Here is a 144,179-nt window from a genome sequence, read left to right as displayed (position 1 = left end):
TATTATCCTTAACATACATCAGTAACAAGTCCAAGAAATGTGCACTTCATTCAAAAAGTAAAATTTTGTGAAATTCTCTGTTTATTTTCATTATGTCGTTGTACGCATGTGACATCACACACTGTAGTAGTCTTCTCATCCAGCAGTAATTGCACAGATACTTGAAAAAATTCATAACTTTTGAACGGATTGTCGGATTTTCCTCAAACTTTCACTGATGTGTTCTACTAATATTGTTGCATTCACTCAATCCACATGTACATGACGGTGAACTTGTCCTTTAATACCCAAAAGGACAATCCTAATCTGGAAACACTGGTCACTGCCATCCAGCGTCCAGCAGAAATAATGACCATTACACATCAATACTTTTAAATCTTATTTGTCTAAAATGAGATTTTATAGTCCTGCAACTGTACGCATACGGGACTGCAGGTCAATAGCCCAGCAGCGGCGGTTGGTGCAGTACAAACAAGAGGAGACAATTACAAAAGACCCAATGATCTGTCTACTGTAGACCCACATACCTAAAATAATGTTAGTAAATTTACTGTAGAAGAGTAGGTCTAGTCAATCATCTGTCTGTATTCATGGTATAATCTGACAGCATATCGTGTACCAATTGGGTAAACAAAACACACCTCACCTGATATGAGATTATGATGCGCTGTCATCATAATTGAAGACTCACTTCTATCAGGTGGGTCTCTCAGCAGTAGAAATTACAGATGACTCTTTGCTCTGTTGCTTGGCCTTGCTTTGACAATGAGATTATGGATTGCCATGGTACACCACACGCACAGTACGGTGTGTGTGTAGGTAGTAAGAGGCCTAGCTCTAGGCGCTTCCATTGTCGGTGCGTAACCATGTCGATGTACACGAAGTGTGCACATTGACGCACAGACAGGACAGATGAACCAGATGAGATCAGATATTAATTATTATGATTACTAGTATGGTACATTATGCATTGGTTTTCCTACCTACATTCAGAATCAGTGGCGTAACTACGGGGCGGGGGGTGGGGGCATGGGGGGCACGTCCCCCCCCCCCATCCGCTGGTTTAAAAAAAAAAAGAAAAAAAAAAAGAAAAAGAAGAAGAAAAAAAAAAACCCTACCAAAATGGTAATTCAAGGGTTAGTAAACTGCTTTTGAAATCGACATGAAAGGATGATCAAGAAAAAAGATATTTTTCTAAGATTTCTTTTAACCATATATGATATATTAAAGAGGTATATACAGTGAAACATTGTTCAAAAAGCCCGGAGACGACAAAAGATTGTGATTCAGCGTGATTCCTGGTTGGCATTTTGAATACAAGCAGGATGTGTGCAGTGTACTCAGAACATCGGAATGGCAAAAAGAGTCGCTGCAATTAATGTTGCGCAGTGTGATAGGTTCACACATTTGCTATCAAAGCTTGATCATTGATTTTGCAGTGTTGCTTTACATACTAGTCTATATCAAAATGCCTTGCAGTGCCAATAATAAGACTTGACCTTGGCTATTTCCTATTTTTTCCATCTATATGAAACACACACACACACAAACACAAACAAATTAGGGGATGCTCTATATAAAGTGCAGATTTTGGACATCCTTCTCCCGCTTGGTCACTTCGACGCCCCCTCGCTAGTCATACCTCCCCCAATCATGAACGTAAACCCTTGACTACCAGTGGCGGATCCAGGGGGCGCACCGGGCGCCCCCTCCCTCCGAAGCGAAAAAAAAAAATATATATATACATGTAGCTACAAACGACAGTTTTTGGACGGTAAAATGTCAAAATTTTCAAGCTCGCTCGCTTCGCTCGGTCGCATTTAACCGTTATATATGCCATTCTCCTGATGTTACTGCCAGTAATTGCCAGCAGTTGCGCCCGGTGCGCCCCCCCCCCCCCCGAATCAATTTCCAAAGCGAAAAAAATATAGCTACAAACGGCAGTTTTGGGACTGTAAAATGTCAAAATTTTCAAGCTCGCTCGCTTCGCTCACTCGCAGTTAATCGTTATGCAATTCTCCTGATGTTGCTGCCAGTAATTGCCAGCAGTTGCGCCCGGTGCGCCCCCTCCCCTTAATTTCCAAAGCGAAAAAATATGGCTACAAACGGCAGTTTTTGGACTGTAAAATGTCAAAATGTTCAAGCTCGCTCGCTTCGCTCTCTCGCATTTAATCGTTATGCCATTCTCCTGATGTTACTGCCAGCAACTGCCAGCAGTTGGCGCCCGGTGCAACCCCCTTAATTTCCAAAGCATATGTATATATATATATATATATATATATATATATATATATATGTGTGTATATACATATATATATATATATACATATATTATTATATATAGCTACAAACGGCAGTTTGGGGACTGTAAAATGTCAAAATTTTCAAGCTCGCTCGCTCCGCTCGCTCGCATTTAATTGTACAGTTATGCAATTCTGATGTTGCTGCCATGAGGTGCCCCCCAATGTCTTGACCCACGGTACGCCTTTGTTCAGAATCCACTTCAAATTGTAATAAAAATTTACAGATTTTTTTTTCTCCTGATTTTATTTCGTGCATTAATTCATGTCTGCATGAAAAAGTCTCAAAAATGTCATCTTTATTTGGAAGTTAGAATATCATTGAAGACATACACTCAGCATAGATAGCAGCTATCTAACTATGACAGGCAAACTTTTTTCTTGAAACAGGTTGATGTGCGATTCTTTTGCGAGATATTCAGAAACCACTATATGAAATGTTAAAAAGTCTATAATTCTAAGAGGAATTGAAAGTTTATTTGATGGAGATAAGTTTTAGAATGGCTGAGATATCTAAAAACCAAGATAGTAATCAAAACAATCCTAATTAAAGGTGGTTCCCATCTTTTAAGGGCTTGCTTTGTTTTGGATATCTTAACAATGGGATAAGAGTACAATGCTATTATAGGTCGTATATACCCGCCAAGTTTTATAGAAGCTGTATAGGCCTAGATACTGGAAAAAAATGATAATAATCAGGACCATGGTCCGTAAAGTATCACTTTGACCCCACCCCCCCCCCCCCACACACACACACACACATCAGTGGAGGATCCAGAGGGGGCGCAACGGGCACGCGCCCCCTCCCCTTTATTTTTGGTTAAAACGAAAGAAAAGAAAACAAAAATTGGGGAGGGGTGCGTGCGCCCCCCCCCCTTATAGTCCTTTTATTTCGCAAAGGCGCCTCCCCTTCACGGAGTTTTTTTGGATCCGCCCCTGCACATAATTCCTGAGACGTGAAAATTGTTCTTGCTTTCAAAAATCAACAACCGTTTTTGTCCAAATATTTCACCCAAAGTGTGCACCAGATTGATTGATTTCAATTTTGAAAATGAAAAATATCTCTCTGGGAGAGAGATGGATACCCGACCCCTCCAACAACCTCTCCCTCTGTGTAGGTCCCTTTCCATATGCGCACTAAATCTACACTTTTGAGATAAAAAAACATTCGAATATTTCATCAAAAATTGTGCACCAGATCATTATGTCATTTCATACCAATGCCAAGAAAAATGTAAAAGTTCCGTCATGTGGGAGGGGATCTCCTTTCAATAATTGACCCCTTTCCCACTTGGTTCCTCTCCGTAGGGCCTATAGATTCAGTATACACTTTCGGGATGGACAATTTCCCAAATTCCATGGTAATGCTTTTCCGGGACATTTTCATTTGAATTCTAAAAATGCAAATGCTCCCATCACGTATAGAAGGATCGATTCGATCTTGGAGGACAAGGGGGCAGTTGCCCCCCTCCCCCGGCCCTCCTGATTTTTTCTTTTTTTTGGGGGGGGGGGGAGGAGGGCAAACATAGCATTTTAACTCCGTTGATGATTCCCAAAATGCGGAGAATTTATTTTTTCTAAGAAAACTTTCTAAAAATTTCACCATAGTGCACCAGATCGTTGAATTTCAACTCTGAAAATGCATAATCTCTCTCGCCTCGAGTGCATGGGAGGAGATATACCTCCTTCAACAACCCTCCCGCTAGCAGTGGCATATGGCCAGAATTTCATCTGGGGCAGTTTGTATGCGAGCGAAGGGGGTGTTTGGGGTGTCCCCTTTCCGACAGCAGTGAGATTTTTCTTCTTTTTTTTTCATTTTAATGGTGCAGTTTGCTGCATGTTTTGGCATGCTTTATCAACCTGAAACAGCCCCCTGAGAAGTAAGGTAGCATTATTTCGATGTAGTTTAACAATATGCCTATATATATATACGTTCAAACGAATTTCTTATAGTACTCTTACAGTGAATATCATGAACACGAGTTTCCAGTGATGGCGATTTCTTGTAATGAGGGGAGGGGGGGGGGGTAAGAACGGAAGCCGAAATGATTAAGATATCACCCGAAGTATACATGAGTAATATGACCGCTTCCATGATCTTTTGTCCTTTCTATTTCGGGGGGGGGGGGGGAGCAAAAAGGGGTAAAACACTTAAGTTCTAGGAATCTAAAGTGACTCTGCGATGATACTGGATAGACATGCAGAATTTAGTTGTTGTTTATTTGTTTGTTTGTTTGATTGTTTGTTTGTTGTAGCCAATTTAATGCAGGAAGGATTAGTTTAACAGACAGAGGGAAGGAAAAGATTCATGCAAGGAGATAATGTATCGTATTTATGTCCTCGCATGATATTCCTCCAGCGTACTTTATTTTTGTAATTGAAAAACTGCAATAGGCCTATGAATATACTATACACTCTTAAAACATCCGAGTCAGAACTGACCTGGAATTGGGTCCGTTGGGGTCACACACCGTTTCCGGGTCAGAAATCACAAGGAATGGGGTCAGATATGACCCATTCAGAGTCATGAATTGGGTCAGGGTGACCCCATTCGGGGTCGACTTCATGACCAAATTCCAAGTCATTTTTTACCCGGAACGGTGTGTGACCCCAACGGACCCAGTTCCGAGTCAGTTCTGACTCGGGTGTTTTAAGAGTGTACATATAATAGGCTATATCAAATTCATATATGTGAGAAATAAGGAGAAAACCGTGCGTATAGCTTAGACATCATTATTCCTTTCACTATTTCTCCTTTTCGGAAAAGTGCAAGAGCTGAAAAGTTGGTCTCCGCCAGGAATCGAGCACAGCTAGGTCTTTGGCATGGAACGCCAAATCCGTGAACCGCTCTGCCACGGAGATGTCATATTGGTTCAGGCACAGAACTCAAGAGTTCTGTGGGTTCAGGCAGACCCACGCCCGATTACCCGACGGACCACATAACCCTTCAACCTTTTATGCGCATGTTCCTTTCTGGGGCAGAGAGCTGTGACTATATGGGCCTACATGATTGATATATATATCACGTCCAATGGCTCAAACATGGCGTGATTCCGTTTTCATGATGGGGGGGGGGGAGGAGGCGGGGGCAAAACTTGGAAGATAATTTGCCAGGGAGCGAAGCTTCTACACGATGGGGGAGTTCCTATTTTCAGACCTGAAATTCAGTATAATCTTAAAGGGATCGTATAGTTTTGGTTGAGACCCAATTTCAGGTTTCTAACATTTATTGGTGAGATAATGAGAAACCTCTTATGACATAGGAAAGAGCATGTAATTCCATGAGGAATTCAACGTTTATTTGATGAAAATTGATTTTGAAATGGCTGAGATATCCAAAACAGAGCGATTCAATAAGGTGTGGGACCCACATTTTATTACGATCGCTTTGTTTTACTTTGTTTTTTATGTTTCAGTCATTCCAAACCCAATTTTCATCAAATAAACTTTGAATTCCTCTTAAAATGGTATGGTCTGTACTATTCCATAAGTGTAAATTCTAGAATTTCCAGCGAAAGGTATATAAGGAAAATTAATACAGTAGCCTACTCAGGGAAATGTTAATGGCTAAATCGCGGAATCTCGGCTCTTATTCCGAGTATGTGTCATCACAGGGAATACTAAGTCTATGGGGGAGGAGGAGAGGGTGTGGGAGGAGGATACCCTCTCACACACGACGGAGCTTTTGCTTTTTTAGATTTGAATAAAGCGATCTGATGCACACTTTTTTTGTGGAATGCAAGGTTATATTCGAAAAAAAATTGTCATTTCCAGAGTGTATAAATCTATAGATGGGAGCGAGCAATGGGAGAGTCGGGGGCTTTGCATTTGAATACAGAGAGCTTTATTTTCTTTTTTTCTTCACCTTGAAAACCTTTGGGGTGGCTACCTCCCCCCCCCCCCCCCCCCGCGCCCAGCTGTAGGCCCCCTTCCCTACACTTAAGGGCTTTTTACACTTGTAAATTTTTGCTTAGTCCCGTACCAACAGTGGGGCTAAGGGAGGGGTGCCTTAGCCCCACCGTTGGTACGGGACTATCCTTAGCCCACTTTCTGTTTACACTCCTTTTTGCCAAAGTGGGCTAGCCCCACCGATAGTCCGGTACTATCTGGCCCTGCAAAATAGCAGGGTTAGCACCGCAATTGCGGTGCCAAGCAAGTGAGTGTAAACAGAACGAAAAAATAATCCGGGGCTAAGCAACGGAGACGAAGTCCGACCCCCACTGACCAATCAGAAACGAGGTAATCAAGTGTAGCCGGTGCGTGCGTGTACGTATCTCTACAGTGCACAGCGTAATCATGAATATTCATGTGGTTTGGAAAGTCCGGGGCTAAGAAATACGAGTGTAAAAAGGTCAGTTTTCTCCTTAGCCCCGGACAAGAGATAGTACGGGACTAATCATTGGCCAGTGTAAAAAGCTGAAAAAATTGGTAAGGGACTAACGATAGTCCTGGGTCAGAGAAAGTCCGGGGTTAAGAAACACAAGTGTAAAAAGGGCTTTAGTACACCGTTTATGTTTTGATATTGACAAATATTCTGTCAAAAAGTGTGCACCAGAGTGGCGGATCTTGTCGGAGGGGGGGGGGGGGGGGGCTGTTAAGGGACAGCCCCCTCACCTTTAAGCTTTTGACTGTTGTCTTTATTACTTTTCTTCTCTCTCTTACTCCTCAAAGCGCCTATAGATAGAGTGCTGGGTATAGGGACGCAAGGAGTGCGCGTCCCTTTTAATTTTTCAACATTTTTGTCTTCATCATTAGTCTTATTTACTCGTCAATCGTCTTTGATAATTATTAGAGAGGATGTATTCCTCATACCACACCCTCCCCCTTTCAGGCGCTCCGATCCCTCGCACAGTAACTTGATCCAAGTTTTAATGCAATGTCTGTCATTTTGTTTGTAGATTCTATTCTGTCTATGTGAGCGGCGTGTCACAATAGTCAAACCTGTACGGTCTATATCACATTTCGTTTCAGTGAACTCTGAAGGTTTGGTTACACGGAAAGATCCGGGTGTGCTTCTATTTCTAAGTGTTACCTTGATCTGAAATTTGAGACAGTTTGAGGTTATCTACAGCGATAAGAAATATGCTACTCTATACGGCTATTGCCAACCAGAGACCTTCCAAAATAAGTGCAGGTATACCAGATTCAAAGGTGAATAAACAACCCATTTAGGAGCAAGAGGATAAGGTGTAAGATTAATATCGAAGGTCCATAATAGAGTATACTTGAGCCATCCGACTTCAGCAACATGAACCGACTCTTTTCGGGAGTATAAGGAAAGGGCAGGTCACCAAGGTCACTGAACGTGCAGGAAATGTTATGACACTGTCGTTTAACACTGTTCACGTTTTTTCTTCTTTCTTCTCTCTTTTTAAGCTTCTAATCAAACCATCACATATTAAAGGACAAATTCGCCTTCATAGACATGTGGATTGAATGAATGCAGCAATATTAATAGAACACATCAGCAAGAGTTTGAGGAAAATCAGACAATCCGTTTAAAAGTTATGAATTTTTGAAGTTTCTGCTCAGTTACTGCTAGATGAGAAGACTACTGAAGCTTGTGATGTCACATGTGTACAATTAACGATATAAAGAAAATATAAAGAAAATTCAACATATTTTCACTTTTCTTGCATTAAAAAAGAACACTTGACTTCCCTCTTTCAGAAGGCAAGGGGTATTAATATTACTCTTAACATATGTTAGTGACGAGTCGAGGAAATGTGCACTTTTTTCAAAAAATGAGATTTTGTGAAATTCTCTTTATATTTCCCTTTATATATAGCAACATGTGGTGTTGTACGCATGTGATGCTGTAATAGTCTTCTCATCCAGCAGGGACTGTGCTGATACTTAAAAAATTCATAACTTTTGAACGGGTTGTCCGATTTTCCCCAACCTTTCACTGATTGTGTTCTACTATTATTGCTGTATTTACTCAATCCATCACATGTATATGAAAGTGGACTTGTCCTTTAAGTTACGAGACAAGGCAAGCGCTGGAGTATAGATATGAGATGGTACAAAGTACAGGAGATTTTAAATTGACATAGAAAAAGCATGCCATATCGATGGTAATGGGAAGTATCACATAGAAAAGAATATCATCTTTATCGAAGTTCATTGTTTGTCTGTATGTTTGTTTGTTTATTTATTCATTTTTCTCCAACATACTTACATACATGAATCAGAATTCTTTCCAGTATGAATACCTTAGAGAACATCAATGTATAGGCCTATAGATTATTGAACGTGATTCAAAGGAAGAAAGGAACGTTGATTCCATAACCAATATTGTATTACCAAATTTATAGGTCCCCCCCCCCCACAATTTCATCAGATTTGCATTCGATTTAACGATGCGGTCATTCAAGTTCGAGTGAATTTGAATGATCACCGAGATCGACATTCAAAAAGGTGACAAGTTCATTCAATTTGATTTCATCAGCATGCAATTTCGAGTTTCTCACAGAAACTTGCAAAAGGGCATTCAAATAAAAAAAAAAATGAAAGTGCATCTCATTCAAATTCGCATTAGCACCAAAGTGAAGAACGTTAGGAATTCAAATTCAGGATAAGGTAAACAATTACAAAGCATGTAATGGCCAGTATTTTTCGTTGGTGCTTATATCCTTTGTAGTTACTCGATCCTGTTTGAATATGATGCAAACTTGATCTACCTTGAAATGTGACTCTCGCTTCATACTATAGCTAACTTGGCTCGTTTAATAACCCCACTTTCAAACACGTATAATACATACACTTTAAATACACGACTTTAGCTGCTTCAGGACAGAATGTGCATGAACATTTGGAACACGGACAGAATTAGTGGATGAAGCTTCACCGTGACAACCAGCAAAACTGGCGATATAACCCTTTGATGAAGTGGGTATATATTTACAGTGATCCAATTGTGGCAACTAATGATAATATGAACCCGGGAAAGTAAGAAATGTAATCAAAATGTAAAATATGGATTCGGATATATAAGATATTCTGGGACATGGCTATTTCCTAAATATTACAAACTGTTCGGGATGAATTGAAAGTGAAAGAAAGGTCGACAGAAAAGAAATACGTAGCATACGATTAAGATTAAGTTATTGATCTATGAGACTTTGAAATGAAAATGAAATTGTATCATCCAATATATGACAGTGAAAAGGGGCACGTAGAAAGTGGTGTATGTTGATTGAATTCGAACGTTCAAAGTGTGAAGTTGTGTTCCTGCAAATGAAATTGTAATTGGTACTTTGCACGAATTTGGACGTCTATCCAGCTGGCGCCAAGTTGAATGCCAACTTTGAGTAGCTAAATGGAATGAAAAATTAATTTCCCTCTAAGTTGATTGAAAATGCGATAGAATCTAAAAGGAATAACACGAAAATTAAACTGAATACTCAAAGAATTAAAATGAATCGTTAGAGTATAGAACAGTGACCAAAATCGCTTGAATTTTAACGCCTTTTCATTAATTGGAATGCAAATGTAATGGAATTGGGCGGGAAACCTATGTTATACAAAAACTACCTAAGATATTATGCAGAAGAAGGACTGCTACTATAAGAGAATGCTTGAACATGTTGCAGCCCAGGAAACCTTTCTACTTAAGCAGAATGGAGAAGAAAGAAAAATCTGAACATGAATGCAGTCATTTTTCATATTCCGGTGCGTAGATACTCAATAAAAATAGGGTAAATTATGATTATGATGAAAGGGTGATGATGAAGGGGAAAAAATGAAGATGGAAGGTGATCTGATCAGAATTGTCTTTGATAGGCGTCAGTGTCTTCTTTTCTACTTCCAAAATCATCTGATATGGTATGTTGTTCTTGTTCGTTCGTTCGTTTGTTTGTTTGTTTGTTTGTTTTTTGGTCAATTTATAGTCTCTAGTATATAGGCCTATACTTTGTATCATCGGACAATCAATGGTGATATATCTATAAAGTACTCATTTGTAACGAAAAAGGGATATATTGGTTGTTACCTAATCAAAGTGTTCACTCAATTTTAATCCGCATCTCACCCTCTTTCATTTCATTTCATTTCATTTGATTTCATTTCATTTATTAGGTTTCCACACAAATCATAGTGTTGTGTTTACAACATCCATTAATGACAATGTAAAGTGACACAAAAATTATAAGTTATAAGTTCAGTATATACAAGAAGCATTTACATGAAATTGCTCTAATGGGTACATTCATGGCGGATAAATAAAACTGTGTGTGGAGGGAACCTACATAGAAGCAGATGCTTGTAGGAGTAGGTTCCCCGAAGGAAAATCAACACACTCACACAGCGACACTCTGCACGCACGCAAGTGCACCTGGACAGGCGTGCGTGCACTCACACACACACACACACACACACACACACAAACCCACACACACGCAACAAGGAGAAGAGAATGAGAAAGAGGAAGAGGAGAAAACACCAACAAGACCGTAATAGGGACAGTACCCTCAATGGTGCCAGGTAAAAATGGCAGAGGTAAATATGGCAGAGGTAAAAATGGCAGAGGTAAAAATGGCAGGGGTAAAAATGGCAGAGGTAAAAATGGCAGAGGTAAAAATGGCAGAGGTAAAAATGGCAGAGGTAAAAATGGCAGAGGTAAAAATGGCAGGGGTAAAAATGGCAGGGGTAAAAATGGCAGAGGTAAAAATGGCAGAGGTAAAAATGGCAGAGGTAAAAATGGCAGCGGTAAAAATGGCAACGGTAAAAATGGCAGCGGTAAAAATGGCAGCGGTAAAAATGGCAGAGGTAAAAATGGCAGAGGTAAAAATGGCAGAGGTAAAAATGTCAGATGTAAAATATTAGAAGTAATGACTGCGATTTCGTCAGAGATAAACGTATGAAGAGGTTTTGAATGATAACCTAGCCAGAGCAAATTGTATTTATCGAATTATCAAATCCAAACTGCAGATTTGAAGAATGTTTATTGAATTACGTTTTAAAAAGATTAGAGCACTCTCATTATTCTGAGTTTGATTCAAGTGCAGTGGCGTAATCTGTCTGTTCAGAGGAATGATAAACCAGCTAAGAGCCTAGTAGGCCTATGGGAAATTATTTTTATTATTCAGTATTATTATTGTTATGTTATTATTATTATTATTATTATTATTATTATTATTATTATTATTACTATCTATCATTATAAGGGGGTTCCAACAATGCTGCAAAGCCCTTAAACAGTATAATCCTACGTTGTCTCGCCCAGTGAAGTTATCACACACACACACACACACACACACACACACGCGCGCGAACCCACTTTTGGTATAAACATACATATACTTCTATACGCAGATATACATACTCTCACATACACACTCTTACACAAACGAATTCCGCTCACGTCAAGGCTAGTACTCTATTGTCATTATTTTTCATTTTTTGAACTGTTTAGTGTAAAGAAGTGAAGGAGACATAGTCGAAGCAAACCGCTAATTTTCCACCTGTTGTATGTTATTTTCTCACATTCAGATTTCGTAGGAGCATATCTATCTCACAAGGCCTGATCACGACATAATGTAGAAGTAAAAATACAAAACGCAAAAAAAAACAAACTACAGCAGATGTATCGGCAGACATAAGCTCTTGCAAAATATTTTATTACATTGTTCAAGTATCACATGGCGCAAAAACAAATATCTCGAAGTTTAATGAACACTTTGTGGTCACTTTACAAACTTATGCATATTATAAAAACTGGAGACGAACTATAGCAATAGACTGTTCTAGTGAAAGAGAAAACCGACAGTTTACCATGGGATTTCTTTCAATCATTGTTGAACGAATCCGCAGGCGAAATAAATGTAAATGTTTGATGCCTTTCAAACGTAGCTGTTGCCCCAAAGCATGGGCGTAAATCACGGAACACACCAGAATCAGGTCAATAGCACCATTAGACCCAGAGATAATCGCAACTGTAGATTTCAAATGGCGACCATTTTGAAATCCAATATGGCGGACATAAAGAGAGAATTCCAAGTGCCCCAATATCTGAAAATGTTTGCAATATGTGTTAATGTACATTTGTGCCAAATTTGGCGCTTGTATTACAAAATGCACGATAGGTTTGCTAAGCTGCCCCACTAAGAGTATTTAGTGATACCCCTTTATAAAATATTTTCGTGTAATTAATGATTTGCTTAACCCCTAATTTTGGGGGAATGAGACATCAAACGGGGAGAAATGAGACAACCTGGACAGAAATTGGATAACCATCATGACCAAAGTAGGATTTACATGTGCCGCGGGGAGAAATGTAACACTGCCCTATTAAATTTCTCCCAGTGGTAACAGAAACAGTAAAAGATCCCTGCCAATTTTTCATACCTGCATGTCTGTTATCAAGCAATTTTATTTTCATAATTTTGCACACTTATTAAAATACCTATTAACATAAGGACCTACCAGAACTATAGTAAATTTGATATTTTACTGACAAGATACCTGTAGAGCTGTATAGTGGTTAATATGTCCATTTTCAGGTGTACCGAGGCTCATCTTTTTACTGATATATTTGGATTGTTGACTGGCCAAGCATTTTTCAAGTTACATTCCAGTGTCCCATTTCTCCCCGGTCTCCCCCGTGCTTTATTTCAGAAGGCACGAAAAGCGCGTATTGCGAGAAAGGTGTCAGACACATGAAGAAAAAAAAAAATCTGTCACTTTTACTTCGTCCTCTTGAATTTCAACGACTAAATTTTTATCAATGGCATTTTTATCTCTAGCATTTTGACCACTGACATTTCGACCACTGACAACTTTACCTCTGACATTTTACCACTGACATAATCATTTACCTCTGACATTTTTACCCCTGCCATTTTTACCTCTGACATTTTTACCTCTGCCATTTTTACCTCTGTCATTGTTACTTCTGCCATTTTTACCTCTGCCATTTTTACCTCTGCCATTTTTACCCCTGCCATTTTTACCTCTGCCATTTTTACCCCTGCCATTTTTACCCCTGCCATTTTTACCTCTGCCATTTTTACCTCTGCCATTTTTACCCCTGCCATTTTTACCTCTGCCATTTTTACCTCTGCCATTTTTACCTCTGCCATTTTTACCTCTGCCATTTTTACCCCTGCCATTTTTACCCCTGCCATTTTTACCCCTGCCATTTTTACCTCTGCCATTTTTACCTCTGCCATTTTTACACCGAACCGTATCAATGACGGTACCTGCAGGTGCAAGAGGAAAGAAATATGAAAGAAAAGAAAGATCAAACCATGTTTAGACCTGATCTATCATGCCGAATAATCTATATCAGTATCAATCATTTCAAATCATGTGCTAAATGATATCAATTCATATTATCACTAGAGTATTGCGAAAGAAGTTTACTTTTAAAGCTTACGTTTGAATGAATACCAACCGGGAGTTCGTCGTATTTCACTATCTACAGAATTCCAAAATTTGGGGACATTGTAAATAACAGTATTCTGTAATATTTGTAATCTATAGTTTTCGGAATATGAAACATATCACTCTGTCGTGTTGGATATATGTATTTCTTCATTTTTCTTCAGTAAAAACTCCAAAACTTCAGGCAAAACACAATTATTCAAATTATACATCAAAATTCCGAAGTTCATTGAATACAAATCATCTATTTTTTTAAATTCTACTATCTAAGAAAAGCGGATCAGTATGTGTGTATGAATTACATCCATAAATGCATCTTAAAACTCTTTTTGTTTTAGCAACTTATTAACTTATCAACATTCGTTCTAGCTGAGCTTCCCCATGCTTATCCACTTTCTCATAAGTTTATTTGTTCATACACTTTATTCTTATATATGTGGGGTTTTATTAATGTATGGAATGAGAGGGCAAAAAAAAAAGGATCATTAAGAAAATTTCATACAAATTTTCCAAGCTAATGGAGCACATTCGTTGCGTTTTTTATAATACAACCTGTATCTGTATCAAACACAATTCGATCTCTTTTGATTTTTGTTTTGATTTTGTTTTTGTTTTGTTTTGTGTGTGTGTGTGTGTGTGTGTGCTTGTGTCTTGTTGTGGTTGTTGTTGTTGTGGTGGTTGTGGTGGTGGTTGTGGTTAGCTTTTTTCTTACAATTGACATAGCCCGCTAAGAATATCGGATTATACTTTCCGAACATTATTAGCATCTTTGATCTCCTGATCTTTTTTGTTTTGTTTTCTGGCAAAATCGTAAACGTTTGTGGTTATTTCAAGTGCAGGGAGGGAGCTTTAGTAAATAAAGAAAATAGATGTTGAGTGAATATTCTCAAAGTTTGCAAGACAATTTGTGTCATTATTCCATAATTATACTAGTGTACGAACAAACCAAAAATGAGCAGGATGTGAATTACACCGGAAGCGTCCATGAGAAGAGGACTGATTAGAACAACAGTAATACAACATGTACAATTTTGAATGTATAAAGCCATTACTACATTACTTAATTCTTTCAAAAAAATTATGTATGGACAGCTAACATTCGATATAGGCCAATATATTATTTACATATCATTCTGAATGAGTGCCTCCTGTGACAAAACAGAGTCACGTGGATTTTATTTGCAAAGTAAAGAATAGAGAAAAACCGGTTGTATATTTCACAATGCCACACTGATATCATTCCAAAGAATGAAACTTGGAATCCGTCGAGTATAGACAACCAATATTGACTGCAGGTATAATATCATAGGGCTGATCAGACTTTCATTCAGTAAGCTTACAACTTTCCCATTGATGATAGAACCAAGGGGGTTCAAGAGAATGGAGTCGCAACTGTCTTATTTCCTTTGCTAGATGTTCGATGCCGCCGCTCAGAAATATTTGAAGCATGTGCTAAACAGGATCTGCCACGCAGATAGGAAGACAATTGACTCGTGTCTCATTGCATAATCACCAGCCACTTTCTAAGGAAGATATGTCTTTGTGATGGTAATTACTTTTCGCTATCCCTTCTTATTATACAAGGTATAGATAGGTGGTACAGACACGAGGATGTGCGAATAGAAATTACGCAAAAAATGCTGAAATAAAGATGAGAATTACTCGACTGGGCATACCCGGGCACTAATCTGACATACTATCAATAAAGAATTATATCTGAAGATTATTCCAGGTCAGTTTTATTTGTCGGAATTAAGCGGAAAAGTGATAAAACCGGCTTTCCAGGATGGTACAGTTTTTAACATTTTCTCATGATACAGCTCTGATTTACACTTTCGCACAAATTTCTGCACGGGATTGATTTTTGTTTTACATACTTTATCATTACGTGAAATTTCATTTCATTTAATAAATGAATAAGCAAAATATGGCCAATATAATGTTAACGTTCAAAATGAATCTTCAGATTGCTCAGCATGCAAGACGGCGGCTTCGAACATCGATCATCAAAGGCACAATGCACCTGTGAAATTCTTTTGCACATCAATAGAAATCTGACAACTGTTTGAATAATTACAGCCAGTTGGAACTTCAACTCTAAAACCTCCTCGATAGAACCAAAAACACGCAGGCAAATACAAAAAGACCCTTTCATAGCATTATCTGATGGTTTCTTGGTTAGTTTAATTGAAGTTGTATTTTGTCCTGTTTGGTTTTATTTAATTGTTTCGTTTGTTTGTTTGTTTGTTTTATTAATGACAATTAGGAAGTTTTTGCATCAAGTATAGGCCACCTATATTGCTTTGACCCATTGTGCACCCGTTGACGTAAGTTTCTAATTCGAGATATTGACGAGTGGAAACTATATTTTATGTCGGTTTCACGGTCCTTCCATAATAGCCCAGTGTAAGTGAATCTGTGGCAGTATATTAGAATAGAACATTTTCCTCATTTTCTGTACTGATTGTTCAAATTTATTCTGATACTTTTACGTCAGCACCACTTGTGACTCAGTAACCCTATGCAAACGGATGCAAAAATAGAGACTTTTACATGTTTTGGTCTTTTGGAATGGAATCACAATAGCCATATTCAAAGCGCATGTAAAAAAAAAGACCACAACAACAATGAAATTAATACTGAGGGGCATTATGCTGCTGGTACATAGCGTGGTCTGTAATTTGGGAAAGTACATAACAACCAAGAGAAATAAACGCGGGTTGAAGTCGTCGAGTGTACAGCCCACGCACACTTGACTTTAAAAGTACAGCCTTCCTCGCGTGACCAAAAATACCCTCGTCTTTACTGTGACAAACAAGCAGAACAAGTGATCCCTATATCCACTCGATCTCCGGATATCATCTCCATTACGAACTCGACCTTGCCTTGAATTATAACTGGGCTGTTATACTTCCACACCGTTATACCGTTAAACCCTGCGTTATACTTCCACACTAAAAAGAACAATTCAACATCTATTTCAATGTACTACGCCATTTTAAGGTGACTTAGATTGTGTAAAAGCAAACAAACAAATAGCAAATTCATGTTTCATCAAAATCGTACCTAAATTTTGCAATGTGAGGGGATTACAAAAGTTCAAATATGTGCCTGAGAGATGTGCGTGGGCTTTCAACATGAAAATTGAAAGAGGTCACCATAGGCCTATGATGATTACACCATCAACTCACAGATGTCTCAATGATTTTGTGCATAATCTTATATGAATTTCCGTTTTTCTTAAACATTAATACAATAAGTTGTATTTTTATGCCTCCTTTTTTATGCCGTCCTTCCGTCCGTCCGTAATCAATTTTGTGGACACCACAGCTTAAAAAAAATGTTTGAGATATGAAACTTGGAATTTACATAATAGGCTACATGAGGGGGTGAAGTTGTAACTATTGACTTTTAGGTGCAGATGCTCCTGGTCAAAGGTCAAGGTCAAATGTTAAACATTTCACTATTTCCCCTTTATCTATGCAGTGTCTGAAGGTATTTTCTTGAAACTATGTGTATACATGTACTAACCAATAAAGATTCCCTAGTGAAAGTTTCGGGTCATGAGGTCAAAGGTCAAGTGAAAGTTTTGTAATTTCCCTTTTTTCTGCATATCTCGGAAATGGTTCCATATCTTCATGGAACATATAGTACATCAGCATGTACTGACTAGGAGTGATTATCTATAGGGAAATAGGGGTCATGGGGTCAAAGGTCAAGGTCAACTCCTCACATTTTCACTTTTCCCTCATATCTTTCTTGCCAAAAGGTAAAATGTCAATAGGTCAAGTGAAAGTGCAAAATTTCACGTCTTCCTCCATATCTCGGAAGTGGCTCAAGATATCATTATAAACTAATATTCATGCATGCTCTGCCTGACAGTGATTTCCCTGGGAATTTTAGGGTAATAGGGTCAAAGGCCAGGTTAAAATGCTAACAATTTAGTATTTGATACAGAAATTACACTTTTAATCCATACCTTGAAAATTGCTCACTGCATAAAATTATAAAAGGTCAAAAGTCAAGTAAAAGTCCTCAAATCCCCAAATGCATGCTCTCTCAGAAAATGTAGCCATTCATCCAATTAAACCTATAGTGAAAGGTAAGTGAACACTCAACACATTATGACAAACACGTCATTTCAATATTTTGTCTTTTAGATCAAACTGTCATCACACATTATAAAGACATATAAAGACCTATTGAGGAGAATCATACATTATTGTGGAGGCGTACCAGTCGCCATAGCGACATTTCTAGTTCTCATCTCTAGGCCTAATAATCATTGTTGTCTTGTAACTAATCAACGATGATTACCAGGGGGAAAGAGTTTCATCTGCTGAAGCATCGTCCAAACACAAATCACTATTTTTGAATCTTTCTGAATACGAGTATTTAGGCCTAGCTGTGCGATGAGGTTATGACATGATTGCATAATTATTCATATACTTTTGTGTAAGAGGGTCTAACTAAAGCAAATTTATATTTGGTGAAAATGTATGACATATTAAAGGGATAGTACAGTTTTGGTTGAGACCTAATTTCAGGCTTCTAACATTTTTTGGTGAGATAATGAGAAACCTCTTATGAAATATGAAAGAGCATGTAATTCTATGAGGAATTCGACATTTATTTGATAAAAATTGGTTTTGAAATGGCTGAGATATCCAAAAAAGAGCGATTCTAATAAAGTGTGGGACCCACACTTTATTACGATCGCTTTGTTTTACTTTGTTTTTGGATGTTTCAGTTATTCCAAACCCGATTTTCATCAAATAAACTTTGAATTCCTCTTAAAATGGTATGTTCTGTACTATATCATAAGTGTTTTCTTGGTTTCTCGCAAAAAGTTAAAAGCCCATTTCTCATCTCCACCAATACTGTACCATCCCTTTAAACTGTGTTAATTCTCACAGATTCCGTTGAAATATCTGTTTGTTTATTTCTTCCACTGAATTATACTCTGTTGGTAATTGTTAATAACTAAAGTCATGTTGACCATGGTATGGAATTGCTAGTGTGCTGAACATCAATCTGTGGCTTCTATGCAAATTGCACATGAATGTATCGGTTCGAATTACATTCGTAGTGAATATCCCTTAATATGTTAAGAAATTGATTGTCTCCAAAATGAATTATTATCCAGCTCATGCTCAGTCACTGACGCCTTTTTTATGACGTTCGTGTATCTCAACTGGATCCAGTATGATGGAAAAAAAATCAGACATTTATCAACAAAATAAGACTTTGTGATATTTCATATTGTATTTCTTCTTTAATGTATAATTCCTAGAACCTTATTACAGTACCAAGAGTGTATATCACACCTGTGCTTGTCCTTTACAGCATAATATAACGAAAAATCAGATATTTATCAATAAAATGAGACTTCATTGTTTCGTCGGCAGAGAACCAGAAGAGTGTTGTCGCAATTTGGAGTTGTATTGAACTATTGGTATCATGTAGTAGAAGTTAAAAATCCTCTACATTTTATGGTGTCGATTTTAAATTATTTTCATTTTCAGTAAAATAATTGTTTCTTTTTTTTCATTAACATTTTGCGCTCAAATCTTATAACGCGATAGCGCCCTTCAGGTTTTCAGCTAACGATATCTCATTATTGTACTTTTTTACTGTGTCATTCCTAGAATCGTATTCTCGCATCCGGAGTAATATGACACTAATCTTGTATTTGTCCTTTTCTCCAGCATTGTGCTGATATGAGGATGTATTACTGTCTTTGTAAGAGGAAGACTGCTTTTTTTCATTCAGTGGATAAAGTCCAAGCCTGTGAATCTTCTTTTTCCCCTCCCCTACCTCCCTCTCGATCTCCCTCTCCCTCTCCCTCTCTCTCTCTCTCTCCACTTTATCATTACTATTATAATTATAATGAAAGAATGTTTCTTTGTAAAAAATATCAAGATAAGAATTATTTTGCAAGACTTCCATAAAACTCGTATTATGATTCCCAATAAAAACACACCCTGTCCGTGTAAGTCTTTGTCTCTGTAATGTGTCAGTGCATGCGAGTATGGCTGTACGGCGTGTATGGTACGAGTTCTGGTGTATAATTCTTTTCTTCTTCTTCTTCTTCTTTTTTTGCAAGTCATTCTTAAAGGCTTGGAATGGGATCCTATAGTGCGATGTGAGGGCATACGAACTACATGCTTCAACCATTTCACTGTATACACTAGTCATATTTTTGCGTAGATCCTCCCTTTAAATCGGCGTTTTAGTGGTGGACACGTCTGCTGTGAGTATATGCCATGAAAAGAACATTGTTTCAAATATATGTTTATGTAGACTTATATATGAATATATGCAAATACATTGTATATATATATATATATATATATATATATATAACTGTATAAACATAAATGTGTGTATCATATGTGGATTTTCATCAAAAATCATGTATGTATATGTATATATATATATATATATATATATGTATACATGTATATCTCATAACATAAGGTAAACGTGTGTTGATATGAGAGTAAATGTAGGGTATTATGGGGTGTTGCAAGAAAGTTGCAATCAATTGCAAATAATTGCTAATTTTGAAACAATCATTCTGATTGGCTCAGGGTCTGCCCTATTGAGAAGACATGCATGCAACAATGATTTTGATTGGCCAGTGACAATCAGTTGCAAGTTGCAATTGATTGCAACTTTCTTGCAACACCCCATTAGTCTATAGCATATAGTACAGACAATGTGCGCATTCAGGCAATTTTATACTTTCATTCCATTCAAGTTCTTTTGAGTCGCTCCAAAACAAATACATCACTGAGAAAAAATGTGATGTAGTATATAGAGCAGTCTGTCTCCCTCTCTCGCTTTAACTTTCACTTTTTACAGTCTCTGACATTCACACTTCTCCGTACACAAATTCCATCAATCACAAACAGTCATGTAGATACAATGTGCTTGTATAGGACGCACAATTTTAGTCGTTTTCATTATTGTGTATTGATACAGAAGCCACATAAACAGAATCAGTGTGTAGTTTATGGAAGCAGTCATGTTTATTGATTGGTCGCGATGTCATAAACCATAATCTTCACTTCGTTAGACGCTATATTTCTTTTCGATCTAACCACCATTATGAGTTAATGTTTGTTTTTGGTGTGATAAAGAAATAAAAATCGTATAGATTTTTGAAGAATTCTACCAGTCATGGCACGAGGACTCGTCGTTGTTTTTAGTGGAAATTATAAAATGCCGTTCCGAATGAGCGATGGGGGGGGGGGGGGGGAAATGGTTGATAGCTTTAGCAGCAACAGATAAAAAGTAGCTTAGAACTTAAACCCAAATCTGCGTCGTAACTTCCATAAAGGTCACAGACGTGTTTATGCTTTTACTTTGCAGATAAACGGCATGTTCTCCTGGCAGTACATGTCATTCCAAACACGCAGGTTATCGTCGGCGTCATTACGACGCCAAACATGCACGCAGTCTTCAGCAGTCGACCCGTAGTAGCTGTTATTCGGCTCCCCGGACTTCCAGTTGTTGTAGTCAAAGGCAGAGTCGTCTGTGTTGACCCACGGACCACTTGATGTCTCTTGATGGAGTCCAAGCCAAAACCCGTGCACTGGATTACGGTTTTGTGCATTGTACTGCATGGAATGATAACAAGTTAATTGAGTAGAGTGAGTTCTCACAATATGTGTGTATGTACATAGTATATGTATATGATGTGTGTGTGTATATGTGTGTGTGTGTGTGTGTGTGTGTGCTCTTGTTGGAAAATATACGTGCCCTAAATCAAGTAAAGAAAAAAAAAAAGAATAGAAAGCAATGAACCAACACAACTTCTCTTAAATCGTTAACAAACGTTTGGCACGAATACGATTATTAAAGGATTGTGTCAATACAAACATGTCTGACATCCTAAAACTCCTTTAAAAAGTACAAAAGAAGTGAAATTAAAGATGCAAGACTCTCTACCTAATGAAATAGATACGGAAATTCGCCTGCCAGTTGCAAAAAAGAAGAAAAGCAATACATGTATACATATGTTATGCATACAGAATGTATGAGTACCCCCGGCTAAATACTGGTTAGTGATAAGGATAGAGAAAGATTAGCGCTGGGTTAGGATTAGGTTCAGGATTAGGATTAGGGTCAGGGGAAGGGTCCGGGATAATTTTCCATGGGGTAATTGCCCTGGAACCGTTTTGACTATTTTAGTCAACATTACCGCAATCCATGTATAAATGGATGAATTTAATATTTGCTTATTGTTAGTTTTATGTCAGGTGATTTAAAGAATAGCTGCCGTCTTCATGTCTAGAGCATCCCAGTTTGGATGATCTTAGAAAAATGCAGCTTTTGGAGGAGACACTGTTCTGCTTTTAGGTAAGTGATAGTCACTATACCTGTCTATTATTGTAAGCACGCAAATAATCATTTTGGTTAATTTCTTTGTCAAGTTCTTATGCATATTATTTCTGTCAAGCCGATACATAAATTGATACAATATATAGAAGATAAAGGTCATTATTCTAAGGAGAATTCTTCTACGATAAATTATAGTTCATCAGTATATGCTTCTTCCTCTCTATTCTGAAACTTAGTGTATCCTCGATTCCTTTGTTCTTATTGTTATGTTTATATACCTTAAAGACTGCATGTGACTATGACACTATGAATGCAATATTTTTGTCCCATTTTGTTGTCAGATACACGTGTTGTCATTTTTTTCAGCGTTTGATTTCCTTGAAAAAAATGTAAAAATAAAATCGAACTGAACTGAAGTATATGCTCTGAAGCAAGCATTTCATAATCATTATTTTTATTACTTTTATTGCAGTAAAACTTTGATTGGGTAGCACAGCCCCATGCTATATATAGAATTCCGCAATTAAAAGGATAATGTGGTTTTGGTTGGGCTTCATGTTTCGAACTTTTTTGCGAGATAATGAGAAATCTCATCAGAAATTCTCTGAGGAATTCAGAGTTAATTTGATGAAATTTGCTTTTTAAATAGCGGAGATATCCAAAGCAAAAGTGATCCTAATAAAAGGTGGCATCCACCTTTTAGTAGCATCGCTTTGTTTTGCTTTGTTTTTGGATATCTCGGTTACTTTAAAACCTACTATCAAAATATTTAATTCCTCTTAGAATGTATGTTCCCTGTAACATTTCATAGGGTGGTTTTGTAAAGTATCTTGCAAAAAGTTAAAAGCTGAATCCTCAACTCGACCAATGCGACACCATCCCTTTAAGATAGATAAAATAATAATACAATACATCTGGTTTAGTGTCAGTAGAGAAAGAATGTGTTTTGTTTGTTTGTTTGTTTGCTTGCTTGCTTGCTTGCTTGCTTGTTTGCTTGCTTACTTGCTTGCTTTTTATCTTGTTGATAAATTTCTTGCCGCAATTTGCCGCAACATTGTTCATCTTAGAAGTCAATTTCAGTTGTATGTTATTTTGCAGAACCTAAAATATTGTCGTTTTCACTTCTTTAATTTCATTCTCAGTATATTATCTGATAGAATTTAATGTGGCATGCGTATGTCGCAATGAGTGACAGAAAAGCGTTTTGTTTTAGTAAGTTCAGTGATCTAGTTTGTTAGCCCAATTGGTTACCTTCTTAAATGCAGCATTTGCAATGTTCGCGGATCATGATTATTTTGGGACTTGACCGAACTCTAATGACAAATCAATATGAAGCAGAGTCTGATCCATAATACATTTTATGACTCTATTCTTAATTATGATTTTGTAATGTCAGCATAGCAGGGAGTCTTATTTACCTTCATATTTGATACAATTTCAAATAATTCCTGTTTATGTGTTGGCATAAGATATCCGAAAAACCTTGAAAAGCTTTCTCACCAGGAATAATGTTTCGAGCTAATTTGGTGCCACCTTTCGCACTGTTGGGAAAGATGTGAGTTAAATGTATATATCAGCTTTAAGTAAATAAGATCTAATTACTCCTATTGTTTGTTGGTCTCTGTTTTTGTTTTTGTTTTTTGTTTTGTTTTTTTGGTTAGTAATGAGATAATTTTCAATTCCATGCATTAACATAGATTCGTGGTATATCACACAAGATAAGAGGCATTCAGGACCATGCAGTTCAAAAGTTAAAACACTGTTAATTGAAGCTTTTTTGTTCGGATCCAATGGGTAAAATCTTTCATTTTTGCTTGACACCTACCACCCAGTCTGGAGTGTCACCAGCGCTTGACCGGAACAGCTCGTAGGCAAAGCGGTTTTCGCTGTCACTGTGGACCGAGATGAGGTGGCCCATGCCGTTGGTAGTGAAGTGCTGGTTACATCTCTCCTCAGCAGCAGACCAAGTTACTCTGTCCCCGAAGTAGCGGTAGCAAAATCCCTCGAACTTGTGCCAGTACTGCGGGCAGAATTCGGCGTTACATGATGATGCCATAGCAAAGGCTGTTACCACCAAAATGCCCAGAAGTGACTTCATCTGTCACATGAAAATAAGAAGAATACACTTTGTTGGGCCAATAACAATACTACATCTGACAGTCTTGACTCATATAGTTACAACGTGAATTTCATGATAAAGAAGTTCACTTTTCTTTTCATCAGCATTAAATCAGTATTCGGTTTTGCAATACCAAATTTAAAGTGAAAGACGCAGTTTCTAACCAAATCCATGACATAATCCCACACACTCACAGGCCGATAGACTTTACCTTTAGTGGCCATGGCAGGACACTGAACTAAACCTGTCTGGAGAGATTAATTTCCAGAGTAGAACATAACAATGCTTAGCAAATACAATGTGCCATCAATGACTGAAAGTAATGAACCATTATGGAGTACATGCATTTTTAACTGCCGCAGTTAGTGGATACTAGACGAGAAGATTTGATGGTCTGATAATTTTCTACTTTTCAACGTGATTAAGAGTCAAGCTGAGGCTGGAAAACTATGACTTTTTCTTTTTTCTTCTCTCTTCTTTTGTATGATGTGATTGTGTATAGTAGTGTATTGGTTTCTTTAACAAGCAGGTTGGGCTTACCTTCGTTTGTTTTGTCTGGAACGACCCTCCTGAAGCTGGTATACGGAAACGGGCGGAACACTAGCTCGCTGGACAGATCAGTATGTAGGATACTACCCAGATGTTTACTTGTTTTTAGTATATAAACCTCCGTCAAGGTTGTGGATATGACAAAATAGTTTTGTCTATAATAATAATTGCTGGCAATATCAGCAAAACAAGTTGGACATAATAAACAAGTGTGGAAGATTCTAGTTCAGGCGCATGCGCCCCTAACTTTTAGGCGTGTTCAATCAGTTTGGTAGGAGTGGTCTCGACGGAGAAGGCCCCGGGATGGAGGATGAGCGTACTGTGGACACGTCATCTCAGTGTTCATTCTTATTGGTTGCAGTCCTCTTGAAGGTGTTCTAGTAGCCTACTCTCAGTGGCGTAGACAGGACCTGGGGTATGTGTGCTATCATATATTTTATAAGAAAAAATGATAGTAACCACACATGCACACTCACACACACACACACATACACACGCACACACTCACACACACACACACACACACACACACACACACACACACGCACACACACACGCAGTCATACACAGGAAAAGTGGCAGTCCAGTTTCGGGGGAGGGCAAGAATAATTACATGTATATTCAATATTCAATATTTTTGTCATGATGATGGGGAACACTTGGGATGATCATGCCAACCCCCCCCCCCCCCCATGTGAGCTGGGGATGCATCCCCCACTTGCTGTTTACGCCCTTTTGTGTACATGTTTGCACTCTCTTTATCCCACACTCAACATAGCCGGATGTTCGTTCAATCTATAAACTATGTACTCTCTTTATTTTAACTATTATACATCCATCATAAAATCTATAATATGTATATCTCCGGATATCTCCAATAAGATGGTTTGATAGATATCGTAACTGATCGACATCACTTGTAACATGCAATCAATGAAATCCATTTTCAGATGTCATTGATTTTCTCAGTTTTTCTCTTCCCCTTCTTTCTCTTTTCCCTATTTGTTTCAATTATTTTTTTGAATATTTATAGGCCTATTATCATAGTCATGATAATTCATTTACATACAAACGCCTAGATATATACATTATGTGCGTGTGTGTATGTATGTGTGTGTGTGTGTATGTATGAATAGTGAATAATACTCTTGAAGGCAATGAAACCTAACTTTTTAACCAGAAGCTCGAAATTAGGCAGAGTGTATTTGTTCTACATTTTTGGATTAAAAAGGGCATGTGAGGCGATCCCGTACAGTAATTTGTGTGGTGGATATGCCATGTTGTGGAGGGGATTCTACACCGGACCACACGGAGCAGCCCACGATGCGGGGTGTAGAGAGACTGCTACTTGTTGCTGGTGATACCTTCAAGTCAAAATTGCTTTGTGATGTCTCAGTTGTTTTGTTAGAAATTGTTACATTTCACAGAGTGATTTATTGAAAACCAAACCATACATAATCCCCAAGAAGCACGGCTTGTGATAAGTGGCGCCCACTATATAGCATTATATACAAACATTGTATGACTCCTATATGGTTACAGTATATTTTCGCAGAATGACGGTATACGAAGCATTGTGCGATGTCACAATTTATTGCTTTGTGACGGACATTAACATCATTATACACTATAAAATAATTTGGATCAGAAATGACCCGGAACTTAGGGGTCCGTTGGGATCATACCCCGTTCCGAGTCAATAATGACTGGGAATTTGGTCATGAAGACCCGGAATGGGGTCACCCTGACCCAATTCATGACTCTGAATGGGGTCATATCTGACCCCATTCCTTGTCATTTCTGATCCGGCACGGGCTGTGACCCCCAACGGACCCTTTCCAGGTCAGTTCTTACCCGGATGTTTTAAGAGTGTATAGTTGTTCTGCTAGAAACTGTTACATTTCGCAAAGATGACGATACGAAGTAGTGTGCGATGTGAGAATAGGTCTATTGTAACATCATTTCACAAATAGTATCTATTTGGAAAATGTCGTCATTAAAAAAAAAAAAAAAATCGTCATTTTGCAAATAGTATGCCATTGGGTGTCAAACATGTCACATTCTGACCAGAGCCTAAGATACCGGCCTAAAGACCTAGGCCAAGGTGAAGCTCTTTCAACCAATTATACTAAAGAATACAGTTTTAATCAAAACTATTATAGGCCTGTAGTTCCTGCGATATGTCTAGTGTCAGATAGCATGACCATCTACACATGCTTTGAACGAAGTGTTAACGTTGCTGGTAGTACACCATCGCTCAATTTCCATTCGTTCATATCTATAGCGCATAACTGATTTGTAAACTTGTGCATTCTTCTGTTTTGCTCCTTTTGGCAAACATCGAGACCGAATGCCATAAATAATGCACCCCCAGCAAGCACATAACGTTTTCAGAACGTTTCCTACACGTTTGTTTTTGTTTTTCGAGGTTCCGTACGTCTTCGTATGGACGTTTTGAAAATGAGAAAATCTAAAATTTGGAAACAAGATAAAAGACACTGACGTCCGCAGAACGTCCACAGAACGTTTTTAATATTCTTAAAAGGTTTTCTAACGTCTATAACGTCCAAAAAGGTTCTCTGCAGGTCCTTAGAAAGTCTGAAAGGATTTGTATTGGTTTTTTAAACGTTTAAAACACATTTTTATAACGTCCATTTGAAACGTTTTAAATTCGTCGAAAACCTTCAACAAAAAGACGTTCTGAAAACGTTTAGACAAAACGTCAAAACAACGAACTTGGCTCGTTTCAAGAACGTTCAGAAAACGTCCATTTATGTGAGCTGGGTCATAGGTCTGACCAAGGAGGTTTGAGAAATAGGAGTAACAACAGTCTCATTCCCTTTGATCCCATGTTATATGCCGCCATGCCACTCAGAAATAGTTGAAGTACAAACTGTATGTGCTAAACTGGAGCTGCCTCAGAGATAGGACAATTGATTCATGTGGCATTGCATCATGACTCGTCACTCTCAAAGGAATGTCTTTATGATGGTAATTACTTTTCGCCGTCCCTTCTTAGAAAACAAGCGGCACATTAATAGTACAGGCACGGGGATGTGCGAATAAAAATTGTACAAAAATTGATGAAATGAAAATAAAAAATACTCATTTTTACATGACTTTACACTAATCTAACATATAAATGCAGGGGCCGCGGAACCGGGGGGGGGGGGGGCTGGTGGGCTGGGGGGTTGCAGCCCTCCCCCCCCCAAAAAAAAAAAAAAAACACACAAACACAAACACAAACACACACTTTTTGGATTGTGAAAAAAAAGAAAAAAAGAAAGAAAGAAAGGGGAAGAATCGGGGGGGGGGGGAATCACACTACCCAAATTTCTCACAAAAAGTGTGCTTCAAATCGCTTTTTCTTGATTTTAAAAACGCAAAAGCTCCACCGAGCGCCCCCTCCCACAGTACCTTCCCCTCTACCTCAATAGACTTTGCACATACACACAGATGATGCACACGCGGAATAAGAGCTAAATGCCGTGATTTTGCAATTAAGAATTTCCTGAAAAAAGTCCAGATTATTTCCATTAATATTTTTTGGGAGGGGGGGGGGGGGCTAGAAAAGTATTGCACCTAAAGTTTGCACCAGCTATAGCTGAATTTCAGGTCTGAAATGTAAAATCACCTTCGTGTGAGAGGAGAAATATCCCTTATATGTACACCCTCGTGTGCATGCATTTTCTGTTTGATTGCTTAACAGACAGTGTTCATGAAATTCATTGTAACAATCAATACAAGAAGTTTATTTATACCGCTTTATAGGCAAATTATTCAATGACAATCCACATCAAAATAGCCTGCTATACCTGCTTAAACAAGTGGGGCCGTTTCAAGTCGATAAAAGGCGCAAAAACATGCATCAAATTGCACCATTTAAAACATCAAAATGCAAAAAGTTCCCACACCCTCCCCTCTCCCGTTCACTCCGCTCGCTCAGGCTCGGTCGCTGCGCTCCGATCCTTTGCATAGTATAAGCAAACCACAGAAGCAAAACAGGAGCTTCAGTGGTGGGTAGAGCACATTCACACTGCCTTCGCACCAATCCAAAGAAAGAAAGCAGATCTAGAATTGCGCTCAGATGCAGTAGTGGGGCAGGATGGGGCGCCACAAACCTTCACAGTAGTACTGGGGAAAGATGGAGTGAGAAGGAACTACATAATGCAAAGCATATAAGAGTGGCATCAATTATCTTGAATTAGTTGCGGCTGGGCATGGTCTCAAGTCGTACTGCAAAGAACTAAAGAGATGTGCATGTTTTGCTGCGTGTAGACAACACTTCAGCTGTAGCATACCTAAACAACAGGGGAGGTTTCAAGTCCCAAGGGGGTTTTCTTCAAAAAGTGGATCCTCAAGCGTAAAGTTATATACCCGTGAAATATATGCAAGTACAACTGTACAATGTACTGTATTCTTACTCGTAGTGGGGGAGGGGTGTGGGGGTGGCGGGGCGGGGCGGGGCGGGGCGGGGCGGGGCCCCGGGGCGCGTTTTTTTTTTAAGACGGCACAGATTGGGGCATGGCGCGTGTTAAACCTATGGGAAAAACGTTGGGTTAGGGTTTTTGGTTATGGTTATGGTTAGGGTTAGGGTTAGGGTTGGGGTTAGGGTTAGGGTTAGGGTTAGGGTTTGATGGTTAGGGTTAGGATTAGGATTAAGGTTAGGTTTAGGGATAGGGTCCCCGATAGATTTTTAGTTTCCCCAATCTGTGCCGTCTAAAAAAAACACGCCCCCGGGGCGGAGGGTCCGCAGTTCATCAAGTTTGTGTGCACACTAACTAGAATGTCTTGGTTGTGTTGTGTTATTATTCATGTGTTGTGTTGTGCGTCGCACAGCCCATAGATCTGCACTGTCGATGTTCTGTCACAACAGGGAGGTGACCCATATACATAGGCAACCTACATTTGTAATTACCTAAGCGCTGTCAGTAGTGTTGACCGTCGACCAGCTACGAGCAAGCTTCAAGAGGACTCGGTCGGTCTCGGTTAGAGCATTTCAACCCAGTTATTTCATATCTCCGTAAGTTATATGTTATTTGTGACCTGACAGCTATATGAGGCAAACCTAAGGTATTACTTCGCACCGTTCTCTTGTCGAAATTAATGCTGTCGTTAAAAAAGGGTAGAGGAGGATCGAGGAGGAGAGCATGATAACAGTCAGCCCAACCAACCAGACACCGTGCGAAGCAAGGCGAGCCCTTGTGCGCAGCGACAGACAGGGCTGTAATTGTAAATGTAACAGTAGGCCTACTATTAAGTAACAGGGTCCTAAGTTACTACTATAATTTATTAATGATATCTGCTTCAAACAGTCTTTTTTACACAGCCTGAGGAAATTAAGTTTCTTGATAATATTCATTGGACAGCGCCTACATTGTACATAAATTCACTAATTCAGTGACATATCAAGTTGAGTTTAAAACAGAGTGAAGATTTCATGTCATCATTACATTGTTACTTAATGTTAGGTAATGACTAATGAATGTGGTGGTGAAGTACTACAGTGTAGTCTTGCCCAGGTTTATAGACTTGTACGTATCCTCTTCAGAGTCTTTATGACTTTAACCCATTTAGGAATGAGGATGAGTCTCGAGTACACGGGCAAGTGTCTTGTGGAAAACGCATGTAGCAAAATCAGCCTCTCCTCAACTGGTTGACAGATTTATAATTCAGCAGCTAGAGCAATCATTGCAATGTCTTAAGGTCTTGGCGGAGAAACTGAGAGTAAGGTATGATTGATAGTACACTGTATGTATAATTATGTAGAGTCCAACCAGCTTATTTTAGACATCATCAGCAGACACTGAGGGATCAGTAAATAGCACAATATTTTCTACAGATACTGTAGAACTGCTGATGAGTCACTTTACGTAATAGTACATTCAGCAGAGGGGAAAACTGACAAGTATACAAGCAATCCATAAAGCCAAAGCCGTAAAAAAACAATACCGTATGTAAGGGAAAGGATGTTCATAATTGCAAAACTTGATAGGGATTCCCAATTTTTTTACTTGTTCATGTGACCAACATTCATATTTCGCCCTTGGAATTGTTTTAAGGAGAAAATGTGTAGCCTATTGATGTTGTTGTTGGGTTATTTTTCTTCATTGTAGCACTGGGTAATGGTAAACTCAGTGTGTTGCGTTATACATGCATCTGAGGAACAAACATGAAGAATTGCACTATACTTCCAAATCTGATCAGTCATTGAAATTCTTGCAGTTGGTTCTAAGGGCAAAATGTAGCAGAATACTTGTAGACAGAATGCTTTGAAAAAAAAAAGCTCTGTAAAGATAATCTTGTAGTTTATATTGATAAGTTAGTTTTTGTCATATTGTACAATGCACTACTTTCATAGAATTTCAGTAAAATGAATTTAAGAAGTTGTGTATAATATGTACAAGCTGAAATTTTTGCAGTGGTTAATTTATTTGTGCTAATTTCATGAATCACCTTTGGTCTACAAAAAGATAACTATACTATTATCATGAGCTGATATAGAAATCTGCAAAAACAACAAGAAAAAAATATAACTTGTTACAAAACAAAATAGCAAGCCATGCCAGATGGATTGCTTGCAACTACTAGCAACTACCATAGGTCTAGCGCTATATGTGGGCCATATGCCATCTGGGGCTTGGCAATAGGCTACGTGTACGCGGTATAGTCCAACCTCTCGTATCCAGACGTGTCAGGACTGGCACTCATGCAGATAAGGGATTTGGCTGGATATGGGAGACTCATATTTAACCCGTTGAGGACGAGTCCCGAGTATACTCGGGCAAGCGTCCATGGGAAATGCGTGTTGTAGCAAAATCAAACCGTCTTCAAACGGGTTAGTACACACAGCTGCCTACATAATGGTAGCTGCTGTACGTGTAACCTATTTCAGGTAGCATTTCTGAACATGTCACGTCCTCCTCAGCTGGTCTGCTTTCAACATTTTCTGATAAAATCTTGCGCAATGAAGGATACCCTGTACCATGCCCTGATCCAGTGAGAGGTTTTCTGTCCTTGTTCTTGCAGTGACTTGGGTGTAGTGAATATCTGAATGTATCTTATTTAGATGACAATTTGTAAGTGACTGCAGGTGACTGTATGTTATCATGTTGGGAATAATACATAATTCATGTGAGTTTGTGTAGGAGTTTTGTTTGAATTTGAAATCCCCATTGTCCTCGTAATTGTTCGAGAAAAAAGAAGAAGAAGAAAGTCATGGCGAGATGGTGTCCAGATCATAGAGAAATCCAGATAAAGGGTGGCTGGATAAGAGAAGTCAAACTCCACTTTGAATGCAGAACACACTTCCATGCCAAAATTTCAGCTTGTACTTCAGTAAGAAGGTCAAAATTGTCCTCAATCTGTGACATTATATTTACCATTCACTTTTCATGTAAATTCAATGGTCTATTTACAATTACTCAGGAGGTATCCAGTATGAAAGACATCCTAGGAATGTTTTTCAGTGTAGGTCAGATCAACAGTCTGACCATCACTGCAGCTATTGGACTGGTCACCTTAACTCTGGCTTATTGGTCAGTGAAGAGACCACACCGCTTTCCTCCTGGACCAAGAGGGCTGCCCATTGTGGGGAGTATCTTTGGTAAGCACCACTAGACCATGGACCACTTGTAGTAATTTAAGCTAGGATGGCATTAACGAAGCATCAACTAATCAGGTCTGAGCATTGTACTTGGTGCATCAGTACCTGTACTCATTGCAACTGACGATAAAACTGCAAACCATTTAATGAAAAGAGACTAGAGAGATTGTATGATTGTATATTAGATGACATCATATAAAATTCAAAGAGATAGTGCTGTTATGCCTTGCCCACAGCTATGATAAGGGCATTTCTATACTTATCTTTCAAGCTGCCAGTACATTCGTGTAATACAACTTGCGATATTTTGTTCTGAGCTTTACCCACATGTACACTACATGCATCAGGTGAAAATATGGAATGATCCTGCAACATTGATTAAGATTTATGAGCTTCATATTGTTTCTGCTGTGTCTTCCACAAAGGTTCTGTTGGTATGAAGTGCCTTGAAATGAAAGCTGTAAGGAGTGAAGAAGACTGACTGATGACTCTGAATTTATGTGTTGTTTTTTTTTTTTTTTGTGTGTGTGTGTGTGTGTGTTTTGATGGCATGACTTTTCTGTTTGAAAGTCATTGCCATTTACGGTACCGTACCATCATTTGGACTTTTTGATGACTATGTATGTGATATGGTTGATCTGATTACTCATTTACTGTCCTCTTGATTCACAATGTTTGTATCCAGGCATGATTGACAGTCCACAGATTATATTTGGACAGTGGGCCAAGATATACGGCAACATCTTTGGTTTCAAGGTAGGAGAGCGATGGATGGTGGTTCTGAATGGTCAAAAGGCCATCAAAGATGCTGTCATCAAACAAGGAGTGGATTTTGCTGGACGACCAGATTTTCACTCTGGTAAGTTTCCCAGAACAAAAATGACTTAAAAATTGTCATATTTTGATAATTTTGCATTGTTTTGCATAATGTAAATTAGTTCTCATACACATCGTTGCATAGCTACATTTAGGAGACAAGTGAATGTGCACATCACAACCAGAGGAAACACAGTGATGTGTGTTCATGATGCGCAAAGTATGCAAAGCATTGATAAGTCAGTTAATTACACACACAAGTGCCACTCTTCATTTTGTGGGAGGAAGTGAAACCCTCATGAATGCTGTCTTTAGTAGCATAATGGCTAACGGTCCCCTCATAAACTGGAAGTAGAACACATATCCCATTCCTCACTTTCTTCATGTTGTATGAGCAAACCCAGGAATACTACTGATAATTGCCATTTCTTGCAATTGATGATCACAGTTTTCTGTGCTCCTGTCACATTTGAATGTTTGTGTTGTAAGAAGATCAGTGCTTTTAGTCATTATATACATCATGCAAGCTATTGTGCACTACATTTGTACTAAACCAAAGCTGAGAAGTACCTTGAAAAGTGGAAAATAGCTGGGTATTGATCAGTTTATATACAGTGTACACATATGATACAGTTTGGGCTTCATTTCCCATCTTTCCTCCGCGAAATTGACAAACTGGATCACTTCAAAGCCTCACTCAAAACTCACATTTTTTACCGGACATTCAATTGCTAAAGTCTGTCTTGGAGGAGTCTGCGCCTTTGAATGTTTCTATAACAGATATATGGCGCCATACAAATGCTGTGGATCATCATCATTAGTCTGGTAGGAATGGGGGGTCCCCATGCACCCCCCGAACACATTTTTTTAACTTACTTTTTTGTAACCCTTAGGGTGTCTAGTTAATGAATTTTTTTGTTCCCAAGAAAAAATCGTGTCCCATGGGGGTCATTGGCGGCCATCTTGGCAGCCATCTTGGATTTTCAGGGAAAATCATTATCTTCCATAACTTTTGAACTACACAGCATATAATTATAAATAAAGCATTTCTGCAGGGTAAACATGACACGAGGAATCGATTGCAATGGTTATTTACATGATTAAAGCAAGTCTGAAACAAGAAAAGCCTAAAAACATGCAAATTTCGGTGTCATTTTCACCGAAAACTACCCAATTAGTTTAACTTTTGAATTACACAACATACAGGGACAAATAAAACAGTAATTCAGAGTTAATACGGCATGAGGAATCGTTTGAGAGAGTTATTTACATGATTAAAGCAAGCTACATACAAGAAAAGTCCAAACATGCGAGGAAAACCAGTGTTGTTTACTCTAGAAATATTCCCAAGTAGTCTATATACATATATACATGACAATCTCATACCTCCTAAGAGTAAACTTACCTCTTTTTCTTAACAGTCTGGTAGGAAAGGGGGGGGGGGGGTCCCGTGCACCCTCATTTTTGTATCCCTTAGGGTGTCTATTTGATTTTTTTTGTCTCCAAGTGAAAATCGTGTCACATGGGGGTTATTGGCAGCCATCTTGGATTTGCGAGGAAAATCATTAGTTTCTATAACTTTTGAAGTTTCCAACATGCAAGGAAAAATAAAACATTCTTTCAGGGTATATGTGACATGAGAAATCGATTGAGATGGTTATTTACATGATTAAAAAATGCTCGATACAAGAAAAGTCCCAAATATAATAAATTCTGTATCGGTTACACTGAAAAGTACCCAAATAGTTCAACTTTTGAACTATATACAACATACAGGGACAAATAAAACATTTCTTCAGACGAAACACAGCATGAGGAATCAATTGAGATTGTCACTTACATAATGAAAGCAAATTTGACACAAGAAATGTCCCAAAACTGAAAAATTAAGTGCTGTTACTCTGGAAATGGCCCAAATATTTCATGCTACATACATGACAAATTGCATACCTCACAAAAGTGACTAACAACTCTGTCTTTAGATCATTGCCCAAATAGGCCTTTTTTGTTTTGTATCAAAAACATTAAATAGAATCTGAAGAGAAAATTAATTTCAAGCATTGTCACCCCTCACTTTGTGAAATAGAATAAGAATGTAAGCACTGTGGTAATTCATATGCAAATACCCTTAAAAAGAGGTGACACATGAGAATAATGTTGATCACAACACTTAAAAGTGACTAATTGACAAAGATAAAACTTGAACTGAAATTTAACCATCTCTGTGCACGTTCAATTTCGTTTCATTTTATATTTAAAACGAGTTTGAGTTGGGATATATTCAAGGAAACAATCACTGTGTCAAAATGTCGAGCCGATTAAAAAATTTTAGATGCCAAAATGGTTTCATTTATTCTCAAGTTAAAAAAGCAGTTCATTCAAATGTATTTGCTTAAAGTTTATTGTCCGAAAACAAAAAGAGAAACATTTCATTTGACAGCCGGAAATCTAGCCTGTGAATAGGGACTGTATATCAATGTGGATTGCTGCTACTTTAATTTAGAAATATTTGCATGTGAATCGCTTTTGTGCTTACATCCTGTATGCATTCAATTCAAGTTCACATTGATTGGAATTAAGTTTCCTTTCGAATTCTGTTACAAGTTGTCTGATATAAGACGCAATATTCAAGCTATTATCAAAAGACATAATGATATTTTGAAAGGGTTAGTCACATACCGATTAGTGATTGGCTGAACACAGTCACGTGATGGAAGTACATTCGTTATGTTGGCCCATGGGCGAACATTCTTGTAATGTTCTCCCATGGGAAAACATTTCCACGTGACAAATGACAGAATTAAGGCCTAGGACCGCAGCGCACTTATAACCTCCCTCAATAGCATTTCAAACCCTTCGGGTGGAACATTGGGTATGTTCCCTACGCCGCCAGTCATCATCTATATATTTCAACGTTTGTGACATGTGTATATGCTTTTCATGAAGTATGGAATTAACGTATATTGAAAAAATATAAAGTAACACAATATGACTTCACTTTTCTTAAAAAGTATTCTGAATGCTCACCCTGTGTAACTGTACAAACCACAGAAGCGGTTATGCAATATATCAGGTTTTCATTTCACACTTCTTTAATTTCTATACCGGTAGTCATCATCAAAACGATCATTGTAATCAATGTCTGGGTCCTCTTCTTCATCCTCCTTCATTTCCTCAGTAATTTTCTGAAGCAAGTCAATGAGGGAAGTCGGAAAGATAGGGCCACTTGACCACACTGGCTCCATCATAACAAAGGCTTCCTTCTGCCATCCTTGTCCAGAATCAAAGGAGTCATATACAGAGCACCAGAAGATTGGTTGGTCAGCTCTCTTTAAGATGGCAAGGCGATGGGTCACACATTTAATGTGTGGGATAAGGTTGTCACTGCAAGGTGTATATGAGCATGAAGAAATCCACATCGGAGTTTGTAGTCATTTGTTCGCCCTCTCCCATCATCTGCTTTGGATGATGCTGCTGTAAATAGACTTCTCCACCTCTTGTGGTCATACATTAGGCATGTGAATGCTCCAATGTCTTCTGTCACCTCTTATTGGCTCTACAGACCACCCATCTCCAAGGTTTAAGTGGGGGACAAAAAACATTGGCACATTTCAAAGTCATGTTGTAAGATTTCTGCAGTGTTCATTATAATGTAATATTGAACAATTTACCACATTTCAGTAAAATATTGCAGAGATTATAATGTCATACTACTCTCTCCTGAATGCTGTATGGTACATGGGGTGGCTTTGTAGATTCTTTAGGGGTCCGACTTCGCCCCTACTCTTGAAGGCACTTGTTACATCTTCCCCTGTAAACACATGTCGTCCAAGTATTGTGGTACAGTAGCCCGCTCCCTTTGATTCAGTATGCCAGTTCAACGACATTCACAATCTGGCAATGCTCGACAGTCCATTTATCAAGGAGGATAGTGAGGGTGACGGAGTGAGCATGGTGCAAGAAGATCCAGAAAAAATCTCTGTCTGGTATCCTTACCACAGCTGCTTTGTACCCAAGCTTAATAGTGGAATACTCGAGGTAGAGCGCTACCCTGGTGTCCTTCTCCTGGTTAGACGGCAGCTCATGGATAGAGCTTATTGTCTCCTGGGATGAATAATTAGGTGAACAAAAAGAATGTAACAGGAATCACTTAAGCTTCAGAGAATGTGATTTCTGTTACATTCCTTTTGTTTACACAATGATATGTTCCAAGAGACAATGGCGCGATATCCATGAGTGACTGTCTAACCAGTATAAGAAGACGGACACCAGGGTCGTGCTCTACCTCAAGTGCGCTGCTAAACTTAGGTACAAGGTAGCTTTGGTGAGGGATCCAGACACACATTTCCTTGATCCCCTTGGTCCTTGCTTAATCCATTCTACAATGTAGTATCTTTCTTAATAAACGGACTGTCACGTATTGCCAGGTTGTCAATGTCAATTAACTTGCATTTATATAGAATCAACGGGAGCTCATAATTATACTGTATACCAAAATACCTGGACTACCGGGGAAGATGTAACAATTAAAGTGCCTTAATGGGTTGGGAAAAGTTGGACCCCTAAAGAATCAACAAAAGCCACCCCATATACCACATAGCATTCAGGTGAGAGTTGTTTGATTTCGTGATTTCAGAAGTATTTTACTGAAATCTAATAAGTTGCTCAGTATTATATCATAATAAACACTACTAAAATATTAGAATATGACTTTACAATATGCCAAGTTGAGTGTTTTTTCCTCACAATTCTTGGTGATGGGTGGTCCGTGGAGCCAGAGGTGACAGATGACATTGAAGCATTCACATGCCTAAAATGTATAGCGAGGTCCGGGAGAAGTCTATCATAATGGCGTTCGCAGCATCATGCTGAAACAGATGGTGGGAGAGGGCGAGCAACTGATGACCAAATCCAAGGTGGATTTCTCCTTGCTCCCACCTGGCAGAGGCAACCTTATTTCACACTTTCAATGTGTGAACCATGGGTACCACCTTGCCATCTTCAAGCGATCTGACTAGCCAATCTTCTGGTGCGCTACCGCTTTAATCCTGGACAAAGGTGGCATAAGACAGCCTTCGGTATCATGGATCCGGTGTGGTCAAGTGGCCCTATCCTTCCCACTTCCCTCATTGACTTGCTTCAGAAAGTTACTCCGTAGACAGAGGAGGATGAAGAGGAGGAGCCAGACATTGATTACAATGATCGTTTTGATGATGACTGTAAATTACCAGAAGTGTAAAACCCAAAGCTAACATATTATCGCTTACCGAATCTGTGGTTTGTATAATTGCATAGGATGAGAATTAAGAATATGTTAGACAAATTAAAGTCATAGAGAGAGAGTGGATTTCTGACTGTCAAGTGATTTTCATATGTTTATTTTCAGACAGGAAGGCTTTAAACAAATACGTTTGAATGAACCATTCTAACTTAATCTTAAATAAGTTTAATGATAACAATATGACACCTAAATTGGTGAAACCGACAGAGCATTTTGGTACAGTGATTTCCTTTATGAAATTACACTTACTCAAACTCTTCAAATACAAAATTATATGAAATAGAAGATGCACTCAAAAAGTGTTCAATTACATTTTAGGTTTGAATTTTGTCGATTAGTCACTTTCACATGTGGTCAAAATTTGTATGTTGACCTCTTTCGATCTGCTTTTTTAGGGGTATCTGCATATCAATTGCCATCGTGCTTACATTTTTCATTTGATTTCAACAAGTGAGACGTCAAAATGCTTGGAGTTGCATGTTGCATATTTTTTTATAAACAAAACACCATATTTGAGCTATGATCTAAAGACAAAGTGCCAAGTCACTTTTGTGAAGTAGTTTGTCATGTATGTATACGGATTTTGGGTACTCTACGGTGTAGGCCTAAATGACACCAAATTTTTCGTATTTTGGACTTTTTGTATCAAACTTGCTTTAATCATAAAAATAACCATCTCAATCGATTCCTTATGACACAGTTACCCTGAAGTTACAGAATTTACTGATTTTCCTCTCAAATCAAAAATGGCCGCCAATGACTCCCCCCCCCCCCCCCCCCTCCGACACGATTATTACTTGGAAAAAAAAATCATCATCTAATAGACACCTTGAAGGGATACAAAAATTTAGGGTGCATGAGGATCCCCCATTCCTAGACTTTAGTGGTTAGTCAATCATATGAGGTATATAATTGTCATGTATGTATATGGACTATTTGGGCAGAGCAAACAACACTGTTGTTTTATTCGCATGTTTGGATTTTTCATGTATCATAATTGTTTTAATTATGTAGATAACAATGTCAATCGATTCCTCATGCCAAATTTACCCTGGAGAAATTATTTATTTGTCCTTGTATGTTGGAAACTTATAGAAAGTTATAGAAATTAATAATTTTCCTCGCAAATCCAAGATGGCTGCCAATGACCCCCCATGTGCCACGATTTTCACTTGGAGACAAAAAGAATCAAATAGACACCCTAAGGGATACAAAAAGGAGGGTGCATGGGACCCCCACCCCCCATTCCTACCAGACTGTTAAGAAAAAGAGGTTAGTTTACTCTTAGGAGATATGAGATTGTATTCACTTGGGAATATTTCTAGGGTAAACGACACTGGTTTTCCTCGCATGTTTGGACTTTTCTTGTATGTAACTTGCTTTAATCATGTAAATAACTCTCTCAAACGATTCCTCATGCCATATTAATTCTGAATTACTGTTTTATTTGTCCCTGTATGTTGTGTAATTCAAAAGTTAAACTATTTAGGTATTTTTCGGTGAAAATGACACCGAAATTTGCATATTTTTAGGCTTTTCTTGTTTCAGACTCGCTTTAATCACGTAAATAACCATTGCAATCGATTCCTCGTGTCACGTTTACCCTGAAGAAATGCTTTATTTATAATTTTATGCTGTGTAGTTCAAAAGTTATGGAAGATAATGATTTTCCCTGAAAATCCAAGATGGCTGCCAAGATGGCCGCCAATGACCCCCATGGGACACGATTTTTTCTTGGGAACAAAAAAATTCATTAACTAGACACCCTAAGGGTTACAAAAAAGTAAGTTAAAAAAATGTGTTCGGGGGGTGCATGGGGACCCCCCATTCCTACCAGACTACATCATCATCATTTAAACCCAAGGAGTTATGTAACACTTTGATCATATTGCCCTACCTCTCACATCTTGTGGAATGTTTGCATGAAGCAGGCAATGTCTCTATTAAACACTGCTGTTAAAGTGGTTGTATAATGTAATTCAAAAGTTTTTGTTTGTTTTTATATCAAAATAAAATTCTGCCAGGTACTGACATGTTTCCCTCAGCAGCAATTATTATTGAATTTCTTTGTTCACTATACAACACAAGCCATCCAGTCATAGAAACATGATCATATGACTGAGATTGTATCATAAGTGGTATACACAGATATCATAGGTAATACTGTAAAAACAGTACAACATGTACAATATGCTGCTTTCCAGAACACGGGTGAATTCTTTCTTTCTTTCTTTCAAGGCATGTCATGCCTGGCACTTTTCCGTTTATCATACACCAATTTCAGAAAGTATTGAAATAGTTTAAGCCAAACATCACACAAATTCACGTCCAAGGTTATCTTCCAAACCATTTTTCTGTTCACATGTTACATTACAAAAGAAAAAAAAATCCTGAATTGCAAACAGACACAACATGATATTTGACAGATCCATTTACCTGTTCCTTCTGTAATGTTGTCATACTTGCCAATATGTAACACTTGGTATACTAGCATCCCACTGTCAATGGACTTGTAGGTGGTAATGACATTAGACAACCTATTTGCAAAGCCAAAGAGACATTGGTTAAAGGACTGAGCCCCATGAAATGTGTGGTGTTTAATTCAATTTGAGAAACTTATGTTCTATTTGAAAATACATGTTGATGTTTGTATGTGTACTTCTTCAATTTGGTGATGTCTGTCATAAGTTAAATGACAATATTTGTGATTTATCTTAATGATATTTGATTAAGATAAATCAATGAGAATTAGCAATTATTGAATATCAGTGTCTGAAGCCAGAAAAGCTGAAATTAAATGTAGAGTTGTTCCTGCACAGTGATTAACCTTATAAACTCACCAAGGTAGGATTGATATTATTTCAAGATGGTTTCTAGCTTTTTTTGCTGTGTAGAGAAATGTATTGTCACAGCAATTCTTATGTATCAAAAGATATGTTTGGTGTGCCATGCTTACATGTGTTTAATGTATTTATATCTGCTTTCCCTTATTTGCAGTTGAGATATTCACTGAAGGCTTCAAAGACATTGCGTTTAGCTCCTTCTCTGAAACCTGGAAACTTCATCGCAAGCTGGCTCACACGGCCCTGCGGTGAGTTGGAATTGAAATTAATGTTCTTTGTTGTTTGGGTGGTAGAAGGCTTCACTGTGCACCACGTATTCTTTCTGAAGTAAGTGAGTGGCCCTGAAAAGGGCCTACCAAATCTCGACGTTTCGGCAAGCATGTTCTCGCCGTTCTCAAGGGATTCTCAAGGGATTCCCTTGAGAACACTCCCATCACCATCAGAATCATGATTACTTGTCCTTTGACTCCTAACTATTGAATGTAACTGTCTTTTCTTGTCACAGACATTTTGCCACAGGGGAGCCTCTGCAGAACCTAATCTCCAGCATGTATCCCAAGCTGAAGAAGGCACTGAGTGAGAATGGCAGCAAACCAATCAACCCAAAGATCCTCCTCAATCTTCTCCTCTACAACATCCTCTCACAGATGTGTTTCGGAAAAAAGCAAGTTTTGATTGTCACTTCTAAATCAATGTATATGAGTAAACTTTAGATTCTTTAATAAAAGTTTGATTTTAGGTCTCAGTTTACTTCACGTGATGTCAGAAAACTTTGTGTTATATAAAGTTTCATATTGGAATGTAGACGGTTTGTCATGGATTTGAGAAGAAAATGAAACATGTTTAAGTCCTACCCTTGTTCTCCTAGTAGTACAACCTTGATTTGTCTCAGTGTATTAATGATGCAAATGCACCCTGTGCCGTAGGTCAAGAAAAAGGGAGGGACAGATAGACACAGTAGCCAGGTGTACTTCACTATGTACACAATATACTTGTACACCAGGTGTGTGTTACGAGTGTTAGTGAATGTAGTGGCTCACAAATGCTATGTGTTCCAAAAGAACTTAATCCAAAGTGTATATATATGGTTTTCTTGTTTGTATTCATTGACATATTAGGAATTCTTTGATAGTTATCAGGAATAACTCTTATACTCTTAAAAATCAGTTTCAGTTGTAGATCTTGAATTGGACTGATTTTGTCATCATTCCTGATTCATAAAGGGTTCAAGGAAGAAAAAGTGTTTGATGGGATAATTGTGATTGTATTAAAAGATAAACTGTTCTGTGAGAAAAAATGCCTTTGCAAAGAGAACACCAGCATCATAACTTTAAACAGTCTTTTGCTCAGATAGCTCACTCATGTATTTGTCAGTCTGCCTGCAGGAGGTTGGGAAAATGAGTTCATTTCTTTGGGATACTCTATAACATTTGCCTTTGAAAGCTTCTATGTTCAACACATTGAAGACTAGTCCCGAGTAAAGTCAGGCAGATGTCAATAAAAAACATGTAATAGAGCAAAATCAGCTCTTCTTGAATGGGTTAAGGCTTGTCTGTTTGATGAAATACAAAGTTTCAAAGGAGATATGTATGTGCAATGAACTACTCAATACAAGTAGTACAGTTATTACAAAAATATCGCACAATTTGAATTTATCAATAAATGGAGATGCAACCTAGCATGTCTAGTTATGGTGAACATAAGTAAAGAAAAATTCATCAAAAGTCTTGCTTTGTGGCCAGAAATCAAAAGTGATCAATGAAGTAATCGTATGGTGTATGTACATAGGTATTGGTATATTTTATACTGCAAAAATGATTACATCAGGGGGCTTCTCATGAAGCGTTTTGTCTAACAAATTTGTTGGACATAATTACTCTCAGCCAATCAGATGCGAGGACTTCATTAGCTTATAACAGTCTGTCAGAAAAAAATATCTAACAAAATACCCTTCAATTAATATCAGGTGATGCTTGTCTAAATATGGCAAGAAGTTAACATACAGCACCTGTAGGTTTCTGGCAGTGTCAACCCCCTCTCACTCAATGGAAGCTAAATTACAGAGCAGGCTTGGAAAGGGACATGTGAGCCAGATAGAGGAATACTCATAGGGATGCCTGCAGGTGGTCCAATGATTTTCAAGAGCCTGGTCAGACTGGTCTTGGGCTAAAAGGTTCATTGGGTGGCACAGTGTCTTCATGCCAAGTTTTGATCTTCATTTCTTTCAAATTCCCATTTATCTACATACATACCAGGTATGAGCTAAATGACCCCAATGTGACAGGCTGGATGAAGATTAATGAAGAGATCAATGAGGGCTTTGGTCTCGGTCTTGCTGCAGACTTCTTCTCTTGGGCCAAGTATCTTCCTACCAGTGGGCCCAAGCTGCTTCGTGACACAGTAGCCACCTTCTTTGTGTTCTTGAAGGAACAACTGAGTGGCTTGGATAAGACCTATGATCCAGGTTTGTCATTGTCTAAAGGTGCTCAAAATTTACTTTGCCATAGAAATCAAAGAAGGGCAATGGGATTCACTGCTACATTACAAGTAAAGGACACACACACAAAATATATATATATATATTTACAAACAAAAATAATATAATAGATTGATTGCATAGGCAGGTGGATCCTGTACACACATGTCTTTTAAATGTTTTCTCATGGTTTTTTCACGTAATCACTATGGACGGGTACCTGGTAGTAGCTGGAACAGGTTGGAGTGTATGAATAAAGAATCATTACAAATGTTGAAGATGTATAGTCTTTCTCTTGTTCAATGAAGTGTATGTTGTTTGTTTGCTCCTTTCTTGCAGAAAACATTGATAACTTCTACCACCTCATGCTGAAGGCCCAGGACGATGCGAGAAAGGAGGGTGAGAATGTGGAGAAACTGACCGACACCCACGTCTTTCAGACCATTGCTGACATCTTTGGAGGTGATTTTTTTTTTTAAGGACAAGTTCACCTTCATATAGTGGATTGAGTGAAGGCAACAATATTAGTAGAAAACATTAGTGAAAGTTTGGGAAAAATCAGACAATCCGTTCAGAAGTTGTGAATTTTCAAAGTATCTGCACAATCACTGCTAGAGGAGAAGACTACTACAGTGTATGATGTCACATGCGTACAACAATATATTAAAAGGAAAATAAAAAGAGAATTTCACAAAACTTGACTGTTTGAATAAAGTGCACATTTCTTTGACATGTTACTGACTTATGTTAGGGGTAATATTATTTCCCATGACTTCTGAAAGAGAAAAGACAAGTGTTCTTTTATTGTGTGGGAAAAGTGAGAAAATCTTCGATTTCTTTATACTTTCTTTATATAGTTGTACTCATATAATATCACAAGCTATAGTAGTCTTGTCATCCAGCCTTGACTGAACAGAAACTTCAAAAATTCATAACTTTTGAACGGATTGTCCGATTTTCCTCAAACTCTCATTGATGTGTTCTACTAATATTGCTGCATTCACTCAACCCACATGTCTATGAAGGTGAACTTGAAGGTGATGCAGTCATTGGTCCCCAGATGACTATCAATTATGCTGTCTGCTAAATGAATTGAAATTTAAATTTGTATGAAGATTGTTTTTCAGGATAGCTATTTAGTGAAAACATATTAAACCTGTAAAAATCCATGAATTCTTTACTTTCCATGCAGTGTTGATGGAATTTCTACCATTTTACTGTATTTATGAAATGCATCTTTAATTTGTTGAGGGACTGCACTTAGAGTCACGAAGTTTGCAGATTAGTCGCCTCTAGAATAACTGTAAATTGTGCCATTGCAAACATCCACAGTTACATTTAGACAAGGGCCCTTTCTTGCCATTCATGTGGCATTATATGAATTGCAGGCTAAGGTTCCCACACTGTTTAGACACATTTGTCAAACCTTTCTTACTGATGCCTTGACGTGGAATAAAACAGTAGCTAGCAATTCTCTTCAACATGTTCATCTGTTTTGTAAATGCTGTACACTGTGATTGATTTGGATGCTAAAGTTGATTCTACGAACAGCACATCTCATCGGTCTAAGCATTTTCTTGGGTTGTATTACCAATTTTAAAATATCTATTCTTGTTTTTCTCATCCCTCTTATTTTATACTTTCCAGCTGGGACCACAACTTCTGTGGAAACCTTGTACTGGGCCATTGCTCTTCTAACAGAACTCCCAGATATCCAGAGAAAGGTCCAAGAGGAAATCGATGCAGTCATTGGTCGGAAGCGTGTACCAACCATTGAGGATCGTGGCACACTCCCGTACACCGAGGCAACTCTCTATGAGATCATGCGCTACAGCAGCATTGCTCCCATAGCTGTCCCACATGCCACTACCAAGGACACTGAACTACGTGAGTTTTAATCAGCTGGCTCCAATCCTCTGGACTAGGACTCTCCTTTAAACACTGTGGTTGTAGGAACAAGGTATACTGTGCAATATCTGTGTTCAGAATTGCCACATCTTGGAGACAGTGTTCGATTGAAACTCAACTCGGCTGTTAGCAGTTAGCAGTAGTTTAATTTATTTCACTGATTGCATGGCAATGTGAAAAAAACTAACATACTGCTGCTAGTACTGTCTGAAAACTCCCATGTATTCCATGTATCGCATTTCTGCACATGCTAATAATGTCAGATGCAATTGTTCAATGTTCTTGTGATAAAGTATGAACACGCTTCCTATTCTGTCCCTTTATTCAGATGGCTACATCATTCCCAAAGGAGCCGTTGTCATGATCAACACTTACTCCATGCACTTTGACCCCCAGGAATGGGATGACCCAGACTCCTTCAAGCCAGGTATGTAGCCCAAAGTATGTTTTATAGCAAGAGCAGTTTTCAGGGAGGCTTAGGGGGCTTTCACACCAGGCTTGCATGGAGTTGGGTCCTGCAGCATACTGACCATGCCAAGCTCATGCCCAACTTGGTACCAAATTGGGTGAAGGCTGCAAAAAGGTGTAAGAGATGGACACACACAAAATTAAATACGTTAAACTTTCTGCATACTTTCAGCATTTAGAGCTTTATTTGGTGAAATCTGAGCAGATAACTCTGACAAGATTAGCTTTGATGCAGTGACTTTGCTCGTATCTTCTTTTCCACATTCATGTTCATCAAACAACCACCAAGGATATGAAAGCATTGGTTCAGTTGTTCCTACATGTGTTCCATTGAGATTTTTCACACTAAACACACTTTACTTGTTATCACTCAATTTTGAGTGACGAATATGGAAGATTTTTTCATTGATAGTTGTTAATTAATTCATGGAGAGTTAAGCTGATCTGGCACCATGCTGTAAGAAAAGAAGAGTTAATCAAAAACCATGAAAGTTCAGAAATTTTCATGTAGAGCAACTTAGTGCTCATATTTTGTGCACTCTGATTGTGTCATTTATTGTGTGATCATAAATGCAAGTAGAAATGATAACAGTAGTACCTAACATTAGTATTTCAGACAAGCTTTAGGAACATAGTAACATTTAGTGTAGGGTTTCCGTTCAACTTCACCCAGACTTGTCCCTTCTATCTGGACTCTCATGTAAAAACAAAATGAAAGAAAACGCTGTTAAATGGTTACTGAGTTGAAACAATTAAATAATCATATCACAAAAAGCCCTTTGAGATTGATTTGCTCATACGATATACTTCAGTCAGCAAACCTAAAGATATAAACTTTGACATGTTGTGATCTCCTGTACAGAACATTTCTTGGATGACAGTGGCACAGTCCGCCAGCACCCTCCCAGCTTCATGCCTTTTGGAGCAGGTCGCCGTAGCTGTCTCGGAGAGGCAGTTGCTAAGGCCGACCTCTTTCTCATCTTCTCCTGGTTCCTCCAGAACTACACCTTCTCCAAGGTACCGGGTAAGGAGAGCGAGAGTCTCCTGAACATGATCCCTAAAACAGCTACAGGCCGTCTCTTGACCCCCTATGAGGTCATCATCACACCCAGGCCAATTGAGGAGTGATCCCATGTAGCACTTCTCTTGACTTCTCTTCAGGGATTCTAGTCGACCTCGCACAAGTCGAAAACTCGGCCAAGTCGAAGCTCCAGAAAAGTCCCGATTTTCTCTTTACTTATTTCTTTAAAATAATCTTTCACAAGTCAAAGTTTTACATGTCGAATTTTGCCTATGTCGAAGATAATTTCGAGTCCAGATTTGTGTAAATACATGTAATTTCCCTCGCACAAGTCAAAGTTTTTTTTTCCGGTACGTTATTCAAACATGGAAGTGAGCATTCTTTCATTCTTTACCAAACAAACGAAGGAAAAATCGCACTACTTTGTAATAAAATACTTCCAAGAGTCAAATGCAAGTTAATCCTAATGTCCCTTGTATCCTTGATGTCCAGCTGAGAAGAACATAAATCACATGTTCAAGGTTAGAGGCAAGCCATGTGCAGGCGGCCCAGCAGGGTTTGTGGGGAAAAAGGGAGAAAGAAACAATCCTTACAATCTCCACCAATCTCACTGAGTGGCAAATGTTTGTGAGCGTAGCATGTTCAAAATTTCTTTGCGACAACAAAAACTGTTTCCGACAATAAAAACAATCTGCAAGTTTGACTGCATTTGTTTACGAATTTGCTTGCAAATTCCCTAGTATTCGCTACACCCACAAACATTTGCAGCTCAGTGAGATTTCGCGGAGCACGCGAACGATTTGTGAATAACACAAATGGCAAAATCCAACATTCGTAAGTTTTTATGCAAATGTGTTCGGACAATGAAGCAAAAAACAAAAACATATTTTTGCGCAGTTTGTGCCAAGTTCTCATGATTCATGTGTAAATGTCGCATGTACTTTTGCTAAAATACAGGGTTACTTACGAATAACACGCATCGGAAATGCAACCACGCAAATTTTTCAATAATCATCGGAGAATAATGTTTCCAAGGAGATTCATACATGTAGCTGTCTTGAGTTGAGGATTTTCTCTTTCCTGTATTTCTCCTTCCTTTCCCTTTCATTTTTCCATTGCGTATTTGTGTGCAGACCATCACTTTGTTGTTGTTTGTTTCTGATGACCTAGGCTACCCCACAATTAACGAGCATCGTTTTTCCTAGGTTCCCCCACACATTATCTTAAGTTTCAAATATAATTTCCGCATGCATTTAGAGTAATTTAAAGTGTACTTTGGGATCTTTTTTTTTTTATATCAAAATTTCGTTTTCATATACAGTGTATATAGTTGCTTAATGAGTGGATGTACTACTGTAGTATGATATGATTTTGTCTTGCAGAAAACGTAGAGCGTTAAAAGGTCATACATCAAACATGCGCCAAACGTTAGTGAGAATGATTCAAAAGGTACATGAACAGGTATCGCAGTTATGTCGTAAAATGATTGGAAGAACTTCGCGGATTTCGCGAAACATACACGAGACAATTTCCAAAGTTTCGGGGTCTGTTCAGGGTTTCACGAAGATTTTGCAAACATCGCGCACGTCTGACGAAGGTCTCGCACGTAATGACAAGACTTTTGAGACATTTTTTAGACGAAATCATGACCAAATCATGACCCATTGTGAGGAAAAGCTTCGCAAAAAAAAAAAATCAAATATTTTTGAAATTCTTGCTGAAGTAACGACATCCCCAAACAATTGACGACGCCTCCGAACTCCTGCGTTCGTTTGATGAATTTTGCAGACTAAAATGTGAGTGTTAGATTTTGCCACTCGCGACGTGACCACATCAAAAACGCACATTACTCGCGGCGTATTTCGATTATCGCAGTCCAGTAATTGAGCTTCACAATTTTTTAAATCAAACAAAACAAAAACACTAAATTACTACATATTGCTACCATCTAATGTAATTTAATGGCCAATAAAAACATAAAAAAGACACTGCGTTATAAAAATTCATTGGGAAATATCGCGAAACATGCGCAAGATATTCTCCGAAGCTGGCGGTCTGTTCGGGGTTTCACAAAGATTTTGCGAACATCGCGCACGTCTGGCGATGGTCTTGCGCTATGACGAGACATTAAAGACATTTTTGAAAACAAATCACGACCAAATCATGACTCATTGTGCGGAAAAGGTTCACAAAAAATTCTAATTGTTTTGAAACTCTTGCCGAAGTAAAAACGACATCCCCAAACAAATGACAACGCCCCGAACACCCATTTTTGTTTGGCGATCTTTGGCAGACATTATGTGCAACACATTTCGATTAACGCAGTCCAATAATTGAGCTTCAGGATTCTTTTTTAAAACTTGAACAAAACAAACAAATTACAACATCTTACTACCGTCTACTTTAATTTCACGACCAATAAAAACATAAAAAGACACTGCATTATGAAAAATTCGTCAGGAAATACAAATGGAAAAAAATTCGACTTTCGCGGAAGTCGAATTTCGCATAAGTCGAAGTGTTTTCGTCTGTCCCAATAGATTCGACTTAGGTGAGGTTGACTGTATTACATGATAACTAGTGATCTTGAGAGTAGAAATCTAATCATCATTGCATATGTTGGGGAAATACGTGTAGACAAATGTGTCATGATGAGGTATAATTGCCTACAGAGTGTTATATCATATAAATGTGTAGTAAGTGTGTTATAAATTGTGTAGTAATCATATGCTGCAATACGATTTTATTTCATTATGTATTTTCCGAAATGTGCCTTTTTTTCATACTTGTTAGCTCACCTGAGCCAAAGGCTCAAGTGAGCTATTGCGATCGCCCTTCGTCCGGCGTCCGTCGTGCGTCGTGCGTCGTGCGTCGTGCGTCGTCCGTCGTCCGTCGTCCGTCGTCCGTCGTCCGTCGTGCGTCGTGCGTCGTGCGTAAACTTTTTACATTTTCATCTTCTTCTTGAAAACCCCAAGACCGATTTTCATCAAACTTGGCAGGTAGCATCCCTAGGGGGTTAGGAACTCAATTTGTTAAAATGGGCACCATGCCCCACCCAGGGGGCCCCCAGGGGGGCCCAAACCCCCCAAAATTAAGGAATCTGTAAAAATCTTCTTCTCTAGAACCAGAAGTGATAGAGCTAAGTTAATACTATGAGTTAGTACATTGATGACTGTAGTTTCAAGTTTGTTCATGGCAGAATCAGGGGTGCCCCCCTTGGGACCCAGGGGAGGGGGGTGGGGAAGGGTTCTAATGGGGCCTAAATTGTACATTTTCATCTTCTTCTTGAGAACCCCATGACCCATTTTCACAAAACTTGGCAGGTAGCATCCCTAGGGGGTTAGGATCTCAATTTGTTAAAATGGGCACCTTGACCCACCCAGGGGGCCCCCAGGGGGCCCAAACCCCCCAAAATTAAGGAATCCGCAAAAATCTTCTTCTCTAGAACCAGAAGTGATAGAGCTAGGTTAATACTATGAGTTAGTACATTGATGACTGTAGTTTCAAGTTTGTTCATGGCAGAATCAGGGGTGCCCCCCTTGGGACCCAGGGGAGGGGGGGTGAGGAGGGGTCCTAATGGGGCCTAAATTGTACATTTTTATCTTCTTCTTGAGAACCCCATGACCCATTTTCACCAAACTTGGCAGGTAGCATCCCTAGGGGGTTAGGATCTCAATTTGTTAAAATGGGCACCATGCCCCGCCCAGGGGGCCCCCAGGGGGCCCAAACCCCCAAAATGAAGGAATCTTTAAAAATCTTCTCTAGAATCAGAAGTCATAGAGCTGAGATAATACTATGAGTGAGTACATTAATGACTGTAGTTTCAAGTTTGTTCATAGGAGATCCAGGGGTGCCCCTCTTGGGGGTAGGGGGGGGTTGGTTGGAAGGGTCCAAATGGGGGCCTGAATTGTACATTTTCATCTTCTTCCTGAAAACCTCATGATGGATTTTTGTCAAACTTGGCAGGTAGCATCCCTAGGGGTCAGGATCTCAATTTATCAAACTGGGCACCATGCCCCACCCAGAGGGCCCCAGGGGGCCCCAATCCCCCCAAATTAAGGAATCTTAAAAAAATTGGGCCCTTATTGTACATTTTCATCTTCCACTTGAGAATGCCTGGTCAAATTTTGGTAGAGCTGTGAATAATTTAGATTAGTGACTGCATGAAAGGTGAACTTGCGATACTCAGGTGAGCGCTAGACCCGCGGGTCTCTTGTTACAAAGAGACTTTGTACATGCTGTCTATGCAAACTTGACTTGCAATGAGTACTCTTTCATTCTGTCTTTCATCTTTAGTTGAATGATATCAAATTATTTTGATTGATCTATGTGGTTTTCATATTTATAGTTGTTATCAGGTATAATGACACACAAGTCTTGCATGAATACCAAAGGCTGTGTGTATTCATGGAGACAGCTATTTGTACTGTGCATCATGGTATAGGGAATAGACATTTACCTCCTGTATGTGAATATTTACCTTACACTGGTCAATAAATTGATTTACGCAGGTATGGGTGTGTACATATCACTACTTCTTTGTTTGGTTGCTATCTGCTGCATTTACCTTTTGTCATCTATTATTTATCTGAATATGAGAGCTCTGTGCATGTAGTTTGTATGTGATGAGTTGTGCTGTATTAGCTGTTATGAAAGGAACACTTGAAAACACTCCCTCTTGAATTCTTTCATTTAATGATAAATAAAAATGTTATTTATAAATAATAAATGATCAATAATTGATTCATTTATTTCTGTACTCATCAAAGGGATTTGTAATACAGGTAAACTTTTGTCTCATCATGGTGTTCTCATTTTCATTCTCTTGGCAGTAGAAAAAAAAAAATTGGAAGTAACAGCATTTATACACAATGTTTGCCATACTTCTAAATGGATATTTAATCCATTGCATACATGACATGTACTTTTAAAGGAAAGAGCCATTATGTAACAGGTCAAAACATTGCTAAAATAACAAAGCAGAGAAACTCTGTATGGAAGAGTGACAAACAATGTTACTATGTATTTTAGTACACATTGTATTTCCTAGCATGTGTATCAAGTGTATCTCCTATTGTACAAATTAACCACATAGAATTAATTCTAATTGTTCTGTAGCTTGATTCTTACTGGCTGGGCAATCATTTCATAATTCTTGGAAATATGCAAGGGCAGGAGACAAGGAGCAAAGAGACAGGGAGAGGGAGGGGAAAAGGGTGAATGACCTGTCACCATGACTTGACTTGCTCTTTCTACTGGTAAATTGAATCTTTAGTCTATGGTTTAGTATCTTCATCTAATTAGTTTGTTGGATTTTTTTTCTTCTTATACAATAAACAATGTTAGATGTCCCTGATTTCTAATACAGTACTCTCCGCGTAACCGGGTATCGCTTAAACGGGTACTCCGTTTAATTGGGTAGAAATGTCAAAGTCAGTTCCAATGCACATTAAAATTACCTGATAATCGGGTTGCCTCTCCGCATAAATGGGTAAATAATTTTCTTCTAATCTACTTTCTACCCAAATTTTATCACAGATATAACACTTTAAAAAATCATGAATGTCAAATTTTCTACGTAAGCGAGGAGTCTATAGTCAAACCACAAAGTTTTATGAAGACATATTTGTTCATAAAAAGAGTGTAAATTATTGCTCCTGACTGAGTAAGTGTAAGGTATGTATAATGTGCCGTGCAAGCACGCGTGTTAAGCATACAGTGCAGGTGTTCGGTGCAGTGTACAATGCATGTTGTACATACACATTGTGTGTGTCAAATGTGAATGAGACGTGTTCTTCTGTTAATCGGGTACTCCGCTTAATCGGGTAAGAAACGCTCTGCCCGAGCCTACCCGATTATGCGGAGAGTACTGTATCGAATTTCAAAATGTGGTGGAGGATGGATGTCATTAGACAACGCTTTTCACATTCATTAAAGTCTTTCATAGGAAGAATAGTACCAGTTTTGTGAGAATTTATTGAATTCCTGTTTAGATGCTGTAACTTTCATAACTATACACATCATGGTTGCACTTTAAAAATGTTTCTTAAAACATTGTATCTTGTGAAATGTTCAGTTGATGAAAAACAGAGGCACAAGAATATATACATGTAAAACTTACAGCTACTTCCCCCAAGAGTTTACCCATAGGCCTTTGTTTACAGTGCAGGGCTGGGCCGAGCCCAGCCTCAGTTGCGATACTCAGCCCAGGCTTTTAACTCAAACCTATCAATATATTGTCGTAGTGGCGCTCTGCTTGTAAACAAAACGATTATTTGGGAGCGCGCCAGTCACAATTTGGTACCGCATTTGGCCCAGTTTGTGTTTACAGTGAGAAAAGGCCAGGCCAAGCCCGGGCTTAGCCCCGGCCGAGACTACCTGTTTTAGAGCTTGGCCATGTGCACAGCTGTTTTTGGTACTGCATTTGGCCTTTTGAGCATTTACAGTGAAAGGAAGTCCGGGCTCAGCCAGGCCTTTTCACTCACTGTAAGCGGGTTCTTAGTAACTTCAAAGTTTGTGAAGGACTCTACTGGTCTAGTCTGCAAGCTTCAGCCTGTTTTATTTAGAAATTGTAAAAAACCCAAACAAACAAAAGCAAAAAAGAACTTTATGAACCCCCTCAGAATTGAGCCAGACTTGTCTGAGGAAGATCTCTTAAAATGTAAGCTGAAGCTTGTGGACAAAACATAAACTAGCATCACGTACCAAAGACATAGCCCAGGTCATCTTTAGGTGTAGATCTGAGAGATGTAGTGATGAATTAGTCCTCACTCGGAACAAGGAGCAAAGTATAACTATGGAGAATTAGTCAGGCAGTAGCACACACCAGTAAATTGGTCTCTCCTGCAATGATCAACTAGATAGGAAAGCACAAATACATGTAGTTTGCAGTCAGTGTCCGTGATATATTTTCACCTTTCACTCTGTAGTTAATTTCCCCACCTATCAGTTGTGACAGGTAGTGCACTGTATCAAATCAAGTGTCCTTTTCCCCAGTACATGTAGTCATATGCATTGTGTAATGTAATATTGACAAGATATGCAAGTGAAGTAAAAAAAAAAAAAAAAAAAAAAAAAAAAAATCTTCATCTGAATGTTATGTATAATACAGGGTAATAAGAATTATGATGTAATTTATTATTTTGTAATGTACAACCTGAAGTTTTATTTTTATAAAGCATTTATTGACATTCATGAGAATAATAAGGCAGCAAGGTCTCTACTTTTCATACTTTCACTGATAAAGTGTTCAAGATATGACTGACAGGAAATTAATAAAGCATTTACATGATTATGAATTTTGTGCTTGGCTGTTGAGTGTGTGTTTTCATTGTGGGTGAAGTTTTTGTGTAACTTTGTGTTTCCTGTTTGTAAGTACACAATCCCTGTATGCATCCACCCACCTCTTTGTCAAGTTATCTGTTCCTCCCTGTGATTAGTATTTTGTTACAAGCAATAACATTGAACTGCATTACAAAGTAACACAAACATAGCATGGACATACTGCAATATCATAAAGAAATGTGCAGTAATTACGGCAGTATGATGTAATATGCTTCTAGAATTAGCAATACTCAATTGTTACTCAGTGATGTATTGCTGTATGTGCTTGAAGATATTATAACAGGGTAGGGTACAAATTGTATCACCATAGTTGCCATGTCCTCCCAGAGAAGTAAAATTGTCAGCCAAATATTGTGTAAAGTGTATGTTAGGAAATTAATGCTCTTCATGCTCACATAAACTTTAGTTGACCTTTTATCTTCATCAATGTTCCTTCCTTCTCTCCAATCTTTTTATTTTTATGCCTCCGCCACGAAGTGGTGCTGGAGGCATTATGTTTTTGGGTTGTCCGTCCGTCCGTCCGTCCGTCCGTCCGTCCGTCCTTCCGTCCGTCCGTAATGAATTTTGTGGACAGGGTAACTATCAAAACCTTTTGAGGTATCCTAATGAAACTTGGCATGTATGTGTATCAGGGGGTGAAGTTGTGCCTATCAACTTTTGGGTGCACATGCTCAAGGTCAAAAGGTCAAGGTCAAATGCTTAAAATTTCACTATTTCCCCCATATCTATGCAATACCTGAAGATATTTTCTTGAAACTTAGTGTATACATGTATTACCCAATTAAGATTCTCTGGTGAAAGTTTGGGGTCATGAGGTCAAAAGGTCAAAGGTCAAAAGGTCAAGTAAAATAGTAAAATTTCACTTTTTTCTCTGTATCTTGGAAATTGTTCAAGGTATCTTTATGGAACAAAGTATATATGCATGTACTGACTGGCAGTGGTTATCTAGGGAATTTGGGGTTCATTTGGTCAAAGGTCAGGGGTCAAAGGTCAAGGGCAATACTTCAAAATTTTACTATTTTCCTTGTATTTATGCAATGCCAGCAGGATTATTTTTTTCTTAAAACTTGATGTATGCATGTATAACCCACTAGAGATTGTCTGGGATTTTTTATACCCCCGCCAAACGAAGTTTGAAGGGGGTATATAGGAATCAGCGGACGGTCGGGCGGTCGGTCGGGCGGTCGGGCGGTCGGGCGGTCGGTCCGTTGCAAATCTTGCGTCGCGAACTACTTCCTCAGTTTTCAACCGATTCCCATAAAACTTGGCACAGATGTGTGCCTTGGGTTGTAGATGTGCAAGACGTATTTTTTGACAGTACCCAAAAGTACGTTGCCATGGTAACGGCATATTATGGGCAAAAATGGGTACAAATCTTTCGTCGCGAACTCCTCCCACAGTTTTTGATCAATTTTTATGAAATTAGGTACAGATGTTCATCTGAATATGTTAATGTGCAAGACACATATTTCCGCAGTGGCAAAAAGTGCGTTGCCATGGTAACGGCATGTTATTGGTAAAATATAGGGCAAAATGCTTCATGGCAAAACTGCTTCATCAGTGTTCTTCCAATTCTCATGGAATTCATATTGGATGTTTGTCTTAGGATATAGGTTAGCATGACACATTTCTTGACAGTGACAAAAAGTATGTTGCCATGGTAACAGCTCACATATTATGAGCCAAAATGATGGAAAATTTTGTGTTGCAAACTACTTCCTCAGTTTTTGCCCAATTTCCATGAAACTTGGTACAGATGTGTGCCTTTGGTTGTAGATGTGCAAGACGCATTTTTCGACAGTACCCGAAAGTATGTTGCCATGGTAACGGCATATTAATGGCAGAAGATCAAGGAAAGATCTTGCGGATTTAACTACTTCCTCAGTTTTTTGACCAAAGCTTATGAAATGTTGTTTTGACCAAAGCTTATGAAATGTTGTTTGGCGGGGGTATAACCAGTCGCTGTAGCAACATTTCTAGTTTTTTTTTGCCAAGAAGGTCAAAGGTCAAAAGGTCAAAGATCAAGTGAAAGTGCTGAACTTACTTCTTTCTCCATATCTCGGAAGTGGCTCAAGTTATCTTTAAACTTAGTACATATGTATGTATGTTCTGCCTGACATTGATTCTCTTATGAATCAAAGGCCAGATGAAAATGATAACAATTAACTGTTCAATACAGAAATTGCACTTTTTCTCCATACCTTGACAATTACTCAAGTGCGTAAACTTATGAAAGGGTCAAAGTCGAAGTTAAAGTTCTTAAATCCCCGAATACATGCTCTCCTATTCATCCAATTAAACATAGGTCAAGGAAGGTGAACATTCGATACATTTGTGACAAACATGTCATTTTAATATTTTGCCAATTTTGTGAAAATGTAATCACACATTGTCCACATGTACTATAGACCTATTAGGAGAATCATGCATTACGGCGGAGGCATACCAGTCGCCATAGCGACATTTCTAGTTTTCAGCCTGAGTTCATATTTCAACAGAGTTTCAAAAAGAATACACTTACCTGCTGACGACACAATATTAAAAACATGATTTCTTTGATACCATTTTATGTTGATCTGAGTGAAATAGGGGAGTCTCTGTATAGCAATGCTTGCAAATTGTTCAGAACTCGGACTGTTTTTCCCTGGATGCTCTGCTCACCAAGCTTTCATAATTACACTGTATTTGACCTTGCTATTTAATACTACTGTGGGTTATTCACCAATCTACCGGTACACATACCTGCTTTCTTACTTCTCCAATCAGCACAAACGCCCAGAACTAACCATTACTGAACAAGGATAATGCTAAATCCTTTTAATTCCTGTTGCATCAACTTTAGCCTTCACATGATTTGTTTAAGGATATAGTGTGTATGTCTGAATGGGTTGTGAAGTGTGCAATGAAGATGTGAGGGATTGACTTGATGCTTCTGAAACAGCTTTGATAGTTGCAGTTGATACCTTGGATGTGTTACTGTTAAGTGCAAGAGAATCACTAGATGCAGGTGGTATTGCAGTGACCACTGAGGCAATTCCCCTTATGAGCCAATTTTTTTCCCATTGTTGTGCTTGAACAATATACTCTTTGCAAATAAATGCTTGTATCAGTTTGGACCTTTTAGCTTATGTTCACATTACGGGAAGAATGTTTGAATGCAATTTGAGTTGGGTAAGAATTCCAGTTGTACACCCCATCCCCCACCCCCCCAAAAGTAAATAAATAAATAGATAAACAGATCTACATATCAATTCATGACTCAAAATAACATTTGAAACCATGCATATTGTTCATTATGTCAAAAAAGTTAAAAACATAGGATCTTGCAGTGGCAGATCCAAGAGGGGTGCACAGGGTGCACCGCCCCCTTTAATTTTTCTAAAAATAAAAGAAATTTTTGAAAAATGAAAGGGGGTGCATGCGCCCCCTCCCTCCCTAAAATTGTATTGAAGCCTTTTTTTTTTTCCTTCTTCTTTTTTTGCTTGTCAGGCGATGAAACCCAGAAGTGGGCACGAGAAACAGAAAAAAATGCATGGGAGCCTTTTTTTTTCCTTGTCAGCTGATTAAACCCGGAAGTGGCACCAGAGATATTTTTTGCTCCCCAACCCCTTTACAGAATTCCTTGATCTCCCCCTGTCTTGTGACATGCAAACATATCTGAGGTGCAATTGTATAGTTCTGGGGTGAATTTAACCAGTAGAAGTGCCAAACAAGCACCAATAGTCTAATAGTTTATGCCCCAGTTCCCCATCTCAACTTCAGTCGAGAGGAGATGAATATCAGTCTGCCAAGTGGGCTAATGGAATCTCTCCAGAGGCAGATGCAGCTGCCATTCAGGGTCAACTACCAGAAATATCAGATTTGGTGGCTCAGGCAGTCAGTGCCTATTTCCGTACAACAAAAGCATATAATATGAGGTCCAAATGGGATGATGATTGGCCAGAAGTATTTCCCTTATGTAGTTTATTGAAAATCAGCCCGACAAAGTTGAATGCCAGTTATTCAATTCCGGCCACTACTATGATTGGGCAAAAGTGAACCCTTTTTGTCATCCTTTGTCTTTTGACTACAGACAAGACATGATTATAGTAAGTTATGTAACCCATGCAGGCATACAGTCTGATTGGCTTGAAGTAGGTCCTCTTTTATAAACATTCATGTTATTTGTCTTATTGTAGGGATCGAGGAGAGAATATACTGATTTACTGAGCTCAGGTCCTTTCCCCATAACTTTCCCTTTATAAGAATAATGTATAACTTAGTGGTTGCTGATGATTGATTAGGCTCATTTTTACTGTAACTTTGTATCGGTATTCACTCTGGGAAATGTGCCATATAAAAGAGATAGAATTGTGAATCTCCCCCGATGGCGAAGATGAGGAGAAAGCTTGTGTGAAGCTGAGGATATCTCAATATAGGTATACAATGAAAGAACCTTCACAATAAACCCAGCAGGAGAGTTATCAACATTACTTTCAATGTAGCTTACCGGTAATGATGGCGAGCATTTAAGTAACTGTGTAAGTGACAAAGCAAGTGTCACAGGTCTATGCTATATTCCAGAGTCCTATAAGGGTTGAGTTAGGGTTAGGATTATTTGCAATACAAAATAGGTTGGTACCGGTCCATAAGTTCTGGAGTCATAGGGTTTGGGTTAACACAGTACCCCCCCCCCCCAAAAAAAAAAGAAAAGAAAAAAGAAAAAAAAAAGGTCAATTATACAGGGAATACAAAAGAAACTCTTGAGTCTACCCCATGTTCAAGATGACTATATAAGAGTGAAAATCAAACAAAGAGGATGGTAGAAATATCATGAGTCTCAGACAAGTAGAGTTGTACAATTTTGTATGTTCCATGGTAAATTCATATTGGCAGATTTTACTACATTGCAGAGCAGAGGCTGAGGAACATTTCTTCATGTTAGATTCTTAGACAGGAAGAATGTGAGGATGGATTAGGTCCTTTGGAAAATATGGATGATGTGGTTTTATTTTTCCACTATTTTTTGCCATTTATTTTTACCTGAAAAAGTGAAAAGTGAAAGCCCTGTTCCTAATATGCACTATGCCTAATAAGATGAGATAGTCTGTGGTTGATGAAGTGCAAACTATCCTTACCTCTTTAGTATAGGCACAGTAGTATCGCTAATATAGAGGACGTAATTTTCATATATATGAAGAGTTTGTTTGCAAAAACTGATAAGTCCATTATTTGCCAAATGGAGATATGTGTTATTAAAGGTCAAGAAAAATAAACAGAATAATAAGAAACTTTTTGTTTCTTTTGACCGTAACTTCAAAAAATGTACCTTTATATATAGTGACCAATATATCATTTAAAGGGTATTATTTTGTACTTGACAGAGACCGTACTTCAAAATCTTTAAAAATGGACTTATCGGTTTTTGCAAACAAACTCTTTATATATTTTGAGGGCAAATTAGTAAAGAATTTTGAACAGGTCAGAGGAAAGCTTCTACACATTGACTTGCAAGCCCAAGGCGATGACCACCACTGTTCTGTGCAAGCATCTGATATTTTTGTTATCCTTTGCCATATCAACTGAAATATCTAGCATTCTGTTTTTACTTTGACATTATTATTATGAAGTAAACTGGGACATAGAGTGAAGTTTCTCTCAGGTTGCAGTAACTGAAACCATTGGTGAAGTAACTAAGATGACTGCGGGCAAAAAACAGTCCTATGAAGTTAAAAAAACAGTGCCCTCATTAGGCATTTCAAAAAGTGGTGTCATGGATAGCTGATGTACCGGGTAAGTTATGATTTGCTTACTTTTTCTCTTCCATTTTAATTAATGTCACTATGTTCACATTTCTTGACAAACAAACAAAAATGATAATTACAGGGGGCGTGTAACATTTTTAAGGGCGGGGCCATTGGTACTTTTCATCCTTCTCCCCACAGCTAGCGGCCCGCCCCTGAAGTGACCCGATTCCACAAGTGGTTGTACGAAAATCTTCGTTTGCTGCCCTCTCTTGTTCAATATTTCACTATGTCATGGCGAGAGGTCTGTGTCGTACACATCAGGCGCAAGGCGGCGCTTTCTGATGGTGCTCTAGGTGCACGGCGCTCGCCGCCCGCCCACCTGTACCTCATCTCAGTGCCCGTGTGGGCACTGAACATCATGTATAGTTCCACATCTTTACTAGATATCAGAAATATCGTTCATAACCAGATGAGTTTTAGGGCAGATCAGTTTCTGTCTTGTATCATTTACTTTTACCACTGCAGAATTAAATTATTTTACTGTTGTCTTGAGTTTACTACCCTTGCTCCAGCTGCTGCGGGAGTGATAATAACACAGTGTCTCGTGGCGCAACTTTATGGCGCCTATGTCGCCCTGTTCGTCGCAGCTCCCGCATGTTCAGACAGATGTAGATCATGTAAATGTAGTTGCAAACACGAAACGTTCCTGATGGCATTCAATAAATTCTAAGATCGTTATAATATGCCTATCAAACCCATGGTGTCACAATGATTGCGGCTTCATCGATCCTCATGAATTTTGCATGACAATTAAACTGGCTATAATACCATTCATTATATGGCTTCATTTACATCCAGAAATACCCCCCTCCTGGAGACAACTAACATAGTTCCAATTCTTGATGCAACCTAAATGTACAATTGATTTCTCTTTTCGTTTTTGCATTGTAAATTAATGTATATTAATTGTCATCAGACTTTAATGGTAAATTATATTTTTGTCTTTGTATAGGAGAGCAATAGAATATATTTGCAAGTATCGCCGGAGGGAGGGAAATGAGTTGTTAAAATAGCGTACACAATTGACTGGCATAAAGCAAACACGGTTTCACGATCACACACACGCCCAGTTCGGGTCTGCGAGACGTACACACACACAGTGAGAGGGGTGAATGTGCATAGCATGCATAGTACGATCGGAAAACGCATGTACGCACGATCAAGAGAGGTACAAGGTGGGTAGTTATAGCTCGTAAGAGTATGTAATTAATAGATTGCAGGTGTTACTTTGTATACAAAGCGAGAGATCCAAGATTACGACGTTTCGCAAGACATTTCTGGCAGCGAGTTCATCGTTACAAATTCTGTCACGTGTGGATCCCGAACTTACTCAGAAATTGAAGATATCATTCTGGGGACCGTTTGATGAGACCTCAAGCTTGGTAAGAGTTTACTTTGATTTCGGTGGTTTTATCGTAGCTGAATGCAGACACACGGTTGTTGCGGTAACCACGTACGCACATACGTAGCTGGGCTGGGAGAGAGGGGAGAGTGCAGGCCGACAGACGCCCCACTCGCACCGTCAGTGTCCGCTTGTCTCCAATAAATGGTGCGTGCACTTGTTGCGTGTTGGCTAGGCTAGGCTAAGATTTTGGAGGAATGGTTCAAACTGTCCACCTCGAATACTAGTAAGTAACCATTATACTGTAGGCATTCTCTCGACTTATCCTGTCTAAACCATACGAGGTCAAGGGGAACATTAATTTTGCATAACTAGACTAGTCTAGTCTATTTGAGCTGCTTTGAAACACAGCCATTTTTTCATCAATTTCATTTCTCCGGGCACTAGAATTTATTTTGATCAAGAAAAACTGGGCAATAATTCAAATTTAACCTGGAATGGACAATCCCTGCAGCAGCTCATAGAAAGCTAAACCAGGGATGCCAAGTTCAAAAAAATTTTATGAGTGAGATATTCATGACTCGGCATCTCGGCATGCGATTATGCACGCGAGCAAGGGTGTGGGAGGGGTTTTTCCCCCTGTGGCCCGAGTCCCACGGTAGGGAGCTTTTTCAATTTCATCAGCTAGGTGCATACTTAAGTGACTATTTTTTACTTATTGTGAAAGACAAAAGGGAAATATACCTTCATTTGCAACTATTACTTTAATCTTTTGAGCTATACTCATTATTATCTAGGCCCAAGTTGCAGACTTGGCCCGATGCGTGAGAAAAATGGGTGCCATGCGTGATAGCGTGAGATGGATCGTGAGATGGCCCCTAAATGCTTGAGTCTCACGCAGAATACGTGAGACTTGGTAGCTCTGCTAAACTGGGATGGACTGTGCAGTGGTGACACTGGCCAAGGGCAACGGTGCTTTGAAGTGCTTTCAATATTTATTATAAAATGGCTAATGCGTGCAAGTAAAAAGCAAGCTGTCAGGCTTACAGCATGCAACATTTGGACCCTACCATCGGATGATTCGGATGATTGGTAGGGCAGCCTTCTGGAAGGTATTAATAGTAGGTACAGTGACAGCATTATATGGTTGGTGATTTCAGACCCATCGCACACAGTCCGTGGGTAGAAGAAATATTTGTAGGGGTCAATTGTGAATACATATATTCAGGAATACTTGGCCCTATCATGGGTTCGTGGTCGTGCCTTCCTAGAATAAGAGATGGAGGGTGCTGGGCGGCAGTGAGATGTTGACAAGATTCTATTGAACTGTGTGTACATATAATGAATTTACAGAAATGAAAAGACAAGCACAAAGGTGCTGTTGATTCTCTCATTGAATTGTGGAATATGGCTAGAAGTGACACCCTATTATAATGATTGCATCCATGGTCTTCTTCTATATCACATAAATGTGTCTGGTACAGTGGGCCTCTGGCATAATATCTTACCTTGTGCTTGTCAAGTGCCAAGTGTACAGTGGGCAGCTCAAATTCCTCTACAATTTTCTATGTGCAGCTTGACTTTACAGTTATGATCACATTTTGAATTCATCTTATTCATAATGTTTGTTACGTTGCAGACCTAACCCTAGGGCGCTGTAACTAGTATGCTGCGTGTTCGGGTCGGTGCGGTTACCTCAGACCCATTATGTGATAACTATCATCTTGATCAATGTAGCCACCAATTGGTTTTATTGATATTGACACACACAATAAAACTTACAGAAAACAAAGATTTGATGCATCGTCTGCACACTGTAGATTCTCTACATCACGGTTATCGCGCTGCATACATGTGCTGTTGCAAGCTACGCAAGGCGCTGTGTAGTTTCAATCATGCACTATACATGCACTATTACCCTAGCGCATGGTGACATTTTTGCATGTTCTTAAATTTTCAGTTGAACTGTGATTCACGAAATTTGTGAATATTAAAACCCCATGAAAAGAATGTCACACTGGCATTGAGATCAGGGGGTCCTATTCTGCCACTACACAATTTATGCCTTGGTTTATGATGTATTCACATGTAGCTAAACAATGCCATTGCCAAGGCTACTACAGTTTTTTTTTTAATGCCATATATTTTGTGAGTATAATGTTTTGTGAATAGGGACTTGTAAGACAAGTTTGTAAGTGATCAACTTCACAGCAACAAAATGAGAAATAGGTTATTTCTTTTTCAGGAGAAAATTTGATGATTTCCTGCCCTGGAGATATTGTGCATTTTTTATGTTGCAAGAGGTGATATTTTTGGCAAGTTGTGGATTTTGTGTACGTGCAAATTGACTCACCAAACTCACAAAAATTAAAATACCTGAATTGTACAACATACATGTAAACTGTATCCCCCAACATACACACACACACACACACACAATTGTGGCAGAATTCCTTAAATGTTTCATTTGCTGCAGTTAAAAAAAAGAAGAAAAAAAAGTACATTGTATGAGGTCTGTTGATGCCCTGCACAAATCTATTTATGTAAGCAGCCATTGGATTTAGCAAGGAATAATTTTCCTGGTATTGCATTGCAATTTGCTATGCATTTTTACACCACTGCTACGCAGACTAACTTTTGTGTAGCAGTTTTCTTCTATAGAATTGTACAGGATACCATTTGAAATATTGTTCATCAGCTGAAATTGCAAGTTTGTTTGTTTGTTTGGTCTATTTCTGCATTTTCTTTCTCCGAATACAATTGCAAATGAAAACAGAATGATACAGATAACATACAAATCGATACACAAAAAAAATATCATTTGCGTAACAACATCAGTCTGAAGTGACATATGAATCAAAGTAACATATTAAGGCATACTGTATCTATTAACAAAGGAGAAATCAATACAGGGGACCGTCACCATAAGCAGAGCTTGACGTGGATGAGGTCGAATTTGAGTTGGAAAATTATTCCCTGATTTAGTATTTTCATATGATTTGCATTTCTATTTCACACCTTCAGTAATTAGGAGAGTAAGAGTTGTTATAACTTTGTTTTGTAATCAATTCATTTTTATATCATGATTTCTAGTCAGCATTTAAGTACCCTCCCATGTTGCATAATGTGTCTCTAAAGTTACCAACATGGACCATGGGTACTTTGTACATGGATGTGTGTTGTGGGAAATTGAAACATAATCAGGTTGGTGAGAATGTAGAGCCATGTACATACAATGTTTCTATCTGGGGAGCATTGTCAAGTTTATGGGGTAACAACATTATTATTGGGGTCGTGGTACTGCTTCTCCTAGCGGGGTGATTGAGCAAGTACCCCCTTTAAATAACAAACAAACAACCCCTGCTGAATGTGCAGATAAAAGTCTGTCTGAAAAAAAAGGAGTAAAATTTTCTTGGCACAATAATTAGAATTTGATCAAATTGGATGAAAATAAAGAAGATCTGACAATTTGAAGTTTTGCTAATTTTTCAGGAAACATGTCTTGAACATTCAATATGAATATTTGTATATTATGCAAAATAGTGAAGTGATATCATGTCATCCCTTAACTTTGAACATATTTTGTAAATAAATTTTTAAGTTTCCAGTTTTTCATTCAAATGCAATTATACACATTCTCAAATCTTGATATCTAACTGATCATTACAGTAGTTATTCAACCTGGAACAACACCAAGTGTTACATTTTGATAACAGAAACATTTGATTTTGTCCCTTGTTTGTACACGATCAATGGAAAATTGAGTGATTACATCATCAGCTCACTCATTGCATTCATATCAACTGTAACAGAACAGTTCTGTAAAAATTGACTAAATTCACAAATTCATAACTTCCTTAATCTGTGACCAATTTTGATCAAAGATTCACTGTTGTACTCAAAAGATTTACTTTCTTCTCAGACTATGTTATAACTGGACTGGTATTCTTCTATATAAAGAAGAAATCCACCCTAGAATTTTGTCAATTTCCTAAGAAAGATAAAAAAGTTCCTACAGAATAGGGCAAAAATTATCAGGATAAGAAATTTTAAAAAGTTACCACATTTTGAAGTTTCACAATTTTTCGGAAAACACTTCTTGACCAGTTGTTACAAACATTCAAATCAGCAAGTTGATAATGTTGTGCCATCACAATTTTTTATTCATTTCAAGTACAGAAATGACAAAAATCTCATATTTCAGCTGTGTAAATGTCAGAACTTGCCTTCAAACTACCTAAAATGAACAAGAACACATGCTGTAAGTACTGTATATTTTGGTATGGGACTATGCTTTTACCTGTATCATTTTGGTATGTGATTATGTTTTTACCTTTATTAACTCTAAATTTCACATGTAACATACATGAAAAATTGTGAGGGCCTGACATCATCAACTCACTCATATGAATATTCATAAGAAGTGGTCAAGAATGTTTTATGAAAAAAAGAGAAATTTCAATATGTCATAAAATTGTATCTTCCTTATTTCTTGTCCGATTTTGGTCAATTTTGCAACTTTCTGTAGGGAATTTTTTCTCTTTCTTTTAAAGTTTATTTATTTTTGGGTGGATATCCTCTCCAAGATTAGTTTACCCATGGATATTAATGGACTTGATATACGGTGTAGAGATTATAACATGGTATGCATGTGACATCTGTGCATCTATTGACATGCCAAACATGCCCTTTTTAAAGCAAAGGTGGAGACTCAAAGAAAAGCACAGAAATTCAAGGAAAGTGTTTGAATTTCTTACCTCAAATTAGAAAATACTCTGAGCTAGGACAGACAAAATGGCTTGATAATAAATACCCCTCTGACATTAAGTTTGTTTGAGATATTGAGAAGTTTTGCTAAAGAGGATTGTTTGGCCATACTGTGGATACTTTACGTGATGGATATTTAAGAGTTTGAATGTCAGTGTGAAAGGCTTTTCTTGATTAAGTATTCCTAGTGTTGAACTTGAAAAATACTTTACCTTGATTTGATACAGGAGCGCAGAATGTGCAAATAACATTGATAATACATTTGTATATGGCCTTTTTTACGATCAGTGGTGTAACTTTTGTACTCAGAGGGTCAAAATTTCAAACAAAATATTTTTTCATTATTCTGTTTGATTCTTGTTTGAAAGTATTCAAATTTTTGAAAAAATAACATTTCAGACCTTAAAGCTGAAGGGTTATTGGTGTAATTTGAGGAAAACCCTGGCACCTGAAGTAAATTTAAGCAAAATTTTGCTTTCATGAATTGCACCATATTGACAAAACTCTGTATTCAAACTTCACCATGCAAAGTTTATAAGGTTAACAACAATTTATAGTTTGTGAATCAAAACTATTTGGGGGTTGAATATGAAGTGAATTTTTAGAAAAATACATGAGATTTATAAATTTTTGCTAAAAATACCAATTGACATGTAATTTTTAAGATTTTAACTATTTATTGGAGGGCAGGCCAGGTCAAACTCTTACTATAACAAGTCTTCAAGAAGGGCTACCTTCCTATGTAGGTTAAATGAAATTCCAATCATTTCTTTAAAACTTGGATTTTTCACACATGGATATTTCGGAGGTGACAGTTAACATATTAGAATGTTTCGGAGGTGACATTAATATCAACACTCACTTTTTTTGAGAATAAGTGACAATAACACAAAAACTTCTTCTTTTTATCAATGTTTTTAATAATTATAACTTGAGAACAAGAAATTAACTCCTGTTTCAAGCAGATAAACCACACAGAACAAGTGTTTTTTTACACTTCATTAATTAGCATGGGTACCGGTAGTTTTCCTTCCATTTGGACGAAGGATGTGAGCTAAATATTGTAATCTGAAGAAACATGGCATTCCATTTTCTACCTTAACTTGAGATGAAGGTGTGAGATCATTTTAGTAATGTTTCTTTGCTCTCAGAACATTTTATTCCACAACACCAGGGAAGAATCACTTCGTTTCGGAGGTGACATTCAATGTTAACATTGTGTTCAAATATTCATTTACAGTAAGAATATGACGGACATAAGCTAGATATTGTAACCTGAAGAAACATGGCATTCCATTTTCTACCTTAAATTGAAATGAGGGTGTGAGATCATTTTAGTAATGTTTCTTTGCTCTCACAACATTTTGTTCCACAACACAAGGGAAGAATAACTTTGTTTCGGAGGTGACATTCAATGTTAACATTGTGTTCAAGTATTCATATAGTATGTCCCCCCAAAAATTTACAATTAGACTTTTGCATTGATAGCACCCAATATGATTAAATCAGCTAAATTCTACTTTGGGGTCTTAAATTATAACATCTTAGCTCTATTTTGCAGAAAGTCCCAGTCAAATTGGTTAAGTGATCTCAAAGAAATGTGGATTGTTATAAAGGATGTCAGGAGTCTAATTTTTCCAAGTTCAGCACTTGGATGCTCTTGGAACTGCATATTAATGTGTAAACACATGCAGAACTTGGAGGGAAGGGATTCCTCAAAGGCTCTGCTACAAAAATCCTCAATTCTCTTTGACCTCTGAAGCAAATTGAATGGGGTTTTCTGTAAGGTGTGGGCAATGAGTTATAGTTTCAATCCCTCAAATTGTATTTTATATTGAGTAAAATATCTTTAAAGTTATCGCTGCGGAGGGTACCACTGTAACTTTTTGGCGGGAACATACGGTATGAATACCTGAAGCAAAAATTCTTATTTGACTTGTGTATGTTTTTGTTTGCACATAGTTTTATAAATAGATTAATTCAAGAATGTTCATGAATTCTTCATCATCCTTGATAGCCACCATACAAATGTTCTAATACTGGTGAAAGGTGTTTGGTTCATCTGGGATAAATTTTCTATACACCAGATTCATTTAAACTGTTGACATTACTAAAATATAGTTTACGTATCATTCTGAATTGATTGAAAATTACCTGCAAATCATGCATATTTAACAGTCACTTTTGAGAGTAAAAAGTATAAGATAAGAAAAACCATTTTATTGTTTTTGAGGTGACACAACACAGAGACAACCCAACTTCTCAGGTGTTGACTATTTAGTGAACATTCATGTCTTTCCTCATGGCTTTAATTTTCAAATATAAGCTCTTTCTTTCAGTTCTTATTTGTTATTTTGTTTGGTTATTCTCTTTCATGATAATGGATACCAGCTCATATTTTGTTTGAGATTGTAATTCATACTAATCTTTAACAGGTTTTTACAGTTGGGTTAAGAGAACAGTTTGTGTTTCCCAGCTGAAGAGAGCAGCATAATGCTTTTCTGTGAACTTGAGCGGAAAATTTGTTTTGTTACAGTAATTTTCCCCATCAACTTCACAGAAGGTCCCGGACACAAACTGGTCTCAAATAAACCTATAAGGGACCGAAACTGGAAAAGGACAAGTTCACCTCAATAGACATGAGGGTTGAGTAGATACAGCAATATTAATAAAACACATCAGTGAGAGTTTGAGGAAAGTAAAGGCAATCCGTTCCAGAGTTATGGATTTTTAAAGTTTCTGCTCCGTCAAAGCTGAATGAGAAGACTTCTATAGCTTGTGATGTCACATGTGTACAAGGATATAGAGAAAGTATCAAGAAAATTCAACATACTGGTACTGTATTTTCACTTTTCTTGCATAACAAAAGAACACATGACTTCTCTCTTTTGGAAGGCAGAGTAAATAATATTGCCCTAAAATACATCAGTAGCAAGTTGAAGAAATGTGCACTTTTTTTCAAAAAGTAAAGTTTTGTGAAATTCACTTATATTTTCCCTATATCGTTGTATGCATGTGACATCATACACTGTCGTAGTCGTCTCATCCAGCAGTGATTGTGCAGATACAGTATTCATCGCATAATCGGGACAGGTTGGGAGTAGCAAACACGGCCCCTTTAAGCGAGGTGCCCGATTTCGCGATGAGTACTCACCATACACTAACGGCATACGACATGTACATGTAGTGCACACACACACACACACACACACACACACATGCATACTGACGTACTGTACATGTTCATGAATACACAACACGCTACCCCTCGGCGCGACCCTCCAGCTCTCCCTGCATTCTCGCAATGATGTAGAGTAATCGCAACCGGGTTCGATTCTTCTGTCAAACACACGTGTACACGTAATCAATGTCAACTCATAGTCTAGATTCATAAAACGTTACGTATTCGCACATACATTGAACCCTTCTCATCTTTCACGCTCTCCCTCCCACTCTCTCCCCCATTTCACTGAATAAATAACTGTTCATAGCCCATTTCAATCACGTAACTTTTGCCCAGTCACAACTGAGGAAGATTGTGACGTACACACAGATCACAGTGTACAGCTGTATTGAAAGTTGAAACCAAAGACAGTAGATAACAAGATACGAAGGCGCGCGATAACAATGGACTTTTGCCCTCAGAGTGTATGACTGAGATTAAACAACGCACACAGCCTGGGCTGTATGAGCGAGGCATGTTTTTTATTGGATGTGAGTTGAGTAGGAATTGCAAGCGAGCACATGGCTTTGCTTATGTAGGGGAGAAGAATGTTTGCGAAGGCATGTGCTTTGCAATGGCATGGATACTTATACACGGCGCTTTCGTGGCTATGCATGTACATGTACTGGATGGACGGAGGTCAAAACACACCAATCCGAAGCTTGCTTTGTAAGTTTGTTGTAAACGACAACTGATACGGAATCTTTGAAATATTGTTGTGGTATTTTGGTAGATTTTTTGTGTAAAATATTAACAAAATCAAAGATCGCTTGAAGGAAAATTGTCCCGTTTATCAGAGGTCCCCGCCCGATTATCCAGTGAAAATAACGTGCGTTGGAAATGTTTCTGGGAAGCGTATATCATTTAAGCGAGGATCCCGATTATCAGATGCCTGATTATGCGATGAATACTGTACTTAAAAAACCCATAAGTTTTGAATGGATTGTCCAATTTCCCCCAAACTTTCAATGATGTGTTCTACAATGTTGTTGCATTCACTCAATCCACATGTATATGACAGTGGACTTGTCCTTTTTTAAAAGAAACCATTTTCTTTTCCTTGAAATTCCAGTACTTAAAGCCAAATTCTAAGACAAAACATCATTACAAAACAAGGTAAACACCTCATCAAAATTATACTGAAATAGAACTACAAATCTTGTTTTTTGATCTTTCCCTTTCCAGTCCTGGGGACTTGTTCCTCTGTTCACTTTAGTTGTCACATAACTTCAATAATCTTAAAAAATACAATGTCATATACAGTTGGTTCAACTTGGAAAATGTAATAATTATTGTCATATTAAAAATATTAAAAATAATTTTGTTTATGATCACCACATTGTACATGGAAATACAACAACTAAGAATTCAAGAACAAGTTGTTCACCAGCTCTAGGCTTGTGGCCTTTTTGTGGAGTTTGATTATTTGATGATTTTTTTTTTTACATTTTTTTTTTAAAGATTGTGGACTAGGGCATGCATGAACTGCCACATGTATCACTTTGGTATCAAGGGAATTCTGGAGAGCTATGTACTGTATACAAAAGTCACTTCTGTTGTGATGATTTTGTAGATATTAAATGTATTAGAAAATGTTAATAGATAGTGAAAAGGAACTGAAGTCTTGCCTTTCACTATCACATAACAATATGGTGTTAACAAACAGTGTCACCTCCGAAACACAAGAAAAAGCAACCTACATGGAAAGCCGTGATTGGTAAATCTTCACAACTAAATCGCTTGTTGGAAATCAAGCTTCTAAGATGAAAGCATCTATATGTTTACTTAACTAAAGCAGGAGAATTGATCTTGATTACAATATTATATATGCAACAGGGATGGGTGTATTTTGTGCATTCTCATTGTTAAAAAAGTGAAAAAATGTAAATTTGCCCTAAAACGTACAGTCTAGTGATAAAAAAAAGAGTGAGAGTGTTGTAGTTGATTTCTCCACTTTGAGACTTATGTTATTAAGATAAATGAAACCATTGGTGTACATGATATGGTTTCTCTTCAACAGAAATGAACAAAAAATCTTGTTAACAGTGTTTTGTCACCTCCGAAACAGTAATTTTTAGTTTTTATTGGATCTTTTATCAATCTCTAGAAAATTCTCACTTCCTGTTGCCATATTACTATTGTCATCCAAAAGAGATTCCTGTCAATTGGACAGAATCAAACAAAATTGCTTTGTCTTCGAGAAATTATCAAATATATTTATGCTTGTTGTTTCGGAGGTGACAATTGTTTCGGAGGTGACAAGTGTTAACGGAAAATTGTAAATTGCTCTCAAATGAAAACAATAGGCTATATTTCTACTACCTTCCTGCAGAGATAATGTGAGGGGATATGTTACATTTTTGCAAATGTAATGTATAACTGATGTCAAGAATAAAAAAATCAAATACATAAATCTGTTGTCTCGGAGGTGACAGAAATGTTAACGGAAAAGTTACATAAATTTATAAACGCTCACCAAAAAATGATAAGTTATTTGAATTAAATAATTTTTGGATCAAAGTTAAGTCAGATTGATTACTATTCTGTTTTGATGGAAATTAGCAAAGTTGAATTTTATAATTGTGAACAAGAGCCAACTCAAAAGAGGGGTTAATTGTTAACGGAAAATGTCACCTCCGAAACATAAAGTTTGGACAATTTCAGTATTTAAAGAAGACAAAGCAGAACCTGGTAAACATAATAGTTCTTAATGTTGGATACCTGTCTATCACAACAGCAACAAAAATAATGAAAAGGAATAAACAATTTAATTTGCTAGCTCTGACAAAAATACTATGTCAGAGTGAGTACACCAAAAGTGTTGGATTTCAAGCATGTAAGTGCCTGCCACATCTGAAAGAAAAAGAGAGGAAAGTTCATTAAGGTACCCAAGGTAGACACTGTGGGTGGTAAGTTTATGAGAAAAAATAATGCATATCTGTCGGTGTATAAGAAAGTTATACACCAATTAGTGCCAACACTGTGTTTTACACCACTGATTGTAAAAATGGCCATATATGTTTTGATTGTAAAGGTATGAGTAGTGAATAAGGAAAACGACAGAGAGAAAAACACTGCTAAAAGTAAAGTATTTTATGTTCTTTTATACAATAGGAAAATACATTAGTTATTGCTTCTCTTTAAAGCTTGATGTTTATCAATGGCAGACAATGTTATACTTATGGGTGTGTTTCCTTACAGTTAGAAGATATCAAGCTCTGCACATGAAATCTCTCTAGGCCTTGATCCTAATATATGCTAATCACTGACATGCTTGATAGTAGTGTACTCTACAGCCTCTCCTTTGTTTACAATCCCTGTGTACATGTATCATCAGTCTCCTTTCAGTTTTGGGATGTTGACGCCTCCTTGAATAAATATGATGATTTGCCTACCCTGCCAGATACCAAACTCGGGAGACACATTTGTAGTGTACCCTTTTATCACAAAGATCTGATTGGGCACGTCATGTGCTATTGTGTGTAATACATTGTGACATACATACATGTTTTCACAATTGTGACTCTGTGAGCTTTTCTGTAATGTCAGATGTCCATATGGTATTGCTTAATTTGTAAAGCCCACAAATTGACTCTCCCAGGCTCTGTAACTGAACAAATCCAAACAGCTTCAATCAAGTTTTTAGTTTCCCTTTTCTGTTTCTGAGTTCATTGGTATTCTCTGTATGTGATATGCTGCAAGACTCATGAATTTGTATTGCAAATGATTCATAATTTATCTTGTTATAATTCTTTGTTTTCCAGTAAACAGGACACTTTTTGTAAACTGCCATAACAAGTCAAGTTCACTGTAGCTGAGAAGCTGCCTTAATTTGAATAGAACCCAGTGGTTGCAAATATAATTGGTTTAGTATTTTGAATGTGAACACCAAAGCAGACAATGTTACATCATTCCTCAGGTACAGTGTATGACATTCCTTTAGGTCATAGCCATAATATCATTATGTAAAAATCAAATACACACAAACAAATATTCCCTTGGTAGATTTTTATGTGTATCATAACATACTATATAGGACAAAAACTGTTCTGATAGAGAATACTTGTTCTATTGCCTTCCTCTGGTAGAGAGTGTGTTATGGGTTGCCTGACTCATTAATTAGCCAATAAACATTCACTTGTAACAGTAGTCAGGGAGAGAAGCGTTGGTCTAAATTAGAAATGAAGACAGGGTAATGGATAGATACATAGAACTGACTCACTGTGAGTTTCTGAGTGTGTGTAATAGACAGTTCCAGTCGTTCAAGGGCATGGGAATCTTTTGTGCGCACAACAAAGGCAAGCCAAGGCTATATGTGTGTGAGAAAATAGATGTTTTCCTTCTGTGTTTGGATCACGACACAATTTTATTTTTTCTTTACATTTCCTTGTTTGTCTTGTTTTACTCCATGGGAGTGAAGAACAGTTTTTCTTTTGTGTTTCTTCTGGATTGATCCAAGAAACAGTATTCCAGCCATCATACATGATAGTCACATCTCTGTATGAATGTCTTAACCCATTCCCTACAGGAACCTAGTGGCCTGTGTAGTAAGTCTATGGCAATTTCAGAATTCAGTTTGGAACAGGTTAACTTAACAGAAGTTTACTTTGTGTTTTTACTCAAAACAATCGTGAATGATACTGCAAATGTTGACTTTAATTACAATGAAGTAATTCTGACCTTCTTACTATCATACATTGTAAGTACATATGACAGGGATATCTTGGAAATGTTACAATGAAATAATTTTGACCTTCTTACTATCATAATCATATAGACAGGGATATCTTGGAAATGTTAATTTATCTATGAATTCTAATTTCTAGGCTGTGGTCTTGAAGTATGTATAGGTGTGGTACAATGTAAGAAACAGACCTAAGATTCTAGGTCTTTCCAATTTTATGAAACTCTGCATTCTGTGTGAATCACAAAGTCTATTCTTGTACGGACAGAACTAACGAAAGGGGGATTGTTTGTCATCCATGTGAAGATAAATCATAATTATGTTGTGATGGATGTTTTTAAAATCTATCATCCATGGCTAATGTATCAGTGAAGGAAAGTGTATTAAGAAGGGATGTTGATAGTGAGGAGATATCACCATGCACAGTGCTTCAAGGGGATTCTCCTGTCTCAAGACCACTCTGACTCCCATATTCACTTCACTGTGTCTAGGACCAGGCCTCTAAGAGCCTCTAACAATTGAAGTCCTAGATCCTTCATTGTGTCTCTGGTCTCACCGAGTCATGAGTGGTGGAGCGGAAGGTATTTTCACTCAGGTAACAAAAGAATGAAGTGATGAAAGCAGGGATAATCAGTTCAACGAGTACCAGTTGCAAGCAGTTTCCCCTTTCTAACTGATCATGCCAGCTAACTGTAGTTTACATCATCCAGACAGTTCTTAGATGGTTGAACCATTTTTAAGAAGTTGTGTGTTTCAACTTTGATGAAAAAAAAAAATCCTGCAACTTCTCATGTCACACTTTAACACATTGAGGACGAGCTTATTTTGCTATTTGACACATTTCCCACAGACACCTGCCCGAGTATACTCGGGGACTAGTCTTCAACGGGTTAAAACAAAGAAGCAGAGAGAGTATGGCTTCAAGAAGTGAAGCTGCCTGAATATCATCAAAACAAAACTGACACACTCACACATAAAACTCAAGACATACTGGGTGCCTAATTTTTTTTTTTTTTAATCTTCTCTGAAGATCAGATGATGTAGATTGAGGTTTGTTCAAATCAGACAACATCTATACATTTTTCAATACAACAAGAGCAACACCACAAATCAATGTAAAAAATCAACTCAATCCTTCATCCTTCTCCACTGCTATAATACCAACCCCTTTAGAGAGGCCCCCAATCCAGACCCTGGAGTCGTCGTAGCATAAGGGAGGATTTATAGGACTAGAAATGCACCACAAAAGAAGCAGAAGAGGCAGGAGTGTGTTTAAATTTGCTGTGATTACAATGGGCACCTTTTTAAAGTTGCGCTCTTTCTGAAGACTTGCAAATGTTTGGGTTGATCCAGTACTTCAATGCCTTTTGTCAGATTTGGACAGAGAACAATTGTAGTCTTGTGCAGAGACATACTAGTATTAGTAAATGCAAAGTTTGTCTGTCAGTATGTAAGGAAGAATCATTCAGCATTTCTTGTCTTTTGAATTATATCCTCAGGAGGGTTCTATATAGAGATTGAGAGAGTAGATCCATAGATAGCTTTTTCCTGTAAGGCAGTGCTGCACACTGGCACTGGTACGATGGTCCCTGACCAGTAAAAATCACTGTTGGACCAGTAACTTGTTCAGGAATGGACCAGAAAAAAACAAACAAACAAACAAACAAACTTGATATGTACTGGTCCAACAGACAGATTGGACCAGTAAGGGGGGGGGGGGGGGAATGGGTTAGTGTGCAGCCTTGTGTAAGGTGAAGTATGGGCAATTCTTTCTGTACTGCCATTGATTACCTAGCTTTTATTGCATGTCTTACTGTAAATGTAAAGATGTGAATTACACTGAAATCTGTTAGGTTGGTTCCAAGCAATGCAAGATATGAAAATAGGGATGGATATTGCACTTTGAACTTAGTGTGTTGGATAGACTTTCTGTCTTTCACAGACAGCTCTTTTAGCACTGAGAATGTGAAGGAGTATAATCTTGCAGAGATTTTCTCACCTGCAATATTGTCACTGAAATACAGGTTGTTATCACAGCCCAAGTCTCTTATTTGTTTAAAAATGATTAAAACAAGATGGTATCGCTTCTCATTCCTAACTTCCTCTTTAGGTTATCTTCTAGTTAATAAAAAGTAAAAGGGTGGAAGTTAACCCGTTGAGGACAAGTCCAAGTATACTCGGGCAAGTGCTTATGGGAAATGTGTGTTGTATAAAAATCAGTCTGTCCTCATCTGGGAGCATCGGAAGCATAGTGAACACATACAGGTATCTTTGAGCTCTGAGGATAAATCTACCATCAGACGTCTTCTGCACAAATCACAATGGCTTGCCGAGTTAACTGCTACCGTTAACCAGTCTATGTTGACCAGCTCCTCACTTTAAGATCAAAATCTCTGTCTCCTATGCACTCCTGTGGTATTAAGTGAAGCCACGATGCTGTTAGGTTATCTCAAGAGTACACATTGTACATGTCAGATACAGCTGAAAGATGAGATGCAGCTATGCATTCATTGATGTCTTGTCATTATTTATCCTGCACTTCACTTTTCAACTTCTACTGTGACTTTCACTGATATTCCGTTATCGTGACAGCCCCTGTTTCATCTCATTTTACCTCTTCCTCTTCCTTCCATGAATCATTTATGTTGGAATGGTACATCAAAGACTGAATGAAAACTGGATTCCTACCAAAAGAAGTCATCGACATCGTAGTTGGTGGTATTCAAGGAGAAATGTCCTCATATTACGTGCCTTGTATAGACCGTGCATTTGAATGTGTACATGTACATGGAGAATGTGTTCTTGTTACATTATTATTGTTACTGCAATTTAGGTGTTGTGTTGTTATGGTTATTTTTTTTTGTCAGAAGACCATGCACAGTGATCGGGCTGAAAAGTGTAATTTTGGACACAATACTGCTGCCTCTTTTTTCCCCCATGAGACACATACAACCGTATGCATAGCAGCGTGTGTACAAGCCAACGTGTCCTTAGTAAGCTGTGATTCTTTCATGGAGTCCTTCTCTTCTTACATAACATACCTCTAGTGTCAGGTTTCTTCATTGTCCAGAAGTGTCTGTGGCAATAGAACAAATGTTTCATCTCTATCTCCTCTATAGTAGAAGAAGCTGTAGATGAATGGGAAATCTTGAAACATGCCATGTGAGAAACCTAGTGTAAGTCAGCATACTGTACATTGTGTAGTGATTAATAGTATGTCAAGTAGGAGACACTGACTGATGGCAGGGATGTAGGCAGGAGACAGAGTCTTCCGGTACAGGTCAATTCAGTCTGCAGGTGGGGCAGGATGAGGGAGAGTCATGGTAAAAGACCAACTCCCGCTTTGTATTGTATCAGATGGGTTTAGAGATCAGCTATTGTGAATGTCTAGTATAGTCTTGTATATAAAGGTATTGAGTTATCAAGGTAGCAATGTGCTTATTTAGGAATGTTGATAGCAGAAGTGTAACTCAGCATATAGCTCCAGGGGATTTCTTCAGTAGCTACATGTAGCTTTGACTCTGTGGAATAGTAGTGACAGTTTAATATTTTGAAGAAAAAAAAAAAGACTTCTTACTTGGGCCTATGACTGCTGTCAAGAGATCAGAGCGATGCTTCTTTCTGTGTGAGTTATGCACAAACAATTGGAAGGAGCAGAATTCCTGTAGAATTTGACAAAATCAGTCTTTTCCATCCCGCTCCAGATAATATGGTAGATATTTAGCTGGGATCCATGCAGATTGTTAATGATTCAGACAGTTTGGAATGAGTTAATAAGAAATTTGGTATCTTCTTTTTGCTATCTGGCACATGTGCTGCATGGTGACTTCTTTCCATACTATGTGTAAGTATGGGTTCATTCATGCCTTTGTGATGAATAACACACACTTGTCCATGTTCTGAATGGGCTTCTATACCTTGTCACCATCCTGTAGAGTAGGCTTCTTGGTTGACTGTAAATGAGAGTTAAAAACAACATCTGCCAATCAATAGCCGTCTGGGACACAAAAGGGTCGTCACACTGCCCTCTTCGGGAAGGCGTTTCCTGGCCAGGGGTCCAAGTGTGCAAGCTGCCATTGATTCAGAGCTCATTGATTATTGCCGAAGGGGAAATCTTACCAGGTAACCCACGCGGAGCATTCAGAAACAAACGGAGAGGGGCGATAGGGCGGCAAATCAATTGTTGATTCTTGTGTGAAGAGATGCGCAACATGTATTCTGTAAATAGTGTGGGCTAATTGTGGCCCTGTCAAATATTTATTTGAACAGCAATGGAGCTCAGATTGGGAGGAATGTTGGGCATGGATGTTGCATATCATGCAGCATTCAAAGGAAATTATCAAAAAAGGATTAGACTTAAGAGCACATGAAATCCTGATCTTTGACTTTAGAATGAAGTCATGCCACATGAGTATGTAAACATGCATACAAACAATATAACTTGTATTTAAGTCAAGATATTTCAAGTGCCAACTTTTGTTATTTGTCAATAAAATTCTGTTTTTCCTTAAGAATTGGCCATCCACATTTTCACTTCAGTCTTAAAGGGATGGTATAGTTTTGGTTGAGACTTAACATGAGTTTTTTATCATTTTTTGGTGAGATAGTGAGAAACCTCTTATGAAATATGAAAGAGCATGTAATTCCATGAGGATTTCAACGTTTATTTGATGAAAATGGATTTTGAAATGGCTGAGATATCCAAAACAGAGTGATCCTAATAAAGTGTTGGACTCACATTTTATTACGATCATTTTGTTTTACTTTCTATTTTTTTTTTGTTTCACCTATTTCAAACCCGATTTTCATCAAATAATCTTGGTATTTATCTTAAAATGGTATGCTCTGTATTATTTCATAGGTGTTTTCTTGGTATCTCGCAAAAAAGTTAAAGCCCAATTTTCATCTCCACCAATACTGTACCATCCCTTTTAAGTTTTCTTGTTTTTTTTTAATACAGTTGTGTACAGGTTCCATGTTAATTATCCAAAAAATATTTGTTAATAATCCTTCATTTCTTTAACAGAAAAAAATTGACACTTAACTTGGATTTTTATTGGGGTTTTAGAATTAATTTACCTTTCTGAGGGAGTACAGTGATCAAGGGGATAGGGTTAAGGAGAGGCATTGCCGTACACAAATTTTTTTTTTCCCCGCGGGTAGGGGGTAGAACTAGTATATTTTGTCTGGGGGGCTGGCAAGCAAGGGGGCTTAGTAAGTGAGGGGGCAAGGAATTGTCTATCCGCATCCCTCACAAGGGAACTTTTGCAGAGTTGTAGAATTAAAATTAAACAACTCAATGCAAGCTTTGGGTTTAATATTGGAAATCTTCAATGAAACTGACATGTCCATCTTGTACGCGATTAGGAGCTTTTGCAGTTTTGGAATTGAAATAGAATTATCTAGTATATGGGTCAGAATTTTGAACGATGTACAATTGAGCCAAAACAAGGCAAAATTTTAAAAGTAGGAAATTCTCCAAATCATTCATCTTACCTGAAAGAGTATAACTCAAGCTTCAATATGAACCCAATTATACTAGGATTTTCCCAGAGGAACAAGTTTTTATTAACCGCTGAAGTTTACCATGTCCAGAGCAGCGAACGTCCGTGAAGAATAGTACTGCACATACATTTGAATACCATTTAACATAGTTTTCAAAGATCTGATTCAGTTCAAAATCCTAACGAAATATCTTAAGGGACATGTGTACGTGATTGCAGAATATTAAGCTTGTACTCATAACCTGTACGTAATGGTAGACAACTGATGATTTAACTAAATTCGTCATTTCTGTGAAAATATTGCTCTTCCGCTAAACACTTTCTCCACTTTACGCGCATTTTACAGAAACTCAATATTTTCACCTCTTATTTCACTATCCTATACTTTAATCCTCACTCCCAAATAATAATATACCTTTTTAAGATGTATCTCATCTGGGCAGTCTCTATAACCCAACAAACATAGCATAGTTTTCATCACGGAGGTTCGCATGTAGCTCACGGACGTTCGAAACAAACAAGATATTAAACAATGCAGCTCTCTTGAGTTGGAAACGCATTCTACTCACAACAAACAGCAATTTCATGTCGAGAACAAACTCCTCTGCAAAATCCTGAATATATATTACCAATTCTCAATTATATAAGCTTGTTTATCTTCTCATACTGAGGAATCAAAGAAAACAATTTTCCATCTCTCGTAAATGAACGTACAAACGTACGTGTAATCTCAGTGACGTAGTCCATCCTTGAGAACGAATATATTTATCAAAATTTCGCTATCATGAAGTAAATATTCAGGTCCTAAAACCTCAATAAAGTCTACAATGCAAAATTTGCTTTTTATATAACGAACATGGTCACAGTTAAAATTATGACAAAGAATTAATATAGAAAAACAACAGAAATGTGCTCCGTTATAGAAATACGAAGTTTAGCTGGGGAGGGCAAACGAATACGTTAGGAAGAAATCCCTCTGTGTTTGCTCCTTGTGTTACACACTGTTACCGAGAAAAATTTGTGTTATTATATTAGTCAGAAATGATAATAGGTTCGTCACTGCGAAGTTTCGTCATAACAAGACACAATAAGTCCATATATCTTGGATGGATGTTTGTGACTTCGATATTATACAATATGGTTTGTTATAACAAACCTTTTGTAGCGCGTCATTTCGGAGGCTCGTTTTTCATACAGTTTATCAATACGAAAATTGATAGAGTTCGTATAATTATGAAGCTTTTTTATTCGGTAAATGATAGGAATCTCCGAAGGTTAACCGAAAGGCTTATTAATTGGAACATGAAAACTTATGTTCGCTTATCCAAATGTGGAGAAACAAGTTAACAACTAAAATCCTTCAATTTCAAAACCTCATAATAACCGTTTTCACCTAAACGAATATCAGGCCCATTCCACTTTTAGAAGAACGGACCTAAAAATAATGATCCTTAATATCTTTTTTTTCGAAGAACATTTCTAATAACAAACCTCCTGAATTAACTACAATTTTTTTTTCTCATTTTGGAATAAAAACCTTTGGACATCGGAGTAACGAATCTTTGGAAGAGCGAACGTATCAAAGTGCAACCTTAAACCTATTCTTAATCATTTCTTTTTTTTAACATGTGTTTTCAAAGTAAGCACAAAAGCACAAACAAACTGACGATCTCTCTGTCTCTTAAATGTAAAATGAAAAAAAAAAATCTTGGAAAAAATTACAAATGAATATTGCTTTTCATTGATGAGTATAAAACAACACCATGTGATGATAAGCGGAGGATTTGTGTGTTTTCATCAGACAATAATTGTATACTGCATGATTTTTGTTCGCTTGTGACGGCATTTCGATGAATAAAAAACATAAACAAACAAACAAAAACTTATCCAGAGGAATTTGGTATAACGGGAGTGCACTGACAATTCTCTTCTCTGTGTGTTGGAGCTCGATCTCTTCTCTATTTCTCAGTCATTTTCATTCAACTGCTTCCACGTCTTTTTGAAACTTTTCCGTTTCTTATTCAACACATGCTCATTACAGACTTCTTCCGTCATTATCCTGAATGTGATTGCGTAGCACTTTTCGGATTTGTTTTGGTTTGTTTTGTTTTGTTTTTGTTTTCTGTTTGGTCGCAGCATGTTCATGCTATTGAGGGTAAGAGAGAAAAATCGTCATGAAGAGAAAAATAAGAATGAATTAAGGCATTTAATATCATGACAATTACAGCGAACGTCCGTTATGGAGACCAAAACTGGATGTGGTCTATTTGAGACGGTAGCTACCATACTCAAAAGATAAACACTTAGAGCACCTGTCACTAAAAAGTGGCACTAATCCTCTTTCTCCTACTATGTAATCCATTGACTTATTCAACCAACGAACATCCGTGAAAAAAACGTTTTCCGTTTGTTATTACAGGTAAATTGAGTGCTGAGCGCTATTCACTTTCGGGTATGAGCGGCTCGGTGATTTGGTAATATTTTCAACTAACATTAATCTTATATGCAGTGATATATTTCTAATTGTCAGAAATTTCCTTTCTCGGACAGAACGTCCGTGAGCGAAACTTTCAGAACCTGTAACAGTACAAATTGTCTCCAGAACCTCATTAGAAAGAAATTTAAACGCACAGAAATTACAGATTACGCAAAATTACATTTTCCAATAACTTTGTTTTAAGTGTTTAGCTGTTTTTGTATAATTAGAGGGAAAACAAGCGTAAAATTGTGAGTAAATTTTCAATTGTTTGTTCATCATGATCACATAACGCCTTAAAAATTCTGAAACTACTGCTCTAAACTCATTGTTTACTTTGTAAAACTTTATTTGTCGCTATTCGAGCCAAAAGTTTTAAAGAATACAGAACACTTTCGGGACAAGTTATCCCTATCGGAGGGATTGCATACGTCACGGACGTTCCCTGGAATTATCACGGACGTTCGTTCTACTACTAGGGTCATGTTCCAGGACGGATAACTAATCGGCAGAGAGTACCTAGACTTCCTAACTCTTTCAAAAATTTGAAAAGGTATTGTCAATGCAAATTATAAGAAACTTGACATCCTTACAACATATGTATTGCTCAGAGGGGGATCAGGAGGGGAATTTTCAGAGAAAATATCAATTATTTGCTTGGTTTTTGGTGAATTGCATGGTCCAAAAACTGCGGACGAACCTCAGTCCGCTCCAAAAATGGCATGCAGCTCCTCGGCAAGAGAGCCAAAGGTAAAATGCACCTTCGCCATCAAAGCAAGATGGTGTCCCACTCGAAAACGTTTTAAGCATCACGGACGTTCTTTTTTTCTTGGAGGTTCGTCTAAAAATACAATTTCGGTTCCTATTTGACAAAGGATGGACCGAAACTCAAAACAAACATATTATCGTGTTGCTAGATCTTAGTTGATTACGACTCAGAACAATATCGCCAATAACGTTTCATGGCTACGATCTTTATTAGAAAATAGCGGAAGCACGTCCGTGACGAAAACTGAGTATAATTTTACATAAAAAAATATTACGTCCCATGTACAGCCAGCAGACATACAATTTTTGCAGGATATGTTCATTAGGTGGAACACCAAATTTTCGTATACCTTACAGTTGGGACAACAAAGTAGAATTTGCAGCAGCGATAGAAATACAAGCATCACGGACGTTCATCTGTTTAAGACTTTGATATTTCAATTGTTCTCTGTAATTTTGTACGTGCTCATAAAGTTCTTATAATTTTGTGGTACATACCCATGATATGTCAGATCCAGAACATGGTCAGATATTAGATGCCACGTACCATTAAAAATGCACATCATTAGTTTGAAAAACAAAAATTATTGTGAAAATAGCGTTTTTACCATATTTTTACGCTTTAAGTCCTTGTGAAATGAAAAATATCAGGCAAAAGTCAACCAAACCATATATTTCCTGAAAGGAAATTTACCAATCTTCGAGAGATGACATGAAAAAATCTGGTTTCTTAGATCATCCTGGCGTGTTCTAAGGGAAAGAATGTCATAAGGTACGAAAATTGGCAATTGTACATCGTTCAAAATTCTCACCCATATACACTGTACTTAGGGTGGAATATTTAGAAATTGTCAATGAAAAAAGTAGAAAATAAGTTGTTCATCTAAATTTGTCTAAAAACTAACAAAAGTAATTTGTCATTATTACTGTTATTATTTATTCAGCATTTGCAAGACAATACAAGTGAATGATCAAACAACAGACAAACAAACAAACCAAGTGTAATACATGGGCACAAGATGTCAGGCTTTCCCTGATGCACTTCCCTAAGTTGCTGGGTTGGAAAAAGCAATCAAAATCACTATGGCCCTTGAGTCTCTCCAACCAACTTAAGGAAGCACATTTGTGGCATGATTTTCTCATTCACTAATCAGATTATTTGAAAATCTAATCCTAAATGCAACAACTGGGCAGAAGGAGGGTGTGGAAATTAGATATCCCCTCATGACTAAATGTTCATGACAATACTTTGAGCTATTTTCAAAATATGGTGAAAAATCATGACATTGTAACATTTTCACTTGACCTTTGACCCCATGGCACAGAATCATTGCGCAGTAACGGATCTACAACTGTAGCGTGCTTAAGTTTATGCATTGAATAATCTCCAAGGCATGGATAAAAAATTTGAGTTCAGCATAAAATATAATTTTTAGCATTTTAACCTGACATTTGACCTTGGACCTTGGAACCGTGACCCCAAAATTAGGGAGCTTTAGATTTTCGCGACGGGGACGTTCAGAGGGAAAAAAAAAATGTTCTGAGCATGTGCAAAATCGCTTACCAGATGCGATCTATTTATAGCTTGCGTTGTCTTGAGTTTTCACTACGTGTTCTGTGCTGTTTTTACATCCGCTCAATTCACGACATAGAGAGCTACTTCATGCACCGATCATATGGGGGCGCCATTTTATTTTTTATAGGTTGCGTCTCAGCGTAATCTAAAGCTACTTTTCAACACGACGCAGGGAAGAGGAGAACGTCCAGCTCAAACATCGTCTCAAACGTCCGTTCCGCAAATCTAAAGCCCCCTATTCCGTAAGAGAATCTTCTTCTGGTAGTACATTTATGCACTAAGTTTCAAGCAAATGTCTCCAGGGCCCTGTTGTATGAAGAGATAAAATTGATTATATAGTTGATTTCACCTGAAAGTCTATGGCAGCCTGTGTGGTAAGGAAATTTAAAATCAATTTTATCTCTTGATAAAACAGGGCCCTGGTGTTGTATAGATGTGGGGGGATTACTAAAATTTTAGTGGGGATTTCATTCAAACCCCTCTCCCCGGATGATCAACACAAACAATAGTATCAGCCAAAATCGGTGGGGTGAAGAGTGAACCATGAGATTTTAATGATAGGAAGAAGCAAGGTGGTGATATTAGTTGAAACAATAATGTTCACTTGAAGTGATTTTAAGATCATAAAAAATAAAAATACTTTCAGTTGTTGCTGACATAGATAACTGACAAAGTAGATATGTTGTATATGTGCATGTGTTTGAGAGTGTTAACTCCCTACACTTTTAGGCTGCGTTCACATAGAAGTATACTATTCGGGTATTCGGGCTCATTTTTCGAGGGCACGCGAATAGCTTGAATCGAACGATAGGATTTCCTCACACCGGTTCACATAGGAGGGCACTATTCGAAAGTACCGAATAGCTGCGAAAAGTATAGCAAAGTGGGAATCGAGCTTGTTCGATTTTCTTGCAGCGTATACCGTCTCTCGTTTATGAAATAATGACACTTTTGGTCTGGATTTGCCCTTTAGCAAAAATAAGCATTTAGACTGACATTCTGATGCAGTTTAGAAATTGTTAATAAGATTTGCTGGGATGTAGGAGGAAGAAATCCTCACTGCATGGGATGGTGAGTTGACGGTGTGGGTGATGGTGTACTCGGTGCCCGAATAGTGAATACCGAATACTTCTATGTGAACGCAGCCTTATGTGATATATTTTGGGATACTGTTTTTCAAAGAAGTCACAAGGAAATACCAAGCATGTAAACACTATGTACAGTGTATGATGGGTTTCTAGCTTGGCAACATTCCAGACTGAATACCGAATACCGAATACCGAATACCGAATACCGAATACTTCTATGTGAATGCAGCCTTATGTGATATATTTTGGGATACTGTTTTTCAAAGAAGTCACAAGGAAATACCAAGCATGTAAACACTATGTACAGTGTATGATGGGTTTCTAGCTTGGCAACATTCCAGACTGACAGATAATGCTAGGGCAAAGTATTGCCCAGGTGCTCTTTTTGTTTGGTTGCTTGGTTTGTTTTTACATCCACTCTAGTTTTAGTCTCTACATTAAACCTTTCTTACAAGAGGGACTATCTATGATTATTCAGATAATGGACTTGGCTCATAATGAAACCATTTGATCTTGTAAAACCCTGTCAGTGGAATGTTAGTTTCAGTTTTAAATTGCTTTTAGTTGTTTGAATTGTGCATTTTACAAGTTCTGTGCACATCACAGGCAGATGTCATTTGAAATGTTTTGTGTTTGTTTGTTTTTGATATTTGCCAACAGGTTGTAGAACAGACAAACTGGTTAATGATGTTCTTCATGATGTGTGATATCCCACTGAGTCTCTAAGGCATTTATGTTTTCAAACTCGTTTCGTGCATGGGAGGTCATTTGTGAATCAATGTTACCGCTAATCAGTAAGGTGATAATGGAGAGAACAACTCAACAATTCAAAGCTTCTCTTCCTGTCAAAAGACATGCACCTTTTTCCATGCTCCATTGATTTCTCTGCCAGACAATAAAACAGCACTATAAGTATTGAGTTTTCAAGACTTTGCGGCAGTGCCAGAATCAATAGAGTCTATTCATTGGATGGTGTTACAGTCAGTTCCCTATTTTTTCACCCGTCTCTGTGAAATAGTAAACATGCCATGGATGCTTTGAGGCCAAGAACCTGCAGAGAAGGGTTCAACAGTTATAAGCTAGATCTTAATTTCTTTTTCCACTGAGAATCTGTTTGCACATTTCATTAACTTCAGTTTGTCCAAGGACTGTGATCCACTTAAGGCATTTGAGCAGGCACTAGTCTTAAAATGAACATATCAGACTAAAGCAACAAGTGATGATAATGAGAATTTCCAGACAATAAAAGGCATCATAAACAAATGCATAGATGCACAATTTACAGACATTTCGTGCATGAACAACTAAGATCTTCTTTACCTGCTCAGCTCTGCTGTCCATGTCATAGCTGGTCCACCAGTGACTCCAGTAACATAAGATATATAACAGAGAAAATTTGCATACACTTTAATCAAGCACTAATATTGATGTTCATTGAGTAGCCTTTGTTTCGTGATCATGTTTCAATTGTAGCTACAATAAACATTTGAATGGTGTTTAAGCCGTGATGTACCAAACGAATACAATCAACAAATTAATACAGGCTTGAATAACTATAAATTATGTTGTGGAAGGCCATTTGAATGTTATGTATACATGTGGATTATTATTTAGATTCCTCCCTTTTTAGTTCAAAACTGAGTTTGTCTGAAGACCTGCGGATTTTGGTCATATTTCTTACTGTTACGTATATAAAACAGTCTACATAATAGATTTCTTTTTACTGGAAAAAAAGAGTGATTGTAACTTGTGCAAAAGCAGGAGATTTTCTTTTTTATGTGTGTTAGAGGTTGTGAAACGAAGTGGCCGTGTGTTGCAGTTAACTTTGTGAAAACTTCAGCTTTTGAATTCATAGCAGCTGCAGTTAATGGTTAAGTTATATCTTAGACATAAATGGAAAGTATATCTTTAGAAAAGACTGAAAATTTGAAACAATTTCGTTTTGATCGCTTATCTGGGAGTCAGGCATAATTACTGATTGGCATCCTGATCAATGCACTACCACAAATGGTAACTAACTGTGCAACATTGTAAAATAATATGTGGAAATATAGTGTGACATTCAAACACTCACAGGTTCACAAATGACATCACCTTCTATTTCTTTTCCCGACGCAACCGTGTCATGTAAAGATATTATGAAATATATTTGGATTAGAGCTTTGTTATACTTTCACCAGTCATATGTCAGAGTTTCCATGGGGCAAACTGCTTAAAAACAGTTCAAAATCTGTGTACACAAAGTTTGGTGTTTTTTTTGGGGGAAAAAAAAAATATTTCCATGAGTCTTGTTTTGCTGTATTTTGCACATTTTTCATTGTGTGTGTGTGTATGTGTGTGTGTGTTTCACTCTCTCTCTCTCTCCAAAAAAAAAAAAAATATATATATATGATGCGAATAACCCTTCTGTGATTAGACTGTAAATTATTTTGTTCAGGGATCGCAAAGACAAGATATTGCACTTGAAAAACGCCATGTCCATGGCATCATGATCGTGAAGCTTTTCAAGGGTTAAGTGTATCATTGCCCGACAGCGCATTTGGTAAAGCACTTTCTTTGGCAATATTCGGTAATTATGAAGGGCAGCATTCTCAAAGTTTGTTTGTTGGTTCAAACAAATGACTGCTCTGATTTCGGCAGCCAAGTTTTGAACCAACTTGCCACATCACGTGATTGTAGGAAGAAGATTACAGTGTTTTTACCATCCTTCCAAACCTTGAATTAAAGAACATTATGGTTTAGGACATAGAAATAGATGTGTAAATGTTGTCTGACTTAAAAAACCCACGGCGAGTATTCCAAGTATAATGTGTTTGCACAAAGTTTTAAAAATAATGGAGGAAAGTTAGATATGAGGTAACAAAAAACATTCCTGCATGATGTGTAATGAACCAGTTTGTGGTCAGGTAAAAAATGTGGGAGTGCCATGGTCTATTATTAAGTAGAAGCCTCAGGACAGATTTTTCTTGGAGTAGGGATTAAGATAGAGAGAGAGACAGACAGACAGAGTACATGGCTGGACAGAGAACTGACCAATGAAAGTAATACATATATTCACGCTATCTCTGTGATATTTTCCAGCAGAGCCTATAATGATGTGCAGTATATAGAGTTCATTGATGAAGCAAGCTGATTACAGAAGAATATCTAGTTTGGGTCTTAAGAGCCAAGCACTGATGGGTGACGGAGCAACCGAACATCTCAGTGCTTTAGTGGAGAAGAAAGGGAAATGATTAGGAGAAAGTAGGAATCAATAAATTCCTGTGAGTAAGCTGCAGTGGTGCAATCCTAGTCAAATCCAAAACCTCATGACGGTGTACATACACAGTGCTACAGTTAATGTGGACGTTACCAAGGACAGGGCTCGTTGTCTGCCTAAGGACCACAGGAAACTTAACATGTCTTTAAAACATGCTCAGTGGATCGGATTAGATGAGTTTTTGGTGTAGACTGTGGTATTTTTTTAAGTGAGTTTATTATTTGAATAACTTTGATGAAGCATTTTGTGTTTCCAATAGAAGTCTGGTTGATATGTTGAGATGATGTAGTTGCGAGTATTACACCAATATTAACAATAAATCATCGAAATAGAGTTTTCATGTCTACTGTATATGTCAAGACAAACAATTCCTCTAATTTCAGTTCCATCATTTTTAGATTTTTCTGCACTGATTGACTTTTTGTATTCTAAGCAACAAGGCAAGATTATATGTCTTCTTTTTCTCTCAAAAATCATTTGCATACTGTGTACGCCGTTATTTTCGCTAGGGTTTTATTTTCGCGAATTTCGCGAGCTTTGGGCTGATCGCGAAATTAAAGACACGCGAAAATATTACCCCGTCACACCTTATGTACAAATTGATGACAAGCGCTGGCCGGACCACCAGCGCGCGCGGCTGTCACAGCACAACGGCCAGTACGTACAAACACTAGTACTGAGTACTGCAACTGCTGGCATCGTATACTACACTGTACATAGTACGCTACGGTGCAGTACGATGATAAACATGCATACGATGTGCAATCTCCGTGCTATGTTACCCTACGCGAACGAACAGCGGCTGGACGTGGTTGGGTGCGTGAGGCCTAGGGATGCATGTAAAACTTTCGCTAGGCGCTAGCGCCGCTCTGAAACTTTGTAGTCTGCATCGACATTGCAACATGGTAGGTACTTGTGAATGCTGTATGTGATTTGTCTCACTGTAAGTTCCTGTAATTATTGTTTCATTTTATAAATCTTCTACGGTGTCATTTCTATTGTCATGTTTGGGAAGTCACAATTCGCATGCAAATGGAAAAACGTTACAAGTACAATGTACGTTGGCAAGTGTTTGAACGTGTTTCTCGGGCTTGGAAGTAGACCAGACTACTACTAGTATCACACGAAAATGCCATTGATACCGTGATTCGCGAAAATATCTGTACGCGAAAATATTGGTGTATACAGTACTAAGTTTAGCAGTCTGGATAAGTTGCACTCCTCAAACAATATTCAAGCTATAGATCAAAATAGTATTTGTAATTTTCATGACCCCTTTATGTACACATTATAATCTTTGTAGTCTATTGCTTTAATTCTCTCTCAGGATTTGTAGACATTGTAGTCATGTTAAACTGCAGGTAAAACTTGCAGAAATTAGGCCATTTGTGTCAGCAGATCTTGTCAGAAGATATAAAAATGTTGATGGTCTGTACTAGGTGATTTTATGCATCGTTCTCTGCTATGATGTCTTTCTCAAAATATTGTAATTATGTAGGTTGTAATGCAGAGTAGTAATGTATGGTTGTATGGTATAATGACATACATCTTGCAGGCATGATACCCTTGTGTTTCAGTTGGTCCTCTACCAGTCATTCAACTCTCTCAGACTGCCACCTCAAATGCTATGGACATTTGTGTTCAACAGCTTTCATGCCAGGAAGTTAGCACAAAGCAGACCAGGCTAATTCCTAGAGTGATAGATTTTTTTTTTTTTTAAGATTTTTTCCCCCTGGATATTCATTTCTTCCTGTGCTCAGTGGATACTGTACTGTGCCATACATTTAGTGAGACAACATTTCTATGGATCGGGAGTTAAGACAATATCACGAGTGGTTAAATTCATGATAGAAGAGTACAGTAATGAAGAGAAAAATGTATGTGTGCACATCGTATTTCATATGGTCAGGATCTGACTTTAGATTTTCGCGCATTGTTAAAAGTCACAAATAGCACAATACTCGCAAAATTTGTGAAGTAAAAACTTCAAAATACATGCTGTTCACAGTAATGTTTCTCTACTGTCAGACTGAGCACTCTCTTTATAGAAAAGTAAGCACAATGTTGGTCTGTTTGTTGGAATTTTCGCCGAGTAGGGTTGTGACATTTTTTTGCATAGAATTGACATAAGGATAGCATCTCTTTGTTGACCTGTTAACATGTACAGCAAGATGTACTTCCTGGGGGGTGTTTCATAAAGCTGTTCGTAAAGTTACGAACGTCTTACGAGCGACTGGTGATCAGTTGTGATGTGCTATACATATCAGAATTGCCATAATTCAGCACAAGAACTGATCACCAGTCGCTCGTAAGATGTTTGTAACTTTACGAACAGCTTTATGAAACACCCCCCTGGTCTTTATGTGTGCTCCCTGTCATGTTTGTCAGAAGGAAATACAGTTGATACATTGGGAATGGTGCCATTGTTCACTGTGTATTTGCAATTGTGCTAAATGTGGGAAAAACAAATCTCAAACCTGGTAAAATTCTGATAAGAGATCCATAATGATAGTTGATGATATACCTTTGTGGGAAGAGTAGGGGAGAATGTGAGATGTGTACATCAATGTGTGATGATAAATATGAACAGAATACCACACTCATGTAATTTCTAAATGACTGGTCTTTCAGAGTGGTAGAAACATAAAGCAGTTCATTTATGGTACACATATCACTAAAGATGTAATTCATGGCATAATACAAATTTCATACTTCACTGAACTGTTGCAAAAGTTGCAACATACAAATTTTATCAGAAATAAAAGGTTAAATGTGAAAATGATTCCTCATCTACAAAATTATTATTGCGAAGTGTCCTTTTAATGATACTATTGGAAAAAGATGAAATGATGCTGTTGCTGTGTAGAAACACCCCCACCCCCACCCCCACCCCCCCCCACCCCCCCACACACACACACACATTATATGGGAGAAGACCTAGTATATTCATACTGGAATAAATTTCCTTGGTAACTTGCAGTGTGAGATTGACCATTAGTGAGATCAGACATAGGCCCAAAAGGGATGTGTGATCATGTTTAGTCCAATGGCCAAAGAAGTGGTTGTGGTGGTCAACACCTCACTTTCTGATGTGTGTGAACAGAAAAGTGCAATATTTAGTGATACTCATATTACAGACATTGTAAATGTGTTTGTGTAGCCCTATACAAAAATTTATATTTGTCTGTTTGTAATCCCACCCTGTTTACCAGACTACAGAAAGAAAAATAAAGTATATGCACTTGTGATGTATCTGAAGTAGGGGGTCATGGTAAGGACAATGCACATATTATACCCTTCTGACATTCAAAAAGGTCTTATCTCCTTGAGATGTGAAAATTGGAGTTCATCTCAGAGCTCCAAAAGAGTAAGAATAAGAATATGAAAAAAAAAGTATGAATGGAGTTCAACAAGTGAGGATCCAACCGCTGACCCAACCACAGATTTTTTTTTCCTTTGCCCTTGTCTGAATGTCCTCGACCATTTCAAAGAGGTGTGCATTTTTGGCACTTTTGGGAATATAAAACAACTTTGAAGATTTTCTGGTAAGGGGGAGGGGGAATAGATGTCTGGGTGTAAAACCACAACTCCTTCCAAACCCTAAGTGTGTCTAGCAAAACTCCTCCCAAAAATGCACAACTGTACTTTTCCCTCAGTATTCCCCAATGGAGAGATGCAGCTTTGATTGGTGGTGTGGCTTCACACAATATCTTGCCTATAGTATTTTGGTCAATTTTGAAACTGCAGTTTGTCTGCTTTTATGGCATCTACACAGGAGACTATTGTATACTGACGAAACATTGTAAAAGTTTAGTTCACATGGGGAGCAGTATTGCATATTTCTAAGTTATATTCACTATGAATGCATTTGGGACCTGTTGCTTAGCAGTATTGTGCAAGCACAGTATACAGCAATTGTATTCAGGTTTTAATGCACTAAAGACCTTACATTCTGGCAGTGGTGGTGCTGTATCTATTCTTGCCAAATCTTGTGTAAGACTCACAAACAGGCAAAGGTTGGGGTAGGTCAAATTCCCACACCAGAAGTGCATTTTATAGATTACACAGACCCCATCAATTCTTAGCTCCAACTGCACAAAGTATTCAAGCATTTTTGGCTTTGTATGCATACTTTACATGATAAACACTTTAATATGGTTGTGCCAAAGTTCATAATTTTCTGGAATGTCTTCTTACCCTGCCACAATTGATTGAAGCACTAGTTAAAGGTACTGTTTACCATTGGCAGCATTGATTTTAAAAATGTATGACTTATCATATTTGATGCATACGTGCAGGTCAGTTGTATTACAAAATATCCTGCCATATAAAAATGTTGCAATAAAGTCCAAAATTTATGGAGATATCACCATTTTTCTCAATAAACCACAACTGTAGACAGTTTATTCTAGAAACAGTGTTCACTCTTTTCACATTTTGTATGATTCAACAATACTTTTAAGCTCATTAACATTTCTATACATTGGTTGTTTCTATCCCTACAGTGTAATTCACATTTTAAGACTATTTTGAAACATTAAAGCTTGGTTTTTTATTCATCTACAAGTGGTAAATAATGCCTTTAAGGTACTCCAGTAATCATAATCCCTACTTTAATCTTGAGTGCAGAGATGTCTATTAGACCATAGCAAACAAAGATAGCATTTTTGAAACCCTTGTTGCAGAACTTGTAAATCTCTGTGCACAGCCATTGGACTCCTTAATAGCTCCTTCACATTATACAGTGTGTTCAGACACCACATATGATTGTAGTTAGGAGCTTCAAGAGATGGTGTTGCAACTGCTGTAATCAGACAGTATTATCAATTTTACTGTGGATGCACAAAGTCAAGAGAATTCCACAGGTACATTTGTACCTACATATATGTGTCTGGTTGCCTTATGTCTGATTTCCTTTTTGCATTCAAATGAAGAACCTAGAAAAGCTGTGAAACCATCTCTAACCACATTAGATGAATCAGACTGTTCATACATCCATTTATTATCTCACAGGACTGTTTTAGCACTAGTAGAGTGGGGAGTGTACAGTGTATAGAGGGGGACTAGAGTGGACCGGTCTAGGTTTTATCAAGTGTGCACATTCCGAAGTCCCACTTGTGTTATGTCACATTGCACAAGAGTACCAATATTAAGTTGTCAGTTAGCTTTGTCTTATTTCAGTATTAGAACAAACTGTACATGTAGGAAGCAGGTATAAAATTTGATCTGCAGATTCATCCCAAAGACATGAAGACATTACAGCTGGTTGATACAATAGTTACATATATTTCAGCCAATTAAGGCTGTCTGCATTTGCTTGTAAAAAGGTGAGGCGAGATTTAACTTATGAATTATTTGTTTTTTAATTTCTTGTTTTGTCCTCTGCAGGTAAAGCCAGACAGTCAAGGGAGGTCCAAAGATGAGATTCACTTGAGTTACAGGTTGGTATTTAAGAATCTTCACGGTACGATCTTTCAAACAGTCCCATGGATCACCTCTCTTTTCTATAAAAGAGTGAGCCCTCTATGGCACGCTATCCGGTCTTACCAAAGTTCATGTGATGATGGTGGTGGTTGTCGAAATGAGTGTTCAATATGAGCTCAAACTATGTTAAAATGTCTGTACCAGTGGGAAGTGACAATAGTAAGATATTTTTAAGTATTATTTCTACTCCTTCCAGTTTCCACAGGATGAAATCGTACTTCTAAGGAAAATGTTTTCCATTACACTTTAAACTGGAGCTTTAAAGAGAATCCTAAATCAGCAAATAATACCTCTTGTGAAAGCTGAGAATGTACTTAACATGAATATTGTACTTTTGCCGGCCAATTCCAGCATAAAAAGAAAGAAGAGAGAATGTAAATCCTCATTCTTAATACCCATAAAATTGCTTTCGTGGTGGATTATTGCCCTATGATTTAATGACATCACAAGTGTCTTGCATACTTTCACAGCAGCCTTTGCATACATGAATTGGTGGTAATGTATTTTCGTATCCATATAAACATTTCAAATTCCATGTGGCCAAATTGCACCAAAATCACACAAAGACTTAATGGCTTATTTTAAAACACTCTTGTAAATTTGGACCAAATTGGTTACCACAAACTGTTGATATTGATGGTGAATTGCATGTCGTGGCTCAAACAACTCATCACTCTTTGCAAGCTTTGTGGCATCACTGCTTGTACAATTTAAAATCGGTAGAAAAAAAAAAAATCTGAATCAGAAATTGATACTCACTGTCCTCAACATATTGAAACTCTTTGCTTTTTGGAAGTGGCTTTAAAATCCATTCCAAAAGTAATTATGGATGATCTATGATGATGAGCAACTCCAGCTCCTACTCATGATTTACAGCTGTGTTACAGCAGTCTGGTATGTATACCGGTACGTGTGTACATGAGTGTGTGCATTGTTCAGTAGGCCAGCCTCATGGCTGTGGCTGTTCACAAGCAACCAGCAAAGTGAACTCAAAGTGCTGCTAGCAAGTTGTGTTGATGCATGTATTCAGTCACATAGCATATAATACACAGTCTAGTCTTTTTTAATGAGCAGTATTCATAGTTTCTCACTCAGGGTCACAATTACAGCAAAAAGTAGGGATATCTGCATTAATTATGAACTTAAATATGCTGCAAACATAGCAAATTTGACAGAAATGAAAATTCCCTGCACAAGTTGACATTTTGAATAGACACACAGCTTCCATTGTCCCTTGTGTTTCTTCCGTTGTGAGTCATGCATATTCAATCTTTTATATCTCCACTTCTTCTTGAAAAGCCCATGATGAGGTAACATTCTGTTTCAGGTTTTCTCCAGAGGCTGCCCTGAGTATTGTCAGCTGTTAAAACGGAGTTTCAAAAAGCCATGGTCACATTTTCACCAAACTTGACTGGTTGTGGGAACCATAATAAAAAATATGATCATCTTTAAAAAATAAAAATAAACAAAATCTCTAAAATAAGAAATGATAAAGCATATATGCTATGAGTTAATACCAGGTGGGTGTACTTCCAAGTTTTTTATGGCAGATCCAGGGATGACCCCCTTGGGGTTGACTTCAAATTTGGGCCAGTTTTTACATTTTCAGTTTTTGTCTTTGTGTTTTTTTGGAAAATGCACTGTCATATTTTCTACAAACTTGGCAGGTATTATGTCCAGTATGACAAAATATACAAATGGACATCATGCCCATGTGGAAGTCCACAAAGCTCCTCAAGTTTGCTATGTTCTTCTCAGGTAATAATGTGCAAGAGTGCTATGGAAGGTGAACTCAGGATACTTCAGTGATGTCAGGTGATAGTCATTTGGGTGCTAAACTCACTAGGTCTCTTGTTGGAGGCTCCCAGTGACTCATGCTGTGAAGAAGACATACCATCTTTGTCAATTCTATTCTGTCACCCAGAGAGACTCATGCTTCAAGCTCAGCTTATAAAAAAAGCATTCACAGTGCTCGAGCATAGCCTGATTTTGCTTTATGGCCTTTGATAGAAATGATGAATTCAATGTGCTGTAATATGTGATGCATAATGCACACATTCCATAAGACGTCAGTCTATTCATACAGCATTCCATCTTGTACCAGGTACTGCCTTTCCTAGTGATTACAAGTCTCCTTTCTTTTCTCAAGATTTAATTTGCTGCTTGCATTGCTGGCAGCGGTTTCCTGCTTAAAGAGTTACGATGCGTAGCGGATGGTATATTGGCAGGGGTTTGCTACCTCAATCTTTGTGGACTGTGAAACGGTTCTGACTTCAGACAGAGATACATATAGATTTAGGTTTATTTCATGGATGAATTAAGCCACATACCTCTATGGTTAGCTGTACCCTCTAGAAGGTTGTGGTCTTGTCTATGATTAATTCCACTTAAGGGTGTTTGGTCTTGGAGAAGAATGTGTGATGTTTACTGAAAATTCTGAAATCCACAAACACCTGCTCTTTATCCCCTGAGATAAATTGAATTGGGTATGAGGTATTCATTTACATATTAATTTGGAATCCATTATAAATCTGGTGTACTATGCCTATCATGGGCTAATGAAGAACACTGGAAATAGTCAAGGAGGTTTGAGAAATGGAGTTCCAACTGGCTGTAAACATCCAAACAGCTACACTCAGTTTTCTTTTGACGCACAAAAGAATTCCACAGTGACCACAGGTGCATTTGTGCCTTTGATTATCAGGGTTCGATGCCGCCGTCTTTCCGAGCAATGGGATGATTCATTTAGAATGCTAACATAATGTCAGCTATCTTTTTTTTTTTGGATGAAAGGAAATTAAATTTCAGCTAATGATATGGCATATGAAAAAGAAAGTAACTCCTGTCAAGGATTATGTCAAAAAGTGTTAATGTGAGCCATACGTTTTAAAAATATTTGAACTGCACCCTTACTGGAAAGTCAATTATATCATCTTTCTGATCACTTCCGACAAATGAAACTGATATGGTATAATCTTCCAAGTGTAGCTCTTTATTTATTTGTATGTTAGATTAGTGTAAAAACAGGTAAAGTCTGGTAATTTTTATTTTTATTTCGTCAAAATTTGTGGAACTTTTATTCACACATCCTTGTGTCTGTACCTTTCTGTAACGCTCATGTTTCATAGGAAGGGACAGCGAAAAGTAATTACCATCATAAAGACATATCTTCCATTGAGAGTGACTGTCATGATGCAATGCCACATGAATCAATTCTCCCTATCGCATATAGCCGATATCAAGCGATAGAGATTTCTGATCAATCGCTCTTGGGACGTACACTTCCAGTTTTGCAGTTTACCCCACAGAACTATGTGGCTTACCACGTCATGTCCTTCACCAATGGATATTTTCCATAATTTCGTTTTTTGCATCATCGGCCCAGCATTGGGCCACTTTGCAGAAGAATCCCATTCATCAAATTTAAAGTTACAGATTGGAAAATAACTCTATTATTCAACAGATTATAAGACAGAATTTTATACGATCTTTGAATACTGGTACTTCAGTGTTCAATGTGCATAAAAGTCTACACTTACACACAGCGCGTTCATAACCAGAAGTTTGTATCCCAACAATTTAAGGTAAAAAATTAGAGCGCCACACGCATTCAGATTCAGAGAGCTATATGCGATAGGGAGAATTGTCTTCATATATGTGAGGCAGCTCCAGTTTAGCACATACTTCAAATATTCCTTAGTGGCGGCATGAAACATGAGATCAAAGGGAATAGCACTGTCGTTACTCCATCTCTTGAACGTCCTTGAAATGATTTACTGAGATGTTCTTTTTACCAAATTTCCCAAAGAGTGTACATTTGATACCATGCAAGAGGGAGCTTGAACATTGGATCAATGTTCAGTAGATAAACTTAACTTACTGAAGGTTTAACAGTGCTTTTGCACACATTGTTTTAATTGAAACCTTCTAGTAGCAAGACATATCAAGTAAGAGTGGACAAGCAGTCTACTGATATTTCCAGCAGGTTGGTTTATGTAATATTAAAAAGAATTTTCCCTTGATTTTAACATGGAGTCATTTGCCCTCTTGATGTGTCATTGCCTGATCCAAGGCCATGATTTCCAGTCCAGCTTTTTGCTCACAGATTTATCATCCAAACAGAATTATTTAGCAAAAAATATCAGATGTTGCCCAAGAAAATTCTTCTAGCTATTCTTATTTTGGTTTTGTGTTGGAGGCTTCAGTTTACTGTGTATGCTGCAGACTACTGTCTTTCTATATTGCTTTATACTCCCAAATGAAAGGTCACGTCTGCTTGAAGGGTTAATGCTCCTAGATGAAATACCTAGTTGTCAAGTGTTCAAGGACTAATGGACTACATGCTAAAGTACAGTGTAACTGTATTGTGCAAATTGTGTTAACACAGTGAATAGAAATGTACACAAGCTGAGATGAAAGCTGGTGCATGGTGGCTACTTTCTACCTCTGCTGCCACTGAAGAGAAAGGGAGGATTTGATCACCCAAGGGGACGTTAAGCTCTGCCATCAAACTCAAATATTCCTGGCCAAGGTCTGAGGAAACAGAGATTTTCTCTTCCAAAATCAGGCAGTTCAAGATATTGTGATGAATTTCTAATGTCTTCAACCTATTCATTGACAACTTTAAGAATTAGATGATATAGGTAACGTTTTAAAGCAAAGTCTATGCATATTTGTGCTTGAATTTTTAGATAATACTAGTCAGCCATATCACAGTTCTTTGCATTATCCTGTGTGGTCCTTTGTGTTGGATCTTTCATGACCTGTTTACACAGTTACTTCTTGTCTTCTTGAAGAAATTGAATAAAACAACAGAACTATCAGTGGGAAAAGTGTTTTTCCTTCGACTAGGCTTCCATTGTTATAGAAATAAATGAAGTATCATTTTAATTATGGCACAAGAGTCTGCTTTATAGACTACCAAGAAAAAGCAATAAAGCAATCTGTGCCAAAGCTCCCCCCCCCTTTTTTGTATGTGTGTGTGTGTGTGTGTGTGTGTGTGTGTGTGTGTGTGCAGCCTACATCTGTGGCAGAATGTAGAGGGGTGTAGGAAAGTTTATAATACACTCCATGTCAGGGTAGAGTTAAATCCAGAAACCCACTTGAGGCCATCTTCTGCATTCATGCAAAGAGTAACACTATTGTTCATTGGAATGCCATAGGAACAATGAGTGAGGAGGAGATAGAGGAGCCATTGTATTCACCTCTTTCTCTCTATCTCTCCCCCCCCCCCCCTTCTCTCTCAATGCGTGAGAGCACAATTTTCCTTGTATACCAATATCCGCTTCTCTCACTCAGTTTTCATACTTCGTGTTTTTATTTTTTACCTCTCATATTTCTCTCTGTTCTTTGCTTTTGATTAATTTTTTTGTGTGAAAATGTGAATATGTCTGGTAGCTCTCTTTCCTTTGATTAAGTCCTCTTTGTGTATTTTAACTTGTATATAGTTTCTTTTCTCTTCTTTTTCTGTTCACTACCTCTGTTTCTCACAGTGAATGTTCATGTACAAGTCTTTATCAATATGACCAGAGTCTGCTTGTCTGTTTATCAGTCCATGTGTCTGTCATTTTGTAAGCTGTTCCCCCTCACTGGCTTCCAATGCCTCTTTGACTTGTGGGCTTTGTATAGATCTGATTTCTCCATTTGTCTTCAGGGTTTTTACTTTGATCAGTGTTTTAATGAAGGTCCTCCTTTGCTTGTTCTACTGATAAATCACATAACCCAGAATCCATACTTGTACACAGTTTAATCAAATAGCCAGGAGCTGAATTAAAAAAAAAAAGAAGAAATCATTGTCATTACCTCTCAAAACAGGTGAATACTCTGGGACCACCCCCATGCTCTATAGAAAGTTCAGCAGATTTAATTTGGATTAAACTCTCAGCATAAGTATGGGGAACTGTAGTGTTTATCTTTTGTAAGTGTTTGAGGTATATCCAAGGAAGGGAAAGAGTGCATAATTCCACATCTCATTTAGATCCTTGAGAAGCAGCCAGTGTAGCATGATTTCCAGTAGCCAGTACTGTGGTCTGAGACATGGACTGAGCCTGTGTGAGTTCCTGGACTGTAGGGTGATATACTGTGTGTATCTCTCTATTTTATGTGATGAGCTCCAATCTCAGACCTCACTATATCACACAGTAACAAAATAAGATGCATCACTCAAGGCTCTTTGTCTCTGCAAAGTCAAAATGTCTTCATTTAGATTGTGAATCATCCTATGTTTTGGCCTGATTATTGGAAATATTGAGTAGTTTGGCTGAATATTCACACACCCTCTGAGTGTCTGGTCAAAGCCTGGTTATTACAGGACTAACACTTGTACATACATGTAAGTAGTGTCAGTATAAGGTATTGTAAAGGAGACTAATGCCTGTGGCTTCACATCTACTATGCAATTAACATCTCTGTTTTGGAAGTCTGTTGACTTTGCTAGACAGAAGTTATTTTAGGACTACTTTGTACAGACTAGTAACCTTTTGAATTCAAAGGTAATTCTACAATTCAAGAGTACTACAGTGCATGACATTTTGTTTGCTTGATGGAGTCGAGTTTGAAATGGAGGCTGTGTTTTGAATGCTGAAAGGTAATGTGTCCAAGAGATGGCATTTAGTTGCCATGTGTTTTTTTAGTTGTCTGTTGGTATACCTTGGAGTATGGAAGGTGTCTTATAATGCTCTCACACAATGTTGATGTGTTGTCGAACCTTTTTGTTAAGACCTACAGCCTTCCAATTGCTGTGTCTCATTAACTCATGATTGGCTCTTAACCCCTGGAGAATGTTTTACTTTCTCCCAGAACTGATCCCATTACTCAATTGAGCATTAACATTGATCACCTGCTTTGAGATTCAGTTTGATCCAAACAAGTCTCCCCTTGCAGTAGATTGTCCTTTAAAAATACATTTCACTATGTATGATTTAGTTTGCTGTAAATTCAAGTGAAATCGAACAAATGAAATGGCACAAGTTTGATTAAAACAAGACATACAAGTGTGAAATGAAAAAGTTACCAATCATTATAGGTTTATATATGTATTTTTTTTTCCTAAGCAGATATATTTGTGTCAAGAAGAGATTCCAATGAGATAAAGTGATGATGTTGGTATCACACAAATTACCCTTTCATGTTGTATCCTGCACACCAAACTTTTGTTGTGTCTGAACACGTTAGCAATGATGAGGGAATGAGTTATGATTGCTAAATTATGAACCAAAAACATGATTATTACAATAGATTGGGGATACTCATATTTCAACTCAACTTGTGTGTGCATGGGGTCACAGATAATAATATATTATCACTATTTTGTAAGACATTAAACTCAAAACCCATACTTTCTTATTTTATTTCTGATTTTGTTTACATATCTACCTTAATTACATCAATTTCATTTTACTCATTTCATGTAATTCAGCATGAGCATGATTTGAAATGGCCCTGTAAGACAAACATGATATGTTTCATTGTACTCTGTGAATCTTAACTAGATAGACATCGTACATACACACTACAATGATCGCTGAAGAGGTGAGGAGATAAAGTACAATTCAATGTGGGAATATTTCCAACTGGTAGATTGGTATATATCTTCTAGAAAACTGTCCATTTGTGAATATGGGCTGTGTGGTATAATAAAGCATGTTGAGGGCCAACTAATGGACATACCAGTGGCTTTTTCATGCATGATTAGACTTGAAAGAACCCCTTTGAAGTTGGAGTCTCTGGAATAGAGGGCAGAGCGGTGTCATGGGTCCCATTTATTTTGGAGATACAATGGTACATCAGGCAATGTCAGCGGGATATCAAATCAGTGAATGCATCTGTGTGGAACCCAGGCTGATTGATTCCACTATTCAGGAAGTGGAAGATGTCACTGTTCCCTCTTGGTACCCGAGTAATATTAGTCCATTGCTTGCAGAAACCGGATGTGATGCATATTAAACTTTGGGAAATTACCTATCTCAGGGGGCAACAGGTAAATGATTTTCCTTCAGACTATTTTGTGAGGGGACAGAACCCCCCCCCCCCCCCCCCCCCCCCCCCCCGAGTCTAATTTGTTTTTCATCAGTGGCAGTACAGGAGAGATATTGGGCCAGAATGAATGGTATTTGACCAGAAAGGCTGTATCTTATCGGAGTGATGCCTCCCAGTGAACTTCAGTGCCCCGCCCCTCAGTGTATACCTCATGACTAGGTGGGCTGTTCCGAGTGATGTGCTTCGATGAGCACATCACAATTAGAATAATATCTTGGCCAGATGAATTTTTTTTGTAGAATTCTGTACTTTTGTGACTCACAGGAGCTGCATGGTAGGAATGTAATGAAAATTGAATCCTCTAATAATCTTTATAAGATGCTGAAGAATTTTGTGGCAAATGTGGCAACCTCCTCCTCCCCCCCCCCCCCTCATATATAAAAAAGAGATGGTCATCATAATGACAAATAAAATTTTATCACTACACATTGTCATGAGAATTGTCATGAGAATTGTCATGTGGAGTATTGAAATCCTTTTAGATGAGGGTATCCAAGGGATTAAAATCAGTTTCTTTTTTTTTGTGAGCATAAAAGTAGTATAAAAGGACAGACTCACGTGATAACCAACAGACGACCAATTTTGAATATGCTATGCCCACTGTGAAAGCTAACATATATATTTTATATAGAAAGAAAATCATTAATGCAGGTCAAAGTCCTTGTCTTTCAGCATTCTGTTTAAGGTATAATGTATGTCCTGTAGTGGTTTGTGGTACAGTGCCTACCTGTTAATCGGGAACTGCTTTAGTGGGAACCCACTTAAGTGCAACAAAAATTTGATGTAACAAAATGTTAATGTGTTATTTTCATCACTTAATCAGAACCATTAACCACTTTATTGGGACAAATTCTGACTGAAACACTTCCGTTGTCCATCATTCATCGTCTTAAGATGATAAGTAAATCCATAGAAATAATTGCAGGGATTTAATTTCCTCATCAGAAGGGTTATTTTCTAACCAATTCCAGATAGATTATGCCGACTGCAGTCGGAACATTTGTTGCTACAGAGCTACAGACACAGAGAGTCACCTTTGCTACATGCAGCCCATACTCTCCCTGTCGTGCATAGTATGCATGCACTTTGTGTGTTTGTATGTGACAGTGTAAGAAGGAGGTGTGAATATGGGGAAAATTTGTTCGTACGATCGTTGCAATCAGTGTCGTCGTAATGTGCATGTTGTTAACACATTAAACAGTGTGTTAAAGTTAGTAGTGCTGCCTCTTTCTGTGCATGGATCAGGTAAAAGGCATCGTGATTCCCTCTGAACAGGGTTATTTTGTGGATCAAATGAATGAAGGTTTGTTCTGATGATGCACTTTTGCCAAAATTATTTGACAGCTGTGGGTTGTTTTTTTCCTTCCATTTTGTGTCTGCATGTTGTAGCATGCGTGTGCTTGTTGCTGTGGTTATCAGGGGGTTTGATAACTGTGCATGGTTTAGTATAATGCCCACATACTGGGCTTTGTGTTGTGTGGTTTGCACGGGCTAATACCAGCCCCTGCTTGAGCAATGGCATCGCTTAATTGGGAAAAAAACTTAATTGTCTCCCAACCCATCCCGATTAAGCAGTGAGCACTGTATCTCATCATGGAGTTACAGGTATGCTCTATGGTCTCATGTTGTTTATTGTGCAAACTTGATCCACCCAGCCAAAGTTCAGTGGAATACTTTACAGATTGCCCATTAATAGCACGCAGTCCAGAATAAGCAACCCTTTATCACAGGTATGTCCCTCCCCTCTCACCACCCCCCCCCTCTCTCTCTCTCTCTATCTATTTGTCTATTTGTCTCATATCTATCTGTCTATCTGTCTATCTATCTGTCTATCTATCTATCCATCTATCTGTCTATCTATTTGTCTGTCTGTCTTTTTATCTCCTTCCTTCTTGTTTATTTTCTTCTGTAGTCTGTAAGTTTGTATCCTTCTTTGTAGTCTTTGATGCTTGTACTTCTAATTAGCATGTTTTGACTATTACTGTTAACTCCTTAGAAGATTTTCATGATATGGTTAGAAATGGGAAAAGCCATTATGTGAGACAAGATGGTCTGTAGATATAGACTAAGATAGTGGCATTGTCACACAGTGTACTTTGAACGCATGTTATCAGGTAAATGTTGTCAAGCTGAAGTGATATTAGGTAGAAATCCTTGTAAACAAGAGAGGGAACATCAGAAGGATGTCAGGCATAAAACAGCTAAACCACGCTGCAATAGACTGAACGCAATTCACTGGATTTGGTCAACAATACAGTGTGCATCTCTTCATGACACATTTTGTTGTTAGGTGGTGTTGGTATGGCATCATTCATAGGTACAATGTTTATGAAAAAGGTTAGAGAAACTGTAGAACTTGACATTGCTCTTACATGTCTTGTCTAGATTGATCTTCTCCTGGAGCTGTGAAATGAGACTTGTTAGGATAGTCTTGCACAATTGTCATGATCTCTTGTGGTTGGATCATTGTACCAATGCTTTGCTGAGAAGGTCAGAAATGCAATACATTTGACTGTTTCCTCGGAGGTGCAGTCTATTAAGTGCCTTTTACAAGAGAAATTTGAACTATCTACTCTGTGTGCTGTGAGCATTGATTAACATCTTGTGTGCACCCCGTCAGAAAAAAAAAACATGTACAACAGCACTCTTTCACATTAGCTGATTAGTTATGACATAAATAATTGAACCAGTATTAAAAGCAGCAAACACTGGTGCTATTAATAAAAAGGGTTGACAGACTGACCTCAATACGGAAAGTAGGTTGTTGGGTTTTTTTTTTTTTTGGGGGGGGGATGGGTTAAGAAAAGCTAAATTTCTGTATTTGGGTCATATGTAACTGAATGCTGAAACATTTATATATGGTGTTAAAAATGACTTCCTGCTTTCAAAGCTTACAGTCATACTAACAGTTTACTTTAAAGGACAAGTCCACCTTCATAAACATAAGGATTGAGAGAATGTAGCAATATTAGTAGAACACATCATTGAAAGTTTGAGGAAAATCGGACAATCCGTTCAAAAGTTATGAATTTTTGAAGTTTTTGTGCAGTAACCGCTGGATGAAAAGACTACTGCAGTGTGTGAAAAACTTAGATGTCACATGCGTACAACAATATAAGGAAAATATAAAGAGAATTTCACAAAATTTCATCTTATGAAAAAAGTACACATTCCCCCGACTCGTTACCGACAAATGTTATGGGTAATATTATTCCCCCTGCATTTAGAAAGAGGCAAGTCAAGTGCTCTTTTATTATGCGAAAAAAGTGAAAATATGTTGAATTTTCTTTATATTTTCTTTATACTGTTGTACGCATATGACTCACAAGCTGTAGTAGTCTCCTCATCCAGCGGTTCCAAAACAAAAATTTCAAAAATTCATAACTTTTGCATCGATTGTCCAATTTTCCTCAAACTTTCACTGATGTGTTCTACTAATATTGTTGCATTCTCTCAATCGTTATGTTTATGAAGGTGAACTTGTCCTTTAAGTAGGAAAAAATCCTCATGCACATAGATGTGATTTTATTGTTGAGTGTTATTTTTTGTGTAATAAACAAGATATTAGATGGCATAGTTGTTTCATCTATATCAGTATTACCTAAACTTTTTCTTATACCTCACACTATACACAGTGCACCAGTGCTTTAACCTTTCTGAATCCAATTTCCTTGCCTAGCAGTGTGTGTAGGTTATCATGGTGTGAGTAGTCACTTCCTCTTGCTGAACATTGATTTATATTGTCTTGCCCTGGAATGTCAAAAATTCAGTCAACATGTACAATGCAAAATATGCTGTTATTATGTATAGAAACCAGAGATTTTGTAAATGTTATTGTGTTGTACAGATTTCACAATTTGTACACATTTCATCAATTACTTGGCAAACAGAGGCTAAGATGTATTTTATTGCTGATATTACTTAGATATGTGTAATTGTCAACGTTTTTACTAATGCGTCATATGATAACAAAAATTTGATAAGCTGCCTTTGCATGAGAAAGAATGACAAATATGTGGGTTGTCAAAATCTGACAATGAGAGTTTTAGGAAGAGGAGAATGTTGACAATATGAATTGCACTACTAGTGGTGAGCAAACACAGAAATATGAGAAGAAGTGAAGCGATTACAGGGTATTCATTGACTTTCAGTTTGCGTGGCATTCCAGTTCATCACTCTTTTGTGCACAGGTATGATGAAATCATATGGCAGGCGAGAAATACAGCCACTACTAAGAGCAGAGTTTAGGTGATCACACGAGGTGTTCCATTATGGTATGTAGGTTGGTCAGCCCAGTGAGAAGACTGTAGTATGTGTGAATTGGGTCCACTTAGCAATTCATGCTGTTTAAATTTTGTTTATATGTCAGAGGTATATGAATGGAGCTCACAAGAACCTACATTGTAAATTAACTGCAACATTGATGACAGAAATGTCTCATATTTTTCAGTCTGTTTGATGTGTGTAGCGAGTTATACAGAGCTCTCTGAGTTTTGTTATTTTCAGCTGATATTGTAAATATTTAGTTTGTATATATCTACATGTAGTTTGTTTGTACTTGGAAACTTCCAAACAATCCACTGGCAGCTCTTTTCATAGGAACAAGTGCTCTTGTCATTTTCTGTCATTTGCAGTATAGTATACATTATCAGCATACTGTAGAAGTGGTTTCTTTCGCGGTGGTTTTATTTTTGCGCTTTTCGCGCTTTGAGGTTGAACCGCGAATTTAACATCACGCAAAAATGTTTTGAACTCGTCGGTTGTTACAATGCTATCATACCGACCGCGAATTTAAACACGCGAAAAAGTCGGCACCGATGGAAACCGCGGAAGTTTCTGTACGCGAAAGAAACCACTTTTACAGTATTTTTGTAGTTGTAATAACACTGAATGTGTTAACATGCACACAAGTGTAAATGTGGTGCTTTATGCTGTAACATGTACTTTTAACTGTAGCTTTATAAAAATGAATGAAGCAAAGTAACTTGTCCAATGAAACATCCTCGACACGTGTGTTTAGATTTTTTTTATTGCTCCTAGAGAAAAAAAAAAATCCATCAAGCTGAAAAAAAAGAAACCACTACGTGACGACAACACTCAAACTAGAAGACTTAAGACAAGTAGTATGGGAATCTTTTTACAGCTAATATTTCTTGATTTACAGCTGTACGATGGTTTTTTAATAAAGACACAATGCTACTTTTTAAATTGGCTAGTGAAAAACAGCAAGTTTTTGTTGCCAGACAGTTGCAACTGTACATATATTACAGAATGATTTAACATGTGAAGCATTAGGTTGATTTATTTCAAACTGAATTTCTCAAAATAATTTCAGATGGTTGACCCCTTCTGCACCCTTATGTCATTATTAAATAGAAATTTGTACAGGCACTGAGAGGGCAGTCACAGTCCACTGTTATACCTTCAAAAGGCACTCAGGATTTTATGACCACTTATCATTTTTAGCACAGCTCATACAAATGAAGAAGAAGAGAAAATCCCTTTGAACAAGAATAGAAAGCAGTGCATGCATTATGCGGTCATTTACAAGTGGTAGCATTTGATGAGATTCTTATTGATTTGATGGTTGGCACAGAAAGGCTTCAGCATGCATGCTGTGTCTGTTCCCTTGTTTCACAAGATGAATTACAGCCACTCTCAATCAGTAGTAACCATGACTACTGCACTGCAGCATTGTGACCAATGTGTAGTTTGACCAGACTGGCCTGAATTAAGACCATGGTCTCAGTCTGGTGCCAATTGAATGCCACAAACCCTCTTCAGAATCAGACTAAAGCTCTTTTCAATTCCCATCAGATTAAGATTCTGTGGTCAAGATGAATCGTGAGTAAGATCTGCAATATTGCAATTTCAACAATCTGAGCAACCCATTCTATTGTATATGCACTGAGTTATTGTATTGTTTGGCAAAGTTGCATGTAGTTGGCATTTGAATGCTTTGGAGGATGCCGATGGCTTAATAGAGAATGGAATGTGCATCTAGGCGGTGTTCGCTCAACTTGAGCTGTCAATTGTCTTTTCTGCGTGAAAATATGCTGTCCACAATATCCGTGTGTATACAGTGTGTTAGTGTGTCTTCCTGTTGCCCTGTGATATTATGGTAATTTTACCCACACTGGTATAATCATTGGGGTATGTAGTTCGACAACCATATGAATAGTAAATACATACTTCTCTTAACATGTTATAACCCACAAAATAAAGTCGTGTCACTAATACAGGGAAGCGTACTCTAAATGACTTCTTTATACACAATCCTGAGATTTTCTGTGACTGCCACAGTACCTGTTTGTGCTGTGCATGATCTGTAAGCTGTAAAGTGAACATTTATAGAGAAAATATGAAGAATAGAGATAATGTAACTGGCTAGATGCTGTATAGTGTGTGTTCTATCTTGGCCAGTAATGATAATAGTGATAGTGGATGAGAAAAGTCTTGCAGCATTGAAGGATTAACTTCAAAAGTAAACTTGATGTCATTCTGTCTTACTGTCTGTCATTTAATGGTGTGAATTTGTTGGTATTAGCATGTACCATAGTGAACTCAGCATTAACCTAGCCTCCTGTGATAGGCTCAGTGGTAAAAAGTTTTACATTTTTGTCATTGCCTGTGTTGTTTTGTGTCTCTCTCTCCCCTGTCTTCATACGTCACTGTGCTACGCTCCATCAATTCTTTGGGAATGTAGTGGAGCAGTTAGAAGGTGAGCTATTGAAATCAGCTCCATTATATGCATACAAGGTGTGTTCGGAATTACCTTCATTTTGTTCGTTGGCCTACCTCCGTTTTTGCTTGTTTTGCTGTGTACACATTTGAGTTGGTCTTTGGCAATATCATGCCACCACTGAGGCTGATTGGAATTTGCACCCACAGTCTTGTGTATCACGGTGTGAATTTCCCACTGCAAAACACAGGGCAGAAGTAGTTATGGGGAGAAGTAGCGGTGCTTGTCTGTGCAGTGTATTATAGAAGCTGGATCCACACTGGACTATATGTCAGGATAGTAGCACAGCAAGACTTCAAAAGTTTTTTTAAGAAGAATATTTCACATTGACAAGATTCAAATTGGAATATACATGGGTTGTGTGTGCCCATGACTAAATGTTCCTGTGGCTCAGCCCTGAAGCGCAATTCATATTGTGAGTACACTTCTAAAAAGTTATCTCCGTACTTCTCTTTTCCTCTTCCGTTCAAGGAACATTTCATTTCACAGATGTATATTCTTGAAACTTACTGTATTCCTGTGTAATGGAAGTATAAATGAAGTGATCTTACACAGCCCAGGAAAATATTTCTTGCCACGTAAGTTTCTAGACCAGCTTTGTATCTGAGTGAGGAAAAAAAAAAAGAAAAATGTTGGCAAACCCCGAAACAATCTTCTTCATGCTAATCATTATGAAAATGCAATGGATGCTGTGTAGTTAGCTGGAGTGTAATACTGAAAAGATTCATTTTGCGTTCAGTCTTGTTGAAGGAGAGCTGATGGTATGACAATAATTCAGTAGTGATCATAGGGGAGACCAAGAAGAAATGGAACAGTTCGTGTATTTGTGATGTTGTGTATCCTTACTTGCAACTCAGTATGTTTTTGATAGCCAACTCATGCTGATAATTACTATTTCAAAGACTGGTAGTACTGTTAGGTATCTAAAGTAATCTCATTTTTGGTTTTTCAGCGTGACTCATGGATTTTAAAAATTCATTTTGGGAGTAAGATGGCATACCCCAGGGTGAAGTGTGAGTTCGATAGATAGAACTAATGGGGAGAAAAGGGACACGCACTTAAAGAGTCTCAATTGAAACCTTCACTAAAACACTGGAGAACAAAAAGTGATGAAGACACATAGAATAACATCAAACTGGTAAAGTTCACTGAAAGTCAAGGAAAGTGGGATAGGCATCATAGAGAAATTTCTGAAAATTAAAATGAATTATATCGAGGAAAAACTGGGACACAATGGGAGGATGGATCAGGTTATCCAAAGTTACCCTATGCATTCAAAAATATGAAGATAATAACTTGTGATGTTACGGACACACAGACCCAGGATTGAAAAAGACACTGCTTGATGGCATAATGATGACTGCCATCTTGATGACAAAGATCAGCTCCATAGAACTCATTGACTGCCAATCAAAGTACAGTGTAGATTGCGCTCTCTTATGTACAAGTTTAATAGTCATTCACAATTTGCTGTACATAGTGTATGCATGGAGCATGCACATTGGACTAGTATGTGCCAATCGTATCAATCTTATGTAGATTGAGATGTAGTCTTATACTTCTTACACAAGAAATCCATTTACTTCTGTATACATGTTACACATATAATAACACTAAATTTTTCACAGCTACATGTAGCTAGCAAGCAAACTTTGTTTTTGAAGTAATGTATCTGTACTGCAATTGCTATTTGAATAACATTCATTGTAAATAAGAAAAAAAATAATAAGGACTGTTGTATGTAGGCAACCACATGGGGAAGGAAAAAAAAAGTAGACTCGCCAGCCACACCATGCAGCAATTGAAGGCACATGATAGGTATTGATGGTATTTGATATTCACTGATATAGGCCGGCCCCTGATTGGTTGAATATTTTTTGAGATAGAGAAGTGTTCAAGTTTATCCCCTGTCCTAGATCAGCAGAGTCTCCTCTGCTTGTTACATTGAACCTGTCTGGAAGCTTATTTGACTGGTGGATTTATACCATCCCTTGTTGTGCAAGTTTCAAGTCTAACATGTGCACTTGGTAGCTGACATCCCGAAGTAAAGTGTTTGTGACATTGTTCCGTTTCAAGAGAAAGAGACCATTTTTATGTGTATTTTGACTGTGGTCAAAAAATCAAACACCAGAACAGCAAATATGTTTCACTGAAATGGTCTCAAAGTTATCGATTAAAAGTGAAACCTAGAATGCGCCTACTGTGAAAACCAGCGTGTAATATATTAGCAATCTGTTACTTATTTTTTTATCCAAGTGTAACCAAATTTAATACTGTATACGCCATATATTTCGCGAGTCTAAATTTTCGCGAATCGGGAACTCCCAAAGATTTTGCGAGTGGTTAAATTCACGATCGTGGAGTCCTGTACCGAACGGAGAAGAGTACGCGTGTATGTCACATTTAGATTGGGATCAGAGTCAATATTATCGCGTGTCTTTAATTTCGCGAATAGCACCTGACTCGCGAAATTTGCGAAAATAAAAACTTTGCGAAATCTTTGGCATATTCAGTATTCTGTGAATTCAACTTAACTTTGAGAGCACAAGTCAACTTGAAAGCAAAGGGCAGTTTCCATTTGTTTTTGTTTTTTTCAATGATGAATTGGAATATTTTTTTACTACAAGGTCATCCATGGGGCCAGTATTATTCATGTATATGCCATATATTTAGCGAGTCTAATTTTGCAAATCAGGACTTCCCGACAATTTTGCGAGTGGTTAAATTTGTGATCATGGAGTAGAGTACTAAACAGAAAAGTGTCTTATTTATATCAGGATCAGAGTTATTATTTTCGTGTGTCTTTGATTTCACGAATAGCACCTGACTTGTGAAATTTGCAAAAATAAATACCTCGCAAAATATTTGGCGTATACAGTAATTCTATGTGATATGACATTAATATATTTTTGATTTAATATGCATTGTAATGACAATAATAATTTCTGCTTGTGTTTTCCTACAGGTTGGTAGATTGAATGTGGACATCTGTTACAGACATTCCAAGAGAACCAACTGAGCCAGGATGCCCATCCCAACATCCAAAAGAAGCCAATATCAGCATGAGTCAGCATATGGACCAGGTCCACAGAGCCATCAGTAAGTCATAGTTTGAACCTTCAACCCTCATCCCAGTTTGGATGAAGAGCATGTGATGTGGGAAATTTGGACTCACCACCTTCAAAGAACAAAATGAAATCAAAACTTTGATATTTTGATAATTCCTCATTTCTCATTAAAAAAAAAAAAAACATTGTTCAGATAAACAATTTACCAGATGGAGTAAAGCTCCTCCAGTTGAAAATACAGAGTAGTAAGTTATTTCAATATGTTGAGTGAAATATTCAAGCAAACAAAATGGTCCTAATAAAAGATGGGTGCCACCTATCATTAGGACTTTTAATTCCCCTTAGAATTGTATTCTCTTAAACGTTTCATGTTAGTAATCGTTTCTAATTATCTTGCAAAAAGTTAAAATCGGAATCCTCTTCTTGGCCAAAACTAAATCATCCCTTTAATTTCATCAAATATTTCATACTAAAGAAACATGTACCATTGAAATTCTTTAAAATAGTTTTAAAGTAATTGAGATATCTTTTTTTTTTTAAAGATGGTCACTTTTCAGAAAAAAAAATTGAGTTGAAATTTCAGGATTAGCTATAAATTTAGTAGAAAAGAAGCTTTTAAAATTGGTTTTACTGAGACAAAACAATGTTATTATTATAAGCACAACAGGCTCATATAAATAAGAATATTGTACTTGGCCTGATAACATATTTGCATTGAAGAACGACAATGACAAGAACTGCAATACAAAATACACGAAACCACAGCAATGTAGTTTCCTTGAAATGACTGGTTGAATTTATGTTTGCATGTAAACTAGACAAAGATTAGTGCTTTAATACATACTCAGAATATCTTCTCTTCAGCGGTATCCTGTAGTGTTCATTCAAGATAATTCTAGACACTCTTTTATCACTTGAAGCATGTGACCACACCCAGAAGATATGACTAAATTGGACCATCTGGGGCATTTCTTTATATCAGAGTAAACCATTGTGGTGGGACAAACACAATAGGTAGGGGTAAAGGTTCTCTCACTCTGAAAGGGTTTCTCCCATACATGTACCTGAGCCTTGACCGCTGGATGATTGGCTGGCCTGCGGTCAAGACTGTATCTACTAGAATAAGTGGTAGTGTACTAAAAGCTGTCTTTTTTTCTGGATTAAAACAGGATTTTTGTATCAAGATCCTAGCATCAGGCAATTATATGATTAATCAAATTAATACCAGGATGCCAGAATCAATGAAATGACATTGTGGGTATTTTTTTTTCTCTCTCTAGATAGCAGTTTTTGTTATCATACTGTACACAATTAATACATGAGATTTAAAAGCCAAACCAAACCAAACTGAATACCCTGTAAATTATAAGATATGACTCTTCTTGTACTAAAGTGAAATACATGAAGCCTGCAGTATATTGTTAGTGTACATTATGACATGTGTACTATGTGTGAAGAGAGGTTTGTTTGGGTAATTGAGATATTTAATGTTCAACATGAACAAAAATGAAAAAAAAAAACAGCATCTGAGGTATGAGTTTTCTTCAGTTTGTCTGCCCTCTGTATAGATGAATTTGTAAGATGACAAGTGCTGATCTACATTTTAGCAAACATGTCACTGCCTGGAAAGCAGTAGATGACAGATGCGATTACCTCTGGTTCCTTTTTTTCCAAACATGTTTGCTAAAATGTACATCAGCAGTTGCGATCTTACAAACTTCATTTGTACAGAGGGCAGACAAATGTAAGGAAATTCCTACCTCATATCTTCACCTCTCTACATAATAATCTCTTGCTTTCAACATCAATATCGTTTAAACTTCACAATAGTGTTTTTTTCATAGGTGTTTGACAGGGGAATTAGGATTAAATTGTCAGTACAACTTTCTACAAACTGTAGAATATTGCAAATTTTGTCATCAATATCAATTTTTTTTCCACCAATATCAATTATGTTTGAATGTGTCTCATTTTAAAGGGCAATGAATGGTCATTTGGACAGAGGGCAGATTCCAAACGGCTACCCATCGAACACAGGGCGCCAAAATGGCCAGACCTATGGAGTACCCAATGGTCATGCGTATGGACCCAACACAAGTGTGCCACACCCCCATAATGGGCCATCCAGAGGGGCAAACAACAACAACCACAAAAGTTTATATGGTGAGGCTCCTGACCAAGTGTCTGTTAAAGGGAATTTTGGAAGAGATGTTGGCAGAATTAGGAGATGTGTGCTTGCTATTATGTAGACTCTCAAGAATGATAATGTAGCTCTTTTCCTACTGTGTAGTGTGCAGTCTTGAACAACACCAATATGCACAGTTGTTAGAAACTGTTTGAGTGAATGATTATGAGTTGGCATGTTAGATTCAAATGTTATTCTATGAACTGAGAGAACATTAAAGATCTGAGGAATGTGACATGTCATCAGTGTAACAAGCTTTGTGTGTGATAAGCTCAAAGACATCTAGAGAACATCCTTTGAGGAAAATGAGTTGAAATGAGTTGTCAGTATGCAGGAGGGGGAAAGAAAGTTGTATTTATCATCTTACTATTCTAACCTATGTGATGATGTTAGGTGGCTACAATGACCCAAGGCAGTCATCAGAGGCACTAGGTAGAGATGGCTCCAGGAGACCTGTCTCCTACGCCGGTCCCCAGCACACTGAACCACAGCCTCACCAACAACCTCAGTCACTCCAAAGACAAAACAGGTTTCCTGTTGAGGTAAGGCTCTCCTACTTCTCTTAGGCACTCTTATTCATGGCTTTATCATAAACTTCAGGGTTTTTAGGATTTTTTTTTATTTGAAAAAATATCAAGTACCAAAAGAGGTAGAACATATGGTGTTTAAGATCTTTTTTTATTTGAAAAAATATCAAGTACCGAAAGAGGTGGAACAAATCTTGTTTTTCATCTTTTATTTTAACCTTTATCCATCCCAGACAAGCCATCCTGTGGCTGACTTTTAAATGCATTGATGTCAGTCTCGTTGGTTTACTCATATCACCCTGAATGTGGCATACAGAGGGAAAGAGAAAATATAGGAGTGGATGCACTTGTGAATAATGACTGAGTGATAATATTGATAATTATGATAACAAATAAAGAAGTAACCGCTCTAAACTTTAAAATACTATGCCGTTAGAATTGCAAAGAATAGAAAGATTTTATGAAATGGAAAGATGATAGCAGTAACTTGAGAGATGTGTGCTTTCTGCAGCATCTCTACACATTCCCCATGGACAAGAAGGAAGGGGTGCTCTCAGTGGAAGATGGGATTCGCAAACTGAGGCTTCTGGATGCCAAGGGCAAGATCTGGTCACAAGATGTGCGCCTCACCATGACAGAAAAAGATGTTGTTCTTCTTGATGAATACACTCAGGTAAGAAGCAAATAGTGCATTGAGTAGAGTTGGAAGGTGGCCCAATCAGTCAAAGAAAGAACAGGAGAACTAAATATTAATACTGTTGTTTGATATTAAAGTGAGTTCCTCAGTAGAGCATGACAGAATTGAGAAAGTTTAGAAAATTGGGACAACTCCCTTTGAATCTGTACTGTTTTTGTGCAATTTCTCCTGTATATTAATTGTTGATTAAATGTATATATAACTCAAGCTTTCAGACACAAAATGTCTGTAACCAAGGATTTTTAAATAAATGGATGATACTTTGCTGACGTCTTGTAAAGTCGACATGAGCTGATTAATTTTGGCTTGTGTATAAGGACACAAATGGTTCAGCTACTTTGATGGTGAATAGATATCAGTTTACAGCTAATACATAGATTGTGTCATATTTTTCCAAAGGTGGTCAAATTCTGTCAACTTTGTTCTTTCTTCTAGGAAACATTGGAGGTGTTCCCTTTGCAGGACATTGGGGCCATCTCGGCAGAAATCAAGCAGTGTAATTATGACAGCTTACTGGTCATCATTGTTCGCTATGGCAACAAGAGGGTGCCTGAGATGATGATGTTCCAGTGTGAGCAGGTGCCGGTAAGTAGTAAAAGCCTTCATCAACTAGGACCTGAAATATGACTTCACAAAGCAGCTTGTGAGGTTCCCTTCCTTTATATCCAGTTTGCTTGCAACTTTAATAAGAAATGCAGTTCTTACATTGGTTGGAGGATATGGAGTCTTTGCATTGTTTCCTGACTTACATTCTGTGCTACGTGACATGGTCCACTCTCTAGTGTTCATCTCTTTCAAAGAATGTACAATGAAAGGAGAAAACAGTTGTGATTTACAAGTGGAGGATTTTAAGTCATTGTGAGATCATTGCACTTATTAACTCCCAACGTGATTACAGTCAGCATTAAAGTTCATGATTCTTCAAGAGGTAGTATTCCCCCCCCCCCCGCCCCCCATTTTGGTAAATTATACTGGAGAACCATAACCCAACAAGGTTCATTGTTGCTTGCACTGATTGCCTATATAGTATTTGGTGTATGCCTCTGCAATTCCACACATACATGTGATAAGTTAAAGCTTTCCCTTTGTGCTGTGAGAAAATGCCAAAGCATTCCAACTAATACCAAAAGTTCCTTCTCAGATTCCAAAGATGGACCAAGACTATTGACAGACACTTAGATAGTACCGTTATTGATGGAGCAAGTTGTTCAATTTTGTGTAGTTTACATCATCAATGAAGACTGAGACCATATTAAAATGTTCCATGTTGTACATCAAGTGCTGTCAATGCTAGTAAAGTACTTCAAGTCATAATCATGATTGTGCTTTCTGTAAACTCATGATCTCTCCATGCATTTTGTAGGAGACTTTGAAATAAATAGCGTAAAACAATTACACAACATTTCTTCAATATTGATGTATGCCTGCTAGAGTAATTTCTATTTGCATTGAAGAATAAAATTCGAATCACTTGCACCAGGAGTAACAGTGACCAATATGGTACATTACAAATTAACAATGTTATTCTATTCATGATTGCTACCTCTAACTTATTGCCTGCATGAGTCAGCTGCGCCATCAACACTGCTGGCTGTGTAGTCACTGTAAGCATATCATTGTCTTTTCAGGAGGCTTTAGGAATTAAGTGATGGATGCAATAGAAGTTCCTTTCTGAGTTGAATAGCCTGATTGAAGGTGATGTGGTTGGATGAAAGAAGTAAAGTCGTGACATGGCGCCTCTTGGCATTAGGACTACATGTATTGTTGTTTGATCATCACTACTATTTGAGCCGATTAACTACGCGGAAGAAACAACTTTTCTTTGGGGATAGACAACAGTTGCATGTGAATATTCACTTCAACCTGTGTTAAGAGACACACGTACATTGATTCATTCTCACAAATCACCTGATAATCTTGAAACAACTAATATGAGTTCAAGATTTCTCTAGAACATTGTACACAATATGTAGTGATTTGTGTGTGTTGTATCTCTTAACCTTACTTTGTTTTGATGTTCAATCAGGCGCCAGAGATTGCACGATCTCTTCAGAGGGCAGTAGACTACTACACCACTGGGAAAAAGAAGAAATCACAAAGGTAAGTTGGAACTGATCTTTAATTCAAACTCATCCACAAATTCCTTCACATCCTTGCTTCTTTCATGTCATTTAATGATCACACCCAAGACTACCATCATTCTCTTTGCCTTCTCTTCTAAAAGCTGTGCTGTAATTTGCCCCACAGACCTCTGTTGTCAAACCCACATCCTATATCATGAGCTATACAATCCATATTGTTAGTCGCAGAGTTGAAAAGACTTAAGATACATGAGAATGTGCATGCTGGTAATCCAAGCGAGTCAGTCCATGCACTTTTCAAGGCTGCTATAATCACAACATACAAAAGCTTTAACATGCATGGAATGTGTGTGTGCTAGGTATGTCTTTGTGTATGTTTGTGTATATGATGATTGTCTGTGAGTAGGAAAATAGGAGAATACAGATTTATTTTCATGGAGAAAAACAAAAATGGGGGGGAATGATTTCTGTGTGTGCTTCTCCAAACACTGCTTCAATCAAGTGTGACAAATGCTGTGGAGAAGGAAAGAACAAACAGATATGTTTTATCTCTTGGATTCAGAAGACTAAATCTCCTTGAAGAAAAGGTTTGTTGAGAAACTAAAAAATAAACGAGATATGAGCTCCAGCTCTATTAGTTTGTCTAGGCTTGTCTTATTACAGAATTCAGAATTCAACGAGGTTAGCGCCAGTGCCTTCATTGCAAGGACTAATGTAAGCCTTTGCATGCATTTGATATAGAAAATAAACATTATGTGATACAGTGACTGCACAGGCAGTGTGTACATAGTTTGCAAGTTAACTGTACACAAATTCAGTGATATTTCTGACCTTAATTCACTATTCGTGCTGAATTAACTGACATTCCTTGCATTTTTATTATCATAATTTTGTTGTTGTTGCTGTTACTAGTTGTGGTGGCTTTGGGGTGCTTGGGGGGAGATGTCAGATATAGCACAGACAGGAGGTCCTCGGCTTAAAAGGGTTTTTTTTTAGGCAGAATTCTGAGTTAAGAGACATTTGTAAACTATCAGTCAGATCTATTTTCCCAAACAATTTTTTGTGTCTCCTCTTGTGTGAACTAGTAGTCCATTAGCTAAAGTATAAGGAGGATGAATGAACTTTGCCCTGAAATATGCTCTCTGTGTTGCATAGAGTATACTAACAGTCCTTTACAATGAGTTTGGAGATGATTGACTGTGACCTTCAAAAGAGATCATGGCCTGCTAAGCTTCCTCACAACACAAATCAATCTCTTCATCTCACTCTCTGTGAGGTTTGCCGACCAGTTTAATCAGGCCCATGTCAATATGTTCGTATTTGTATTCCCCTCCAAGTGTCTCCAAGTTCTGCCCTCCGTGTGTACACGTCATACATTCAGTGTTTGTTTCCTGTGTTGAAGAGAATAGATCAGGGGTGGGATAGTGTAGTGTTAGTTTATGGCCCTCCCTGTCCTTCCCTAGTGGCTAGCAATGGTTGCTTGGTGTGTTTGAGGCATAAATCAGTCACAATGCTTTCTCTTCATTCCCTTTTATACCATTTCTCTATTTTCACTCTTTGTTTAAAAAAAAAAAAATTGAACATTAATGCCTGAATGACAGAACTGTATAAGTTAATATAGCATTGGAAGTGTAGAGTTAAATGTGTCATGCTGTCACCTGTAGATAGTGAATGACACAATAAAGTGTCCTGATTTAACAATAGTTCTAGGGGAGTGAAATATTTTAGCAGCAGAAGCAGACTCGTAAACACAGAACTGGAGAAATATACCCATGGTATCTTTGCATATATTGATAGTACATTACACAGGATTAAAGAAATATATAGAGAGAGCAAGATAAGTCATGGAAATATGCCATTTTTATGTTTCTCACATTAACTGCACGTTAGTATGAAGAGTACAAGGCAAGTTCAGGACTATAAGTGCAAATAAGGAAGAATATTTATGATATGATATAGTCAACTGAAAACATTTGTTATTTATTTTCATTGATAATATAGACAAGGTACATTGAACACATGCGAGGTATTGACAATCATTAAGAGTCCCGACTGGTCTTGGGTTTTCTTTCTCATAGAGGCAAAGTCTGCAATAGTAATTACAAATGAGTTCATAAGGCGTTTTCACATCAGCCCGGTGTTTCAAAATAACGCACTATTTTCTGACTTGGGAAATTATCCCGATCACGAAATAGCACGCTATTTGATAATGTGAACACAAATTAGCGCACTTATTGTATCGCACTGGTCGAGAAAATTTCTCGAGTCCAACTCGGGAAATTTCTGAAATAGCGGGATAATTGGCGAACTAGCGCGCTATTTGATATTGTGAAAACACCTCAAGAAATTAGCGCGATGCATCCCATCATGCCACTCGTGTGTGACCCGATCGATCGTGGCAAACTGCACACAAAGCATGAGAAATTTTTGAAAGTGCAAACATTACTGATGCTGTTTGCACATGCTCAGCTGTCGAATTAGATCAAAATCATTTCGGGCTAATTCTCTTCGGGCTGATGTGAATAAGAAATGAAATAGCGCGCTAATTCGCAATCGCGAAAAATATCTCGAGCTTGGATTTTTATCGGGCTGATGTGAAAACGCCTATTTAGGTCTCAAAAAGTCTAACCGATTGATGGGAATTTCCAGTGTAGTGATGTGTCATCATCCAATAATGTACCACCAGTTTTCTGTTCTGTGAAGTTGAAGCATGAACATTGATTTTACATCATGTTTTATAGCTCCGTAAAGACAAACAAGGTGAAATTATATTTGGTAACATTAATGTAAATTGGTGAGTGGAAATCACTTTATAGATGCCATAAACCAGATCTTTGGAAGTGAGTGAGTGGCACCCACATAAACTTCAGTACTTGATATCCCCCTTGGTATCCCCTTGGTATGGGAATACACTACCTCATAATGGTGTATATGTGTATATCATGAATTGAGCTTGATACTGAAACCCATTGAGGACGAACTGATTTTACTATTCAGTTCAGTTCAATTCAATTTATTCATTTCATAAAATCACATTCAAAATATTTTTACCTAGATGTGTGAGTCAGAGGAGGAAATCACACAAAAGCCTGGGCTTGGAAATGGAGATTTCCTTTACAATACAGTTTAAAATCACAGTTTTGAATAAATCATATAGGTCAAAATGTACCTAAAAATAGAACTAAATTCAGAGGACTACAAAATTAGCAATGCATTAATTGTAGGCAACACCAAACAAAACAACGACTGAACTGTAACAAGACGATACTATACAAAACAAAACAAACGTGCAGTATAATTGTCAAAGGTTTGTATGATAATTGCATGATTTCTTCATTATTTATTGGTACAAAGACATCGTTCTATAACACATATTTCCCATAGACACCTGCCTGAGTACACCTGTGAGTAGTCTTTAACTGGTTAAGCAGTAGTAGGGTACAAAGTTTAAGGTTAAATATGCGTAGTATAAGACAGAAATATGTACCAAGCAGTCTTCACATCAAACAAGCATAATGGTAACTGTGCAAGGCTCTATGATTTACTGAACTCTAAAACTCTCATCTGACCTTTGACTGCAAAGGTCTCTTGAGGTCAGTCAGAGTTAGTGTCAAACTGCTGCTGCTGCAGATCCCCTACTGTCTGCTTAGTCTTCACTATCAGACTCCTGAGATGACTTTCTGTGAGTTGATCGGTACAAACTGTTATTCCAAAATACTACTGACATGTTATTTTGGTGTGTGATTTATATTAGGTATGTTTTTTTAAAATGTACGACTTATTTTGTATATCTGAATATCTGCCAAAGATGAAAAAAGATGTATCCCAGTTTCCTGGTGAAATCTAATGATGATTGACAGTAGATATATTTAGTTCTAGAAAGAATGTCTCAAGTGATCAGACTAGACTAAAAGACCTTACTGGTGGAATGCCCAAAACCCTCTGAACAACCAATCTGTAGGTGGAGATATGCCTAGACAGTGGTATTTAGTCTACATGACGCATGTTGACTTCTGTATTTGCCTGGACATTTTGTGAGGAAATATGTCTCATATTTTTAGTACATTTCGGTGAGTTGTGAACATGATACTGTCCTATTTTGCTTGTCTCTGCTGTTTAGACATTAATGTAATACAACTAGTTTCTGTGATATTATATCTTCTGCCCTTTCATCTGACACCTTTCCCACTCACCTGTGACATAGAATTCCTCATGTACAGTAGAATCTAGGTATTCTCTGAACTCTTCCATACTCATTCTTCCATGGGCGAGTTCTTGCATGGATGGATTGAAGTGCTGCAGTGCATTCCTGCCATATTGGTTTAATAAGGAGAAAACAATGTAGCATGTAAAGTCTTATCTTGGTGTTGGAAAGACATTGTTCATGAGCAGTAGTGATTTGTGAACTATGTTGTCAATCAAATTAGGATTTAGAGTGCTGGAAATGTTGTGAGAACTATGATGTGCTTGGTATGATTGTATGAAGCTGGAGTAGTCTCAATATTTAACAGTCTTTTCATACTCTGAATATACCACCCCTAAGATTTCCTGTAATTACTTGTACTAAACTTACCAATGGCAGTTAGAGTGTTCTGTATGTGGAAATTACGTCTCATTAATAGCGTGAACAGCCCAGTGGTTCTATTCTGCATTTTGTTATACATTTTGTGTTTGTTTTGTTGTTATTCTTGTTCTTGTTTTCTTTTGGTGAAGGAAATGCCTTAAAATCCTACAAATTTATCATGGAAAATTGAAAAAAAAGAATATGTATATGTATTCATTGAAAAAGATATTGAAAGATAGACTTTGAAAGAGAAGATTTTTTTTTCTTTTAGATCCAAAAGTACACAATGTGACCAAATTTAGAAAGTCCCAGTGATAGTTATTTGCCCTACATGAAAATTTATTGTTTTTGTCCTTCATACCCCATGTTCATGGTTAAGGTATGTATAACCCTTGTGTATGCATCAGTCATTTTATGTACATTTTGTTTATTCACATTATCAACAGTATGATGTCACCATCCTCAGATCAGCCATCTAGAACATGGCCATTTTTTCTATTTCTCAAAATGCAGAACGGACAAGTTTTTGCATGATATCATAGATATGCAAAACACATTTTCCTTCTTGTTCAATCCCTTCATCTAAAGGATTTTGAAAGATTGAAATATTGGCAACATATGAAGAAAACTGTCAGAAAATTCTGCTTCCTGTGAGGTGTCTATTACAAGGAGAAAGAGACTTTGTCATGCCTGTCGTACTCCTTGTGTGCTGTAATATTGTCCATTCAGACTTGATTTGATCAGTCTCCATAAATCTTCGTTTTGAGAGTGAGGTTTTCTCATACTATTTGGACTTATCCTGGTACACTAGTGTGTGATGTTTTCATGCAAATGTATTATAAAGCCTGTTAATGGCATTATGTATGATAACCAGTATGAGTATATGCAGTGCCAGTTGTTGAAGCATTACACTTCCTTTCCATTCAATTTTCTGTCATGGAATAACATAGATAATAGCAGCCTTGCATTGATTCATGTCTTGTGTTTTGATACCTGGATCTAGAGACTGTTTGTTTAGTTGCAAGTTTGTTTTTTCTTCACTCTTTACCATTAAATTGGTGGCCTTATTTGCTGAACTAACACAGGGGTAACCAAAGTGAATTTAGTGAAAATGGTAAAAAGGGGGGTTGTAGAATAGGGATTTAGTTATTATGTAACGGGAAAAGATATATGTGAGGTAATGATTCAAGACCTGAATGAGATAAATGGAAAAGGATTACACTCTAGTGGAGTGGGACTCAGACTACACAGACTTGGCTCAGAAGGGTGATGATGGCTGGTGAAACTGTAAAGTGATGATGGCTAGATTAGTGTCAGTTTGAACTGGAATCTAGATAATCCTTTCCTTCCAAGATTGGGAAATTCCCATAGGCTTTGTACAGGACTTGTCAGATCCCAGAGACCACTTATTGAGTGTGTCAGCTGCAGGAGATATGTGAAATTATTACCCGTATCAGGTATCTGAGCTGTGGTTCTCTGAAATTGCATTCCCCTCGTCTTACGCGCTGGGTTACACGCCAGCATGGAGAAGAGGAGCAATTTTCCATATTCCCCGCTTTGACAAACGCCAATGGGATTTGCGTGTTAAAATCAAGGGGAATATAGCATCCGGGCACTTGAGCTCCCAGTGAGGAATATTTACTGTTGATGACAGTTTCTCGTGGAGTGGTTTCGCGACAAAGGGCAAATTCCCATAGGTTAACACGTTAAACTAAACGACGATCACTGTTACTCTGTGAGCCTTGTTGTTTCTAGGCGCACCGCATTCCCGAGTTTCGCGACAGGGGGGAAAATTCCCATAGGTTAACACGTAAAAATAGGGGATAATCCCTGCGCCTGTGTGAGTTAGCTACACGCTGTAGGTTATACGCTTGCCGCGTACCTGAGCTGTGTATACGATAGGGATGCAGCGCGCAGTGTGATGTAGAGCTCGAGCTGGCGCTGAGTGGAAAATTGCTAAAATTTACATTGTAATGATTTATTTTGCTGCTCAAGATTCCTGAAATGGGTAATAATAATGATATGGGGACTGGAATTACTAGAATTACTAGAATTACTCGGGCAATACAATTCTAGTTCAGGCAATAAATGTCATATCCCCCTTGAGGCCAGTCCATATTATAGTATTGAGTAGGAAAAATGAAATGTAGTGGGTTTATAAGAAGTATTTGATTAGAAAAACATAATGGGAAAACCATATACACCAATAACAACATCATAGCAGGATCAAACTGGTCAAAGAGTGCTAGAAATCATGTGAAGTTATGTCAACAAATATCATTTTGTATCCAAATCTCAAAACTACCAGTACATACTAGAGATAGCAATCAGAACACCAGGAATGTGAGGCTTTGGATATGCAGAGCGAAGATACTTTGAGATTAACAGCACACATGGATTAAGACAGACTATTCAAAACAAAACAAATGAGCACAAGATATTGTGGTGATATTGCTTGACACAAGTTCCAAAAAAAAAATCATCAGTTGTTTGAGTACTCTGCTTTGGTTTTCCTCTACTCACCAAGGGTATGGTATCCCAATCCAGAGTGAACCAGAGTGAATAGAATTAACCTTACACTAAAGTGTACTGTAGAAGTGAAATTTTCGCACGACTGATTTTTCACTCTTGGCTGGGCAAGAAGAACTTCACATGTTTTTAACTCCGCAGAATCAAGACATCACGCACAGGAACATATGGCAAGCAGAAATATTCGCGTGCCTTTATTTTCGTGCTAGTTTTTGGTTGCGCGAAATGCGCGAAAATTTCAACACCGCGAAAATGTCCACTTTTACAGTAGTTAATTCCCTTCATTGGGTGTCATATGTACTACTGACTGTTTTGATACCATCTCCCTAATGCAGGACACCAGCTATCAGCTTCACACATATTTGTTCCTAAACAGATCACTGATAGATTACTCCTTTCGTGTGAATCATGCGTCTTGGTTATTGGAAATCATTGCTCTGAGCAGTAATCAAACTGTCAACAAGGTTATATCGATAGTTGTTTTAATGAAGGAATGATGAAGAATGCATAAGCAATATTGACATAATGAGATGCTTAGGGAGAAAGAAGCCGCAGCTTTTCTCTGTGTATGAAAAGTGTACATGTTTAAGAGAGAGAAAACAAAAATACATTGTCAACAAACCAAATGATTCAAAGAATCTTCGCAAGAATGAGCACTTTAGACTTAGAGTGTCTCCCCGGATTTTGTTACAGTGGTTGGTTTCCTTGACTGATATTACCTAAGTGTCTTCTTTTCAATAGGATCCAGCTCCCTGTATAGTATGACAGGAGGCACCCCTGGAGTATCTATTCAAGCCTGAACTCACCTGGTATCGCTCCACTTGGTCCGCATTATGCCTCTCAATGTCTTCTCCAGATTTTCTTCTCACCCTGTGTCTTTCTGAATTAGAGGTTGGGGAGGGAGCAGACTGTAAATCTGTAGCTAAATGAAAATCAGATTTCTGTAAGTCAGTTCCAAGCTGGTTACAATATATTCTTTGGGATCTAAGGCAAGTGCAATTCCCTTCATACTGCTTGATGTCAGTTCCGAAACATTATGAAGCCTTGCTCATTTTATACAGAAGCTTGTGTGATAACCTACAGTAGTATGGTTCCGACCGACCTATGTAGGGCATCATGATCTCATCACCTCTCTTTCTTTGTTGTTCTCTTCCCCAGGCCTGAGAGCTATGCTGCCCCACCCCTTTCCCACCCCCATGGTATACAGTCACAGGCACAGGTACATGCAGATGGAGGGCGGGGTATGTATGACACAGGGGCAGATATGTTCATTCCTCCACCACCAGACGAGCCCGCCCCACCCCCACCCATCGAAGGCAATGTCAAGAACAAGGTGGCTGCCTTCGCAGCAGCAGCGGCAGCAGCTCAAGGTAACTCATTAACCTGTCCGACAAGTGATAGCCTGTGCTAACGTATTTTGTGTGTGTGTTTGCCATTTACTGGCTTTCCCATGGAGACAGACATAATGAATGTACCTCCTGTTTATCAGCTTGAGAAAACTTATTTTACTTGTGCAAGGAGTGCAGGTTTGGGTTTTGGGGAAATGAATTACTATTCCTGTTCTTCATTCAATAAGCTAATGAACTGCTCTATATAGTGGGCATGTGTCTGTTGAGAAAGGGAATACACAACATAGATAATGTCATCTTTGCTAAGTATGCTAGATAAGTAGAATGAGCAAGAATGCATGTATCCGCAATGTCTGCCATGCCACACTTAGTCCAATGATGTCCAGATATCACAACACAAAATCTCTGCTTCATGTATTGCAGCAGGGTACATTTACAAGAGAAAATTGTCAAATTTGGAAGTTGCCAAAGAATTAGAGGGTATTCAGTGTATTTGTGCCAAGAGAAGCAACCTCTAGAATGACATGACTACCAGTGGCTTCCTTATTGTCCATACAGCCAATGGAAACAGTATCTCACCTCGGGGGTTCCAGTCTCCGAAGTCAGCCCCAGTCAGATCATCAGAGTCAGAGGAACCCTTGGAACTTCTAGCTCTTAGGACAGAAAGAGATGTCGTGAGTTTCAACCCTTTTTACTTCAGGGAAAGGGAATCGTAATGCCTATTCATTGTCACAGCTGTATGCTGTTTACCATTTCAGGTAAAAATATTAGAAATATTGTTTATGAGTACAGAAAATTGATTGTACTTTCAGATGCAACAAATGTACTTCCTGTTCAGGCAAAGTTGAAATGTTCCACATGAAATGATAGACCCGTACTACAGTTCCTATCATTTGTATGTACATACTGGTGTAAGCATCAATTATGTCTACATATGTTGAAAAAGGTCAAGGCCATTATTATGCAGGTTTTCACCAATGATTCATAATTTTATGTGTGCCTTTTTTTTTTCATTTAGATTTTATGGCAATGAAAATGTTTTGTAGAGCACATTAAAAGAGATGCTAGTTCATTGCCAATTTTAGAAAAAAAGTAAATGCATGAATGCATGAATGAATGAATAGATAGATAGATACATACATACATAGATAAATACATACGAAAATCAAACAAGATGAATAAAGATGTCTTCACCCTCCGAATCCCAGGAAATCCTCAACCACTGCTTTGACGACATTGAGGCCTTCATTGGCAGACTGCAGAAAGCAGCAGAGGCCTACACAGAGCTAACACGCAGACGACAGACAAGGAAGGGAAGAAGGCGAGAACACGGTGATGGACTTCTTTTGGCAAGATCACGACCACCCACAGATGGGGAATACATTGAGTGCTTCCAGAAATTCAAATACTGCTTTAACCTCTTGGTGAGTTGGATGAACTCATCTTGTAGACTGACATTGTCATCATATTGACAGGAGATTGACGCTGCACAGACAACTTTTTCTCTTCTTTGTTGTATTGTTTTGACATTAGACATTAGTGTGTGCACATTGGGGGGAAAAAAAAAGAAATATACTCCAATAGTCACACAGTGTGTTGTGTCTCCTGTACTAACAGCTTTTATCCTATGATTCTTGCAGAGACAATGTTTAGCAATTTGAGGCTTTCTTGGTTATTTTTCCTATCAGACTTATGCATGAAGATCATTTTTACCACATTAAACTGGCATCAAATAGTTAAATTGTCTTTCCAGTCCAAAGATATTTTTCTTTCAGTGATAGAAGTCACATACTGTTTGTGGATGAAAACAGGATATCTATTCAAACCTGTTTTCATCATATATATTTCTTTTTTTCTGGTATGACATGCTGATAATAGACAACCAGCTTATAATAGACAACCAGCTTATATATGTCAAAATTTCGAATGTACATTTCCCAGACAAACTAGCCACAAAGCAGAATACTCTTGATCCACAGTGACACTGTGTTATCACTGTGGGGGAAAAAAGTTAGTTGTGTACATGCTGTAATGTGATTGGTAGTGAGTACACTCTAGTTGATAAGACATGATGAAACTCTCTTCTCCCCTGACCGTCTCTCCACCAGGCAAAGCTGAAAGCCCACATCCATGACCCCAATGCCCCAGAGCTGGTCCACTTCCTCTTTGTGCCCCTCAAACTGATAATCCAGAGCTGTCAGGGACCAGAGCTGGCAGCCAGCGTGGTCTCACCCCTGCTGACTCCCCAGGCTGTAGATCTCCTTCAGAACTGCCTGACGTCACGAGAGCATGAGGTCTGGATGTCCCTAGGGAGGGCTTGGACACTGCCAGGGTAGGTCATTTTCTCGTGCTCTCTTCTTTCTTCTTTGTAAGGTTCATTGTTTTCTTTGCATGTTGTAATTCCCTGTTACCTACTCACGTCTACTCTACTTCAAAATAATGTAGAAATATTTCATTTGTTGACTCATAACACTTTACTTAAATATAGGATTATCTGGTTCTGGTTATCTGGTTATCTGATATCTGGTTCCTTCGTTAGAGTTTGTAATTTTGTGTAGTTCAAGGCAATATACCTGTAAAATGTTGTCTTTTGTTCTTGACACACAATTTATATTCAAAGTTGGAAACATGATGTGAACACATTGCACAATCTCCAATACTTTAATCACCATGTTGCGTTTCTTTATAGAGTTTCATTCAAGCACAGTTAATTTCCAGAAAGTGATATCCAACCATTTGAGCTCCTGAAGCAAAACTGAAGTATGAGTGACAGTAATTTGAATAGAGTGCACATATCTGTGCTAACTTTACCTCCTTTGACTGATGTGATTAGATAGTGAGTCATTTCAAGTAAGAAGTTACAAGCTTCATGTGAAAGAGTTAATACACACAACTCCACACAAGAATACATGGCTGATTTAATGTTTTTCTTAACACCACTGCCTTCTCAGGACGGAATGGCCCAAGGACCGACCTGTGTCCCGCTATGTCCCACGTTTCCGTGATGGCTGGACTCCCCGACCTATCCCAGAATCCCAGGGAAACTCAGAGCTACAGGCCTCAATACTGATCAACAATGCATCCATGGCTGCCAGTGCAGCAGCCGTGGCCAGGGAGTCTCCACGCAGGATGTCAGACAGGGTAGGTCAGAGGGGGTTTTTTTTTTTTGTGAGTCTCTCCTCACAATGAACCACCAGCCACACATACTGCTTCCTGTGTTTTCTTTGTCATACAGGGGGAACTAACATTCATGTACATTGTATTTCTTTTTCCTCTCCAACAGAACCATTAATGAATTGATTATGATGACCTTCATTTTCAGTTGTCGTGAGATGTCTCAAAGAGAAAGGAAAGATTGTTAGTCCTTGAACTCATTTTAGAGGTTTTCTGATACATTTTCGTTACGTCTTTTTGATCTTTTTTGAATTGCAAATTTAGTAATAAAATTGCATTGTGTACAGAATTTCAGTCAATCCTTCAGTTTGACTGAGCTTGTTCCTATCATCAACAGAGCCTGGAGCAAACTGATGGCCCTGGTCCCAGCAGTAGCCACCAGAGACAGCTGTCCAACAGCAGTGAGCCCATCGGTCACTCTACTGGTCCAGCTTTCCACACCAATGGTCCAACATCCCATGCCAATGGCAACAGTTACCACCAGAGGCAGGCATCTGACCCCGTGACACACAGTCCAAGGTACAGCCTGGTCAGAGTCGTGGAGTGAGAGGGGTAGTCCACCAAGCTAGCTGAGAGTCATGGAGTGAGGATGGCTAGTCAACCAAGCTAGCTAAGAGTCATGGAGTGAGGGTGGCTAGTCAACCAAGCTAGCTGAGAGTCATGGAGTGAGGGTGGCCAGTCAACCCAGCTAGCTGAGAGTCATGGAGTGAGGGGGGCTAGTCCACCAAGCTAGCTGAGAGTCATGGAGTGAGGGTGGCTAGTCAACCAAGCTAGCTGAGAGTCATAGAGTGAGAGTGGCAAGTCAACCAAGCTTGCTGAGAGTCATAAAGTGAGAGTGGCTAGTCAACCAAGCTAGCTGAGAGTCATAGAGTGAGAGGGGCTAGTCACCCAAGCTAGCTGAGAGTCATGGAGTGAGGGGGGCTAGTCAACCAAGCTAGCTGAGAGTCATCGAGTGAGGGGGGCTAGTCAACCAAGCTAGCTGAGAGTCATCGAGTGAGGGGGGCTAGTCACCCAAGCTAGCTGAGAGTCATCGAGTGAGGGGGGCTTGTCAACCAAGCTAGCTGAGAGTCATGGAGTGAGGGTGGCTAGTCGGCCAAGGTACCTGAGAGTCATAGAGTGAGAGGGGCTAGTCAACCAAGCTACCTGAGAGTCATGTCTACAACTTATACACTAGAGTGGTTCATGCGCATGTCATATCAAAGAGTCGTATTTTAGCATTTCAAGAGTTTCAAGGGGTTAAGAGGGGAGCTGCGCCTTAAAAAGGCAATCTGATCGACAAGATATTTTTATTTTGTCAACAGTAATCTTGTCTGCATTATTGCATGCACAATAATGTCCTCACTTTATTTGATGTGCCTTTCTCATTTAAGAGGTTTGGTCTGCATCTATTAGAAGCTAGATGGTAGACATTTGCACCTGTAGAGTTAGTGTTCATTTTTTGTCATATTCCTTGCAGACCATCCAGCCTTCCCAGCCCCACACCTCCTCAGCCTTTGCCAAAGCCTGCTGCCAGCGCAGTGGCTGCTAAGCCTGGCCGCAGAATGGCCATCGCCATCTTTGATTTTGTAGCTCGCAACTCAAAGGAGCTGACAATCATGGCTGATGAACAGCTTGAGGTAAGATGTTTCAAGTTTGAAGAGACACGAGAGTTGTATATCACATTATCTTTAGCTTAATTACATATGTAGCTGTGATGTGAATGTTCCCAATAGTAGAATGTGTTCATTAGTTTAATTTTATATGTACATATTCAGTACATCATATATATTGTGTGCAATGACCTTTAAGGGCCAAGTATGATGAAGCAGTGCTACAATGATAAAGCCTTTTTTGGCTATTCGAGATGAGAATAGAATATCAACCCAAGGTAAATTTTCAAGAAGGTAGAAACCTATGTGGCTCAGTGTAGCCAAGGGATCAGTGTACAGATATGTCCGTTTCTCATGACACTGGCAGTGGTTGCCCTGTAGTGCCACACAGTGATACACCTTCAGGAGTGCCAAGCTCTCTCAAGCTCAGTAAATCTTAGTCATCTCTTTGGCAACCCTTCCATGTGGAAGATCCTTCTTGTGAACTTTTCTATCATCCTCAGTGCATGTAAAATCTTTGTAGACCTTCAAAAAACCATCTTAAACCTCTTTCTGTCAGAGAGTTCAGTTTGTCTCCAGAGATAGTTATTTCTTCAACCATTTTTAAGATAATAATTAGAGTGTGTAAACTTGAGTTCCTTTTGCTGTTTCTTTCACAGATTCTGAATGATCAACGAAAGTGGTGGGAAGTGCGGAACACGTCTGGCCAGTCTGGATACGTCCCATCCACACTCCTGAAAGTGATGACACCATCACCAAACACCAACACCAACTCAAACCATGTCCCAGAACCTCCCTCTAACCCGCCACCTCCTGCCCCACCCATGGCTCCCTTCAATGTGAGTTAGAGACCCTAGCTCCTAACAACAAACATGATCCATGTTTGCCTTTTTCTCCATATGGATACTTTACCTGACTCTTTTTTTATTAGATTACACTTCAACTCACCTAGAGCCCCTTAACCCTAATCAGGCTGGGCTTTTTTGGCTATGCTATATCTGGGGGGGGGGAGCGGATTCCGCCCCCCCTTCAGATCTCGCCCATGGAACGCGTGATCGGCACACGCGACGCCCGCGACGTATACTATCAAAATGTATGGTTGCTTTCTCCGAAAAATTTTTCCTTTATTTTATATTAATTAATTATTGTAATTTATGCATAAAATCAGTTTTGGGCTCTAAATCACTTATTAATGCTCTAATTAAGCTAATTTCTTTTTTAAAATGTTTCTTGTATCATTCTCCTGAGACATAGGATAAAAAAAAGTCTGTATCGAAATTAATTTCTTATGTATTTGATTGTTTTTTGAATTTCTTATGTATTTCCTTGTTTTTTGACCTTTTGTTTTTGTTTGTTTTTTCACCAAAATTTGTCACAGACATTTTTCGAAGCTTTATTATGCTAAAATAAATTAATTTCGTCCATTCTAAGTCAAGATATGAATTTTTATGTGAATTAATTGAAAAAACACAATTTGCATTGGATTTGTACACAAAATCACGTTTTGGAGCAATTTTGGGGTTGACAAATTTTTTACGAATGGGCGTCGCGTCAAAACGGTACGCGCGGGCGCAACAATTTTGGTCTTAAAAGTTGCGCGATACTTGAAAGAAAAAAGTCATGAAACATCGCGGCTGGAGCTTATCGCGCTGCGAAGATATTGCGCGAAATGTCGAGGGGTTGGGTGGATTCCGCCCCCCCCCCCAGCCTGATTAGGGTTAATTTGCTCTTTTTTGTTTGTGTAAAAGGTGGGTTGATTAAATGTAGATAAGAAACACATCTTGACTCTGTATTTTCAGCTTTCATGTTGCAGCAAGTGTCGCTCTGTCTGAGTTGATCACAAAAAGAAAAATATATTACCTTAAATGATGTGAAATATAAGTTGTCTTCAATATATCTTATCCTGTGGATGGCAGTGTGAGAGTTGTCTGTCTATCTTCCTATCTCCAGGCGGCTCCACCTCCCCCTCCTCCTCCTCCTCCTGCGGACAATCTCAGGAGGCCAAACTCAACTCATGGTAAGATTTACCCCTCAAAACATTTTGCATCATTAGCTTGTTTACTAGGGTCTGTTGGGAATCTTGTTCCCCTTCCAGTCTTTTCAGAAAGGCTTTACTGTGGTATGGCAAGCCAAGACCCATTTCCACATCCACCATCTTGGGATTCATTTTTCTGGATGACTGCTTACCCCTTTCAAAAGAGAACCCTCAACTAAAGGGATCGTGTAGTGTTGGTCGAGACCTAACATCAGGTTTATAACATTTTTTTTTGTGAGATAAGGAGAAACCTCTTATGGAATATGAAAGAGCATGTAATTTGAAGAAGGAATCAATGTTTATTTGATGAAAATTGGTCTTGAAATGACTGAGATATCAAAAAAAGTGATCCTAATAAAATTGACAGGCCATGACTTTTATTAGGATCTCTTTGTTTTACCTTGTTTTTTTGATATCTCAGTCATTTCAAAACCGATTTTCATCAAATAAACTTTTGATTCCCCTCAGAATTGTATGCTCTCTAACATTTCATAGAGTGGCTTTTGAATATCTCACAAAACGTTGCAAGCTAAATCCTCACCTCAACCAGTACTGTACGGTCCCTTTAATGCATTTTATTCATAGTGCCATTTATCTGTTTGCACAAATAGATGAGGTCATATTATAGTACTTCAAAGTGATGGAGAGAAGAAGAAATCATTGACCATTTGATTTCTGTAAAGTAACCCATGATGGAGGTGAGAGTACTTACCATGGCCAGATGGTTGCATGGATATGTGGAACATAAGAACTTTGAAGACAATGGAAATGATGCAATGCGGTAACGGCTTACATAATATGTGATTCACATTATGCTATCGGTTACTTTTTTCATATGAGTTACAGTGTATAGTGAATAGTTGAGTAACAGCAAAGTGCAAGGATTCTATTGCAGAGAAAACAAAATGTGTTGGTTGTGTAGGATTAAACTTTAATCATATTTATTGATGTATTTGTAATTCTACAAATGCCATCGCTCATGCAGGTCAGAATGGGATGGACTTTGCAGCCCAACTCCAGCACACACTGAAGAACAAGCAGCTAAAGACACCTGTCTTCGATAAGGGTAAGACTGTCATCTCATTCATTCCTCTGTTTTACTTCATTCTTGTTGTAATTTACTTGCTGACATATATCTGATAATATTGATTTTGGTACAACACGCATTTACCATAGACGCTTGCCCGAGTATACTCGGGACTCGTCCTCAACAGGTTAATAGTTAATGCTAGTATTCCATCAGACATTGGTGAACATATTGTCTTTGGTAGCACAGCATGCCTTTAATGCTTTAACGTATGTGTCTATATGAATCTCATTTAATGAAGAAACATCAAATTTTTTCCCCAAAGGTCCATCCACCAACAAACACGATGATCTCCATGAAGAGTTAATGAGGCGTGTGAATAATGGAGCCCCCAAAAGGAATTACCGCGTTCCACGTCGCAGCATCAGTGATGTCAACCTGACCTATGACTCTGGGCGAGAGGATGTCATGAAGTGGCTAGAGTCAAAAGGTTTCACTCCACTGTAAGTTACTTTTTCTCTAATCATGTTAGCATGTCATTGACTATATTCTACAGTTGTGTTCTACATTTGTCGTGGCTTGCATTTACAAAGATGATAAAGTTATAACTAAATGTATATTATTTAGTAATACTTTAAATAATCTTCCTAATAATATAAAAATAGATGATATAGTTATAGATGAAGTTGCATCAATGAAGTTTTTAGGTTTGGTTATTGACAATAAACTTTCATGGAAGTCACATATTGATAGTATTTGTCACACAATATCTCGAAATATTGGTGTTATTAATAGAGTTAAATATGATTTTTCTATTCCCACCCTTTTAATGTTATATTCAGCTTTGATTTTACCTTATTTGAATTATGGCATCATAGCTTGGGGGAACACACATCCATCATATCTCGACAGACTGTCCCGTCTCCAGAAAAAAGCTCTTCGAATAATTTGTCATGTTTCTTGGAGAGCCCACACCGATGTTTTATTTTCTGAAAACAAAATTTTAAAGATAACTGATATTTATTATTATTGTCTTGGCCAATTTATGTATAAACTTTCTAATAATTTGTTGCCGTCTGTCTTCACAAGCATGTTTGCGAGAAACCGCTCGTTCCATAAATATCCAACTCGTCACTCAGATGAATTCCATCTGCCTTTAACTAGAACAATGTTTACACATTCTATATTTACATTTGCTGGACCTAAATATTGGAACAACCTTTCTAACAGTTTGAGGACATCTCCAAGTTTAAGTTCCTTTAAGAGTAATCTGAAGAAAAATATTTTGAACAGTTATAAGAATTGTTGATTCTTTATTGGTTGCAAAGAAGTGTAAAATCCAACCTTATATTCTATTGGAATTACAGCTAAGCGGCTCCATCCATCCACTACCTCTCGTGTCCTTCTATTTTTTTTTTTTGTCTCTTATCTTCACACCACGCATTAAGCTGCTTTCTCCCCCCCCCCCCCCCTCTCTCTCATACACACACACACACACTCACACACACACACACACACACACACACATACTATTTTGTTTCTCTCCTCTCTTTTCCGGCATGACAGCGACTTAGTGTAGTGTAGGGATTTGTTCAGGGTTTTTGTTTCGGATAAGTTAGGTTATAGGTCTTTTTGTCTTAGTTTCTTTGTTTCATCCATTTTCAATTCTTATCAGTCTATCGATCATATAATTTCTTGTATTACGTGTGGGGGGAATGCAGCCTACAAGCTCAGCTTTTTAGCATTCCTCCCCATTTCCAACATTTTCCTATACCTACAAGTTTTCTGTAAATTTATCCTTTACTTTGTATGATGAAATTTATGCACTGTATTCAATTTTTGTAATATATTTATATGTTTTTGTTGGAAATGAAAAATAAATGAATGAAATGAATGAATAAACAATGACATAATAGTATGAGTCCGCTTTCTCTTTCTGTGTTGGGCCACCCTATCTGTTTGATTGGAATGGTATTATTGATAACAAAACAAGAGGACAGTCAGTCCATTTTGTAGATGATGAGATCACCAAGAAAATTATCTAAAAGTAAGGTAAAGGTCAAATTCCTTTTGTTATCTATTGTTTGACCTTTGACCTTCCTGTCCATCCCAGAACCATCCACAGTCTTGGCATCCTAAATGGAGCTCAGCTGTTCAGTCTGACTAAAGAGGAGATCCAACAGGTGTGTCATGACGACGGCTCCAGGGTCTACTCTCAGCTCATGATACAGAAGGCTGCTCTACAGGTAACTAAAGAAACCAGGCTTTGAGATACCAGTCTCTAAGGATTGTCACTCTACAATCCTATGACAGGACAACAACATCTAAACATGTAGTGTTTATTGAGGGACAAAATCAATGTTTATTGCCTTCTCCCTTTCCCTACAACTTTCTGCATGAAAAGAGTTCAAATATTTTCCATGACTTCTGAGGTAGAGTTCTTCTCCAGAGATCAAACATATGTCACACCAGGTTTCTGGAAGCTATGGGTGAAGGGAGTCAATAATTTAAAAGAGTCATTGGGTAAAGGGAGTCCATTATGGGAGTCATTGGGTTAAGGGGGTTGATCAACAAGATACATGTATGTTATCGATGTGATGTTACTTTAATATGGAAGACCAGCTACAACTGATAATATGAATATGTTTCTTTTTTTAAATGATAGAGGAAAAGTAGTACTTTTGATGTGTTCCGAAGCAGGTGTAGTAATGAAGACAAAGTTCAGAGATTGGATGGGAATTCAACATTATCAATTAGATGTGTAGTATTTCATATATGTACAGTCATGCACGGTGAAAAAAAATATTTGTAAACTGTATATCCATCAATTGCATGAGTATGCACTTACTGACATCACACCTATATACATGTATATCCAAGGGACACATGATATATTCGTTTACACAAATCAACTTATTTAATTCAGACATCTGCAAATTATTTGCCCTTCTATTTATTGTGCATAACCATAATAACTCACATGTGTAGACTAAACTTATGTGGTGATGGTGTTCATTGGTTACTGATTAATGTACTGACATTGTCACTACATGATAGGTTATTATTCATTGAGTGCAGTATATACCATCAATGCAATATTTTCAATGTATCAAGTATTTGATAAACTGCTTTCATGATGGTGTCATATTTCTGCCTTTCAAATACCATTATGAGAATGAGCGAAAGATCAGCAAAGAAGAAAAACCATACAAAAGAAAAAAATACAATAATAATGTTAATTGATAAGTGTTGTGTATCAATCTACTTTGTTACACATCATCATATGAGCAACTACCCCCAAATATAAACACATGTATACCATAAAATTAAGTGACAGTACTCTAGATGAACAGTTTGCAAATTGTTGTCTACACAAACAAGAAAAATCAATAACATGATATTGAGTTGCTATGGTGTTCATTTTATATGAAACAAATAAAATCAAATGACATTATATCAATTTCAACTGACTCTACTTTATTTACTGATTCACCTTGATATGGAAATTTACCATAAACACAGACAAATAATGAAATACAGAATTGTAACTGTATTGTCATTAATATGCAATATTTCTTGGAGAACTAGTACAAAGCACTTTTACAGCAAGAGTACTTGGCTTTGAGGATTCACTGATCAACACTAGAACATATTTTTTTAAATCTCACCTTAATTGATTCCTAAGTCTATATGTTGAGATGTGGTAAGCTTGTGATTTAAGGGAGAGTTCTTACCCTATGATTTCAAGTCCCAGTAAAAAGACACTACATGGAGTAGTCACACCCTACCACACTAATTGTCAATACTAGTCTACAGCACAACTACCATACACCTGCACGCCAACTAATAGAGCAAAGTTGATAAACCTGCATGTCATGTTTGTATCATGTGTATGTAAATTGCAGACTGATGAGCAATGTCTTTGCAAACCTGGAATACATTTTGATGTAGCCAGCTTACAAACTATCCTCAAGTTGCAAATATTCTAAAGTGTCAGAGGCAAAAACTGCATCAAACATTATTGTCCAGTTTTTAAACTGGAACCTAATTTGGTCTACTCACAACATAGACTTTACCAGACTTCTTTCCATAAAGAAGCAATGGACAAAAGATGTAAGGAAGATGACTTAAATTTTTTACTTTTTTGTCTTTGGTCGGACGTCTTTGTCCTGTTCCTGTAGGAGTCACAAAATGGACCTACAGAACTTCAGGCTATCATGCAACAGAGGAAGGAGAGATCAGGGGCTGACACCAACTCCAATTTGCCCCCGCCGGAATTCGACCCTCTCTCCCCACCCGTCTTTGACTCACCCACAGGTAGACATTACTAACTCCTGTCCAGACACCCTCCTTCCCCCCCCCCCCCCCACCATACCTGTCCAACAGTCAGCTCAAGACCACAGTCTTTGTCATTGCCTGCTTGAAGAGTGAAGAGTGAAATAACACAGAGTGATAACAGCAGTCTGAATTCAGTGACAGTGGGTTGGTTTTCTGTCTAGTTCTCATGAAATGTGTTCTGACCAGTCACTTCAACAAGTTCTTTCTTAACATTTGGTCAACACACTACTTCTTTCCATTTGTTGGATATGTCCTTTTAGGATCTGTGTAGTCATCATTGCATTCCTGGGATGAGACTCTTTAGCTAAGGAACAGATTGATTGTTTATAGAAATTTAACGGCCATGATTAATTACATTTCTGCAGAGTTGCGTAGATAGACACAATACAGACTCATATTGCATTTTTTGTTTCTTTTACTTCACTTAGAGAGCACTGTCAATGGCACACTCAGTTTGTCAGGCGTAGTTATGACTTCCAAGTCATTTTCAAAGTCATAGCAAAGTATGGAATTAACCTGGTTATATCTCATATGCTCCTGCCATGAAACTCACCATATGCCCATATTTTTAGACCATGTTTTGAAACAGTCGCTTGTTTTATGCACCATCAAGTTATGTAAACCTCTGTTGCATGTTACGGACCCCTGCATGATCATGTCCAGATAGCTTCTTCTGTTATAAAATGGATGTTGTTGTTGTTGTTTTATAGAAAGAAAGAAGAGAGAGAAGAATGGGGCCCTATACAAATAATTTGCCCCAGACAGCACTTAACATAAAACAGACATTATAAATCTTAGAAAAATATAAACAAGATTATTAAATATATATGTATGTACCAAGTCTCCACGAGGGAGCTCATATTGTCTCCACAAAGGAGCTCATTAAGTCTCCACGGGGGAGCTCATCCATAAAATGGATGTTGTTGAAGATATAGTTATGTTTGTCATAAAGCCCAGATAAAAATATTTTGCATTAAGTGCATGCTCTGAGCTTTTGTTTGTAATTCACTTGATTTGAGTAAAGATGGGTTGGCCTCCTGATGTATGCATATAGTTGTGCTTTAATTGAGCCTAACAGAAGAATTACTGTAAAAGATTGTGAAGAACATTCCCTCCCACTGAAGTCTGTGTAATCTATTTCATTTCTTTTCCCAAATCACTCACCACCAATCAGTCAATGCCTAGTCTTTAATCCAGTAGTTTAATGCTTGCATGAACTCCAATACAAACCTGCAGAATGTACAGCCAAAGGATGGTACATTGTACCTTTAAATGACTATGTGTCTAACCATTTCTAATGATTGGCCAGACTGACCCAGTGTGACATTATACAAAAGATTTAATTTCGCTTACTTTTTTTTTTCTCCCTTGAATATGTTAATTTTACCAAAGCACAAACTTAATGGAAAGGGCAGATGTCACATGTTGAATGCATTATGAGAAAGACAATTTGTCTTTGTGATTCACACTATAAAGTCAAAGAATTTGAATGAGAATGAACTACGCTATGAATGAAAAATGGTGCCTTCAACTGCTTTTTCTGCATTTTCATTTGCTCTATTTGGCTCTACATGTGTAAATGTTCATGTGCTTCAGCTTGTGTCATCCATGCTTGATTTTATTAATATTTTGCAAGAATTCACCACAGTTATAAGATTGAGAGTGAAATTTACCAAATTAAAGTATTACCCACTAACACCCTCTTCTGCTCACAACTACACATTATAGACCTTTCCTTCTAATGCTTTGAATAGCAAGTGAGTTTGCAGTAAGAAGTTAAGTAATTGTAATTGTGCTGTTTTATTGTAATCATATGTAAACTGTCATAACTGCAATATATTTTATCCTGGCTTCTGTCTGTCACCCCAGAGATGGCCCCGTACCATGTATGGTGATGAGGAATTTGACTACCAGTCTCGAGGCTTCTAGCTTGCTTTCATCTCATGGCTCCTTTCATCTCCTTGCTCAAATTCCATCATATTTCCTGCCATAGAACCCACTTTCCTTCATGCTATGCAGTGGACTCTAAAAAAGGAGGGGAAAAAAACCCTTGTGATAAACACTTTGTTCTTGGGGAAGGGTTTCCCAAAGCTACTGGAGGACTGCAAAGCGGTTGTGGAACATGGAAATAATTTAAACCTGATCCCAGATATTTATTTGTCTCATCTACAAACTTCGGAATCATCATGACAGACTACTATTCCCTCATTCGAAGGAGATGACATTCAGTAATAAAGATAGAGGGTGGTGATGACATCTATCTAAACCCATGGAATGCAAGTACTGATAATGTCCCAGACCCATGGGATTAAAGAAATTGTATGACACACGATTCCTACAATATGTGGGGCATTATATCCTGCTGCTTTATTCATTCTCTATGCCTGCTGACATTCACTGACCATTGCTTGCATCCTGGGCCAATGCCTGCTGACCTTCACTGACCATTGTCTGTATCCTGGGCCAATGCCTGCTGATCTTCACTGACCATTGTCTGTATTCTGGGCCAATGCCTGCTGACCTTCACTGACCATTGCTTGTATCCTGGGCCAATGCCTGCTGACCTTCACTGACCATTGCCTGTATCCTGGGCCATCATGCCCTTCTCTCACCTCTCCCCCCTTCCTCTCAGCTTCAATCATGCAGTCATTCCCAGATGGTCACTTTAGCCGTTTTTTCTTCTTTTTTTTTGGCAAAGTGCTCTAGAGTTCAGCAGAATTTAGCAGTATCAAATGTATATCTTTTTTACTGGTCTAAATAAATGAGAAATAGAGCCTCTGTCATGAATACATGTACATAAGATGTAGAGAAGACCAGTTGATTATCATGGTACCAAAATGTATGGTTAGATGATTATGAATGATATTTTGAGAAATCAATCTCTTGATACAATTCAGCGTCGTTGATGAAACCTGCTGCCTGGTATGTTGATTTTTTTTTTTTCACTATATACTTCACTCTTATTATGATTGCTTTTCAAACTTTGCAATGGACTTGATGATTTGAGAACAAGAAGTATGATATCTAAACAAAGTGATAAATTAAACTCTGGTCAGTTGAATTCCAATTAGCTGTCCACTGTTTAGGAATCCTGTGGATATAGCTCCCTATAATTACTTGGACTGTCACTGCAGTAGTAACGGTGCTGAGAGGAACATCGTCAGTTGGGAAATCAAAGATAATGAGTTTGTGAGAACTCTAAAAATCACCCACAGATTTTGATTTTTTTTTCTGAGTATGTTTGTACATGTACAGTCACTAGTAGTTTATTATGTATGATCCACATATTACACTCTATGTATGCTATGTATTTCTGAAAAACTATGTATTATGTGTAATGTGTATTGTTGTCAAATGTACCTCAACACCAAAACAAAAAAAGTTAGTGAGCTGCCAATGTACAATGAATGTGGTGTGACTATTTTGAAAAGCTATTTTTTACAGCTGTCTTTGATGAGCTTGTTAGCAGTATTGACAAGATATGGCAGATACCACTGCTAATTTCAAAGGTAATTTATGAGGAATGTATGTTGCATGCTAAAGGTATTGCCTGAGGTGAGGCAATTTTGTCTGTTCTTTCTTGGTTGTTCTGTGGACTGATGTGGCCTTTGCTCCTTTTCAAATCCCTTGTGGCTCAGTCCACCAAGTGGCAGTGTGTAACAGTATATAAGAAATATGACATACCTGTAGTGCCTTCTGAGAGTTTGTGCACTCTTTGGTCACAAAATTTAGTATTCATTAAAAATTATATATTTGAGAAGAGAAACAGCATCATACAATGTAATCTGTAAAAAAAAATACTGATAGTGCTGATGATTATAGAACGACGTCCCAGAGAGAAACAAAAGTTTATTTACATATTCTATGATAAGAAACTATGTGTATTCAAGATAGTATTCAATCACCTTTCTCAAGTTTATCAAGTAAACAGTATATTTTTGTTGTATAAATATCCAGTACACACATATGTATAGATGTCTGATGATTTGACACTTTCATGAATAAAAATGTTATATACAAATTATACTGAAGGACAGACTTATGTAGTAAAACCCTGTCACAAAAGTAGATGTTCACTGTGCCTAAGACTAAGTGAAGATGCATTATTTTTGTTGTGCGAATTTCTCATTATATGAACATCACTGACTTCATAGTCATGATCAAAACAAACCCCAAAAGAATGACAAGCACAAATGTTGTCATTATATAATGCAAACATAATGTACTCCTGTTTGGAATGAAAGTTGATTTATAATACTAGTGATATATGTTCAGAAGAAAAGCTATGATGTCTTAATGACATGTATATTATGTATAGCAGGTCTTTGCAATGAAGTTGTCACATCTGCCCATATGATTGTTGTAAATAGATATGAAAACTCTCATTATTTAATCTACAAATGTGAAACCTGTTTTTCCCATTAATATACACACATGAATGTATGTTTAGCATGAAAGGTATATATTCAGCGTGTTTTGTATAATTTGGGCTATATATCAAGAGTACTCCACACCATGATAGAATGTTGACTTATATGTATTATATATATTATATATTGTATAACTATCTTTTTTATTTAAAGCATTCTTATGGAAGTAGTCAAATATGCATTCACCCTCGAGAAAATCTTGTGTCATTCAGTGGTGTGAGAAAATGCATTTATGTGTAACATTTTGTGATAGTTATTCACAGAGATTTGGGCTTACAAACAAGTTTCTGAGAGTAACATAATATGAAGGGTCACTGGCTTACTCAACAGTATGTAAAGCTGGGACAAATCCAGAAAGTGATCTTGAAAGTAGATAAAAAAGGCATTCACTCACAGTAATATCAACACAGGCCATCCCATAGTTTCCTCAACATATATAGCATGCTTGTCATCTACTCTTTCACTTTCACACCTTCATCATGATAATTGAGTGCTTGGAATTGGCAAGATGATAAAATGTTGATCTTCAAGGAAAATTTGAGATAATTTCTGTAGTACTAGTAACCAACCCTGATAGCCTGAGTCTTGTCTCAACACTTTTTGGTCTCACTAGGCTTCTAGGATTTCTACATAAGTTATCTTGTCCATAATAAACTAGGGTTACTGTCTTGGTCTAAAAAGAATGTAGATTGTATATACAACTCTGGCCATTTCAGACAAAGTCTTTTGATGGTAATTTTTCATTCATGAAATTTATTCAACGTAATTTATGGTTGTCTCATATATATATTAATGCCTGTTTACGTTATGTTATTTGGAATTACCATATAGAATTAATGATGATGAGTATAAATCCTTTCATTTGTAATGTATCTCAAAACAAGTAATAAGTATTGGATAAAACAGAAATAACTCCTACAAGTTTAGTTGAAAAGAAGGAAGAAAGCTTCCTCATGGCTTAAGAGGAAAGAGGCATAACAAATGCCACAGAAGAGCAAGTGGATGTAATAGATGCCTATTCTGCTATGTGAAATGTAAGTGACAATCAACATAATGAATTAACTTTTTGTAATGAAGTTATTTTTCAGTGAAGAAACCGTTCTCATAAGGTGTCATTATGATCTCTCATACTGGTGTGATTCAGATAATACATGCTCAGGAAGTAGATACGTACATGCATAAACAACAACAAAGATATGTATTTGATTTCAATTGACTTTTGACAACTGAGCTGCTTTGCAGCACGCATCATTATAGGAGCAAGAAGCTAGCAGTTGCGCAAACCTACAATACAACTCATTCTATGTGAATGCACTTTCATGTTTTTAGTTTCATTGTCCCAAAAGTCAGTTTTGAGCATATGTCACACCATTTGCCCAATTTTT

General features: G+C 37.8%; 4 protein-coding genes across 5 annotated transcripts in view; 2 read left to right on the top strand and 2 right to left on the bottom strand.

Annotated features, from left to right (window-relative positions):
• Nucleotides 1–718, bottom strand: part of LOC139718719 (uncharacterized) — a 7,024-nt gene extending 6,306 nt beyond the window's left edge. Inside the window, exon 1 of the mRNA XM_071630180.1 lies at nt 647–718. The gene's annotated coding sequence lies outside the window, so the exon portion shown is untranslated. The remainder of the gene's footprint in view (nt 1–646) is intronic.
• A 19,982-nt stretch (nt 719–20,700) lies between these two features.
• LOC139718718 (C-type lectin domain family 19 member A-like) lies at nt 20,701–24,862 on the bottom strand. Its single transcript, XM_071630179.1, has 3 exons — nt 24,694–24,862; nt 23,860–24,132; nt 20,701–21,310 (listed from the first exon to the last, which is right to left on the bottom strand). Exons 2-3 carry the CDS (start codon nt 24,130–24,132, stop codon nt 21,044–21,046), a joined length of 540 nt encoding a protein of 179 aa, XP_071486280.1. The 5' UTR covers nt 24,694–24,862; the 3' UTR covers nt 20,701–21,043.
• Nucleotides 24,863–29,633: 4,771 nt separating this feature from the next.
• LOC139718717 (steroid 17-alpha-hydroxylase/17,20 lyase-like) lies at nt 29,634–49,789 on the top strand. Its single transcript, XM_071630178.1, has 10 exons — nt 29,634–29,725; nt 32,131–32,308; nt 32,994–33,167; nt 41,403–41,496; nt 41,754–41,912; nt 43,504–43,712; nt 44,064–44,186; nt 45,372–45,611; nt 45,961–46,059; nt 46,963–49,789. Exons 2-10 carry the CDS (start codon nt 32,143–32,145, stop codon nt 47,226–47,228), a joined length of 1,530 nt encoding a protein of 509 aa, XP_071486279.1. The 5' UTR covers nt 29,634–29,725; nt 32,131–32,142; the 3' UTR covers nt 47,229–49,789.
• An 11,574-nt stretch (nt 49,790–61,363) lies between these two features.
• On the top strand, nt 61,364–141,255 carry LOC139718748 (epidermal growth factor receptor kinase substrate 8-like). 2 transcript variants are annotated; one of them, XM_071630212.1, is made up of 22 exons: nt 61,364–61,633; nt 94,327–94,379; nt 112,167–112,300; nt 114,248–114,432; nt 114,848–114,996; nt 115,493–115,654; nt 116,114–116,263; nt 117,705–117,778; nt 126,011–126,222; nt 126,760–126,875; nt 127,410–127,625; nt 128,310–128,533; nt 129,153–129,342; nt 129,713–129,894; nt 130,832–130,991; nt 131,624–131,803; nt 132,915–132,981; nt 133,985–134,065; nt 134,352–134,529; nt 136,140–136,272; nt 138,208–138,343; nt 140,234–141,255. In XM_071630212.1, exons 3-22 carry the CDS (start codon nt 112,227–112,229, stop codon nt 140,257–140,259), a joined length of 2,895 nt encoding a protein of 964 aa, XP_071486313.1. In that variant the 5' UTR covers nt 61,364–61,633; nt 94,327–94,379; nt 112,167–112,226; the 3' UTR covers nt 140,260–141,255. The 2 variants fall into 2 exon arrangements, with proteins under 2 accessions (XP_071486313.1, XP_071486314.1); XM_071630213.1 differs by lacking the exons at nt 61,364–61,633; nt 94,327–94,379 and adding an exon at nt 109,368–109,616.
• Nucleotides 141,256–144,179: the final 2,924 nt, after the last annotated feature.

The sequence above is a fragment of the Diadema antillarum genome, unplaced genomic scaffold, assembly GCF_040938485.1.
Source record: "Diadema antillarum isolate AM-2024a unplaced genomic scaffold, OU_Dant_1.0 scf00000099, whole genome shotgun sequence".
Classification (NCBI taxonomy): domain Eukaryota; kingdom Metazoa; phylum Echinodermata; class Echinoidea; order Diadematoida; family Diadematidae; genus Diadema; species Diadema antillarum.
The sequence above is the reverse complement of the archived record's forward strand: the minus strand, read 5'-3'. Positions and strand labels throughout refer to the sequence as shown.

Bases quoted from the DNA above. Each gene is read 5' to 3' on its own strand.
- LOC139718718 (XM_071630179.1), bottom strand. From the start codon at position 24,132: ATGAAGTCACTTCTGGGCATTTTGGTGGTAACAGCCTTTGCTATGGCA. The intron at 21,311-23,859 runs GTAGGTGTCAAG...CATTCCATGCAG, and splicing joins GTGACACTCCAGACTGGGTG to TACAATGCACAAAACCGTAA.
- LOC139718717 (XM_071630178.1), top strand. From the start codon at position 32,143: ATGAAAGACATCCTAGGAATGTTTTTCAGTGTAGGTCAGATCAACAGT. The intron at 33,168-41,402 runs GTAAGTTTCCCA...CCTTATTTGCAG, and splicing joins ACGACCAGATTTTCACTCTG to TTGAGATATTCACTGAAGGC. The intron at 41,913-43,503 runs GCAAGTTTTGAT...CATACATACCAG, and splicing joins CAGATGTGTTTCGGAAAAAA to GTATGAGCTAAATGACCCCA.
- LOC139718748 (XM_071630212.1), top strand. From the start codon at position 112,227: ATGCCCATCCCAACATCCAAAAGAAGCCAATATCAGCATGAGTCAGCA. The intron at 115,655-116,113 runs GTAAGAAGCAAA...TCTTTCTTCTAG, and splicing joins TTCTTGATGAATACACTCAG to GAAACATTGGAGGTGTTCCC. The intron at 117,779-126,010 runs GTAAGTTGGAAC...TCTCTTCCCCAG, and splicing joins AAAAAGAAGAAATCACAAAG to GCCTGAGAGCTATGCTGCCC.